We start from the raw sequence: 123,623 nt of genomic DNA, 5'->3' as shown, positions 1-123,623 counted from the left end.
GAATAAAACCCAAACCCAATCATACCCAACAAACCCAAATTGAAAATTTCCAGAGCCAACTGAAATCCTAATAAAACGTAGGCCCTATTGAATAGGGATATAGTACCTGTAGATGAATCAATTCCCGAGCTTGACCTAGTTCTGAAGGCGGTCTTAAGCTTCGGCGCGTAGAGAGAGTAAACCACCGGACCAATAGCGACTTCGATTTGAGCCTTGCCGTTGGAGAAGGCTGAGGAAATCGAGTGAGATTGAGAGTGAGAGTGAGATGGTGAGAGCGAGAGTGTATCGAGTGAGATTGAGAGTGGAGAGTGTATCGAGTGAGACCGAGAGCGAGATTGAGATGGCGAGAGCTAAGTGGAGGGAGAATGACCTAATTTTTTCGGGAGGGAACTCTTTTTTTTTCATACGACTACGGGAGGGAGAGAAGGTTTTGAGTTTTTTTTTTTTTTTTTTTTTAGAATGAGGGTTTTGAGTTTTTGCTAGACAAAATAATTGTAAATAATTTTTTTTTTTTTTCGGATTTCTTAGACAACATATGTTGTTGCAAATGTCGTCCTATGGTTGTCAATTTCACCAAATTCCAATTGATTACAATGTGTTGGCTGAGTTTGAGAACAGACGACAAATATAACTAATATGTCATCTGACTAACTCAGACGACACCAAAATGTCGTATGTCGTCTGTTACGTGTCGTGTGATTCACTTTTTCTTGTAGTGAGAGGTCTATGTAAGGCCAAATGGGAAATAGAAGTATATGTTTAATAAAGAAAGCAATGTGAGAGGGTGGCGACCGTGGCGTGATTTTGTCTTGTTGAGATTTTCACTAGGAAACGGTCATAGAAGGATGCTGGCTGGCTCCCCGGCCGCACTCATATTCTTGCTGTCAAAAAAGTTTCTTTAAAAGAAAGACATATGGGTTGGTTTGAACAGCTCCAAACTAAATCGAATTGCCAAAAGTGTAATCGGAACAAAGTGGCTGATCAACCATTTAAAGCGACCTACTTCCATCCTATCGGAAAATTAAATACATACCCGTTTATTAAACATGTAATGCCTCATTGGTTTAAATAACTCGTGGGACTCTTATTCGATTTAATTTGATGACACATGTAAGCCATATAGTTTTTTTTTTTGGTCAAATAGAACTTTCATTAGATAACCCATACCTAAAACTAAAACCGAAGCCCAAAAGCCCAAAATACCAAAAGAACCAAGACCTAACACCAAACTCTTCACTTCAACGCAGAGGCTGGCCGCCATGGTGATACTGCGACCAACTGAACCCGACAGAATCTTGACATCCAGAGGCCAAGTAAACTCTCCACCATCATTCTCCACACCTAGATTGCAAGCACAGGAAGAACAACAAGAACAAAACAAAGAACTTAGTAAAGGTAGTCGTGGAGGTGGAGACCACCATGCATCACAACACCACTGGTCCCGCGATGTCCACAATCTTCGGTGGTTTGTCGGTACTGCTGCAATCTTCATGTGTGAAGTTAAGTGAACAGGTCTCTATCGAGACATCAAGGGTTGAATGTGAAGATGAGGTTGTGGAAAAAGAGAAAATTTGGATGAAGATGAGAGGGTGAGGTGTTTGAGATGGAGGAGACTGTGAGATTTGACAGTAGATCTGGAAATTTGATGAACAATTGGGCAAGAACAAGGAAAGATAAAAAGAGAAAGAGATATAAACAGATCTAAAGCTGAGACCATGCTCAGGAAACTTACCACAAAAGGGTGGAGACGCCCCACAGAGGGTGGAGAAACCGGAGACTTGCCAACTCTCAAAACGACAGAGGAGAGAAGAGGAGAGAGAGAAAGTCGTGCCTTGTAAGCCATATAGTTTGGTTCACCTTTATAGATAATTCACTGTCATTGGACCTAAATTTCATGATTCAGATTAATAAGGAAGATAAACTCATTATCGGAAATTTGGGGACAGCTGATTTCCTTCTCATTCTAATTGCCTCATTATTTTTCACCATTAAATTTAAATCCAATGACATACTCTTAAACCACAACTCTCACATACTAGACTCATTTCAAACATATATATGCAAACGATGTTTAAATAATTTTGCACAACTTCCTATCGTTCACAAGAAGAAAAAAAGAAGAAGATATAAGTAATTTATCAAACGGTCTGAATGGATTGTCATGGGACATTTTTCAATCATGCAAGTTTAATCCACTTCATTTTGTTTGAATGATTTCAAGTTGTACTATATCTAGTTATCTCGAAACTGACAACCCTAAACTATATGCTAGCTATATATAGTTTTAATTTGTGCCTTTAAATTTGAATATCATCTACTAGCTAGCTATCAAGTTTACAGTTCAAATCTTGGTTATTTTAGTGACTTCTTATTAATTCAGATTGCTCAGCCCCCATACGTACTTGCCTACGTACCGTAGGAAACATATTGTATTTCATACATGATGAACTACTTACATTATTAGGTGGAACATGAGTCAAAGAAGCTTCCCAAATTATTCCCTATTGAATTTTGCCGAGAAGAAAAAGAAAATTAATTACAACAGTGTGGAGTGTCGTAAACCAAATTCTTGAGGGAAAAAAAAAGAAAAGAAAGAAGCAAGAAACGAATGTCTCTCCCAACCAGAAAAGAAACAAATAAAAAATATAACAAAAAAGCAATGCCAACCTAACGAAAACAAAAAATTGGGCAACTCCAAATAATCATGTCTAAGAGTGAATAAGACCAAAAGGCATGTCCCACCATGTCAAATCATTGGTCTAATTAGTCACAAAATGAATAAGACCAAAAGTACTTATGCGAGTATTTATCTACTAAAATGATATGTGGACAGGTGTAGTTCAAACACCATTGACAGGCAAGATCCATGTAATTAAGAATGCATTACATAGTTATGGTGTGTGTTAACTGAGTAACTAAATGTAGATGGCAATTTTTTAGGTACGACTAGAACAACTGATCAAGTAATCGCAACTGTTTTCAGGCAAAGAGTGAGAAATTCACTCCACACCTTAACTTGAGCTCTTTCTAACATCCAATTTCCTAGTCTCTCTAATTATAGTCATTCCCTGCAAGATTGTCCCCCTTATATAAATCTCCCAAAGTCACTAAACACAAACCAGGCTTTCAAAGCAAAGACCACCAAAAAAAGAAATTAAAAAAATAACAACTAATAAACTTCAGTGCAACTTTCAAAGATGGAGACGAATAAAGCTAAAGCCTCTATCTCCTTCTTCCTTCTCATGATGTTGTTAATAAGCTCTTGTTCGGCTTTCAACATCACCAAGCTCCTCGAAAAGGAAGACGATTTCAGCAACTTCAACCAGCAGCTCTCCCAGACCAAAATCGCCGACCAGATCAACAAGCGGAGCACCATCACCGTCCTCGCCGTGGACAACAGCGCAATAGGCGGCCTAGGTGACGACAGCTCCGTAACGAAGGCGATCATGAGCGTCCACGTCATCCTCGACTACTACGACAAGGAGAAGCTGACCAAGCATGCAAAGACCAACAAGAGCGCCATGCTGACGACGCTGTACCAGACCTCCGGGTTGGCTAAGAACCAACAGGGCTTCCTCCGAGTAGCAGCCGACGACGGTGAGATTACTTTCGGGTCGGCAAGCAAGGGTGGACAAATGAACTCCAAGCTGGTCAAGTCTGTGACAGCTCAGCCCTTCAACATTTCCGTGCTTCAGGTTAGTTCCATCATAGAGGTTCCCGACATTAATGCTAATCCTTCCCCCGAAAAGGCTCCTGCACCGAAGAGGGGGAAGCCTCCGAGTTCGTCCGACGACGCCGACAGTCCCTCCGACGACGACGCTGACAGTCCCTCCGACGACACAGCCGACAGTCCCGGGGACGACTCGGACTCTGAGGCTCCCAGTCCGTCGAAGCACCATACACCACCCAAGCCTAAGGATGATACGTCAGATTCGCCATCGTCGAGTCCAGCGCCTGCGCCAGGTAAGAGTGATGCACGCGCCACCGCTGCGGAGATGGGCGTTGGGGTTGTTGCTATGGGGTTAGTTTCGGTGTTAGTTGCCTTCTTTTGACGAGCATGAGATAAACGGATACGGCCAATAAGAATATGTAACTGAAAAATCAGCTACCTCGAGGGTAGAAAGATTTGAATCTGAATTAGTTTGTAAGGCATTGATATATCTGTTCTGTAAAAGCTTGAAAACTCAAAGAAAAAGAGAGCGAGAGAGAGATTTTTTAACCGTCATCTAAATATGCATAGGCTTTTTGCTTGTTATTAAGAACATCGATTAGTTACAACTTACTAGGGATTGATCAATACAATCATGAAGCTACTAAGTAGGCATTTCTAACCAAATACACACCGGCCTTAATTGAATTTGTTAGGAGTATATTAGGGTATTTTGGTAGTAGAAAAGCTGATATATAAGTCCATGTAAAACTGTAATTTGTAACCAGCTCAGTGACAATGTAGTCCTCTTTCATTACACGTAGTACATGTTGCCACATCATAAGTAGCGTTACCATTTTAGTGAATAATTTATATTTAGATTCACTCTTAACTCTTTTTTTTACCATATATTTCCATCATTTATTAAGAGAATTTAATATTACTTCAATTACCATATTTCATGCGTTGAAATTACAATTTCAATATTTTTTTTTCCTTCTATTTTTCTGGATCCAATTTAAATTTTGAATTTTCTAAACTTGTTAGTAACTAGCTAATGCATTCCATTAATTTTAGGCATAATTGCCAAAATACACATTGTCAATTGTTAATTTACAGCCTCAACTCCATCAAATTCAACTTTTTTCATCCAAATAATTAAACTGATTCTAAATAACTTAAAAAAAAAAGAAAAGGAAAAAGGATTTTGAACATACATTAAAATTTATTGAATTAAAATATTAAATAAGGTTTTGGAAATTTTGTAAATCCAAAACCCTTTACGTGAGAAATGGCCCGAAAGGTTTATGCATGTTGATGCAATATAGTGAATGGGCAATGATATAGGGCCTCAATGAGGCCTAAGATTTGTGGCCTCAAATCCTAGGTGTCATGCCATGTAAGCAAATTCAAATTTTATTTTCAATTCCACATAATAAATCTTGTCACATCATACTATTGCAACACCAACTTTATCCTTTTAAATTTCCTTTTAGATGTTAGGGGATGAATCAATTACATTAAAGAATTAAATTAGGTGACGAAAAAAAAAGATAAGCTATTAATTATGTATTCATTTAAGAGATATGTCTATAAATTCTTTGACAATTATTTTTCTTCATTTAATTAAATTCTTTCCTATAATTTTTCTTTCCAAATAGCATCAATATAGTCAAGAAATAGGCATTAACTTTTCTTTTCAAATATTGATTAATTTCCTCCAAAAAAATAGCATTAATAAATTGAATTTGAAAAATACATATGTCCAAATTAAGAGGTAAGAAAAAATTTCATCGATTAATTATCATCTACAAATCTAAATATAAGGAAAAAAAACAAACAAAAATAATAATAAACTCAAAATATAACATGTAAAACAGAGCCGCCTCCTCTCTAGGGTTAGGGTTTTCGGCGGTGCTTCTGTGCAAACATCAACAATGTCTTCTGTTGATGCCATGGCTGCTCGACTGGCTTCATCTCTTGCGATTGCTGAGGGAAGGAAGCAGGTTGACCTGCGACCAAAACAAGGAAAGGGTCTGCGGCAGGCAGACGTGTTTATGGTGGGCAAGCTGCTCACTGCTCGAGAGTACAAAAATCGATCTTTTCTGGGGATGTTCCGGAATGCCTGGCGGGTGCATGGATCACTCCGTGTAGAGGAGGCGGAGGGACTGAGGGTTCTGTTCACCCTCTCTGACGCTACCGATCGGGATCGGATATGGAAGGGAGCGCCATGGGGGTACAATCATGCTCCGGTTGCCCTAGCCTACTATGATGGGGTGGCTGCCATTGATTCGGTCCCTTTCACCACAGCCTCGTACTGGATCACTTTGCAAGGCATCCCGCCTGCATTCTGTTCTGAGAGGGTGATGTCCTTGATCGGATTTACTCTTGGAGATTTCAAGGAGATCGACAAACAGGCCAAGAAAGTTGGAAAATATCGCATCAGGGTGGAGATCCCTCTCAACAGGCCGCTGCCATTCCAACGCTGGTACTGGGTGGAGGATGAGGTCGAGTTCTTATGCAAATTTAGGTTTGACAAACTGTTTGGGCGTTGCTCGACTTGCGGCCTGGTTACTCATGTCGGCCTTCCCTGCTCTGGCCCTCCGTTGGAGGAGACCGACGGTGCAGCACGCACGGTCTTAGGTGCCCCACAGGAGGTTGTTGTTCCTGTGCAGGAGATGCAGCTTGTTGGGAGCAATGTTCCGACCTCGAGTTCGACGTCGGTTAGCACAGTGACTGCAGGAATCCGGTCTAGGGTTTCCATGGGAGGACAGGAGGTGGTATTCCGAACTATGCTTCCCAACCAACTGCCGGAGCGGCTGCTCCACAATCCGGCCATCCTGATGACTCGACCTCGACGTCAAGCTCACATTCGTGAATTGTCTGAGATGTTGACTGTACCTGACAGCATCATGGGGAAGAGACGACAAAGGGAGGATGATAACATCACCATTTCTCCGAAAAAGCTCAAGTTGAGTTTAGCTGTTGGCAAAAGGAACCTGAACTTGGAACCGGAACAGCTCGGTTTGGTACCAGTGCAGCAAACTGATGAGCAACCTCTCCAGGTAAAGAAAAAAAGAGGGAGACCTGCAGGTAGTAGAAACAAACTACCCTATGGGGAAAAGAAGAAAGCAAAGCATGGAGAAGAGAGTAGGGCAACAAAGAAAAGGCTCTTCCCCAAACTTGACAAGGCAGGTGCTGGAGCAGGCTCCAACCCGAAAGGGAAGGAGATAGCTATTTACTAATTGCATTTTATTTCCTTCAAGTCTATTGCAAGGTGATGAGGCTTCTATATGTCTGCTATGACGTTTCTAATCAGTGTTTGTACCACAATTGCGTGCCTGGCAAGCAAGGGTTAGTTGAATATTTCTTCCGTAGGAGGCGAGGCTTGATTACTTTGTATAGGCTTGCATATTTGCGAGCGCATCAGAGACTCTAGTAGTTTGCTTTAGCTTAGATAGGGTAGTCGTTTTGACTTTGGCTTTCTTATGTAAGCTTTGTAGACTATAGCCATTTGGCTGTTTGATCTATTGATATTAAACTTCTATTCAAAAAAAAAAAAAAATATAGAGAAGAAGAAAAAATTTAACATAAGAATACATATAATCATATGAATATGTACTTTTCACATTATACTTTCAAAATTTACAAGAACCCAACAAAGGTTGAATTCATATGCATGTGTTATGCAAATCTATTGATCGAGTGTATGTGCAAATCTATTGACTGAATTACATGAATTTTTTTTCCATTCTTGATTGAAGAAAAAAACTGTTGTTTAAATCTAAGCATGAGAGTAATGAAAAGAAAAAATGAAAAAAAAAAAGGGTGATTCTAGTTGGACCTCCAAATTTGCTATTTGGACCTCTCATACTTAGTACACCTCTAATTTACTTTTTAGAATACTTGAAAAGCTAAGTAGACCTCCTTATTTTTACCAAAACACCCTTGAATATGAGATACAACAATTTATTACTCTACTTTTTATCTCTATCTTCAACCATGAGAAGAAGAATGAATCAAAATCACATGATATTGCTCTCTTATGAGTAGGTATCTCCTCCACCAAAATTAATCAAAGGTTCTCGATCTTGATATATTGCTGAAATCCTTTTGAATTTGCTAAAAGAAGGATTTCAAGAGTTTCGGGTTGGAAGATTGAGTAATAACTATATCATAATATTCAATAAATTTAGTTTAAGGAAATTCCAAATCAGATTATTTTGAATTTATTTTTGTATTAAATGATGGGCCATGTATAGAAATTATTATTTTTACTTAATTATTTTAGGTAAATTATAAAACTATATGACAATACAAGGAAATTCCGGAAGAAATAAAAAAATAATTTAATTGAATGTTATATTTAGGGAGGTAAGAAGAGTTTTTTTTTTCCCATTTTTCTCTCTTTGTCCTTATTTGTCTTTTCATATGACTTGACCAAATCTATTAATAATTGAATAAAGTTGGAGGTCTAAATATTAAATTTGGAGGTCCAACTAGAACCACCCAAAAAAAAAAACCAAAATAATTTTTGTTTAGAAGAAAGCCAAAGTAACTTAGATTCATTAGATTTTAGAAGGATAAGATTGTCTTTTTCTCAAGAATTACATGTCATGATATGACAAATTAGTGATGTGTGTAGGTGACATGGCATGACACCTAAGATTGAGACCACAAATCTTAGGCCTCATTGAGGCCACAAATCATTTTCCTATAGTGAATATACTTATTTCCTTTATTTAGATAATACTATAAGTCGGGGCATCTAATTTTCGATAAGAGAAAATGCTTTCTCAAGATGCTTGGCCTTCAGATCAAGATACTCCTTTGCTGTGACTGAACGATACCGCGGAACTTGTTCCGGACCCAAATCCTTTGACAGAAGTGGTGACACAGCAAAATCCATTGGCGGCCTAAAGAAGTATCCAACTGAGTAGCGTTGGATCGGTTTCACCACCACACGATGAAGAACACTGATGAATCGACCATTGGATAGAATGCGGGTGAAATCACCAAGGTGTACAATGAGGGCATCGGGTAAGGGTTTCACAGCAACCCACCCAACTCCGTCTTTGAAGACTTGGAGGCCGCTGGTTTTAGCTTGGAGTAGGGTTACTATGGAAGTGTCAGTGTGTGGTGCAAGGCCCAAGGTTCGGGTCGGGTCAGGGCATGGAGGGTAAGAGTTCAGCTGTAAAGCCAGATTGCAGCCGCTGCTGTTTGTTGGATCATCGAACCAGTTGACTTCTTTTACAGGAATGCTCATAGCTTTGAAGAGGATGCGCATCAGCTGCTCTGCCAAGGCCTTCATTTGCTTCTGATAATCATCTATTTTATCACTATAAAATCATTCAAATAAAGAATTATTTTATCACCGTAAACACAACTCCCATTTTCAATTCCAAACAAAAGGTAGACCATATTTTCTGATTTTATAAGTATGTACAGATACGACCATCTCATTCTGTAAACTAAATCCACATACATGACAAATAAAACCTTCCAAATAAGCATAATTGTATTTTTAGTCTCATTTTTGGGACACTTTTCAGTTTTCCCTCTATTACTTTTAACTTTAGCAATATCAATCTCATAGGTCACTCACAAATCATAAACCGTGGTGATTTCCATCACTAAAACCCAACTTGTTGAAACTTCATGTATTTAATATGAAGATTGACGAAGTTAAAATGTTAAATGATGTTCATTATGATTACAAATTTTAGCAAAATATGAAAACTAAACTGTTATCTGGCCTTTAAACAATAACACATGTGTCACGCTTTATCTAGGTGCATGAAAACTCATGGAGTACTTACCAAAATCCTTGATAATCATTAGGCCAAAGCAGCCTAGGATGATCAATTGCAGACCCCATGATGGTGAGCCCTTCGTGCCACATGGTGGTGGAAAACAAGGACTGCATTGGGACGATACCGTATCCTGTACTCCCGCCTGGAGATCTTAAGGCCTTCATTTTTTGGTCAGTTGGGAGACTAAACAATCTTTCACACTCAGACTCCATGTCCTCCATAAGCTTAGTTGGAATTCCATGTCCTTTCAATTGGAGAATACCCCATGTCTGACATGCCTCCGTTATGAGTTGCGGGGCATTCGGATCCGTGAGGTCGATAACGGGTATGGTTAACCCGTCGCTAGAGTGGACCTCATCGGATGCTTGGGCCCACACGAAGGAATCTGGAACTGACTTGGCTGAGCCAAAATCAAGGGGGATGATACGCTTGTAGGCTTCCTCAGGAGTAGCCATTAGTAAATCTTAGTCGCTAAAAGAAATCGTGCAGAAGCAAATTAAGATCAAGCTTGCAAGGTTCACTCCTACTTACACTAGAATGAATATATACCTACGGAGTGTAAGATATGTATTACCATCCTATATATGATGGAATGTGACCCCATACATGGCGATATCCAATGTATGAGTCATATTCTTAGAATGTGATCCATACATTGGACAACATTCCATATATGTTTATAAGCATTTCTGTACGTAAAGAGCGAGATATGTACCCCCCCCCCCCCCCCCCCCCCAGGGATTTCATATTTTATATATGGTATGTTATCCAACTGCATTATCTCTATAAGACATGTTATTCAACTTTATTTATTTGGAATAAAGAATACATGAATCGGATGAGGACAAATTGTGAATGAATTGGTACAACATTACATTGTATCACTACGTAACGGCAACAAGGGATTTAAATCATTTGCAACAGATAAAGCTATTTCTTCATCTAAATTATTTAAAACTCAAATTTAGTTAGCAAATTTTTAATTTTTGCTCCAGCAGGAGCATTAGCTGGCTAAATTTATAAATAAATAAAAAATTAAAAAAAATTAGACGTGGAAGTGTTTAACTTTTTGTTATGTTTTTTTTCTTTCCTCTCTAACTAAATTTAGCCAGAGATAACTAAAATTCGACCTAGCGGACTGCTCTGCTAGGGTTTATGGGAGAGCAACGTCTTTCCCTATACCTGCCGTCATCGATGGCATCCTTTCTATTAGCTTGTCTGATAGTCCTTGTTCTTTGTTCACTCTTAGCGCTTCCGTCTTTTGGTGACGGCTTGGTGGTGGATCGAATTGGCGTTGGAAGCAGTGGGGATCCGCTTGTATTCTCGAACCTTAGATTTGGCGGTGTGTTCCCAGATTCGGTGTTGGGATCAGGTAAAAGGCTCTCTCTGGTCGTGGAAAGTGAGGGCTTTGATGGATCTGGTCTTGGGTAGCCGTCTGGATCTAGGCCAGATCAGAAACTGGTTTGGGGATTGCAACGTGCGGAGCTATCTTCTTGTTGTGACGAGTTTAATCGTGGTCGTCTGACTGGTGTTGGGTGTCAATTTGTCTTCTTTGGTGGTTGGTGTGGTTTGGACTCCTCTGACGTCGGTGGGCGCGGTGGCTCTTCATGCTACGGCGGCAGCGTCCTTGTAGGGGCTGAGGTCGTCATGGCAATTGGCCTGGGTTTTGATGTAGATGTTGATGGGGAGGATGACATCGGCTTGGCTGGTGATGACAAAGACACCGCTAGCAACAATAGCAGTGGAGATGGAAGTGGTGGTGGCGGTGGGTGTAGCGGCATGACGGTTTCTCTCCCTGCTGCTCTCAGAACTTTGATGGATTGGACCTCTTGGGCCTTGAACGGGTTTGTGGGCCTCATCTATGGGCTCATTGGACTAGGGTTTACAAGGCTTGGACTACCCCTTTCTTGGGTGGTTGGATAGATTGGGCCTCTATGGCTCAAAGTACTGTTTAAATTTTTGTTAGGTCGCAAAGACCAGTGGCTCTAAGGGTTATTTTACTTTATTTGCTTCGGAGTCATTAGGTTTTTGTTTGAAATAAGGGTGCGTGGATTTCCTAAAAGGTGGGTGTACTGGGGGTTTCATGGGTCTTGTTCTTAGTTCAGAATGGGTTTTAGGGTTCCCTAAGGAACGATTCTTTCTGTCGACCCCATAGGGGTGTTTCGTTTTTGTACTGCTTGCTGAATCTATATAATGGGCTGACCTCTTTTCATCAAAAAATTTAGCCAGAGATTATTCTAAAAAAAATATATAGCTATAGATTCTAGCAGAAGTCAAATTTGACTTCCATATAGCTATTTTGTTTGAGTGATAAATTATCTCAAAATTAGTCAGATTTTTAAGTTTTTGTTAAAATAGTTAGTCTATTGGAAATGTAGCATCTTTAGCAAACTTTATGTCTTGGCTCCTTACATATTTTGAAGAGTATGTTTAGCTTTTTATCAATTTTGCAGCTGCATCAGAGCATCTTTAGCAGACTCTCTATTTTGGCTCCTTAGCTATTTTAGAGAGCATATTTAGCTTTTTATCTATTTTCGCAGCTGCATCAGACTCCTAAGAGCATCTTTAGCAGAGTCTCTATTTTAGCTCCTTAGCTATTTTAGAGAGCATGTTTAACTTTTTATCTATTTTAGCAGCTGCACCAGACTCCTAAGAGCATCTTTAACAATGTTAGCCATTTTTAAGTCAAATTTTAGCTAAAGTAGCTAAAAAGTTATTTTAGCTAGCCACTTTAGAATTACGACTGCATCAATGCTCTCTATTTTAGATAGTTTTGAATTTATATTATTTTTTAAATGAAGATTAAATAGTTTAAATGTATTTATAAATTACATAAAATAACTTAAAAGGAATGTTTTAAATTATAGAGAGTCTCATCCCGCTCTCTATATTTAGGAGCGAGATAGCTAAAAGTTATAATAGAGAGCCACTTAGGAGTCTGGTGCAGCTGCTAAAATAGATAAAAAGCTAAACATGCTCTCCAAAATAGCTAAGGAGCCAAAATAGAGAGTCTGCTAAAGATGCTCTAAGTGGCTCTCCATTATAACTTTTAGCTATCTCACTCCTAAATATAGAGAGCGAGATGAGGCTCTCTATAATTTAAAACATTCTTTTTAAGTTATTTTATGTAATTTATAAATACATTTAAACTCTTTAATCATCATTTAAAAAATAATATAAATTCAAAATTAGCTAAAATAGAGAGCATTGATACAGACGTATTTCTAAAGTGGCTAGCCAAAATGACTTTCTAGCTATTTTAGCTAAAATTTAACTAAAAAATGGCTAGCATTGCTAAAGATGCTCTCTCTATTATAACTTTTAGCTATCTTGCTCCTAAATATAGAGAGCGAGATGATACTCCCTATAATTTAAAACATTCATTTTGAGTTACTTTATGTAATTTATAAGGATTAATTTCAGTTTACCCCCCTGAGGTTTGGGGGTGTCATCATTTCACCCCCCAAACTCTCAATTTCACTTTTTTACCCCCTGAACTTTCCAATTTCAATCAGTCGTGTCCAATTTCTCCTATTCCGTCCAAATTGGACTTTAACTCTGACTTTTGAGGGGTAAAATGGTCATTTCAAGACAAAAAAATAAAAAATAAAAAAATGGTTTTTTTTTTTTCTTCTGTTTTTTCTTCTTCTTTTTTTTGTTTTTTTTTTATGTTTCTTCGTTTTTTTTTTTTTTAAATTTTATTTTGTCTTCAACCTATACACCACAAGTTATAATAGGTTTATAAAAATAAAAAAATACTCTAGGTGGTTAAAAGCCGCTCGCTGGTCTACGATATTTGTTATATATCTCCGATAAAGTGAAGAATTTTAGAATATATCCCCAATAAAGTGAAGAAATATCTGTAAAAAATAATTTTACACTTTATCTGTAAATAAATATCTGTATATCCCCAATAAAGTGAAGAAATATCTGTGTAAAATCATTTTTGGTCTACGATATTTGTGATATATCTCCAATAAAGTGAAGAATTTTAGGATATATCCCCAATAAAGTGAAGAAATATCTGTAAAAAATGATTTTACACTTTATCTGTAAATATCTGTATATCCCCAATAAAGTGAAGAAATATCTGTTTAAAATCATTTTTTACAGATATTTATTTACAGATAAAGTGTAAAATTATTTTTTATAGATATTTCTTCACTTTATTGGGGATATATCCTAAAATTCTTCACTTTATCAGAGATATATCACAAATATCGTAGACCAGCGAGTGTGTAAAATCATTTTTTACAGATATTTATTTACAGATAAAGTGTAAAATTATTTTTTATAGATATTTCTTCACTTTATTGGGGATATATCCTAAAATTCTTCACTTTTATCGGAGATATATCACAAATATCGTAGACCAGCGAGCGGCTTTTAACCACCTAGAGTATTTTTTTTGTTTTTATAAACCTATTATAACTTGTGGTGTATAGGTTGAAGACAGAATAAAATAAAAATAAATAAATAAATAAATAAACAGAAAGAAAAAAAAAATTTATTTATTTATTTTTTTTATTTTTTTATTTTTTTTGTCTTGAAATGACTATTTTACCCCTTAAAAGTCAGAGTTAAAGTCCAATTTAGACAGAATAGGAGAAATTGGACACGACTGATTGAAATTAGAAAGTTCAGGGGGTAAAAAAGTGAAATTGAGAGTTTAGGGGGTGAAATGATGACACCCCCAAACCTCAGGGGGGTAAACTGTAATGAATCCAATTTATAAATACATTTCAACTATTTAATATTTCTTTAAAAAATAATGTAAATTCAAAATTAGCTAAAATAGAGAGCACTGATACAGACGTATTTCTAAAGTGGCTAGCCAAAATGACTTTTTAGCTACTTTAGCTAAAATTTTGACTAAAAAATGGCTAGCATTACTAAAGATGCTCTCAGACTCCTAAATATAGAGAGGGATACGAGACTCTCTATTACTTTTATTAATTTAAAACATTCTTTTTAAGTGATTCCATATAACTTATAAGTGCATTTAAACTGTTTTTTCTTCTATTAATAAATAACATAAATTCAAAGATAGCTAAAATAGAAAAAACTGATGCAGACATATTTTAAAAGTGATTGGTCATAATGACTTTTTAGCTACTTAGGCTAAAATTTGACTAAACAATGGTTAATATTGCTAAAGATATTTGTAGTTGAAATGAAGAATATAATCAATGGAAAATTCTACAATGTGTTAACGTATGACATACATACAATTGCCTTAAAAGTGGTAAAATGAGTCCTCAAAATAGTAATACTAGTCCTCAAAGTGGTAACATGAGTCCTTAAAGTGGTAAATTTTCTTAGTTACCACATGAGTCCTCAAAATAGTAATATTAGTCCTCAAAGTGGTAACATGAGTCCTTAAAGTGGTAAATTTTCTTAGTTTACTAGGCCTGGGCTCGGGTCGGGTCGGGCCCGAAATTTGGTAAAACCGAGACCGAGCCCGAAATAATCGGTTCGGGTCGGTTCGGGCTTTTTCAAAACTGGAACTCGACAGAATTAACCGATCCCAAATGGGTTGGTTCGGTTTTCGGGCCCAAAATCCAGATAGTCTTGAGCTTGTTGTTTTCCCAGTTTTTCAAAAACTCACCTGGACTTCTGGCAAAACTGCCAGACTCATTTTGGCACCTGAAAATCTGGGATGCATATCAACTTCACAAACTCATTAACATAACTGATCATACAACATTACAAACTATTCAAACATTCAAATGTTCAATCAAACTTAAATTTTACAACACAAACTCACAAAGTTCACAAACACAAAGTCACAACTCACAACTCACGGTCACAATTACATTGTCCAACAGATTAAAGTCATTAAACTCATTAAACAACAACCCAAATTGTTCAATCAAACTGAAATTGTGAATGGTTCAACAGAAAGTGAGAAAACAATCAATTAATCAAACATGAACAAAAACTGCAGTTTTGCACAAAGTGTCAAACTGTGAAATAAGTCGAATAACTCAAGCTTCAGGCCCCTAGCTGCTCGGCCTACCCACTGCTGCCTTGCTCCACAAGTCCAGAACTCCAGGCCTACGACAAGTGCACACTGCACAAATCTGCAGAACATTTCAAAATTTCAAATTACAAATAAAAATTTTAAATGCATAACCTGTAAGTGTAAAGGAAGAGTTTCTGATCAACTAAACAACTAAACATCACATGATTCACATCACCAATTCAAATAAGAAATAACTAAGAAAACAAAGATGTGCATCTGATTAAAATATACACATGATTATAGTATACTATCAACTTATCAAGAATAAAATCCAATACCAGATGCCACAATGCCAATAATCAATAATCCAATATCTTGAAAGCAACAAGTCAATAACCAATAAAATGCAGAAATTAATATCATTAAGGCCAAATGCAGAAATGCAGAACATTAACTAAATAAATGCATATTGCTAACTAAATGCATAAACGCACAGTTTTAAACAAAAACTGGGGCAGTGCCTTATTTTGCTGCTTTACTTTTGACTGCATTACCTACCCTTGAATTCTTTGAAGCTTTAGATGATTTAGACGTAGATGGCTTTTCAGGCTGATCAATTGTACTACCACCTTACTCCCTTGCATGTTCTGCAAAGCAACAAAAGTGCAAAGTTTAAACAAAAACTGTCCAGATTTTGGTACACATTACTACATTGTATTATAAACTTGAAATAAATTAACAAGGCAGCCATTCCAAAAATAAAAATCATACCATCCTCCACACTTTCATAAAATTCAATGTCCTCGATACTAGGAACATATTGAAGGTTGTTGATGCTTTCGGATCTGATCCAATTTTGGTAGTATATCAATGCTTCCACCGTTTTGGGAGTTAGAGAACTCCTAAAGGGATCGATGACCCTTCTGCCTATGCTAAAGCAAGACTCACTTGCCACTGTGCTCACTTGTATTGCCAAAACATCCTTGGCAAGGGCAGCAAGATTAGGATACTTGGCACCATTCAACTTCCACCACTCCAATATATCCCACTTATGAGGAATTGCAGGCTTCTCAATCGGGTCCAATAAGTATCTATCCACTTCATGTGCAACAACAGCTTCATCGGAGTCTTCCAATTCTTTCTCCCAATCTTGTTCCATGTCGGCTATTTTTCCAATAGGCTCAATTGTCCTTTTGGAGCTGGATTTGCTGCCTTGGCTAATTGAGCTCTCTCCACTTCTAGCTTTTCCATTTTCAGCCTTTGAAGACATCATTGAGGAGCTGTACAGATCACAAAGGGCCACTAGAAGCTCTTTAACCTCGGCAGACTTCTTCTTAATGTCATCGGACTTCATTTTGAGCCACTTATTGCAGATACTTTCAAAGTTTCTGATCTTGAACCTTGGGTTTAACACCAAGGCAATGAATAAAAGCTGATTGCAGTCTTCCAAGCTTCCAAAATACTTATCAAACTTCCCTCTCATCTTCACAGCCATATCGAACAAGATCATTTCAGTCTCTGAACCACTGAAATCATACGGTTTTTTGAACAATTCATCAATCTCCGATTTGATGGTCACTATATCATGAAAAGCTTTCCATGATGTTGGGTGATTTGAGGCACTAATCCTCATTGTCACATCATAGAAGACCTTTAAAAACCTCACAAAAACTGCTGCCTTTTCCCAGTCCTCTTTAACCGGTGGCCCCACCCTTTTTATCTTATGTTTCTTCCTTGAATCAGACCCTCCAACTTGCAGCTCATCAAGTTCATCATCGATGTCTTCATCCTCATCAAAGTACCGCTTGTACTTGCTGTCCTCCTCATCGGCCATTCTATCGAAGGCTTTTCGCAGCTGTAATGCAGTGTCTAGCATTAGAAAGGTAGAGTTCCACCTTGTTGGCACATCAAGGATGCATACTTTCTTCGACTCAACCTTCTCATTCTCTGCACACTGTTTAAAAACATCGAGCCTTTGTCCACTGCTCCGAACATAGCGTATCGCATTCCTAATTGAAGCAACTTATTTCTCCATCATTTTAGGCCTGATCTGACAATTAGGTTCAGAATATGTGCAAGGCACCTAACATGCAGGTACTTGCCTCCAAGAACAGGCTGTTTCTCCCAGCCTAACATCTTCTTCCTAACGTACTCAATTGCAACCTTATTTGCACTTGCATTGTCAACGGAAATTGTCAACTCTCTCAACTTCCCAATCAAGCAAACATGCCTCCAACAACTTCCCTATGCTATTGCCTTGATGATCAGGAATCACCCGAAAATTCAGTATTCTTTTGTGCAATGTCCAACCAGCATCAATAAAATGGGTAGTCACCACCATGTAGTTGATATTTTGCACTGATGTCCATGTATCGGTGGTCAAGCAAAGGCAGAGATTCCTTAACTCTTTCTTCAGCTCTAATCTAGCTGGTTTATACATGGACAGAAACAGTTTCACAATAACCGTCCTAGAAGGCATATCCCACCTAGGTACAGCCACACTACAAAAGTATCTAAACCCCGGCCTTTCGATGAAACTGAAAGGCAGTTCATCCATTACTATCATCTTGCAGGCTGCTTCCCTGCAAGCTTCCTGACTCCATTTCACCATCACCAACTCCTTAGTGCCACCGGTACTTAATACCTGCTGTCCACTTTCTAAATCAACCCTACCCGGATATTTTTTGCACACTTCTTGTATATGTCTCCTAAGTGAACTAGTTCCATTTCCATAACTATCACATGCAAGATCAGTTCCACAGTAATTGCACTTAACTCTCTGTTTAACACAAGTTTGAACTTTCTTACCATCCTTAATCTCGAACTGAGGCTTCTCAATCTTCTTGAAGTGCAACCACACCCAAGATCTTCCAGCAGGTTTTTCTTCTTTTGCTTCTTCATTTTCATCATCTCCAGCATTGCTCGGTCCAGCAGCTGCAGCTTCACCATGTTTTCTCTTCACACCAGCCCTCCTCTTCGAGCTTTTGAATGTTTTGGGAATCGTCTGAACCCTTGAAGCATCAGTTGGTGTTGGAAGAGAAATGGCTTTTGAATTGGAATTGGAATCAGAACTTTGGGATGAATTGGAATCAGAACTGTGGGATGAATTCTAAGTAGAAGCCATGAAATGCTATGCCTGATTAGCAGAGGAGTTCAACAGCCTCACTCCAACATGAAGAATGTTTGCATGTGCAAACAAAAGAAACAAAGAAGAGGAAAGAATCTGCAGAGAAATCAAATTTTCAGTACCAACATACACATAATTAAAATCTCCTATAGGACTAAAAACACTTGGAAAAGATCTGGGTAGTTTTCTTTATATTTTAGTCACAAAGAAGGTTTAAGAACATGGTCCCACAAAAGTATAACCATGGCAGTGTCATTATAGAGAAATATTTGAAAAAAAAAATAACCAGTAAATTAACCAATATCAAAAACCAAACATGACTGCTAGAAAGTCAATTAAACACAATTAGAAAAATCCAATTCACATACCTTTTGAAATCAAACTGGATACAGATGGGACTATGCCAGCCTCGAATCAAATCCTTTTCATTTGTAAACGTTAATCACAAGAAAACAGAGCCACCGAAAAGCAGAGTAAAACCCTGCAAGCCACAAAACCCAGAAATCAGAACCATTGAAAAATGAATGAAAGAAATTGCTTTTTTCTGATAGAAAGATCCGAGAGCTACTCACCAATGACCAAAACACAAGTGGTCTAAGAAACCCAGAAGCAAAAACAATGACTGGTGAAAAAGAAATCCACTTTCAGAAAAGAGAGAAAAGAAAGAAAAGAAAAAGGTACCAATAAACCAAAAGCAAATGAGCTAAGGGTTTCAAAACTAACAAATTCAATATGAAATAGTGATTCAAAGCAGGTAATAAAGGAAAATGAAAAGGGAGGATTCAAAGAAAAATTGAAAAAGCAATGTAAACATAGGTACTAGGTAGTCAAGTTGAAGTGAATATGAACACAAACATGTATGTAATTCACAATGACAAGTTATAACTTAAAATTGCAAACCATTTGTATTACCGAATAGTTATAGGGTCTAATAGTAGTGACCCCCACCATATGATTGATTGTGCCCATAATAAGATGAATGTGGACCATAATGAGACTGCAAAATGAGATTAAATAATAAATCATCATCATGATAACATACGATGAAAATCAGCAACACATAGGCATTAACTGCTTACTTCAGGACCATAATATTCATGAGGGTAGAGACTGCTACCAGCTCCATCAGAATCATATCCATACCACCATAATGGTTTCCGCGAAATGAAGTTGTTGGATCATTATAATTCAATCGTGGCCGATGTCTACTAGGCTCCAAGTAATCAGGATCATAGTCCTAAAAATAACACAGTTTCATATAACACAGTTTCATATGACATGGAGTATCAATTCTAGGTACTAGGTAGTCAAGTTGAAGTGAATATGAACACAGAATATTAGTGAATATTCACACAAACATAGGTAGTCAAGCTTTAAAATTGATACTAACAGAAACATGAGAAGCCAATCACTCTTTTTTTCCAGCTTGTAGTGAATATGAACACAGAATATCTCAAAACAAAAAACCCATTTCACATGTAAAAACAGTATCTATATCTGAAACTACTGAACTAAAACAGGGGTGAGTAGAAAGAAAGAGCTTCCATATTCAAGAAACTCAGATTAAAAAAAGAAAAAGAAAAAAGAACCCAGCTTTGGTAAGACTGTTCTACCAAATGAACTGCAGAACACAGAAACAAAACACTCCAAATGAATCAGTAAAATGGATAACATAGAAGAAACATACCTGGGTATTGCAGAGAAGAAGAAGAAGCTTTGATCACAGAGAGAGAGAGAGAGACGTTGAGAAAAAGTAACGGTCAAGCCTTGACCTTCAGTTTTGATTCCGTGACGGAGAGAGCGGAGGAGGATTTCGATATTCGGAGATCGAGACCGGAGCAGGAGCTGGTAATGGAAGGAGAGAGAGATAGACAACTCAGAGAAGGGTGAGGGAGGGACTGAGAGAGTGAGAAGGAGATTTCAACAGATCTGAAATTTGGGGCTGAGGTCGATACAAGCAAAGAGAGGGAGGCTGAGGTTGATTTAGTGGACTGGAGGACACCGAGGCCTTTAGGGTTGTGTATTTTTTTAAAAAAAAAATATTTAACTTATTATTATAACACCCAATCATGGACTGACATGTGGCATGTGCTACAGTATTCGGGTCGGTTCGGGCTTTCGGGCCCTGAAAAAATGAAACCCGAGACCGAACCAATTACATGAATTCGGGTCGGGCTTTAGACCGAACTGAAAATTTCTATTCTAAAACCGAACCGATTCGGTCTTTTTTCCTCGGTTCGGGTCGGGTCCTCGGTCTTTCGGGTCCGGACGCCCACCCCTATAGTTTACCATATGAGTTCTCAAAATAGTAATATTAGTCCTCAAAGTGGTAACATGAGTCCTTAAAGTGGTAAAAATAGTTGATGTATGAGAAATGTTAACATACCATATACAGATGAATCGGATCAAGACAAATTTTGAGTGAATTAATTGGTACAAAACTACAATATTTCACTATGTAACGACAACAAGGGATTTAGATCATTCTCCTGGTATGCAATAACATACCAATGTTATCTAATTACATTATATCTATAAGAAATGTTATTCAATCTATAATTTATGATAGGGCTTAAAAAAAAATATCTATATTTTATGACACTTTATTTACTGTGGTGGCGGCAGCTGGCTGGAGTTTTCTGCAAGTTCTGTGAATTCTTTGCTTTATTGGGCTAGGGTTTCAACTGGGTTGTGTTGGAATGGGGGTGGGCTTGGTTGTTTTCGGCGCACCTAAAAATTAGGATTTTTTTTTTTTTGGTCATGATTCCTCTTTTCTATAAGGGGAATATGACTATATTTATATTTTTTTACAGGGGTCGAGCTATAGTATAAGAAAATGAAGGGTCTCTGTCGTGCTTGTGGGTGGTTCATGCATGGGCCGGAGGGGTGCACTCAGTTTCTTGTTCAACAGTTGCGAAGTCAAAGGCGGCGGCGGAGGGGCGGTTGGGGCACCCAGTGTGGGTTTCCAGCGCAAGGAATTGGTAGTGCTGGATTGCAGGCTAGGGTGGATCAGATACCTCAGTCTCAATCTGATGGTGCTAATTAAGGAAGCTAGGGTTTCTAACCCTAGTTTGGTAGTAATGGCAGAAGGTCAAGGAAGGCTAGGGTTTTCGTCCCTGTCTCATACATCCCTAGTGAAAATGATGACCTACAGGCTATTCTGAGTTGAGAACTGGCGGCGATGGCCCTACCCTCGCTAGTGGTGGATAAGGATTCTGCATTGACAATGTTAAACTGAATGAGCAAATCAAAACCCATGACCAATTCACAAGAACATAAACACACTTAATATTAATCAATGCCACATGAACCAAAATACAAGATTTTATAAGCTAACCTTCTTCTGTGTTGGGAGCCATTGGAGCTGCACGGATTGACCTTGACAACAAGCACGATTGATCTTCTCCTCAACTCTGGATTCAAGCTCCTTACTATGGGGCACGACTTAATGATTTGTAACAGAGAGAGCAGGGACCAATACCATCTATATATATTGGTTAATGATCCTAAGAATCCTCCCATAAAAGTGTTTCTTAGAAAATAAGTCACCAATAACAAGAAGCCTAATGCAACACTAATTCGGATTACAATTGCAATTGAACTAATGGATTCCTAACCTATGAGCTGATATAATTGTCTCAATAGGTTTCTAGGTATTGTACTAGACATACATCTCCTATTAATGACCAAAGTTCCAATCCAATTTGTAAACTGAATAATAGATGATGATAGGTCCACTTTTATTCTAACATTCTCCCACTTGGACCATCATTGTCTATACAAACTGAATCAAAACAATTTCCAGAAATAGCTGAAGTGTGCACTGAGATGTAAGTGTACCTTAAATCCATTCAATTATGTCAAAATGCATAACCATTGCAGGATCAAGAAATAGCCATGTTCAAATGAGCATACTTGTTCTAGACCACAAAGCAACAGTTTCTGCACTTCACATGAATTCAAACTTAATGTGATGCAATCAAATAACATTATATATCAAAATGCAGTTGTTATTTGACAATAGTTCAACCTAAGCATTTTGAATATCAAAACCACAATGCAAACACAATTTTACACACAGTGGATCAATGTTTGCTTCTTACTGAATATATGCATATATATAACAATCCACTTGAACTGAACTGATTAAAAGTACAGCCACCATAAATTTACCAAAATAAATAAAGCTGTCAAAACATTAACTGAAAATACCTCATTTTATTAAATCAAAGCATGAAGTACAAGCACTTCTGTTACATAACTCAAAAGAGAAAATCAAGAACTGAGTCTAAATAAAACTAAACTAGAAAACAATTTTCTCAAAACATTTTGCTCCCACTGGACTTAAGCATCTTGAAAACTCGACAGAATTCCCATGTTCCTGGAATGCTCCTTAAAAACTGCTACTGACAATGCCTTTGTAAATTGATCAGCAAGCTGGTCACCTGTCTTGATACCAGAAATCTCAACTTCACCATCTTTAACTCTCTTCTTGATACTATAGAATTTCAAATCTATGTGCTTAGAGTTGTTTGACCTCTTACTATTCTTACTGAAGAACACAGCAACCTCATTATCACAAAACACTTTCAAACTTCTAGTAACAAGATCACTCAACACTTTGGTTTCCAAAATAAAATTTCTAATCCATAAACCTTCACAAACTCCTTCATATATGGCTATCACCTCTGCTTGCATGGTGGAAGTAGCTATTAATGACTGCTTCATTGTTTTCCAAGCTACTGCACCACCTGCTAGCATATAAACATAGCCACAGGTTGACTTCATAGAAGTAGGATAATTCCCAGCAAAATCTGAATCTATAAAGACAACTAATTCAAGCTTTTTCACACGTTTATACACAAGCATATGGTCTTTGGTCCTTTGCAGGTACCTCAGAACCTTCTTACCAGTTGTCCAATGCTCATGTCCAGGATTTGACTGAAACCTGGACAGCATTCCAACTGCAAAAGACAAGTCTGGCCTTGTACAGACTTGTGCACACATCAAACTCCCTACTAGCCTAGCATATGGTATTGACTCCATTTCAGTTTTCTCAATATTAGTTTTAGGACACTGATTTTTGGTTAGTTTATCTCCCTTAGACATTGGAACTTCACCATTAGCACAGGTTTCCATTCCAAATCTTTTCAGAATTTTTGAAATATAACTTTGTTGAGACAACCCCAACAAACCCTGCTTCCTATCTCTCTTAATCTCAATTCCTAGTACATATGATACTTCTCCCAGATCCTTCATGACAAAATTACTTGACAAGAAAGCTTTAGTATCTTTCAGCAATTTTACATTACTGCTAGCAAGAAGAATGTCATCTACATACAGGATAAGAAAGATAAAATTATTTCCAACTACTTTAAGATAAACACACTTATCCACAAGATTTTCAGAAAATCCAAAAGATGAAACCACTGAGTCAAATTTCTTATACCACTATCTACTAGCTTGTGTGAGTCCATAAATGGATTTCTTAAGTTTACAGACCATATTTTCTTTTCTTGCTTCAATAAAACCTTCAGGTTGTACCATGAAGATTTCTTCCTCCAGCTCCCCATTCAGGAAGGATGTTTTTACATCCATTTGATGTAATTCCATGTCATAATGGGCCACTAAAGCCATTATGATTCTGAATGAATCTTTGGTTGAAACAGGTGAGAAAGTTTCTGTAAAGTCTATCCCTTCCTTCTGTGTGAAACCCTTATTAACTAGTCTAGCTTTATGTCTCTCTATGTTTCCAGTGGCATCTCTTTTGGTTTTAAAAACCCACTTACAACCAATAGGCTTGTGATTTTCTTTTGGCTTCACAAGCTCCCATACACCATTTTTGTACATTGATTCAAGCTCTGCAATCATAGCTTGAGTCCGAGCATCAGAATCTTTACTTCCAGTTGCTTGTTTAAAACTAGTGGGATCATTGTCATCAGCCAATGCAGACTCAACTTCTTTTAAATAAACTTCATAAATATCATCCTCCCCTCCAAACCTTGGTTTCCTTACTCTCTGTGATCTTCTAGGTACCACAACTTGATTTTGTTGTGGCTCGGGTTGAGGTTCAGGTTCAGGTTGTGATTGAGGTTCAGTTGAGGTTTCTTGTGGTTGCTTCTGCCTAAGTCTAGTTCAGCCATTTCATAAACATGATCATTAGCCTCTAAATTTTCATATACAACATTTTGACCTTCAACTAGATTTTGACTTTGAGCCAATCCTGAATTTAACAAATTATTTTGAATGCTTGGCATTACTGCTATAGACCACACATACTTTGGGTGTACGACATGAGGCTAAATTAGAGCTGGTTAGATCAAGGAAGCGACCAAAAATAGTTGCGGTTCAAGCTTCAAAACCGTTGGATATGTAAGAAGGTTTTGATCTTCCAAACACAAATGGCCGGGGTGGTGCACATTTCACCGACTAAGAAGAGCAGGGGTGGCCAAAGGGGGGTAAGAATAACCATACAATAGCTGCAAGAGGCCCTAAACCTAAAAGAAAAGATTTCCTTAAGAAACTTTTGATGGATGAGGTGGGTCCGAAGAGGTTGTGATCGAAGGAGGCAACAAAGTTAATGGAAACTTCTATGGAGGCGATTTTGGAGCGTCGAGCTATTCTTCACTTAGAGATGACATCAAGCTCGAATCAAGTTTGAGAGATGTTGCTAAGAGTATTCACCCTGTGCTATTGAGTTATTCATGGGTAGTGTAGAATAGTTTTGAATGAGCTTCATTAGTTTTTAGGAAAGTTGAATTGCTCAGATGATTTTTTTAACAGTCCCGCTAGGGTAGGTCGTTATGTGTAATTTTACTGATCAATAAAAGAGTTGACCTTTTTTTTTTTATCAAAAAAAACTTTTGAATCATTTTTACTATTACTAGAAGAAAGATAAAATGAAATTTTTTTCTTTTTTTCTTTTTTCCTTTTGTAAAACTGTTTCAGTTTAAACTGATGCAAATCAAGTTTTTAAACAAAAGATTGTAGCCATAACTGTTATCTCCTTTTTAAATTCTTGTTTGTTGGTTAAAACAAGGTTTCTAGTCACAACCAATTAAGAGCTTCTAGTTAAAATTTAAGGACCAATCCAATTTTTTTTTGTCTCTCTAAATAAAGTAATCTCCATGCATGCAACGTTGTCCCCTATATAACTCCCCCAAAATCCCCAAAACCAAAACAAACTACTACAAGGAAACACCAAAAAAATTAAAAGAAGAATAAGTAATAAATTTCATACTGCAACTTTACAACTATGGGGGCCAATAAAACTAAAGCCTCGATGTTCTTCTTCGTTCTCTTCAGTCTTCATGTTGTCCATAAGCTCTTGTTTGGCTTTCAACATCACGAAGCTACTTAACAAAGAATCCGATTTCAGCACCCTTAACAAATACCTCTCCGAGACCAAACTCGCCGACCAGATCAACAAGCGAAGCACCATCACCGTCCTCGCTGTGGCCAACGACGCAATGGGTGGCCTCTCTAGCGACGACAGCTTCACCCTCAAGTCGGTCATGAGCGGCCACGTCATCCTCGACTACTACGACAAGGAGAAGTTGGCTAAGCTTGCCAAGAACAATAGAAGCGCCACGCTGACGTCTCTATTCCAGAGTTCGGGCGTGGCTCAAAACCAACAGGGCTTCGTTCGGGTCGAAGTCGTTGACGGTGAGATTATTTTCGGGTCAGCATCCAAGGGTGCACAAATGAACTCCAAGCTAGTTAAGTCGGTGACAGCTCAGCCCTACAACATTTCCGTGCTTGAGGTCAGCTCCATCATTGGGGATTTGGGGTTCCCAACATCAATGCATCTCCGGCGCCCGAGAAGGCTCCGGCACCGAAGAAAGGCAAGTCTACCAGTCCGGAAGACGAGGCAGAGAGTCCTTCCGAAGACACCGCTGAAAGTCCCGCCGATGACACGTCGGACTCGGACTCGGAGGCTCCGAGTCCGTCCAAAGCCAGAGATTCGACTCCGCCCAAGCCAGGTTATGAGGATGATCTGGTGACGGCAGATTCGCCATCTTCGACTCCGGCACCTGCGCCCTCCAAGAATGATGCACGCGCCACGGCTGCTGAGATGGGAGTTGGGGTTGTTGCGATGGGGTTGGTTATTTCAGTATTGGTTGCTTTGTTCTGACGATCATGAGATAAAACTGATAAAATAATAATAGGCACTGAAAATGAACTACCTCCAAGGGTAGAAGTATTCTAATTTGAATTAGTTCTGTAAGACATTAATTAATTTGTTCTTGAAAAGATGAAATTAAAGTTCAAATTAAGAAAGAAAGAAAAGGCTGAGCCTTCCAGCTAGGCTGGGTTCCAAACCCTTTTCATAAAAAAAAAAAAAAATAATAATAAGGCTTCTATGTGTACGTGTTTATTATATATATATATATACACACACACACACACGCATTTACCAATTGTTTCCAACACTTTGTTATTAACTGATGTGACAGATAACATATGCATGATGATATTAATTATAGGGTTCTTATTAGGGTATGCACACTTAAAAATATGGGCCCATTTTTATTGGAAGATTTTTCCTTGTAGGCCTATGTTCTTTCCAACAATCTTTTAACTCTTTAGCTCAAACTGTTAGTCTTATAGGAAAAATGTGAGGCTATGGTATGTTAATATTTCTCATACATCAACTATTTTTATGATTTTGATGACTCATTTTACCACTTTAATGACTCATTTTTTCACTTGAGGACTCATGTGGTAACTAATTTTTTTTACTACTTTAAGGACTCATGTTACCACTTTGAGGACTAATATTACTATTTTGAGGACTCATTTTACCACTTTAAGGCAATTGTATGCATGTCATATGTTAACACACTCTTATATTGTTACACTACTTTGTGATGGTTAACTTGCAGCCTTCAATTCACTAGAGCTATAGTTTACGGTGGAAAAAATTGAAAGGTTACTACCACGGAGCATAACCGGCTGGAGATGAAATAGTAGTAATTTCAAATTGAAATAGTATATGCATGATGATATATATTAACTGATAGTTCTTTCATAGTTCTAAATGAATGAAGTTCAACACAACATATAAGGGTTCTTATTAGGGTATGCACACTTAAAAATATTGGCCCATTTTTATTGGAAGATTTTTCCTTGTAGACCTATGTTCTTTCCAACAATCTCTCAACTCTTTAGCTAAAACTGTTAGTGTTATATTGTTACACTACTTTCTGATGGTTAACTTGCAGCCTTCAATTCACTAGAGCTGTAGTTTACAGTGGAAAAAATTGAAAGGTTACTATCACGGAGCATAACCGGTTGGAGATGAAATAGCTGTCATTTCAAATCGAGGTTGAACAAACGGGAATAGAATGATAATATAGCATTTAGAATAATAAGAAATTTCTATGAACAAAAATCTTAGGGGCTTAAAATGATTTTGTCTGATAAGATACCAAATTACTACGCATTGCTAACTTGAGCTTCTTTAATTAGTGAGAGAAGAAACGTTAGAGATAAGCAAGAAAAATGAGTAAGGAGTTGGTATTTGACAGGAACTTTAACTTTTAGATGAATTAACGTTGAATTTTTTCATTAAGAAAATCGTAAATGATGTCATTCGCTTAATTAACTTATTATTCATACTCAACTATTTAAAACAGTGATGTGAAGTGTGCAAATCAGGTTTTCTTTCATTTAATTTAATTGAGAAAAAGTTGGGATGAATAGCATTTTCTCCATATTAAGGTTCATGATAGTGAAGTATGTAATGACCTTCTTGACATGCGCTATTATTAATGGAATTATCATTATTAAAAAAAAAAATAGTGAAGTATTCATTCATGTCTTTTTAATACGTACGTATAGTACACGACTGATCTAAAGTTATGATCGAAGGTGGTAGTTTATAATAGAATATTTTTAGGGGATGCATGAATTATAGATTTGATTATGATAGTTATTCATAAGAATTTGTGCTTCTAGTTAATTATAACCTGACTGCATCCTATTTGCTCTTTCTAATGAGAATATAGCATCTAATTTCTAGGAATAGAGTCCTAGATTTGTTTGAAGTTTGCAAACTAGATTATCTGTTTCATAACTTGGGCAATATTCCTAACTCCTAAGCTAGCTAGATTATCTCTAGGTATATTAGCACTTAATTCGACTTATGCCTAACTCTTGCTTTATAACATATAAAAACACATAATGATCGAGTATATATACTGCCGCCATCAGTACTATTTCATTAAAAGATTACTTTCTGTTGTTTTTGAATGAAATCATGTGTCATTGTGGGGTTCAAATCCCGCAAAGAAGTGACGAATAAAGAAAGAGTCCCTATATTATGCAACTCGATCCTACGGTCCTACCTACCGATTCCAAGTTTTTAGAACGGATTTTAGAACTGTAATTTTCGTTTAGTCTTTTAAAAATGCATAAAAATGATGTGTGTGCTTCAAAAACGTCATATTCTGTCCGCATGGCATAATTAAGTGCCTAAATTTTAGGTCTTAAATTGGCAAATAGCAAGTACTCTCTATTACTTAAACTACAAGCTTTACATGATTTAAATGGTTGTCACTAGTTGTGGCAACCATTGGCTCTAGATGTTTCGGGAAGATAACGGCTTCTATCTACACATTTTTCAAATGTAGATTCCTCAGTCTTCTATTCATTTGGGTTTAATAGATAGTGACGATCGAGCATATATAAAACATGCTAAGTGGAGGCTACTTTTCCCTTGATTCCCAGTACGTTTCTCGCCAGAATGAGATATATAAAAGCTAAGCATGTCCATAAAGTTTGTGGTGTATAAAGAATCAAAAGGGGTTACCCCCCACGAAAAGCCTTTGAATTTGCATGCAAAGGAGGGAAAAGGAAAGTAAAGTGAAAATACATAAGGAAAATTCAGAGAATAACAAAAAGAAGGGTGAGCTAGGGTTGTCCTCGAAGATCCAAACACCGAAATGATTTGACAAGCTTAAAATGTTTAATGATTGGTATCTGATTAATTTGCTGCTTAGTGCCAAATAAGCACATTAATATACACCTAGGGCAATGATTCTCTTTTCCGGTTTTAAATCACTTATGAATGACATAAGGTGCCCATGTTCCCTTGGGCAGGAGTTAATTTCATATAAATGCCCTCTAATATTCCTTACTAATTTCTTTTGGATTTGCTTACTGCTTCTTATATTCCTTCATTGCCAACTTTTTGTAATGAAGGTTTCCAACAAAGTACAGCCACCTTAAAAAAAATTATATATTTCTAAGCTAAGTTCGCAAATTTCTTGATCATCATCTTAACTCTCTGGGATAATATGTAAGTTCTTAATTTTTTGAGATAATATGTGAATGAAGGATTAACTGCCGATTTGACAAGTCCTCATGAATGTTTTGGGAAAATGAATACACCACATGGTAGTGAATATTGTTGTATGTGATGCGCATATATACTGTTATTTAATATATGACTTAAAGGCAGAAACACCAATTAGCTCCGCCCACATGTATCAAACATACTGATATTGTTCTCAAGCTACCCAGAAGGCAAATTAGTAAAAAACTGAGTAAAAGCTTCCGCATTAGAGTGTGATTTGATTGCTTCGAGACCAACGCATGACTGTTGGCTTTCTGATGTGTGACTAATGTTTACTTACCGATATGTGATTAATATGACTAATCTTTTCAGCATCATGCCAGAAAACCAAAACTTATACAACTTATATCAAGCACCAACTCATTGATCCACCATGGAGTATAGAAAACTTTAAAATACTTTGATTCTGTTTCGGGCCAGTGAAGAACACCCACAGCTAGAAATGCATAATAAATCTTTTCTAAGTTATTGCTAATTAAAGCTAGGTCGATCATGCAGTAGAGAACTATTCCTCACGTAGTTATTCTTATATTATTAACAATATTCCATCAAAATTTTAGAAGGGGCAGGTGCAGTACAGCTAGCTAGCCACAATGCCAGGCATACTATATGTCGCATTGTCCATCAATACCCAGAGAAGAAATATCTGTATAGCCGAAAACAGAAAAAAAAATTCAGAAATGGTACCCAAAACAATTAGGATTAGGATGGAGCTAGGGGTCCTTATCACCAGGACCATTGAGGCATGCATAAAGAGAAACACAAAATCGCAAAGGTAACCTTTTACTCGAGGCATTGGATGGCTAAAGGCATACAAACTAGAGACCAGCTCCATCCATACATATAGAACAGTGGAATCAACTTTCAAACTTATCATATAGTTAATTAAGGACCACTACATTGGAATGTAAAAGTCTGTTCTCCCTTCTAAAATCCTCCCTATATATCCGTCTAATTTTGTTCATATCTTTCGCTTAATATTTATATATTTTTCATAAAGTCGATCTACACTTTAAAGTTAGTAATTATTATTTTGATATCTTAAATATGTTTTTTAACATACTATTTCTTAAATGTTAAATTACTTATGTATATATATGTGGTTGATTGGGGGTTACAAATAGTATATATACGTCAATACATATCAACAACACTTTTTTTTTTTTCGAAGGAGGGATAGAGACATGCATAGACCCGAAGGGTTTAGGGATTAGGATTGAAATTTATATTTTACAGTCTCTCTCCCTTTCCATTTTCAACAATCTAGCTAAGCTAGAACATTACGAGCTAGCATATGTGATATGAAAAGATAATTGTTATATTTAAGCTTGTAAAAAAACAAAATGCATTCCAACATACCTAAGTTATACGACAAAAGAAGAGACTTGATACTATTCCATTTATACTTGTACTGCATGTATACTTGTGCTCCAATGTACGTTCTTCTTCTTTTGGTTAACAATTTTACTAGATTCCCGTAAGATAATTAACCACTAGAGCCAACATCAAAGAAAAGAAAACCACTTGAGTCTCTTTGAGTTCGAGAAATTTCTCCATCATAAATTTGTTGGTTGCATTTTGACACTTAAAAGAAAACAAGAACTGCTACTCTTAAATGTGGTTGAATTAATCATAGTTAATTTAAGGGCTAAAAGCAATGTTCTTTAGGACATATTAATTGAGATACGTACATAACAAATATGATTAATGATAAAAAAATTTGATGGATAACTGATGTTATATAGCCGTTCTAGATTGCTTGTGTCATTTATCAACTTCGATTAATCAATTATCGCACACGTGCATGAAAGCAAATTCGTTAGAGAATAAAACTAAAATTAGGAAACAAGAGGTAAAGACCATACATGCTAGTCTATTCTTTGTCCAAGTTACTTCATTGATAAGAAAATTGGAGATTGACTACTCATGAATCATTGCAAAGGTTTCCTTTTTCTTCTTAACAATCATTATACATAATAGTTACAAATGGTGCTCTTTCCCACCTCATGTCTCCCATATGTGTAAGCAACTAAGCATGTGAACAGGAAGTAGTTTTTTTCCAACTGCAAAATATCCTAAGGCACAACACTAATCATGGATTTGACAAGACAAGGCTCAAAGAACCCTCTTGACCTAAATTGAGGACCATCTAGCCCATGTGTGATCACATGTGAGCAACAGGGTACATTACAACCAATATGATATTGAATAAAGAAATTGTGGAATTGTGTAACTTGGTCACGAGGTGGTCCTTTTGATGACAATTAAAGTACGTAACATTAGGGTTCAATTATGTTTGATTTGATTGTGACACTTTGATCGATTATATTTGAGTGGTGTTGAGAACTTGTGGAAAGACCAATGATCATGAAATGATTATGTGCAATGACTGTCTAATCTGGACCATAAAAGAACTCGGTACTCTACTGTTCATTATAGTGATTTAACTTACAACCTCGTTTGATCCAAATTTAGAACTTTTAGTAGGTTAAGGAAAATGTTTAATTGTGTAGTCAACATGGTACACTTTTTATGGTCAATCTTGTTATCCTTTAAGATCATTTTGTTCCTTTATAAGGAGTAAGTACATACTATATGGCGAGAAGACGATGATGATTTATGTATTGGTAAAAACTGCAGGAATTAAAAGTGAATAAAAGCACATAAGACATGAGATATTCAAGGGTACCTACAGTCTCATAAGAAAATTTATTTCCAGACACACAGGCGCATATATATATATATATAGGATTTCAAAATAGATGTTAAATCTCCCCTATTTCAAAATGGCTTATAAATTCCAATATTGAAAAAAAAAAAAAAAACATTTAAGGTTCTTGAATATATAAGTCATAACTTTACTCACAGTAGGGGGCGGATCCGTGGCATCACAAATTATAGTTAAAATTATACTTTAAATCCTATCCATTAAACTTAATAACAATTAACGGTTGAGATCAATCGTAAGAAAAAATTATTATCTATTATCTATTATTATTATTTTTTTTTCTTTTTAACTAATTAATCAAATCTATTTATTATGACATAATAAAAATCAATAATTGCTATTCTGATTTGGAATACAATTAAGGAATCAAATCTTTCAATTGTTTTCCTATTGAAAGATTTGATTCCTTAATTGTTACATGCTTTAAACTGAAAAAGGACAAAAAAAAAAAAACTATCCATGAATTAATAGATTCATGTGAATGTTATGTTAGCAGAACAATTAAGTATACTTTATAGACTTGAATTGTGTTAGAGACAACATGGTATACTTTGTTGAGGACAAACACGGTTTAATGTTCTTGTAGGGATGGTTAAGATCTTTGGAAGTGACCAAAGTTGCTTGGAGAGTCTAGTGATTGATTTTGGAGCTGCATCACTATTTAACTTTTGATGTTGAAGATCAAGTGTTTTTGAAATTGTTAGCTTGAACTAGGTTTTTTTTTTCCCCCTCTCTATCTCTCTCTCTATGACTTTGTATGACTTGGTGAGCAATTTCAATTGATTTTGACTTTGCATGACCTGAGTATGATGATACGACCAATATGTGCACATAATGCTACAGGGTGAAAAAGTTGGTAATTCAAGTATAATTGGTGTATTTTGTTCAATTGGATTATACCATGGAGAGAGACAACGTTGAAGAAGAGGAAAGAATTCCTCTGAAGATTGTCTTTCCTTATTTTTCTTTAATTAGTGAGTTTTAGTTAGGATTAAATTAATTCAATGAGAGAGAAAAAAAAATGAAAAATGAAAAATTCAAATTTAATATCATCCATTGATAGTCTTTTAATCTAATGGTTGATAATTGAAGTATAATTTTGATTATAATTTGTGATGCCACGGATCCGCCCCCCACAAGGTAATAAGATTAAGTTATTTTCTGTATCCACTTGCACTGTTTTTCTTTCTTTTTGTGTTCACATTTTGCATGTTTTGTATTGCGAAATGCTACTAACGATGGAAATAAGAATTTGCATAATTTAAAAGAAAAAGTGTGTGAAAATTGTTTAATATGATTAATATCCAATTTATTCTAGCTCATTATTTCCAAACTATTGTGAGTGGAGTATTTGAGGGTGCGAAATCACGATCCAAACTATTGTGTTAGGGTAAATCATGTATACACATTATTTGATTCAGATTTGAAAATTTGATGCACATCATTTGGTCTTAGGTCAAAATTATAATGATGTAATCTAGTAAGGTAATATAGGTATAAATATAATCACTGCTTAAATAACCAACGTCATAACTTTTGGTCTAACGTAACACAAAACTTCATCAAAGCATAGAACGTCACACAACTATGCAACATAACAAATGGATCAATGAGACAACACAACGTGAGTAAAGTGAAGTGAAAGCTTTATTAAGGTTTCCAGATTGCACTAGTAGAATAGAAGCATCAAGTAGAATAGACTAGAAGGAGCACACAAAAACTGAAAAAATAACTTTTTCTTGAGGAGGAGGAGGAGAGTGATGGAGTCGACCTCGAAATATCTAAATCGATTTCCATCTCCCACTCCCTTCACGTGGACATCTCGTGATCTCTGTGGTTCATTGACTTGGATCGTTTTCTTGATAAATAACTAATGAACAGTTCCAGCAGTGCGCCAAGTGTACAAAGATGAAAGATTCCCTCCCCATTGATTTCGAAAAGCACACAGCAAAGATTCTCCTCCTCAAACCCTAACCCCACGGAGATAGAAATCGTTTCCTGCGAGGGACCTTAGGGCTATTACCATACACCATCATCCCCACACTGGATCCCACAATATCTTGATTCTCTTCAAAAGCCAAACACACCCACACTCGCCGTCGTTTTCAGAACTTGTCTAACTCCACTCAAACTCCGAGAGTATTTTCCTCTTGTTTTTTTTTGTCCCCAACGCTCCTTTCAGCACCTATAAATACCTCCCTCCCCCTTCTCATTTTTCGCCATCATCAACAAACACAACACACACAGAGCTCTTTGCCTCTTTCTCTTCGAAAGATCGATCAATTGTTCGATTAGGTCAAATTTCTCATTATGTCTGGAGTTTGGGTTTTCAAGCAGAATGGTGTGATGCGCCTGGTGGATGATTCGTCTTCCTCCAGGAGGAAGGCGTTGGTGCACTTGCCCAGCGGCCAGGTGGTGAATTCCTATTCGGCGCTGGAGCGAATCCTCACCGGGCTAGGGTGGGAGAGGTACTACGGCGGCGACCCCGACCTGTACCAATTCCACAAGCACTCTTCCATCGACCTAATTTCTCTGCCCAGAGACTTCAGCAAGTTCAACTCCGTTTACATGTACGACATTGTCATTAAAAACCCCAATCTCTTCCACGTCAGAGACATGTGATCAATCACTACTATTGAGTGAGTGAATCTTATTTGCTCTCTTCAGCTCGATCTCTATCATCTCTCATTTATATATCAATTCCGGTTTCTTTCTGGGATTAATTAGTCTTAATTTGGTATATGGTTTTTCTGGGTTTCATGGGTACACATACGTAGAGTTATAGGTTTCATTTGATCTCCTCTTTGCATTGGCTTCCTGGTTTACTTTAATAAAAAAGCGTGATCTAGATGGTGTGTTGTGTTCGATCCGTTCAACAATTTGTATTGCTTTCTGTAAAATATAGCTTTTCTATCAATGATAAATGAATGTCGATATTGAAGAACCAAATAGCTCAATCGTCTGTAATTCTGTGTTTATATACCTGCTCATTGTGCCATGTCAGCGAAAGTGCAGATATGTTTTTGTGTATGGATCTGCGTGTTGGTAACCAGGTGTTGCTATTGAGTAAGAGACTAAGAGACAGTGGCAGTTTGGTAATTAGATTGACTAATTGACTTCTACTTCTACAGCACATGCTTATAGATCGATACAGGACATGCTCTGATTTGATTGTTACTGTTATGATTCCATCTGTGAAAGAGAACGAAATATACCTGTTTCATAATCTCAGTCATTTGAAAACAAAATTAAATAAAATTTGCTAATTAATTAGGATTTACTGTTAAATAATCTAATGTGGAAATTTGATTCTCTCTGAAGAATCCACACGTACACCATATATAGTTAATTTACTATAAAAGATTTGGATAATAAAAGAAAAGGAAACAGAACATGACAATACTCTCAAAAGCTCAACAGGTCTTGTAAGTCAAGATTTCACTAGTTTTTAGGAAATTTAGTTTGAAGTTTTCTGCAGAGAGTTATGATAAATTAACTGAAGGTGGTTCATGATGATTGAAACTCGTGAAAATGTGTAAGTTTTTATATTAATCTAATATTCCATTGCTTGCAATAAGTCTTTATTTGTGCCATGCAAATGTCTTTAGTGTAAATTTCAAATTTACATAGAGCAAAAGTTGTCATATTTTAGAGTAATATTTGCTTGAATAAATTGTTCCTCAAAAAATGAGATCTTCACTTTCATACTTTATTTCTATTAAGTTACGAGTTTTTTAACTGTGTATCCCACACGATCATTTTCATGATATAAGATTTTCCTCGATGGTCAATTGTGATGGCTTAGCATTGGTTTCTTCCTACTACTCTGCGATGGAGGATGAGTATCTTTTTGGTGGGATCTTCAATGATCGAGGCATTCCCCTTATTTCTCTTGCCGCTCGGTGTTGAAAAATACGTGTTTTTTGGAAAGTTAATGAGTGCAAGTCAAAGTCTACTGAATATGTCATTGTAGATGATGCTTTCGAACACTTTCGTAGACGTTACATATATACTCTCGTAATTAGATTCGCCCTCTACCTTCTCAGCAGTCAACTCGGACCATTTAGGATCAACTCTCCCTAAATTCTAAGAATCTTGGGTTATGTAATCTCCTCTAATAACCATATAATTTAAAAAAAAAAAAAAATTTAAGAATTTCATATTAACCATATATGAAGCAAGGACAGACATTATCCAATAATCATTATCTCACCAAAATATGTTATCTCTCTAAAGGGGATCACTTATATATCCAACATCCAATCATATAAGACGAGCACTTTATTTGATTGGGTTGCGATTGGAAATGATTCTACTAAAACGACATCGCGAGGTCCCCAGGGCGAGGGCGGGAGAGCAAAATCGAAAGGCCTTCACGTGGAAGCATATGGTTAATGCTTATTCACGATGCCCCGTGTCACCTGACCACGTGGCATATCCACGTGGGAACTGTTGTTTACGAGCCACGTGTCTGTTGCCCAGTTGTTGACTTTATTTGGTAAAATGGGGACCCAAGGCCCAATCTGGATATTGATTGCCTGATATTAGTCTGACCATCCAATAAGAAACCGCCACATAAGCAAATGATAATATTATATTCCATAAATACCCCGCGTTTGGCTCGTCGAAATACCAAAAACATCCGCAAACGGTAGAAGCTCATTGGTTAGCCGTGCTGCTCACGTGTCACGTCGGCCGTATCTCAAATTCTTTTGTAATTTTAAATTATTATTATTATTTTTTTTTTGGGATTTGAAGAGCAGTGGGATGTCAAATCCAAAAGGTCTTTTGGAAATGAGAATGTACTCAATGTCCATGAAGTGGCAACAGCAAAACTGTATTTTCCGGATTGTTTGTATATGTATGACACTTTGAACGATGTGATTTTTGAAAAATTCTAGAACGTTTGATAATAGTCCGCATTGTTTAATCACTAAATCAACGAGAAATGTTCTGAAGTATGATAGAATTTGTGGGTGAGTTAAATTACGAGTGACAGTCAATAATAGCATTGCTTGTTGAAGGATGTCGACATAATGTGTGCCTCTTCAAACTAGGGTTTAGTCATTGAGTTGTAATAGGAGAAGATTCTAGATTACCTAGTTATGTTCGTATTCTATTACCTTTTATGTACTCTGTAATTCCCTATTTAAAGGGCTCCTATTATCAATGATAACACACAATTCTCTCTGCAATTCCATTCTCCTACAACACGTTATCAGCACGAGTTCTAACCCTAGCCCAAAAGAAAAGAAAAAAACCTAAAAACTCTCTTACAAAAATCTGCCGCAGCCCTCCTTACCCACAAGACCCTAGCTCGGCCTACCTCCTGCCGCAACCTCCTGCAGCCCCTGCTGCCCCAGCCCCCTGCAGCTCGCCCTGCACACCTACGCAGCCCACGCTGCCACCTGCCTGTGCCACTGCAACCCACTGCCTCCCTTGCGCGCGCTGCTGCCCGGCCCGCCTACCCAGCTCGCCTACTCCTCACAAATCTGCAGCCCACCGCCGCAGCCCGTGCTGCTGCCTGCACACCAGTCAGCCCAGTCCACCAGCCAGCCAGCCTCCTTGCAACGCACCTGCCTGCACACCTTCTGCCGCAAGCCACACCACCCTGCCCGGCCTGCTTGCTGCCCCCGCACTGCAGCCTACCGTCCTGCAGTCTTGCCCAGCGACTGCCTTCTGCCAGCGAAAGAAAAAAAAAAACAGAAAACAGTAGGAAGAAGAAGAAGACGCATAGAAGAAGAAGGGAGGAGTGGGCCCAAAAGAAAGAAAAGAAGAAAAAAAAAAAAAAGGGAGAAGCAGGCCTGGGCCGCGAAAAAAAAAAGAAGAAGAAAAAAACAAGGGGAAGGGAGAAGGGCAGCCCACCAACTGCCAATTTCCGACCAGATTCCGGCAATCCTAATTTAGCTACACGCTTGCATCAACACGCGCGTGTATAAAGAATCGTAAAGCAAAGCTTCAAATTACCAAGTAAGTTTTGTGATTAAAGTTCCTGCATTTTTTGTCTTTTAAATTCCATTATTTGCTGCAGGTTTTTTGAAATATACGAACATAGGTTCGATTAATTGATAAGCGGAATTGTGGGGATTCACGCTTAACGAACTAAGAGCGTTCGTAATCAATGAACTAAGAGTGTTCATAATAAATGAACTAAGAGAGTTCGTATGAACTAAGAATGTTCATAATGCTCGGACTAAGAGCGTCCGTAAGCATCAAATTGCGACCATATTAAAACATCATTGTTTGGTCTAATCCAAAATATTCTTGGAAATCTATTTCTTGGTAGCATTAAGGCTTGGAAATATTATATTAGTTGTCGTGGAAGTTTTTACTCCGAAACTAATCTATTCTCCTTCGTTTTTGAATGTCGAATGCAAAAACTCGACTTCACTAAACCAGATTCGAATGACATTGGTTATCACCGATGGGTGATTAACGTCAAGAATCACCTCACTACTAATGAGATTCTGTGGAGTAGAGCTCACAGAATATGAATTAATTGAGAAATCCTCTCGACCTTCATGTCTCAGCACTATTGGTTGCAAAGCAATATAGGCTTGAGTGCAATCTAGACGGATCACGAGATTTCATTAGCTTGTCACTACTATGGTAGTTACTGGATAAGATGACAACATACTCGTGGGAAACTATAATTCAAAGGCCCGTTGAAACTGAGAGCGTTCACGAGGCGAATTATAATAGCGCACCGAAAGAAGGGCGCAAGGAGCGGAACCCTAAAAGTTAGGGGACAACAAAATGGACGTGTGGGTCCATACAACCACCCTACAAAGGAAGGAAAACCGCGAGATACGCAGACACGTGGCAACTTTGGCCAACGTGGGAGAGGCAAAATCGGCGCCGCCGGTAGTGGTGGTACCGCCACCAACACCCCTAGAAGATGTCCAAATGCACAAGGTGCATCTCAATTAATGGGTGAGGTAATGCTATAGATGTGGATCTTAAGAGTATTGGTTTAAGCGCTAGAATGCGAGTGGAAAAACAAAGCTGCACAATACAAGATATATAAAAGATATGAGAGAGCATGAGGCTCATCTCGCAGCCGAAGGAGATGATGGAGATGACAATGACGTCAATCTCATCATTACGGACTTCAAATCTGGCGAGGAAAACAACAATGTTGATGCCGCAGATTTTGATTAAATAGTCTTTCATTTTCCAAGAATTATGTAATGGCAATTGTGCCTTAATGAATAAATGACATTTGGTTTTAACTCTTTCTCACTAGGCGTACTTAATTAAATATGATGTCTAGGAAAGTAATTGAGATTAGTGGTACTTAAGAGAGCCTCGCTCCACCGACATCTCTCTCTACTTCCCTGGTCATATTTGATTGGAATTACCAAAAGGATTGAGTGACTACAATTTGTCTACATTTCATTTTATTTGGATTAGATTTGATCAAGAAACTTTGATGTAATCGTTGACTATTATTAATAAAGTGTCGATTCTTTTAATTTCGAGCTTTATTCACTTAGGTATGTTTCCCAGAGAGCTAGAATGCCTCGCGGATAGTGCTGCTACTCACATCATACCTTGACATAGGCAATTAATCCTTAGATGATGCCTACTTAATCTTCTGTGACTACGATGGTAGGCCATCATGATTGATTCATGGTCAAGGACCAGCTCATTGCCAAATGGCACATTGATTTATGTCACTGAAGCTCTCTACGCTCCTAGGGCCGGAGGTCCCCCTTTTGAGTTTCCAAGATATTAGAGTCAACGATTTTCATGTGGAAACACATAGCGAGAATGGACATAAGTTCCTTTGCATTATCTCTAATGACTACGAGTATTAGAGAAGCTCATGTGTCGCTCTAGTGAGTTATATGTAACCACTATTCAAGTAATTGAGTCCAATAATGTCATAAAAGATGATTTTTGGGACATCGACACATATAGGCTTTGGCATGATCAATTGGGACATCCAAGTCATGATATGATGATCCGTTTATTAAAGACTTCACACGGACATCCATTCTTTCGAGTGAAAAGAAGTATGAATCAAAAGTTGATTCAAGGAGAAGGGTCATGCCATCACCCCCTACGGCAAGAGCTTGGCATTGACGCCAAGAGTGGCAATGTGCCACCTTTCTCCACTTCTCAAGTCAATTGTGATTTCGTGGCTCAACCAAAATCCTCATTGGTTGCTTCTAAGGCCCATCGCTCGTTTCCCAAAGCCTGCTCTTTAAGGATCGAGACCATCCTATGCAAAGGACACATGTGCTCTCAGAGAATCTAAAGAGATTTTGTGGATCGACACAACCAACTTGCGGACTACTTAGATGTTTTATGTTGTTGGTTGATATGCGAACACGCTGGTCACGTGTCACACTATCGTCCACTCGTAATGCTGCTTAAGATGAACTCCTAGCCCAAATCATATGGCTACGGGCTCACTACCCGGATCATCCCGTTCAGTCAAATCATATGGCTAGAGAGTTTACATCGAAAATTTTCGATGACTATTGCATATCATTGGGTATTGATATCAAGTATCATATTCCCATATACACACCCAATTGGTCTCACGGAAAAGCCACCATTAAAAGACTACGATGGTAGCCCGGACTTTGGTAATGCGCACCAATATTTCCGCTTGGGTTATGCAATATCGCATGCAGCTATGCTAATTCGTCTACGACTCATAGCATCCACTCAACTTTTATTTGCGTTACAGCTAGTGACTGGGTTCGAGTGTAATATCTCGTACTTATGCATATTTGAGTGTGCGGTTTATGTGCCAATTGCGCCGCCACAACGCATCAACATGAGTCATTGCAACGAATGCATATATATATATATGTGTGTGTGTGTGTGTGTGTGTGTGTGTGTTAGGACATAGGCCTCCAACTATAAGTCTGCCACGTAGAACCCTTGACAGGCGATTTCTATTTCGCTGGATTTGCGAATTGTCACTTTGATGAGACAGTCTTCCCGTCGTTAGGGGGAGATTAGAACGTCAATGTTCAACAGGAACGACAGGAATTGTCGTGGTCTGTCCCCACTATGTCTCATCTTGATCCCCTAAAAGTGACGAGATCACATATACCTGCTGCAAACATGCCTGCAAGGATTGATGTCCCCACAAGAGGACATGGTGCCACCCAGAGAAGATGGGTACGGCACCACCACCATGGATGGTGGTATGGTGACGCACAAGGTGGCATAATGGCGTCATAGGCCATGGGTTCCGCTAGAGAGCGTAGGAGACCCATAGGTTCGATGGATTCTCGCCCTAAGAAGAGAGCGAGTTTGGCACAACTTGATCCATTGATCATTGATACTCAAAATCTGTCTCATGAGAATATTTTGGATTGTGGTTATGTCCAAGAGACATCGTTGGGGGACGCCTCAATGTTAGAACCAATTCCTGAGAATATAGAGCTCTCTACGAACTACACTAGTGTACATGAGGACATTGAATTGTTGAGACCAATGACATCGAACCTTACTCCGTTGAAGAATGCCAACGTAGAGAAAATTGGCCTAAATGGAAAGATGTGATCCAGGTTGAATTGGATTCACTAAACGAAGAGGAAGGATTTCGGGCCTGAGATGCCAACACCTCCTAACATAAAACCTGTTGACATTAATAAGTCTTCGTTAGATAGCGTGATGAGAAAAAGAGATGATAATCTCGCCTTATGGCGCAAGGCTTCTCACAAAACGACCTGGAATCTACTACGAGAAGACATATTCTTTCGTAATGGATGTCATTGCACTCCACTACCTTGTCAGTTTGGTAGTTTCCAAATAACTGAACATGCAGCTTACGAATGTGGTCACTACGTATCTCTATGGGGATCTAGATACGGAATATAATGAAGGTTCTTGTGGACTTCATTTACCCAAGTCAAGTGGCTCTAGACCACGGAGCGTGTTTGCAACGAGGTTGAAATGCTCACTAAAATGACTACTTGATTGGGAAGAGATATGATGAACTATGCCCACGCGTTTCCATGACAAGTTCCGGATTTGCAATTGTCGCGGTTTATGTTGATAAACATAATTGGAACCCTTGAGAGTTAAGGGAAACCGCTGAACACCTGAAATCCGAGTTTGAGATTAAGGACCTTGGGAGAACACGGTTTTGTCTAGATTCAGAACTTGTATATCGTGTCTATAGATGCTTAGGCATTTTGATAAAGTCAAAGATGCACTCCCATAGTCGTCCGTAGTCTTGGCCCTAAAAGGGATCCGTTTCGTCCCAGGGATGATGACGAAGACGTGTTAATAGCAAAAGTGCTTACTTATGTACAATAGGCGCATTATTGTACTTATCACAATACAAGACCGGACACCTCAATTGTTATGAACTTGTTGGCTAGATATAGCCCTGCGCCAACGCAACGCCATTGGACTTGTATAAAGGCAATCTTTCGTTACTTAAAATGTACGATAGATATGGGCTTGTTTTATCCCTACAGAGAGAAAAGAAATGACGGAAATGTGGGATCAGACCCCACAAGGCAAAATGCCACCTTCCGTGCTCCTCTTCCCCTCCATCAAAATGACAACGATGTCTTGATGGGTTTTGCTGATGCAGGGTATCTCTCTGACCCTCACAAAGGTCGCTCCCAAACGGGTTATGTCTTTACCATGGGAAGCACTGCGATATCTTGGAGGTCTACAAAACAGACCCTTGTTGCTACTTCCTCAAATCATGCAGAGATTATTGCTCTACATGAAGCCGTGCGAGAATGCATATGGCTAAGGTCTGTGATTAGACATATTCGAGGAACTTGTGGTTTGAAGTCTACCATAGATGAACCTACTTGCATTTATGAAGATAATGCAGCTTGTATTAAGCACATGAAAATAGGTTTCATCAAGGGCAACAACATCAAACATATATCGCCTAAGTTCTTTTACAATCAGCAACAACATTGATCACTTCTAAAGATTGAAGTGAATCAAATCCGATCTGAGGATAATGTAGCGGACTTATTTACTAAGTCGTTACCAAAATCCACCTTCGAGAAACATGTGAAGAGCCTCGGATTGAGAAAGTTATCCGAACTCCCATGATTGTAACAATCAGGGGGAGATGTCGACATTAGGGGGAGGCATGATGTCTACATGTTCGATCTCGAAGAGTGAAGGACGTGTTGTGCTCTTTTTGTCCTTCGACCAGGGTTATTTTTGTCCCACTGGGTTTTTGTTACCTGGCAAGGTTTTTAACGAGGCAACAATCAAAGCGTTATTATCAAGTTTGAGCGGCACAAGGGGAAGTGTTGAAGGATGTCGACATAATGTGTGCCTCTTCAAACTAGGATTTAGTCATTGAGTTGTAATAGGAGAAGGTTCTAGATTACCTAGTTATGTTCGTATTCTATTACCTTTTATGTACTCTGTAATTCCTTATTTAAAGGGCTCTTATTATCAATGATAACACACAATTCTCTCTGCAATTCCATTCTCCTACAACATTGCTAACCTTACTAGTAAATCAATGAGAATGTTTTGAAGTATGATAGAATTTGTGGGTGAATTAATGTGAAATACCCAATATTTTCTGCTCTCTTATTGATAAAAAAAAACCCCTACAAATGGATGGACATACCACATGGAATAAGTGTCATTACTAAATACCTTGTTTATTGAAACGGAAAGCAATGTTGGATAGTTCCTGCAATGCATAATATGCATTATATACGGGGCACATTTATCATATGTTGTTTTCGGATACAGATAAGCTGTCCTTATATCAAATCCAAAAGGTCTCTTAAATATCAAGAAATGACAATGTCCAGGAAGTGGCAACAGCAAAACTTCAAAACTGTATTTTCTGGGTAGTCGTATGACACTTAGGACATTGTCCTTTCTAACAAACCTTGGACATCTGATGAAGTCCGGATTGTTTAATCGTTAAATCAATGTGACATGTTTTGAAATATGATGGAACTTGTGGGTGAGTTGAACTACAAGGGACAGTTAATAACACAGCAGCATATTGAGTTAAGCCATAAAAAAATCATGTAGACCACATCTCTATCTCTACTACTATAAAGCCGGGCCCTCTTTTGGTGTCAAAGGCTTCACCAGTTTTTAGAAGTCTCCATATTACCCATGGTGAAACAACAATTAACTTAGATGAAAATGTCTACAAGGGTTAGTATAGTAAAGTACAAAAAAAAAATAAAGAAAAAAGAATAAGGGGAAAGTTGGAGAAAATCAAACTGCAGTACGGGAGCCACGTTCAGAAGCGGTTCAGCTTCAACTGACGCAATCACATTCATAATCACATTCATTTCATACAAATAGCCAATAATGAAGACAGAAAGAGAAGTTGGCGATCGAACAAGAAAACGAAGAGACCAGGTAAGGTTATGCAGATTAATTAAACTATTTTTGAAATTTTTTTTTCTAGGATTTGAGAAGAGGTTAATTATTAGTATTTTTAATGTTTGTTGGAGCGGGGTTTTAAATGAATTGCATGAAAAATGATTTCGTTTAGACCACGCAGATATATAATTGTTTCCATTGACACGAAAGATGCAGTGACTGTAGAAGTTTATCCAGTCTGCTATCCAAGTACGTTCAAATCTGTAAGTTTGTCATCATAGGTTCTTGCAAAAAAAAAAAAAAAACCACGAAATTAAATCCTTTCTCCCATTCATTCCTCTACTTTTGTAGTTATTGTGTGTTTCCTTTGTCCATTTTAACAGTTTCAGGATTTGGAACAAAGAATGCAAAATTGTTTGATATACTCTACTTCTACGAGTCTTGGAAAGATATTAGAATCGAAATTCAAACTGAAATCATACAATACCTACCTCTGATACGAATCTTGTAATCTGTAATATCATATTCATTTTTTTGGTGGATTTTAATAGATATTGGTTGTTATTCTCAGTCTTTTTATATTTTCAGAAATTATAAGTTCAAGCCTTGATGAGCATTTTTCTTTTTCTATGTCATTCAGGAAGTAGTACCATTCTTCATGGTGGTATGGGGGATAAGATGCATATGTGAATTATTCTATACGAGCACAAGAACGAATATATGCTGCTATATACTTGATTGGTAATGTATGGAGAACCCCTTAGATGAGGATGGCTGAAGCATTAGCAGATTCAAGGGTGAATTACTATATTATATTTGTTTGATTGTTGTTCTTTACTTTATATTTTGGCTGTTTATGGGCATATAAAAGAGAGCAATGAGGTTCAAACGGTTCCTTTTTTATGGGGATGTTTGCCTTTCACAATTTCAGTAAAAAAAGGGGAAGAGATGGATCAGAGAACAAACACAAGACTTGAGCTATGAAGAGGCAATGAATCTCTTAATTTGGTTGAATGGTATTGTACTTACTGTTAGCTGGTGAGTTTTGTTTTTGTCAATAGTTCTGCAAATTTCTGTTTTTTTTTTTTGTACGTGTGTGTCATCTTTATTTATCTCTACTATTGGTTCCGAGGTGCTCAAATGATGAATTACTATCTGCCACAGAATAGGCCTTGAAGATCAAGTCTGTGCATTGAAGGTATCTTAATTTTTTTATGTTTCTGTATATTGTTCACATAAAAGTAGAGTGAGTTAATTTTTTTGTTCTTTTTCTTTTACTGGCTTTGTTCATAACGATAATATGACGACTAATCAGGTTTTTGTAAGAGATCATGTTTTTCTGTAGTTAGCTTCTTAATACATCTTTGGTGCTGCAGAATCATTTGGCTTTCAAAGTCCACAAGCTCTATGGAGTATGGAAAGATATAATTTGGTTTAATTACAAAGGCTGTTTATTACAATTGGAGATTTTGTAATGCATACTGCAACTTCAAAGTTGTGATGTAGTTGACAATGGTTGATGATTAGTTTTCCCGACTTTATGGGAAATCAAGTTTCATGTGCCCATGTGAATTCGGTGCTTATAATAATGCCTTTTCTACTAAAGCATGATAAAAGTTTATAAGTTCCAGGTTTTCTTAAATACTTTACTCTTACTACTATATTTTTTCTTAATTGTCTGATTAGGTTATCTTTGTCACATTAGCTGCTAGCCTTTGCAGCCTTAATCTACTCAGAATCCATGTGTACATTTGCCCGTGTTTGGATTAGTTAAGGTTCTTATGGTTGCTACTTATTTTCTCAGGTTCATGTGCTTCTTTCTATTTGGATCTTTACTTGGGTTTCCAGAGCATGTTTTACAGTTGTATTTGCACTTTGTTTTGTGCTCTGACTGTTTCAATTTTATGTTCATTGTAATTTTTCTTTCATAAGAGGTAAGATTGATGTCCTCCTCTTCTATTATACTTTTTTTTTTTTGATTAAGCCTCTTCTATTATACTTTGTTTCCTTCATATATTAAAAAAGAAAATGGACGAATGGTTGCCGGGTATTATTGGTGTGTGGATGCTTTCTATCCCTCTATACTTTCACCAAGGCGAGAATATCAATTAAGTCAATATTACTCGAGAGAAATATTAGCCATGGAACAATAATACTAAACACACGCGCGAGCGCGGCCCTTCCGCAGGCTAGTATATGGAATCAAAAGTGATTTATAGGCTGAAAACCTATTTAAATCAGTGAGATACCCAATATTTTCTGCTCTCTTATTGATCAAAAATGAAAAACCCCTATGAATGGATAGACATACCACATGGAACAAGTATCATGACCAAATACCCCGTTTATTGAAATTGAAAGCAATCTTGGATGGTTCATGCAAATACATTATACACTTGATGGCATTTGGACACTTTATTTTGTACATGCACAAATAGACATGTTGATTCTGATGTCAAGTACTCTATTTTACATTGCCATTTCCTGACTACCCAAGCCAGATCCTAGTTGCTCCACAATAAGAAAATTGGGATGCCGGATTTAAAAGGTACCACCCTCCCATTTCTAAAATCCTAATATTAACATCCACCAATGATAATTTTACCCTGCCTTTCGAGATCATAAAGCATGAGAAGTGCTGCAGAGTCTAGTGAACTCTTCTTATCTGACCTAGGATCTCCTGTGCATTCGATGTTGCCCAAATTGGGTATGTACAACGTTATTGTTGATATGAAACTATTCAGAGAAAAAAAGTCGAAAGAGATGGTTAGTGGCATAATCATCATATTCAATTTGAGAATCTAAGGGAGGAAAGATACTTTTGATGCCAAAATAAAAGAGACGAAGAAAAAGCAACATTATTGAAGTAGATAGGCTGATGCATATGGTTAACCTGGAATCCTTTTCTGTTGGTTTGAAGGTAGGCATTTGCCATTGTAGTTGTTTGCACAGCTCGTAAAGAGAGACTCGAGGTCCTCCTTTCTTCATGTTGATTGCTTTGATAACTGCGTACAAGAATCCCACAGCATGATTAGAAAACATAAGCTTGATTGTGACTCTGATAAGTGGGGGACCCAAATATAGATGGTGCAAACCTGGGATGTCATTTTTCGAACCACTTATTTTTCTGTCAGTGGCTGGCAAAGAAAGTCCAGTTGCATCCATAGGCAGATGCATCTCAGTTTTCTTTTGCTTTATTGGAGATGAATCATCAACTTGGTCAGCACCCAGTTTTCTCTTCCTGGCAGACCCAGAGTGTGTAATACCTCTTTTCTGTAGCATGGATGTTTCAGCATCAGCAATCTTTTGTTTTGAAACTTACGAGAAAAAAAAAAACTATAAAATCCTACAAAAGAGATCCATATTCTCGATCTTTTTCTAAAAGATATATTGTTTTCCTTTTCTTTGACCGTCTGTAGAATTCCACAAATTCTTTTGCAGTCAACTTGTTTCAGTGTAGGTACACTGTACTGAGGATTCTGGTGGACTGTCCCAAGCTACACTATTGATCTATGAAAACATAAGTTATTCCTAAATTTTCTCTAAAATCAAAGAAATTTTTTTTTTGGTTACATAAAATCAAAGAATTTTGAAAACAAACATAGCTGCTAACCAGATAATGAGATACTATTATAATTGCAGAATGTCCAAACCAATCTGAGATAGTCGTCGAGGTCTCAAAGAAATATTAAAGAGTAGGAAGCAGACATTGGAGAACTAACAAACCTCAAGCTCCTTCAATAAATGATGAGCTGCTTCTCCTTTTGCGATTTTCTTACTCCGATCAATCCCCTCTCCAATCAACAGGACATCTTTCAGCTGTACACTAAGCTCCGCGTGAACAGTTTCACCCTTCTTTACAGTTTGTTCTTTATAAAAGTACCCAAGTGAGCCACATAATTCAATCAGTCCACGCAAGGGAGGCAGCTCAAGTTTATCAGGGGTCACAATTGGAGATAACAGTGGTTTGTATACTCTCCACACTTCGTCAAGGTTGAGCTCCGTATCAATTAGTATTGCCCCTGCAATACTTTCCACCATGTCTCCAAGAGCCTATAGAGACGTCATTCATAAATACAAAAATCATAATAAAAACAATGGATTCCCAGTGGTATTCAGAGAGACATACCTTAGGACCTTTTGGCCCTTGAAGTTTGTCACCACTATCATGTTCAGAAAGCAACTTTACATATTCTGTTATTTGACTTTGAAGTAACCCAGAGCAATGTTGTAGATGCTGTTGAACGTTGTGTCTCACAGCAGCTTGAGCAAAGTTTTCATTGTTAACTGAAGCGGCACGCAAGTCAGTTAACTCACCTGGATCAATATCTTTGTGGTTCTGATAGAGATACCATGTGATAAGCAGGTCCAACACACAATCACCGAGAAACTCTAGTCTCTGTTGAAGTTTCAAAAAATTAAGAAAAGGAAATATAAGGAACTGTTTACTTATATATAAACACAACAATCTTTACAAGTTCACGATAAATTCTCCTCCTTACTGTTCTAGAACCATCATCTTCTTTTTTCAAAGAAATAAATAGTGAGCAAGAAAAAGTGAATCACTACCTCATAAGAATAGCCAAGTTTTGATTCTTGCTCAGATGCATGTGTTATAGCTTCCTGTAAGAGACCCTTGGTAGAAAATACATAACGAAGCTTTGACTCTAGGATTCCAATCTCATCCACTTTTGGGTTGCAGGAATGAAGTGATGCAGTAGTAATTGCTTCAGAAACCAAGGATGGCTCAAGTTCTACATCAATTTGGAGCCACTTCATAAAATGGACTGCAGCAGATAATCCACCAGCTACATAGTAAGCTCCTATAAGGGCTTCAACGCAATCAGAGATTGTTTTGGAACCCATCCATCTATGGCCCTTGTCACAGCACTTTCCAACCACAACTTCACGGTCTCTAGTTTGAAACTTGCTATCTACTGGAACTTCTAAGGTATCCACTCCACACTCACAAGGAACAGGTCGTATAGAGACCTGTCCTGGACCAACCCAACGGCGTGGATCAAAAGCACCATCACGTATATATCCCTATCAAATAATAAACCAAACTCATTATCACACAACGTCGAAATCAGTGACCAATTAAATTGATGCAAGTCATAGTATCATATATATGGACAAATACCTGTAAGTTTCGATCTATTCCCAATTTATGCAGGTTAGCGTTACAAATTACAGACTGGCGCAGAGAAGATAATTGTCCATCATGTTTTTCGGGATATTTTAGGAAGAGGTGGCAGCCTACAGTATACTTTAGCACTGAATCACCAAGCAATTCCAAACGCTCCATGGAAAAATCTTCACTGCATCTGAGTGATGTAAGTGCTTCTAGAATCTAAACATAAGAGATTAGTTGGATCAGTCATATTGCTAAAAGATGAAAGCGACAAATCACAAGTACTGTAACCGAGATGCATGGCACATACCAATGAGCTTGATATCTGTAAGCTGGAATGACTGTCAATCTCTTCTCTGAGTTGGCTGGCTAACATCAAGGATTCCAATCGATGAATCAATGATGGTAGTAGATAAAATGACTTCAAAACGTCTCTTCGCAATCCAGTACAGACTAGAAGCTCAGGAGGCATATGGGCATACATACGTTCCTTTCCATTAACAAGGCCAGATTCTGATGTCTTACCACTACCACCTGCCCAGTTGAGAGAATATCAGAAACCAAAATTACAAAGTGAGCTTGTAGTGCTAAATCACTCAATTTCACTGACCAAAATTCAAAGAGAGATGCATTTATAACTCCAATTAATTTAAGAGACATGATGATAGCATTCTTGATTTTTTTCACAGGAAACTTTTAACTCAATCATATTGCCGGTATCATAATTGAATTGAGGATTATAATTGATGTCTTTCTATGGTACAATCAATGTTATGCGAATCCTTTGTGTCTACCAACCATAGAGAAAGGGGCATACAACAACAGGGTCATGCATAAAAGATCATGAAGATGGGAATGACAATCTACAGATTGTGTGTAAAAGCTGTTGCATGTAAATCAACAAACCTTCGCCATTGAAGTTCACAAGAAGGTTGTGTGGATTATGATTTTGCTTCAGCCGCAACAGAGGCTGACCCGGATACATGAGCAGAACCCCATATCTGAACAGAACTAGCACAATTGTGAAAACTGTAAGATGACATCTACAGAACATCAAAAATATATGAAATCACATACTTTTTGTGGAAGTACTCAGCATAGGTATTGTACTGTGATGTGTCAAAAGGACTCTCAGCGGATGTGTCACTCAAAACCTCAAAAACAGAATATATTTTTCCGGTGTGGATGGCCACTACCACCATATCTTTGAGATTTTTTTCATTAACAGAAGAATCAGCAAAGTGGAATATCTGTGAACTATTGCATCCAGTCCCAGATGCGCCACTTCTGCTTTGCAATGAATTCCTTGCATCACCCTTACAATGCTGAGCACCCAACAATGCATTTTGCTTCAAGAACTCTACCACAGAAACACAAGAACTGATCCCTCCCCAATTTATTGTCCAAGATTCATTATTTGAATCATCCAATGTTTCAAGCGGAAGAACCAAATACATGTATGATTGCCTCCACAGCTTTCTAGTTTCTTTCATAAGTAAAAACTCTCTCTGCTTTTCAGCTGGGTTGGCTCGATGAAACAATTTCCCAAACAATCCATTGAAGAAAAATTCCTGAAAGAGCTTTGCTTTTGCCATCTGATAAGAAAAATATAGTTACATTAAGTACTTCCCCAAAATAAATAAGCTGTACTTGACTTGCAAAAGCTTATGATTTACCTGTTTTCCATCCAAACGAACTTGCCCACAGGAAGAAACAGAAGCTTTAACTTTCTTTGAAACCAAGTAAAGCGTCAATTCAATATTCCCCACATCCTTAGCAAGCTCTGACTCAATCAGAAGAATAAATCCAGAATATAGCTCGGTAACAATATCACAGGAGAAGTCAAATTTATAGGCGTAAAAAACGGCACCATCAAGTTTTTCTGCCCAAGTTCCTGACAGAGCGCGAATGCCAGTTGTCCCATGTAGTTCCTTCCTTTTAGTTGTTCCTTAAAGGGAAAATACAATTTTCTAATTAACAGGACGGGAAAAAACAGTGGTAGAAGAAAATGCCAGAGCACATACAAGATGGGTACCTAAACAAAAATCAACATGAAGTAAAACAAAGAGATTGGTCTAAAATGTGCATATAGACGTGATAACCGGAGAGAGTTAGCCACTGTCTTTATGTTATTCAGCACTTGAATATAAAAGACAAACTAAGACATTAAGCAAGCAACAAATTGTGCCAACTAAACTACTACATCATCCTTTAAAATCTCTTGCAAAGGATATTGCACCACTGCTCCATCACCTTAAAATGTGTACCAAGATCAATAAACAGAAAAAAAGAAAAAAGAAAAAAAAAAAGAGCTCCTGTGTCCAGAAGAAACAATTAATTAACATTGATTTCACTAATATGATGTCAAAAAATACATACCTGCACCAGAAGTTGGCCCTTTGCTTTCTACATTTATATCTTTCTCCAAAGGCTTATCAGTGGACGGGAGAAGATGATCATTCAAGGCACCCAATTGATGCAGCTTCTTACAAGCTTCTAAGCATACAACCTGCTTTGATAAAGCGGAGTTTTTGCATGCAGGACCGACCAAGGTTTGGAAAGCCGCATTTGGAGGCAATGTAATCTTACATTCATAAGAATCTCCGAGATATGAAAATTGAAATGCTGGTCTTGGAACAAAGTACCTGTACCCAGTGATCAAATAGCGGTACAATAAGTAACGAAATAAAAAATTGAGCTGTGAATTGGTGAATAATTACTGATGAGGAACACACATACTTGTCTCTGGGAAGCGTGTCACAATACTTATGTATAGTATGGACACTGGAATCTGCTGTAACTGATGCTCCAGTGGCATTCACAACATATTCACTTATTTCATCAAGTGTACATGGTTTCAAAACGCTTTCTTCAGGATCTCTATTTAGAGCTGTATTTGTCATCAAACCTTCGCTCTTGATGATCTCATATAGTTGATCCCTCTGTTGCTTGTTTCCCCTGTATGAAGGGATAATTAAGATCACTTGAGGACACAAAATAAGGATGCCAACAGAGGAAAGCTTCAACTTATTGGAGATTTACTATGTGCACCTATTGATATTTTGATGAAGTGAAACGATAAAGCAATGATCTTACCTTTCTAGCATTATAATGAATTGAGAGTTATCTTGACGAGCCCGTCCTCTGGACTGGACATAACTACGCACTGTCTTTGGCAAGTCAAAACGTATCACACAGGAGCAGTTTGGAACATGAATTCCCTCCTCAACTACATCGGTAGAAAATAATAAATTGACCTATATAGCAAGAGTACCAGTTCAGTATTAGGTTCTGATATGTCTAAACTTCTCATAATAAATTGAACTACTCATAAGTCAATCTTTTTTCCTACAACATCATTTACCTCCCCAGAGCTGAATAACTTCAATGTCTCCTTTTGTACTTTTGGTGTCAGAGCACCAACTGATGTAGTACTCCCAGTCAAATAGGAAATTTTGAAATGAGGCAAGGAGGTAACTTTTCTCATAAATCTTTCAATCACTTTAGCAGTGACAATTCTATCCACAAAGATGAGGCACAGTAGTTCCCTAGATACTCTGCAACCAGAAATCATGGTCAAAAATCAATTTTGCAATCAGACGAATAAGATTTTGAAGTCATTTCCTTACCCAAACGAATGGAAAAGCTGAACAAGTTCATTTAACTTTGGAGATATGTAGCCCAAATCTACTGCCTTCAAATAGTCAAACCCAACATCCAAAAAATTTTCACAACCTGAAAAGTGAAAAGAAGAAGGGAATACTGAGACATATATAAAGTCTTTAAAGGAGAACATGAAGTTGTTAGCACCATAAAGGCATAATGGTTCATGAAAGAACGTCAGGAACATAGTGTTATTTTTCATCTATCTTAAGAATCTGAACCTGAAACACTATCAGAAAGAGCATCATGTTTTGGTCCTCGTTAATTAAACTGACAAGAAAAACAATGCAACAATTATGATTATGTCATATGAAATTAAGCAAAAGCCTGGGGGTGATTAAGAGAAATTTCAAGTTTTAGTAAATTATAGCATATCACTGACTTGCATATAAGATCGTATTAGCACTGTTAGAGAGAAAGCCAAAGAATGGCATACCATTCGAAAGAGATTGCTTGATTATACCAAAAACTTCCTCAAGAAAATATCTGCACTGCAAAGAACTTTCTCTATAAAATTCACACTCTTCGCTAGTAGGAGCATTCTCTAGACAGACCTTCACAGCCTGCAAAAGAACTCAGGTTATAACCACAACCAGAATGAAGGACCATAGAAGTTCAAAAATTAAATTGGAAGCAACATGAAATGGAAATTACAATCGTTGGAATAAAGTGGCAGAAACAAGTTCAATGGCAACACATATCATTTCTTTGACTTTCCTCAAGAGACTATCTTTCATTAAATTAATACTTAAGATCATACCTCATAAGCACATATGAGACCAAGGTAGTCCAGGCAATACAGGATCTTTTCATAGTCATTAGACAATCGTTTCCGCAGGGCCTTAACTTTGTCATCCAAATCTTTGAAATTGCTTTGAATTGATTCTTGCAGCTTTAAAAACGAAGCATCATTCTGTCCATGCATTTAAACATCTGTTAGTATCCACACTCTACATGAAAAGCTTGTAATAAGTATCAACCAGGAGTACCTTCGACCAAGAGGCCTTGATCTTTTCTTTCAAATCCAAACTCGAAAACCATGTTGGGTTATAAAATCTACGAGTTTCTTTCGCAGTAGGGGCATATACTTCCATCTCTGTTTTATCCTCTATAGTATAAATCTGAGCAAATTATAAGACAGTAAATCATCACATATGATCCATCAATAGTAACCCAAATTGACAACTCAAGAAAAAAAAAAAAAGGCGGATACCTGGGAATCCAAAATGCTTTCAAGTTCAGATATTTGATCTTCACAGTCCATTGTGGATGAGACACCTGATCCATAAATTTTAGCAGTATGTTTGGTATCAATAACGGACATGTAAAGAGCAATCCTCTATATAAACGAAAAACATAGTTATACATTGAAACAAGAGTGAAGAGAAACAATAGATAATAGCAATTTATTACCCTTTCGAATTACAGGAGAAGCCGTCATTCCAAAAATTTTTGGCTTGATACTAGACCTGTGATAAAACTCCTGTACCCAAAGTGAAAATATTGTCAAGTTGGTTGACTACAAATGATATATACTATGCATATCTCTTAACAAATCACAACAAAGAAAATGGAGGAATACAGCAACGAAATCAACCTTCATTATCTTTGTATAAGGGTGGTTGCCGGTAGCCCGATGGCACTCATCCATAATCATCAAGCATACTGCTTCTATGGTCAAGAATGCCTTTCTTAAGGCATCCAAAAGAATCTGGGGTGTCATAACCAGTACCTACAGGATAAAATAACAGGTTCATCAACCGAAAAAACTTGCTACTTCTGTTTTCTTATAAGGAATCTAACAGAAATATGTTATGTGCCTTAAGAATAGTACTTGTTAATACTTTAATAGCTCTTTTCAAATGTGGTTCTCACTATGCTAGAAACAGAAAGGGAAATTCAGATAAAAACTCAATAATCATGCAGAAAAACTAGAAACAAAAGGATTAACAAAATGAACTGTGATAAATTATACTACATGACTTCTGAACAAATTAAGTAATTTCTCATAACTAACTAACACAAGGAACTAAGCAAAGTGAGCACGGATCAGCTTCTTACTTCGTCAGCAATAAAAAAGATGTCTTTCAAATTTCAACGGATTAAGAACATTGCAGAAAGTGCAAAGATAAGGAGCACTGACATATAAGCATGAACATCAACCTCATTAATCTAAATTACTGGTCAAGATTTTCAAAAGAAGTAAACTTACATCATGGGTTTTAAATTCCTTTTCCCAATGCTCCTTATCCCACGCATCAACCCCCTTGGCTCCATAATACTCCTCTACTTTAAAAGTAGTGTGTTCTTTAATAACCTCAAATTGCTGGAAATACCAAGAGCCATTCAGTTCAACAATCTTTGAGACAACCAATGATCCACATTACCAAAAGGGGAACAGAAAAGAGTACCTGATGAACAAGATGAACAGTTGGGGCCAAGAATATGATCAATTTGTTGTCACCAGATGACTTGATAGCTTGACCAATTTCATCAATGAGCATCACAGCTATCATTGTCTTGCCAGTACCTGTCTCCATCACAGCTATTGTGTTCCTCCTCCTAGCAACCTCATACACTTGTATCTGATACCTATTAACCAAAACCACACACCCAAAAAAATTCCCACTATCAAAATCTTAACTTTACAGGCACCCACAATGCCTTAGACAGAGATAGTAACTCAAAAAAAAAAAAAAAAAAAAAAAAAAAGACCTTCTGGGATTGAGGCGCTTTGAAACTCCTTGATCGGCGGCGGCACCATGATCATCAGTGGTTTCAGTGAAGCTGCGTTTCAGGGGAATCTGGCCTTCTTCCTCTGGCAAATGCATGTTGCAGAGATTATGAAAACAAAGAAGGGCAAAGATTCCACAGAAAAAACAAAAAAAAACCTGAAGAAGCCCTAAGAAATCATAAAGGCTTTTTTTTTTTGGTTGTGGGTTCTTCTTAACACCAAAGTGGGAACTGTGACTGCAGACTTTGGGACTGTGAACTGTTCCTTTCTTTTTTTTTTCTTAATGGGGTTTTGTGGCACGTGAAGGTGACGAACCGGGTTAGGCAAGTGGACAAACGACTGGGTTCGGAATTTAAAGAATCGGCAGCTCCTTCTATTTCTTGTTTTTTACGGCCACAAGAAGAAGAAGAAGAAGAAAAGGTACAGTACCTCTCTGAAAGTGAATAACCCTTTTACTAGAAGAAGAAAAACAAGGTCAGTGAACTTGCACGACCACACTGGTAAACTCTAAATCCGAGATTTACTTTTGACCAAGCTAAACTCGAATTACTTAAACATGTTGAGGGGTACATTGAAAATTGTGACATGATAATAGAAGAACATGTTTCAACCAAAAAACTAAGACATTAAACATCATTCGAGAATATAAAAATTGAATTAATAAACACTAATTGAAATTATCCAATCTAAAGAGATATCCAATAAAAATAAAATTGATTGATCTTTTTTTTCTTTTTTTTTTATCAAGAGAGGTCAGCCTTATTATATAGATTCAGCAAGCAGTACAAAAACGAAACACCCTTATAGGGTCGACAGAAAAAACGATTTCTCAGAGAGTCAAAGTACCCCGAGACTCTTATTCTAAAACAAGAACAAGAACCCAATATACTCCCAGTACACCCACCTTTTAGGAAGTCCACGCACCATTATTTCAAATAAAAACCAAGAAACTCCGAAGCAGTAAATTAAAATGATCCCTCAGAGCATCTGGTTTTTGTGACGAGAAAAAAGAAACTAAATACTAGGAATGGAAGATGACAAGTCACTTTCCATCCCCTCCAAAGTTAGGCAAGCCCAGCAGACCCACCAGTAAACACCAGCCCACCAAGCTCTAGCCCATATGGCAATTACAAAGGACACCCCCATGATTACTAGGGGCACCCCACTGCACCCAGAAGCTTGCAGATCTCTAAAGGCAGCAAATCCCGCCGCCATCGAAGAAGTCCAGCCCCATATGGAGATGGGTTGCCCTCGATCCTCATCCATCACCAGCTTCCGACCACCGCTGCAATACGCGTCACCACCACCACGAGCAACGTCATAACCATCTTTAACACCCTTAACTCGAGCCCAGTAAAAGAAGCTAAACCCGTTCTCAACACCACCAACAGCAGCAAGAGAAAAATCCAGCTAGAAATCCTCTGATCGCCGACGTGACTCGTCCACGGCACTGCTGAGTACTCTAGTCGCACCACCAGTCCTCCAATCAACTTGGCTGATCGTGCAGACAAGCCTCTGACCCGTCAGAATCGGATCCAGAAGCCACCACCCTAAGCCACTTATCTCGTACGGAGCCCCAAAAGCACTCCCTTCACCCACAACCACCAGATCGACCATGCCTTCATTCGAGACCGAATAGCGCAGACCGTCGCCAACACTGATCGCACCATACACACACAAGATGAACAGGCCTAAACCTGCTATGGCCACCATTGAGAAATCAACGGGGAAGATACAAGAGAAAGTACCCAAAGGAGAGACTTTCTCAAAACCCTAGCAGAGCGCTAGGTCAAAGATTTTCTTCTATAAAATCGATTGATCTAACTTAATACATTCCAATAAAAATAAAATTCAATCAACAAACACTCAATTTGAAAATCGACTAATAGGAATTATTAAAACAAGTAAAACTAACTTGAGAATAAAAGGTCCAGTACCATTTGGTCTAGTGGCATAGTCTCCCTTTCGTAAGTGAGAGATTGTGAGTTGAACTCATGAAAGACTAGTTGTAGCATGAGTTATTTACCTGATCAAAAAAAAAAAAAAAACTTGAGAATAGAAGGACTCTACCTTCGGTTATTTGCATTCGCATTAACAAATCATCTTCTAATTTTTCGCTCATTTGTGTCGACAAATCAAAGATTTGACTCATGCTTTGATACCTATAAAGCAATCAATCTGACTTTGAAATTAATAAGAAATAGAATTTGAGCAGTTGAGGTGCCACTCGTTCTCGACTTGATCATAGTATATTGGGATTTTTGCATTGGAATGCGTTTGTAAATGTTATAGGATGACCGAGGATTAGGTAATAAACTAGATAATAAATCCGCGCGATGCTGCGGAAATGAGTTTTTTTATATTTAGTAAATATTAACTAAAAGATGTTATTATTTTACATATTATTTTTTGTAGAATTGTGAAAAGAATTTTATTCATAAAAACTCAAACCATCATATTTCATTCGTCCATAAGCAATCTCCACTTTAAAAGTTTTGAGCAGGTGCGAGCGTTTTGACCAAGTTTGTCTATTTCTTTTTTTTTTTCCAGTTTTTTTTAAAAAATGCCGGTGAGCTGTGAATTGTTGGTAAGTTATAATCCAACATTATAAAAATCATGACCTCGACTCTTACTGACATATGTAAGGATAGGCAGGCTAAGGGTTTATTAAAAAAAAAAAAAAGTTTTCAAAAATTTGCAATCAGGGATAAAATGTTCAAAGCAAAGAAAATCTGGGGGCAAATCGGGTATTTCACTACGCATTGAACAGTGATCCTCCTCATTTTCCTTTAGTATAGTTACCCTTTATTTACTTTTAGATAGATACATACAACATAATATAATGAGCAACATATGAAACTTAGCAGTGAAGCTTTTAAAAATCTGCATAACAATTTACTGATGTGTGATAAACATAAAAAGTCCTAAATTTCAAATTTAAGAATTGCTCAAGACACCCATTTATATAATACCATGTTTACTGACTTTTTGTATTTGTATTTGAAAAAATCAACTTAAATCATGGCTCAGATTATTTCACATTTAACAAACCTAAGCCATATATAAAGACAGATAAAAAGTCTATATAATCTACTAAGCTAAAACCATGGATTCAAGAACAAATAAATTTTAAGATCATAATCATCTTTTATTTCTATTTGCAATAATCCAATTGAGCTAATATTTGCATTTTTTCGTTTTTTTTTTTTTTTATTAAAAAAAAAAAAATTGGGGACAAAAGCGTCAAAGACTAAAGAAAATGGGGGCAAATCTGGAAAATCACAGTTACTATTCATTGAACAGTACCACGCACTCAGAGTGGCAGGCGGTAAACAAATTACGCACGCTTATGAACAGTGGTATGAACAGTTATTGACGTTTAGTATATTTAAAATTTAGAAACGTTGTGTGTGAATAAAAAACTTGACCTCGATACATGTGTAAAATTTAAGGAAATCCTAGATTTCAACGTGAAAAGTTTGTGAAATCTACAAGTCATAAATATCGAATTTAATTTCCACCCTATAAACATTGAGAAGAAGAAAAATAATGAAACTCTAAAATAAGGCACACCCATGTAAAATTTTTATTGTGTTACGTGACGCCCATGGTATTTTAAAAGTTTAGATGGTTTAGATTTTGAAAATTTAAAATAGAAATAAGTTACTAACAAGAGAGAAGAAACGAGCTCAGGATGAATCTAAGAATTATCTATTACGCATCAAGATTTTGTATCGTACATTTACAGATCACATTTACAGTCCGTACACTATTGCTAGCCTCCCACTATGGTAATATAGAGCTCGCTCTTTTTCCTCTTCTTAAACATCAGCAAGCACAAACTCTGTATCAGGGACATACCCTTCTTCGCCGATCCATTTCATCAAGTCCTCCAGCTTGTCGTATATCAAATCGGCATCAGGATGGGATTTATCATCTACCAGAAACAAATGGACCTTGTTCTTCACATCTATCCAACTGAAACCTGGTTCTTTCTTTACATTCTTCTGTTTCATCATTTGACGAGCATCGTTCACAGCATCCCACTGGTTGGCAGCAGCATTCATATTGGATATGAGAACATACGCGGATGAGTCAGTTGGCTCAATAGCCAAGAGCTGTTCTGCTACTCGTTTTCCTGTTTCTGTGTCCCCTTGAACCCTGCAAGCACCAAGCAGGGCTCTGTACATTGAAGCAGAAGCTTCAAATGGCATTGATGCTATCAGCTTTTCTGCCTCTTGAACACGCCCTGCGCGGCCAAGGGCATCGACTAGACAAGAGTAGTGCTCGATCTCAGGTTCAATGCCGTAATCTCTTTGCATTGAAGAAAAATGCTCGTAAGCTTCAGAAACTAAACCAGAGTGGCTGCAAGCAGAAAGAACTCCAATGAAAGTAACTCTATCAGGCAAAATGTTATTAGATTTCATGACTCTGAAAAGATTTAGTGCTTCTTCAGCGTCTCCATGTTGAGCAAAGCCCACCAACATGGCATTCCACAGGACAATGCTCCCGACATCCATCCTTCTAAATAAACGATATGCATCTTCTATATTACCGCACTTGGCATACATGTCAACAAGTGATGTCGCAACATAAGGGTCTGAGGAATATTCCAACTTTATTGCATCTGCATGTATCTGTTTCCCTTGTTCCAATGCTGTCAGACAAGAGGCGGCTTTGACGAGGGTAGCTAAGGTGTATTCATCGGGATGAACTCCTGACTGCCTCATCTGATGGTATATAGACACAGAGCGCCCTTCATCTCCATTTTCTAGACATCCTGAGATTAGAGTTGTCCACGCAACATCATCAGGTGCAGGAATGTCATTGAAAACTGTGTGTGCACTTCCCATGTCTCCACATTTTATGTACATATCTAGAATACTGCTGTTAACATATAAGTCCTTTGAATACCCTGTTTTTATGACATGAGCATGAATTTGCTTCCCCGGTACCAACGCTACCAGGCAACTAGTGGCCTTAGCAACAGTTGCCAAAGTAATCTCATCTACTCTCTTTCCACCTTCATGAATCATCCTCATAAGTTGTAGTGCTTTGTGACCGTCATTACTCTTTATGTACCCAAACATCAATGCATTCCAAGATGCCAGATCGAAATTAACTTTGTTTTCTAAAAGGGGCTCCACTTCCTCCATGTTTCCACTTCTGGAATAAACATCAATAAGAGCTGTTGAAACAAATCTGTCAGCAGCAATACCAGTTTTTATTGCATGAACATGAACCTGTTTACTGAGATGCAACCCTTCTTGAAGAGAGGAGCAAGCCCTTAAAATACTTGCAATTGTAAATTCATCAGGTCTTAGACCATCCCGTAATAAACCAATAAATAGGTTTACTGATTCCTCTCCTGAACCGCTTTGCACATAACATGATATCATCGAGTTCCATGAAACTAGGTCCACTTCTTTCATGTGATTGAATACTTCTCTCGCAAAGTGAACACAGCGAGCCTTTGAATACATGTTGATTAGGCTATTTGCTACCAAAAGAACAGAATCAAAATCTGATTTCAAAGCAGCACCATGAATCTGTTTCCCCACCTCCAAATTATTTGTGCCTACAATCGCAGATGGAATGATAACTAATGTCACACTGTCATATCCAACTTTCGATATAATCATATTTCTAAAGCAATCTATTGCAGCCCAATTTTCACCAGCTCGGATATACTTAGACAACTTCTTGTTCCACAGAAATATGTCGGAATTAGTAGTAGGATCACATAAACTCGTTGGATGGGCATCATCATCCACATTAGTTATAAAATCCCCCAGCTTTGCTGCATATGCTTGAACCTCCTTCATGTACCTCTTGCCTTCAACATAATCAACTTTGTGAATCCCACTAAGAACACAACGCACACTAACATGGTCAGGACCTAATCCACTTCGATGAAACTTGGAGAAAAGAGCAAGTGCTTCTTCCTGAAGACCCATTTCCACATATGCCTTCAGCATTGTGTTCCACAACACAACATCCCGTTCCAGCATCCCATCAAACAAAGCCCGAGCCTCCTTAACTCTTCTGAGTTTACAATACACATTCACCAGGGTGCCCGAAACAAACACATCCCACTCCAACCCAATTTTCACAGTGTAACCCTGAACAGCCTCCGAAATCCAAACACGCCCTGCTGTCAAACACAGCTTCAAAACGGAAGCCAAAGTGTGCCGACTGGTGAACACAACAGACTCACGAAGCCACTGCAAAAGGCCGAGTCCCACTTGAACATTCTCAACCACAGAGCCCCCAGCTTGCGCATAGGCTGCTAGAATGGCATTCCAGGTGACCAGGTCTCGGTCAGGACTTTTATCGAACAGATGGCGTGCATATGTGAGCGACCTGCATTTTGAATACATGGTGATGACATTGTTGATTAGAAAATGATCTTGGCATTCCCCTGAGGTTAACATAAGGGCGTGGGTGCGCTTGCCGAGGGGCAAGTCTGTATTGGCAATGGCGGTGCGGAGGATAGAGAACCATGGAGAAGATGAAGAAGAGGGTTGGGAGGGAAGGGTAGAGTGAGAGATGGGGTTGGAGAGAGAGGAGAAATTGAAGAGAGGGAGAAGGGTTTTCTGGTTTTTGGGGGCGAAGAAAATTGATTTGGGTCGGAAATTGGTCTGCAGCTGCATTATTTCTTGGGTGCATTGTCTGGTTTCCCTCCAAAATTCAAGACATAATGGAGTGATTTTGAAATTGGGGAGAACTGGGACCGTAGAAGTCAAAAGATTAAATTGAAAGCAACATGAAATGCAAATTACAATCGTTGGAATAAAGTGGCAGAAATAAGTTCAATGGCAACACAGGTCATTTCTTTGACAATCCGGCAACAGACTATCTTACATTAAATTAATACTTTATCCTCAACAGTATAAATCTGTTTAAGCAAATTATAAGACAGTAAATCATCACATATGATCCATCAATAGTAACTCACATTGACAACTGAAGGAAACAAAAAAGGTGGTTACCTGGGAATCCAAAATGCTTTCGAGTTCTGATATTTGATCTTCAAAGTCCATTGTGGATGAGACACCTGATCCATAAATTCTAGCAGTATGTTTGGTATCAATAATGGACATGTAAAGAGCAAGCCTTTATATAAACAAAAAACATAGTACTACATTGAAACAAGAGGGAAGAGAAATAATAAATAATAGCAATTTATTACCTTTTCGAATTACAGGTGAAGCTGTCATTCCAAAAACTTTTGGCTTGATACTAGACCTGTGATAAAATTCCTGCACCCAAAGAGAAAATATTGTCAAGTTGGTCGACTACAAATGATATAACTATGCATATTTTGTAACAAATCACAACAAAGAAATGGGAGGAATACAGCAACGAAATCAACCTTCATTATCTTTGTATAAGGGTGGTTTCTGGTAGCCCGATGGCACTCATCCATAATCATCAAGCATACTGCTTCTATGGTCAAGAATGCCTTTCTTAAGGCATCCAAAAGAATCTGGGACATCATAACCAGCACCTACAGGATAAAATAACAGGTCCATCAACTGCAAAAACTTGATAATAATGTTTTCTTATAAGGATTCTAACAGAAGTATGTCATGTGCCTTATGAATAGTAAAAATTTTTGAGAAGCTAGTTCAAACAAATTTCATTTGTTAATACTTTGATAGCTCTCTTCAAATGTGGTTCTCACTATGCTAAAACAGAAAGGGAAATACAGATAAAAACTCAATAATCATGCAGAAAAACTAGAAACAAAAGGACTAACAAAATGAACTGTGATAAATTATACTACATGATTTATGAACAAATTAAGTAATTTCTCATTACTAGTTAACACAAGTAACTAAGCAAAGTGAGCACCGGATCAGCTTCTTACTTCATCAGCAATAAAAAAAGATGCGATCTTTCAAATTTCAACGGATTAAGAACATTGCAGAAAGTGCAAAGATAAGAAGCACTGGCATATAAGCATGAACATCAACATTATTAATCTAAATTACCGGTCAAGATTTTCAAAGAAAACTTACATCATGGGTTTTAAATTCCTTTTCCTAATGCTCCTTATCCCATGCATCAACCCCCTTGGCTCCATAATACTCCTCCACTTAAAAACTGGTGTGATCAATTTGTTGTCACCAGATGACTTGATAGCTTGACCAATTTCATCAATGAGCATCACAGCTATCATTGGCTTCCCAGTACCTGTCTCCATCACAGCTATTGTGTTCCTCCTCCTAGCAACCTCATACACTAGTGTGTCTGATACCTATTAACCAAAACCACACACCCAAAAAAATTCCCACTATCAAAATCTTAACTTTACAGGCACCCACAATGCCTTAGCCAGAGATAGTAACAAAAAAAAAAGCTTGTGGGATTGAAGCGCTATGAAACTCCTACCATGATCATCAGTGATTTCAGTGAAGCTGCGTTTCAGGGGATTCTGGCCTTCTTCCTCTGGCAAATGCATGTTGCAGAGATTGTGAAAAGAAAAAATAAAAAGGGAAACAAGTCCCACTGAAGCAGCCCTAAGAAATCATAAAGGCTTCTTTTTTTTTTTTTTCTGGTTGCGGGTTCTTCTTAACACCGAAGTGACTGCAGAGTGCAGACTTTGGGACTGTGAACTGTTCCTTTCTGTGTTTTTTTTTTTCTTAAATGGGGTTTTGGGCGGCACGTGAAGGTGACGACTGGGTTCCGAATTTAAAGAATCGGGTTTTTGTTTTTTACGGCCACAAGAAGAAGAAGAAGAGGTACAGCGGTGAAAAGTGTAAAAAGGTGAATAACCCTATTTTATAAAATGGTGGCTGAGCGACCACAAAATCAGAACAGGTGAACAACACTTTTAGAGTAACTCCAACCCGCTTCTCCATATTTTGATTTTTCTCTATTTTAAGGAAAGGTAAAGCCACTTTTGTTCCAACTGATTCCCTATAACTATTTTCATTTAAGGGATAGTAAGAAAAAGGAAAACCAAATTCTCTAAATTTAAAGTAATCTCTCAAATTTTAAGATAGAATTATGGAGATTCTAGAGATTGCTGTAAAATAGAGAATCTGTTAGAGTTGGAGAACAAAAATAGGCTAAAGTTTTGACTTTTACTTTCCTATAAAATACAGAAATTATACAAAAACCGTTGGAGTTATAGAAGAAGAAGAAGAAAAACAAGGTCAATAAACTCACACCGACGTGATCAATTCTCAACCTCAGATTTACTTTTGACCAAACTAAACTCGAATTACTTGGTCTTAAACATGTTGAGGGTTACCTTGAAAATTGAAATCATGGAACAATGACATGATAATAGAAGATCTCATGAGTTACCAAATTATCCGAAAAAGAACACCATAACCTACTTAAAAATGGTAATATTATTCATCTTTTTTTTTCTCTTTGCTTTAGTAAAAAAAAATTTGTCCGCCGATAACAATTATATGAAAAAAAGCAAAACACATTGTTGGACAAGTGACTGTTACATGTATTTTTAAGAATTTTGTTTCAATAAATTGTAATTACAAATCAACTGCAATCACGACACTTACGAAAAAGAGCTCATATTTAAAAATCTAAAATAAAATTGCATTACAAGTAAGAGTGAATGAATGAGTTCGGGATGAACCTAAGAATAATACATTTCGCATCAAGTTTTTGAATCGTTCATTTACACATTACATATTTACGTTGCTTGAAACTTGAAAATGATGTTATCATCAACGAGCTTATTTAATCCACTAAAAGTAACTAATATTGTATGAATTGAAAATGTTCACAACAAAAGGAACTAAACAGATGCTTAATTAGGTTGACTCTATCCTGTATGGCTGGGTTTACCAGTAATCACCACAGGAGCAGCTCCCATTTCTGAAACGATGGAAGCGATTTGCATCTCTTACCACAATTTCTCTTTGAGAAACCTTTGATATGTATTTGATTGCATTATGGCAGTCTCCACAAACTCTAAGGTTCTTAATGACCCGAATAATGGCAGATGAGGGAGTGCTTATCAGTCCATAAGCTATTGCTAGCCTCTCACTATGGTAATATAGGGCTCGCTCTTTTTCCTCTTCTTCAACATCAGCAAGCACAAACTCTGTGTCAGGGACATACCCTTCTTCACCGATCCTTTTCATCAAGTCCTCCAACTTGTCGTATATCAAATCGGCTTCAGGATGGGATTTGTCATCTACTACAAACAAATGGACCTTGTTCTTCACATCTATCCAACTGAAACCTGGTTCTTTCTTTACATTCTTCTGTTTCATCATTTGACGAGCATCGTTCACAGCATCCCACTGGTTGGCAGCAGCATTCATATTGGATATGAGAACATATGCGGATGAGTCAGTTGGCTCAATAGCCAAGAGCTGTTCTGCTACTCGTTTTCCTGTTTCTGTGTCCCCTTGAACCCTGCAAGCACCAAGCAGGGCTCTGTACATTGAAGCAGAAGCTTCAAATGGCATTGATGCTATCAGCTTTTCTGCCTCTTGAACACGCCCTGCGCGGCCAAGGGCATCGACTAGACAAGAGTAGTGCTCGATCTCAGGTTCAATGCCGTAATCTCTTTGCATTGAAGAAAAATGCTCGTAAGCTTCAGAAACTAAACCAGAGTGGCTGCAAGCAGAAAGAACTCCAATGAAAGTAACTCTATCAGGCAAAATGTTATTAGATTTCATGACTCTGAAAAGATTTAGTGCTTCTTCAGCGTCTCCATGTTGGGCTAAACCCACCAACATGGCATTCCACAGGACAATGCTCCCGACATCCATCCTTCTGAATAAACGATATGCACCTTCTATGTTACCGCACTTGGCATACATGTCAACAAGTGATGTCGCAACATAAGGGTCTGAGGAATATTCCAACTTTATTGCATCTGCATGTATCTGTTTCCCTTGTTCCAATGCTGTCAGACAAGAGGCAGCTTTGACAAGGGTAGCTAAGGTGTATTCATCAGGCTGAACTCCTGACTGCCTCATCTGATGGTATATAGACACAGAGCGCCCTTCATCTCCATTTTCTAGACATCCTGAGATTAGAGTTGTCCACGCAACATCATCAGGTGCAGGAATGTCATTGAAAACTGTGTGTGCACTTTTCATGTCTCCACATTTTATGTACATATCTAGAATACTGCTGTTAACATATAAGTCCTTTGAATACCCTGTTTTTATAACATGAGCATGAATTTGCTTCCCCGGTACCAACGCTACCAGGCAACTAGTGGCCTTAGCAACAGTTGCCAAAGTAATCTCATCTACTCTCTTTCCACCTTCATGAATCATCCTCATAAGTTGTAGTGCTTTGTGACTGTCATTACTCTTTATGTAACCAAACATCAACGCATTCCAAGATGCCAGATCGAATTTAACTTTGTTATCTAAAAGGGCCTCCGCCTCGTCCATCTTTCCACTTCTAGAATAAACATCAATAAGAGCTGTTGAAACAAATCTGTCAGCAGCAATACCGTTCTTTATTGCATGAACATGAACCTGTTCACTGAGATGCAACCCTTCTTGAAGAGAGGAGCAAGCCCTTAAAATACTTGCAATTGTAAATTGATCAGGTTTTAGACCATCCCGTAATAAACCTATAAATAGATTTATTGATTCCTCTCCTGAACCGCTTTGAGCATAACATGATATCATCGAGTTCCATGAAACTAGGTCCACTTCTTTCATGTGATTGAATACTTCTCTCGCAAAGTGAACACAGCGAGCCTTTGAATACATGTTGATAAGGCTATTTGCTACCAAAAGAACAGAACCAAAATCTGATTTCAAAGCAGCACCATGAATCTGTTTCCCCACCTCCAAATTATTTGTGCCCACAATCGCAGATAGAATAATTACTAATGTCACACTGTCATATCCAACTTTTGATCTAATCATATTTCTAAAGCACTCTATCGCAGCCCAATTTTCACCAGCTCGGATATACTTGGACAATGTCTTGTTCCACAAAAATATGTCGGAATTAGTAGTGGGAACACAAGAGCTTGGTGGATGGGCTTCATCATCCACATTAGTTATAAACTCCCCCAGCTTTGCTGCATATGCTCGAACCTCCTCCATGTGCCTCTTGCCTTCATCATAATCAACTTTGTGAATCCCACTAAGAACACAACGCACACTGACATCATCAGGACCCAATCCACTCCGATGAAACTTAGAGAAAAGAGCAAGTGCTTCTTCCTGAAGACCCATTTCCACATATGCCTTGAGCATTGTGTTCCACAACACAACATCCCTTTCCAGCATCCCATCAAACAAAGCCCGAGCCTCCTTAACTCTTCTGAGTTTGCAATACACATTCACCAGGGTACCCGAAACAAACACATCCCACTCCAACCCAACTTTCACAGCGTACCCCTGAACAGCCTCCGAAATCCAAACACGCCCCGACAGCAAACACAGCTTCAAAACGGAAGCCAAAGTGTGCCGACTGGTGAGCACAACAGACTCACGAAGCCGCCGGAAAAGGCCGAGTCCCTCTTGAACATTCTCAACCACAGAGCCCCCAGCTTGGGCATAGGCTGCTAGAATGGCATTCCAGGTGACCAGGTCTCGGTCAGGACTTTTATCGAACAGGTGGCGTGCATACGTGAGCGACCTGCATTTCGAATACATGGTGATGAGATTGTTGATTAGAAAATGGTCTTGGCATTCCCCTGAGGTTAACATAAGGGCGTGGGCGCGCTTGCCGAGGGGCAAGTCTGAATTGGCAATGGCGGAGCGGAGGATAGAGAACCATGGAGAAGAGGGTTGCGAGTGAGAGATGGGGTTGGAGAGAGAGGAGAAATTGAAGAGAGGAAGGAGAAGGGTTTTGGGGTTTTTGGTGGAGAAGAAAATTGATTTGGGTCGGAGATTGGTGTGCAACTGCATTATTTCTTGGGTGCATTGTCTGGTTTCCCTCCAAAATTCAAGACATAATAAATTTCAAACTGGCTAAAGAGTTTGAAGTACAAGTAATTGTTTCACTTTAGGGGTCTGCTTCTAGTTACTACTCCAGTTGAGTCTTTGCTTACTGTTCGGGTCCCCATTTTTGGGCCCAAATGCGTGCGCCTGGAATTACAATATCCGAATGATATTTTTGTTCTCTAGACACGCATGGAATTACAAGACCCGAAATTCATGAGTCCAACCGACCTATGAAGGCTTTTTCCTCTCTTCATTATAGGTCGGTTGTTATTTTCGTCCTTTTGGGATAATGCTCAATTTCGGGTCTTGTAGGCCTAGTTATTGATCAAAAGAAGAATTACGATGTCAGTAATAATGAGCAATTTACTGGCCTTAGATTTTTCGCTTCTTTGAGAGCTCCACAGAGATGAGATCGCTTGAATGGACAGTAAAATGAGGTATTGAGATGAAGATTGTGGAACCATTGGCAGAGTGACGGATAAATGGGGTTAATATCCCTCAAATAATTGGCTCAGGGTGTAATTGGCATTTGGCAACGTGAATTCTATTATGTAATTCAATTCTATCAGTTACATCTGAGAATCAAAAAGGAATTAACAAAGAAATGAAAATTTTAAGATACAAAAAAGAACGTTGCAAGACGTCTGCTAAGGTAGGATCACTTCTGCCTACTGGTCGAACTTAATGATACACTTCTCCACTTCTTCTTTTTTTTCCATCTTTTTTTTTCCTCTAACTTCTTCATCTTTCTCTTCCATTTTTTTTCCTTTCCTTTTTTCAGACTGGACTAATCTTGATTGCTTCCCATATACACAGATACAAGAATGGCTACGATCACTATGACTTCGTGGATTTCCCTCTGTCAAAATACTATCTTCCTGGCTCAGTACATCAGAACTCGAAGCAGCCCTGGCTGCGGCTCATTGTAGTTGAGCCCCTCTTCTTCCAGTAGGTAACGCTGTACAGCAACTGGAAGCCTCGCCGGAGTGCGTGAACCCCGGGTGTGGTGGCCTGTTCCAACACATATATAAACCTGAAGACCCGTCTCTGCTGCTCTGGCAGTGTTCCTCAATATGCTCAGCTCATGCTTGAGCCTATGAAGAGCTTCACTTACATGAAGTCCATGCAGGTCTATCATCCTCTCCTGTCTTCCATTGCCTTGCATTTCTGGGTTCCTGAAAACAATGGAGAAAAGCAAGAAAGGCAACAATTAACTTAACAAATAAAGATTACAATTAAGCTTATTAGGGTGAACCCCAATAGGATCTGACACTGTTGTCAATTATCAAACTCATGCTCTGTATGAAAATAAGTAGCTTCATCAAGCTAGACGCTTGTTCCAGGCTGTCTCAGACAAGGCCCAGAACAGGAGGCAGCTGGAATGCATATACAGATCTCATTCTCGGAGAGTTCAAAACTATAAGCAGTGACATAGAAGCTCATCTATGAGGTTTAATATGAAACAGATTTCTTGAAGGCAGAGAAGACAAAAAGAAAACCCAATCAACTTGTAGTGAGTCCATGAGAGAGAACAGGACAGAGATTCAGGAACAGAACAAAAGAGTTTCAATCCCTCACAGTTGAACGAATATAATTCAAAACAGGTGACAGAAAAATGCAAAGATGCCAGGAACAGCATTTAGCCATCTCCTTTGGAGATGATTATGAGTAACACAGAGACAAAAACAAAGTAAATACTCAGGACATCCTCTATGGCACAGACCAACCACAAATAGTGGAGGACAACAAACCTCTGGCGATATATAGATTCTTGAGCTTTTCCATGAGCTGCCTTCATTTGCATGTTGTGCAGCTGCCCTTTAACACTCAGTTCCTTTGCTAGAGCCTTGTTTCCAACAAGGTATGCTTGTCGTGCCTGTTTTTAAATACAAACAATCAGGAAAGTTTTATTTCACAAGTATTATTTGGCTCAGCCCACAGCATGCATAGTAGACAGAAATTGATGAAACTGCAGTGGCACAGTGGTATGGGAGTTTACCCCCATATTGGCTAAAAGGTTTATGCCTTAAAACCAATATCAGGTGTTCACCAGCCATGTACCACTGCAATTTGTTCCTTGTCTGTGCATTTTCCTTTTTCATATTCACATCAAGCTTGGCCAAAAAGATTTAAAATCAAATCAGTCCAGATTTATACATGCTGCATGAATTTTTTTTTTTTTTTTTTTTCAAGCCAAGTTGTGTTAATGTAAAGCTAGAAACAAATGGAAAGGGTGACTGCAGTTTTACAGGAAAATACCACTTGAAAGGACAAACCTGCTCAAAGTATGCATTCCGTAGGCGTGCATGATCACGAGCTTCCTCCCGCAGATCGGTATACATATTTGCTGTCATCTCAAATGTTAAAGCAAGTATAAATCGACAAGGGATTTGTTCCACAACTGAATGGACATAAACAGAAGTAATTTGGTTGACCAAGGAACATTACCAACAGCATCTCCAGTTTCAAGCCAAACAGGAGCAGTCCGAGCTGAACCACGAGTCTGCGACCTATCACTGTAGATGGCTCTTCCATGCCCAGTATTGTAAGTGCTATTTACAAGATGGGAAGCTCTACTTGAGCCAATAGCGGCATCAGCAGACCCATTCCTCTCATACTTCCATCCACCAGAATCCTGAGTCGCCAATTTCCTGACAGCTGAAGCAAAATCTATTGAACCTCTAGACGGAATGGATGAGCTAGACTTAAACATCAGCATGCTGTCCTTGTCAGAAGTTCGATAAGGATTGCCACTTTGCTGGAAATCATCGTCTCCAGCATATTTTGGATGACCATGCTGACCATCTGTTGGAGTTAGTGCAGGAAAGTCCATCGAACTAAGATCAGGAGCTGACAAGGTCTTTGGATTCATATTTTCATTAAAACCACCATCAACTTGAAGCTACAATTCAAAACAAACATGCAGTATCACATCAATTTGCAGTAATGAAAACAACAAATAGCAAAAGAAAAATTTTAAATGACATCTTGTAGTTTAGACAAACAAATATTTTCTGACCACGTTTGAATTAACAGCAAAACTAGAAAATTGCAAGTATATAACATCAACAAACCAGTATTTCCCCTCCCAACATCTTCAATCTAGAAAAAGGCATGAAAGTTCCCTAAAGATGAATGCATTAACAAAATAAAAGTATACCTCCAACTGAGTCAACATCTCAATAGTCAGGTTTAAGTCACCACCATTGGCAAAGTAAACTTCTGCAAGGCTCTGAGTGGAAAACCCGGGGAACTGTGAAGCCAAAAATTCGGCTGGGTTAATTTCGCTATCATCAACAACTGGTTGCTCACCCAATATATCATTCATGAATCCATGTCTAGAAATGCCATCATAAAGAGACCCCTCATGACCATTGCTAGCAAGCTGATTGCTATTCAGAATCTGTTTATCCCAAGGCTTGGTTGACATGTGCATGAAACTGGGCGAGGAAAGATCTTCCCCATAGGGGGATGTAGCAACTCTTAACTTTTCAGAAAAGCTATTACCATTAATGTCATTATATAAGTATCCACTGCCTGTAGAAGCAGGAAACTGTGTTGCTTCACTGTCATCATGCAAGGACAATCCGGCCAAAGAGATGTTTCCAAGACCTGGCAACTCATCTTCTCCCATGACCTTAAAGTCAGGGGTGATATCATCAGGGAGCTGGTGGCGCCAATATTGGTGGGCCTCATCATCAGAATTATTCGAGGTGGAAGACTCTGTTCGATCTAATACTGCTTTTCCAAAGCTTCCAGATGAAGAAAATGCTGTTGCCGCGTGAGCTGTGCTGGTGCTTCCAGATGAAGGAGATCTGAGGGAAAAGGGAACAAACTCTGCTGCATTTGGATTTAAAGTAGTTGCCTTGCTTGCAGCAGCGCCTAGCTTTGTGTCATTCGTGAAGGATCCTTTCTTGGACAAGCTCATTATTTACTGAACTGAATTAGATACAACTCGATAAGCTCTGAATTAAAGAGGAGCACAGCTTTCATTAAGCATCAACCAAACCCTGCAAAACAGTTCCAGTGAAGCACTATCATTAGTCCATTGACCAAGAACTTCAATTTCAAAGCAAACCGACTCGCAATTCAGTGAGTCCACCAAATCAAAAGTCTTTCCCCATAATGAAACCAAATTTCAAAACCAATTTCGAAATTCCTTTTATTCTTTCACCAGTACAATTATCCGAAAACCAATCCATTTTTCAAGATTCTGTGCAAAAGAGATAAAGCCAAACTCCACAGAAACAAAGTTTCAAATCCGATTAAACCCCCCGAAGTTGAAACAAAAAATACATAATAATTTTCAAACAAACAAAGCTAGATACGGTAACAGAAAAATTTAATTCCCAACTTCATTAAAACAAGTCCAATTTTCCACAGAAAATCAAGCTCAAAAAAAACAAGAGCAGCACAGAAACCAAATCCGCAGCCATAAAACCAATCAAATTCAATAGATCTCATCAAATTCAACGCCAAAAATCACAAAATCCAAAACGAAGATAAACCAAAACCAATCCCAAAGCCAAGTGAAAGATCCGAAGCGGAGCAATACCTTTTCGCACCAAATCGAAGGGATCCATGAGCTGGTATAAGCCAAGCTTAGAAATATAGTGAAAGGAAAGCGAAAGAGAATCAGAGATTTGATGCTTTTACGTTTGAGCTTGAAGGAGCTGCTTGTGTGTGTTGCAGTATTATCTAGAGCTTTCAGGGCTCTCTATCTTCTTCTTCTTCTTCTTCCTTCTCTGTGAGCTTTTTTGTTTGAAACCCTGTAAGGGGTAATACCAACACCACCACCACACAAAAATAGAAAAGACGATTCAATCCCTTGGCCACTCGATTTGACCCCAAAACCTTCTCTCTCTCTCTCCTGTCCAAATTGGCATTATAATATGATTTATTTGGGGTAATTGGGATTTGAGAAGGGGATGGCTGAATATTTTAGTGGTTTATTTTTCATTTTTATGTTCTAGTCTTTTTCTTTTTGCTGGGGAATATTCTAGCCGTTGGTGATTCACTTATTCCTTTAGCATCACAATTTTTTGTTTTTTTGGCAAAATATCTACTTTTTAAAAATATAATTCATAAAAGAACGTAATTGCAAGCAAAGAAGTCCAGAGAAACACCGTATTGGCATATATTCAATGGTCGTTGGCTCATTGCTCCTTTGGCTGAAATTTCAAGCAAAGAAGTTCAGAGAAACACCGTAACTGGTGGTGTTATTTGGATATAACATCTCCTGCGTTTTTATGCTTTTGCTCAATGCATTTGATTTTCTTGATGCCTCAAGTTGACCCCATTCTAAGTCAAATGCTGTGAAATTAGCCCAGCTTGTGTTGCTATTTGATACAAATAATCAACCGCTACAAGCAAAGTTTAAGTTGTTGAATCTAGAATTCTAGATTGTGGTCTAAATTTAGAAAACGTAGTTTTTATTTATTTATTATTTTAAACTATGTCACGGAAAGTGTTAGATCTTGAGTTCACTTGTATATTTCAATCTCATAATCTCTAATATTTCCTAGTTGTATTATCACCATTGTTGCATATGAAATTACTCAGTAAATTTTTTTTGTAGACTATCGTTTGGGGTGAGATGTCGTATGTAATTTGCCTTCTTATAAATGATGAAATTAACGTTTCTTTTATTATATGATGAAAAGGAATTATTAAAATATTGAAGAAGACATATAATTCATAGCTTTTTGACTACACGAAGAGACGATGTGAAAAAATCAAGTGACATGATGGCACCATTCCATAATTTCTTATGAGTGTACTGTAATAATGGAACTTTGTCATGTTGAATTGCTTAAGTTTAAAAGCATTCCGCATGCAAATTTAAGGACCAAGGAGTACATGTCAAATTAATCAAAATGTCTAGTGGGATATGATACATCATTATCATAGAGTACAAGCCCAAATTGAATGTTGGGGGGGGGGGGGGGGGGGGGGGGTTTAGTGTAGTAAAGTTGATACCGACACATTTGGTGAAGGTTACATATGGAACTTAACTGCTTTACCAAAATGTCTCTCGCAAACTGCTTTTTAAAGCTATATATGTTTGATTTTTGGCTCGGTATTGGTCCATAACTAGAAGCTAATTCTCTATGGTGTAAATACTAAATAGGGACACTTGCAACTGTGCAGGCATTGAAGCTGATAGTTCACCTACACTGTGGCAATTGCAATATTTAGGTGTTTTAATTTACTAAAAAAAAAAAATAGAATCTGTTAGAATTTATTTGAGTAAGAGTATTTCTTCTTATGCAAAGTCATTTCCTTTATCTCTTCACATCATCAAAATGAGGGAATTTATTTTTCCATCAAAAAAAAATATGAGGGAATTTATTAACTTTTTTTATGGACCCACTTGCAATCGGATTCTATTTGTGTTAATAAATGAAGGGAAAATCAGGCATTGAAATCTTTTGCCTTTGATTCATACAAATTTTAGGTAATTAAATGTGTTACTAGCACATCCACAAGTATGATTATTATTCACTTATAGATAGAAAGATAAATTGACCTAGCAGAACGCTCTGCTAGGGTTTGTGGTGCGGCGGCTCTTCTTTGTCGTCGTGACCTATACCTACTCCTTCATGGAGAAAATCTCTGGCTTCGGCCTCTTCCTTTGTGTCTTCGTTGTCTTCGGAGGCAGTGTGCCTGTTGTGAGGACTTTGGTTGCTGCTGGGGCTGGGGCTGGGGCGGTGAGCCAATATACTATTGGCGCGGTATCGGAGGATGGCGGCGCCTTCTGGGAGGAGTGGGATCCGGGTAGAAGCCACGGTGCTCTCTGTGGGTTGCCTTGTCCCGGCGGTGCTGCTGTCGCGGTGGTGAATCGGTGGGTGCAAAAGAGGGATTTCCTCTGGCTAGATTGCTTGTTATTGTCGGTGTCGTGCCCCTCTTGCAGATCTATGCTTGGTGGTGTTGGCGACCGTTTTTGGGTGCTCGACGTTCTTCGATGCCATGGCGGAGAGGCAGGCGTTGGCCCATCGATTGGTTGCTTGTCGGGGAATGGGTGCGTCATCGGCGGCAGGGTCGTCTGCCCAGATGCAGTGGGTTCTGGGAGACGGTCCAGTGGATTCTGGGCTCATGTTGTTTTGGACTTGGGCCAGAGATGTAATGGGTGGGCTGGAGCAGCATGTTTTGGGCCTCCACAGTTTTGGATCCGAATTTGGGATCCAGGAGAGTTTTGCAATTGGTTTCGGATCTGGGATCCGGGTGGACTATGGGCTTGGACTGCAATCCATTACCTGTTGTGGGCTGTTTGCTTATTACGATGGCATGGGGCTCCTGTGCTTTACTGGTATTGGCTCCAAGACCCTATTCTATGGTATTTGTTCGTGAAAGATCGTCTGCCAACATGGCCATGTTCTGACAACCTTGGCCGGCATCGATTTTTAGGTGGGAGAGTGCCTTCATTCCGACGTCATGTTGATTTTTGTCAATGTGTGCGTTGGGGTTCGATGGGTAGTCAAACCACCGACTACTCAATTCACTACACGGCTGCAATCCGTAGTGTAAAATCAGCGCTGCGTTTCGACGTTGCTGCTCTTGCATTTTTAAGTTGTTATATTTCTTATGTATTTTTCTTTTCGTACTATTTTAATTCCTTCTTGATGTTTTTTTTGACATTGTTTAGTTGTAATCTTTATTTTCAATAAATGGCTGACCTCCTTTGATTCAAAAAAAAAATGTGTTACTAGCACATGAGTTTATCTCATTCATTTATTATATATAGCAAACTTGCCATAATATTGTAAATTGCCCAGGACTTGAGCCACGCGAATAAGTTTTATTGATTTATATTGAATCTCATTACAAACAATGAATAGCTAGAAGTAAATACTATTCAAAAAAAAAAAAAAAAAAAAGGAGTAAATGATAAGTTAATAAGTTTTAAATCAATCTCATTACAAATAATGAATAGCTACAAGTAAATGATGACGCTTGAGACAAAACTCAAGCTAAACAGTAAACACACCCCTTCACACACACACCAAAAAAAAGAAGAAAAAAGTAAACACACAAATTGCTCCATTTTTTTTTTTTTTTTTTTTGAATAGAAGTTTAATATCAATAGATCAAACAGCCAAATGGCTATAGTCTACAAAGCTTACATAAGAAAGCCAAAGTCAAACGACTACCCTATCTAAGCTAAAGCAAACTACTAGAGTCTCTGATGCGCTCGCAAATATGCAAGCCTATACAAAATAATCAAGCCTCGCCTCCTACGGAAGAAATATTCAACTAACCCTTGCTTGCCAGGCACGCAATTGTGGTACAAACACTGATTAGAAACGTCATAGCAGACATATAGAAGCCTCATCACCTTGCAATAGACTTGAAGGAAATAAAATGCAATTAGTAGATAGCTATCTCCTTCCCTTTCGGGTTGGAGCCTGCTCCAGCACCTGCCTTGTCAAGTTTGGGGAAGAGCCTTTTCTTTGTTGTCCTACTCTCTTCTCCCTGCTTTGCTTTCTTCTTTTCCCCATAGGGTAGTTTGTTTCTACTACCTGCAGGTCTCCCTCTTTTTTTCTTTACCTGGAGAGGTTGCTCATCAGTTTGCTGCACTGGTACCAAACCGAGCTGTTCCGGTTCCAAGTTCAGGTTCCTTTTGCCAACAGCTAAACTCAACTTGAGCTTTTTCGGAGAAATGGTGATGTTATCATCCTCCCTTTGTCGTCTCTTCCCCATGATGCTGTCCGGTACAGTCAACATCTCAGACAATTCACGAATGTGAGCTTGACGTCAAGGTCGAGTCATCAGGATGGCCGGATTGTGGAGCAGCCGCTCCGGCAGTTGGTTGGGAAGCATAGTTCGGAATACCACCTCCTGTCCTCCCATGGAAACCCTAGACCGGATTCCTGCATTCACTGTGCTAACCGACGTCGAACTCGAGGTCGGAACATTGCTCCCAACAAGCTGCATCTCCGGCACAGGAACAGCAACCTCCTGTGGGGCACCTAAGACCGTGCGTGCTGCACCGTCGGTCTCCTCCAACGGAGGGCCAGAGCAGGGAAGGCCGACATGAGTAACCAGGCCGCAAGTCGAGCAACGCCCAAACAGTTTGTCAAACCTAAATTTGCATAAGAACTCGACCTCATCCTCCACCCAGTACCAGCGTTGGAATGGCAGCGGCCTGTTGAGAGGGATCTCCACCCTGATGCGATATTTTCCAACTTTCTTGGCCTGTTTGTCGATCTCCTTGAAATCTCCAAGAGTAAATCCGATCAAGGACATCACCCTCTCAGAACGGAACGCAGGCGGGATGCCTTGCAAAGTGATCCAGTACGAGGCTGTGGTGAAAGGGACCGAATCAATGGCAGCCACCCCATCATAGTAGGCTAGGGCAACCGGAGCATGATTGTACCCCCACGGCGCTCCCTTCCATATCCGATCCCGATCGGTAGCGTCAGAGAGGGTGAACAGAACCCTCAGTCCCTCCGCCTCCTCTACACGGAGTGATCCATGCACCCGCCAGGCATTCCGGAACATCCCCAGAAAGGATCGATTATTGTACTCTCGAGCAGTGAGCAGCTTGCCCACCATAAACACGTCTGCCTGCCGCAGACCCTTTCCTTGTTTTGGTCGCAGATCAACCTGCTTCCTTCCCTCAGCAATCGCAAGAGATGAAGCCAGTCGAGCAGCCATGGCATCAACAGAAGACATTGTTGATGTTTGCACAGAAGCACCGCAGAAAACCCTAACCCTAGAGAGGAGGCGGCTCTGTTGTTTTTTTTTAGTGAAGTTCACACAAATTGCTCCATTAATTAGGCTTAATCAAAACAATGCGGTTTGATATGCATGAAAATATAATGCGTTTTGGTAAAAATTGCGTGAAAAATATAACATGATCTCCTATGGATTATCAATTACGACTGCATATCCAATTAATTGAATTATTAGACATTTAATATAAAAAAACTTTTTGGTCATATGAACCTTGATGCGGAGCTTACTTGCATTCCACATTCTTTTTGTGTTAATAAATCATATACTCAAATAAAAATTTAACAATACTTAAGCGAAATATTCAAACAACAAGTGACACTTAAGTTGCTCCTTTAATTAGTTTTAACCAACATACAATTTAAGTGTTTAGCTTTTGCCGCGACGGTTTTAACTTTTAACCAAACCGGCAAAAGCTAAACAGTTGAATTGTTTCCCTATTTAGGCTTAATCAACTATATCGCGGTTGGCAAAACTTGCCTAAAAACACAGAAGCTAGGATGCAAATGGCATACGACCCGGGGCCAATTAGCTTGACTCCTACAATTGCATGGAAAATTAGAAGACACCTCCCCACTATAGCCAATTTCAACGCTACACGTATCCTACTAGATAGTAAGGGAAATATTATAAATCCCAAGCGCATACGGGTAACGATAGTATATATCCAAACAAAATCGGGTAAATAATTTAGGGTCCCCCATTCCAAGTAGGATGATTAACCAGAAGATCGAATCTTAACAGGAGAAGTTGGATTTTGGATTGGCTATAAATAAATCAGGGTGCTTCATAGAAAGCTAGAAATCAGAGAGGTAATCTCGCCGTAACCTGAAATTTAACTCCCCGAGTTTTCTCAAATTTCAACACTCCAATCGTTCTTAAGTACTCCCGAAACTTATTCAAAAAAAAAAAGTACTCCCGAAACTGTAAAAAAAAAAAAAATCTCAGCATAATCTTATGGCATTAGTCTCTCCGATGGAGGAGTCTGCTGCCGGTGCCGATGAGGTGGAGATGGTGACGTGTCACTGCTGCGGGTTGGAGGAGGAGTGCACGCCGGGATATATAGCGCGGGAAAGGGAGAAGCACCATGGCCGTTGGATCTGCGGGCTTTGCTCGACGGCGATCGAGGACGACAGGATGAAGTTGCAGAGGAAGATCACCGCCGACGAGGCCATCAGGCGCCACGTCAAGTTTTACGAGAACTTTCGGTCGACGTCTCCGAGGAGGAGTGTGGATTCTTCCGCGGCGGAGGAGGAGGAGAAGGACTTGTTGATCTCGAAGGTGATGCAGCTCCTGCGGCGGACTTTGGACTCGCCGAGGAGGACCGGGACGGGTTCCGGTCGCGGGGCGTTTGATCACCGTCTTTTGAGGTCGAAGAGCTGCTTTGCGACTATAGGAGAGAAGGGTCTAGACTGATTGAATTACAGGGTCTAGCTAGCTTAATATGGTAGTCGTGGTAGCTAGCTAGGGTAATTTTACAGGGTGGACTAGTTAAAAGTGAAAAGTTAGTATTTGGTCTGGTGATTATGGGTTAGTGACATGTGTATTGTGATTGAGGGGGTGGTAGATGAAGTTCTAACGGATTCCCTCCATTAAACAAATCTAAAGATTTTTTGGATCGAGATCATATAGGTTCCTCAAATGCTTCTTAAGCCCAGATACTAATCTGTGCTAGGGGATCGGATCATGATATACAAAGATTTTAATTTTAATAATGGTGGATTCTCGAATTTCAATCTTTTTTTTTTTTTTTTTAATGAAATTCAACATTTATATTCCGCACAAGTCAGAATAGGCCGTTACATACCATTCCGCTGATAGACAGACAAGAAGCTAGTGGTAGTACCCACAGGTGGTACATACATATAGTCCTACTCATTATACATTCTAAGACGTAGAAATAGCGGATAACCTCCTTCGGTACTACTCCAGAGACGCTAGAGAGACATAGAGCATAAAAATGCCTAGTTTCCTAATACAAGGAATTATTGTAAATAGATAAACTAAAAACATATAGATGTGCCTAGGGCAAACACCCCAGCCCCAATTTGTAGGCCCAAGAGCATCCAAAATGGTAATCCAACTCCAGAGCCCATTAAGCAGCCTTGGCCCCAGCCCATCATCCCGGACGACATGTTGTATGTCACCCGCCCGGCGACACCGCCCGACCTGCACTGCCATGGCCCTTGCCGCCTCGATTTAGGCCACCACGACCACCCGCCGCGACCATCTGCCGTTGTGACCCAAACCGCTGCGCACCACGCCATCCCAGAGCACGCCGTCGTGAAGGCCCAACTCCGAATCGTGTCGGTCTAGCATCCCCCTGTCTGCACCACCACCGATTCAGAACCAGACACCGATCGTGATTAGCACAGTCACGCCGCCGGTCACAGAGCACAAGCTGCAAGCCACCTGGACCTACCTCGAGCTCAACCACCGATGGAGCCCTCATGAAACAAATCGGGTCGAAGACCCGTCCGGCAGCAGATCCCAACGCCGGCGAGGCCGGAGGCCCACACTGGTCGGGTCGCCGCCTGACGAGCTCGAGTTATCAATCGGAAAGGAACCGGTCTTGGGTGTTAGGGTTTCTCGAGGAAGAGGAGAGAAAAACTTTTAGTTTCATAGTTCGAATTTCAATCTTATAAAGAGATATAATTGAATAATTGATCAATTCATAGCTGTAATATAGTTAAAGACAAACGGTATATTTTTCTTTCCTCGAAATTTTAACATCTTTCGTCCCTTAAATTTTGTCAATAAAATTCGATAATTACTATTTTTAAAACATTTAAAATCCATCACCCCCTCTTTTAATTTTTCTTTTGATTTTGGGTCTTCGTAGTTAAGTTTATAAGAGTGCATTGGACCGCAAGTATTGGTAGGTTGCCTATGCAAATCGCCAAACTGCAAAGTTTAATCGGTTTATATGGAGTTTTTATTGTATGAGTTATTGACAGACTAAAGAAATAAAAATTAATAGTCTCATTCAGTCGAAGACTTCCTGTTGCTGAACAATCCCATTTTTGTTCTGCTCCTGACTATATCCCAATGTTTGCCTATCAAGTAGCTTCAAAACTTTGATTGAGCACCTATAGATGGTGGAGACCAGAAGAGCTCCAATTCTCTGTCTAAAAAGGATATTGAGTCTTCATATTGTTCATAATATCATTCATATATAGTTTTAGGAATATTTAGATATCAATATTAAAGTTATTGTGATCAAATATACAGACGATGGATCACTCTTAACTGTTAACGTCGCCAATTTAGATACGGGCAAACGAGAAAGGGCGGAAAACATGCAAAGAGAAAAACTTGTGGTCTATAGAGCAAGCTTTGTTAAAAAAAAAATTAAAAATGAATTTCCTCTATTCTCAACTTTTAAGCTCGTCAATCTAAATTTGAGTAAAAGAAAAAGACGGAGAACATATAGAGTGAACGGTTTGTAATTTTTGTTAAAAAAAATTTCTTTAAAATAGACTGACCCGACTCTTAGCCCGTCAATTTAGATCGGGCAAGATCTAAATCAGAGCAAAGGAGAGGGTGCCGAAAATAAAAAAGTGAACGGTTGATGGTTTATGGAGAAAGCTCAAAAAAAAAAAGAACCTGTGCCTTAATCATTGAGATTGACAGGCACGTGTCCGTTGCATGGGCTTTGTACTGTATAGTTGTGCCCTCCTGCAGCAGTACCTTAATCCCTCGTACTGCATTTTGCGACTCCTCCTTTATTTCCTTCCGGTCCGACCCCAACTTCCCATATCTACAAAACTGCCATTACCAAATTTAACCTCTTTCTTTTCTGGGCCCAGCCCATTAATCCTTCTCCAACAAGAAACAACAACCAGTCAAAATCACCTTTCAATCAAACCGAGCTGTCCCGAATCTTTCAAATACCGAACCCACCCCTCCAAACACAATCAACTAAAGTCCAAGAAATTCCAGCTTTTCCCGCGGGGACAAAACGGTAATTAACTGAATCCCGGAGGGCATTTACCCTTTGTGTACATCGCCGTCCGTCGTACTCAACTTAAAAAAGTTAGTACAGCGTGTACTACACGGTCCAGACCAACCAACTATTAGAAGAAATATCATTATTTCTGTCTTCACAAGTCTCCTTCAAACTTCATCACCATTTTCTCACCGGAATTTTGACCCCTGCTTCTTTCTCTCTCTACAAACTCCGGCGGAGCCAAGATGATGCACATGACGTTCTACTGGAGCAAGCAGGTGACGCTCCTGTTCGACTCGTGGAGCACCACCACGTGGCTCGGCTACGCCCTCACGCTCCTCGCCTGCCTCATCGTCCCGGCGTTCTACCAGTACCTCGAGGGCCTGCGCGTGCGCCTCAGGCTTGCGTCTTCGGCGGGGAAGGCGGCGGCGGCGGGGTCCGATCCGATCGAGACTCCGCTCCTGCGAGCCAAGCTCGCCGGAGGAGGGAAGTTCTCTGTGGTTAAGTTGGCCGGAGCCGTGATCTTCGCCGTGAATTCTGCGATCGGGTACATGCTGATGTTGGCGGTGATGTCGTACAACGGCGGCGTTTTCGTGGCGATCGTTTTGGGGTTGGCGATTGGGTATTTGTTTTTCAGGAGTGGAGATGAGGAAGTTTCGGCTGCGGTTGAAAATCCCTGTGCTTGTGCTTAGATTATATTTACATATTTTTAGATCGAAATCGAAGATTTGCAATTGCAATTTCTCTTGTTTTATGAATCTGAATTACTACTGTGCTTCCCCTTTTGGGTTTCTGTAAAAATTGTGGAATTATATGCGTGATTGGTAAGCAGAGGGAGCACTGTGTCATTCTAAGAGAGAGTTGAAAAACACCAAATTGTGATGGTGACTATTTACATCTTCTCCAGAAGAATGGGCCTGGTTATTTTTGGAACTGTAAATGAGAGGTTGGGACAAAATCACAAATAGAATAATCGATTTCTAACTAAAGAGTGCTTCTGTCTCTCTCTCTCTCTACAACTGAAGTGTACAGTTTCCTATTGTTACTGGGATCATCCATCTAATAATCACAACTTCTACAAACGACACAACTGATCTATGGCTGTTTCAAATCAAACTCATGACGGAACAAATAGAGTACGGATATGTTAATCACGGGAGCACTTGGCGGACAAGTCAGTGGGTTTGTTCCTCTTTGTTTCTCGATTCCATCAACGGTCATACACAGTGAGAAAAGGATGAAAGAATTGACAAGAGCAGCGAAAAGGAAGCTAGTGCTGATCTTGAATCTTTAGTGATGCTAGTTCACTCTCTTCATGTTGGTTTCTAAGCCTTGAACTGGGGAACCATCTTCGAAGCCTGTCTGGCCAGAACCTAATTACAAGATTTCCAAGAAAACCATTCAATTAGGAAGAATGCAAAACAAATCAGATATTGCATACAGGTCCTTGAGATACTGAACATGGAAAAACAAAAAGCAATTGCAACTTACAGATCCAATCTTTCTTGTATTGCCCGTCGAACTGAGGAATTCAAGCCATAGGCTATTGAATTGAACAGACCCTTGACAAGTAGATAAATATAACCAAATTTAGTACCATAATATGTTGACAGTACATTACTAAAAAAAATTACAATTATTGCCATTGAAAATTAGTGAATTACCATAAGTGCAGCTGTCCCAACATCAAGAACTGAGAGCCAAAATATTTTATGATCCGGTTCAATAAAGTCATGAATGCGGTTGATGGTGCCAAAAGCCCATGATCCTATCAGGATGAGCGGGTAGTACCCCCACCTGTTCAAAGCCTGTTGAAGGAAGTACAACATTATCATTACTGAAAAGAGCAGTTCCAACTAGAAATCTTTTCATTTAGACACAGATGATTATCAAACCACTAAGATTTTGCTCTATTATCTTCAATGTAATACTGAATGTGCCATAGGAGTTCGCATAAATGACATAAGATGCATGAAACATAGGCTTCTAGCAAAAAAGCTACACGATCAGTAAATCTCTATTTTGCATATACAATTTTCATATTTTCCTATGCCATGGGAACTTCTGAACTGACCCTAGGAAGCCATTTGGAACACATCATACCTTTGTTTCTGCTCTGGCATCTGATTGGTAAGGGCGGTCGGATATGCTACCTGCCATCTGTAATTTTCACAGCAGAAGGATGATCTCAATAAGTGTAAAAGTGAGTGGGAATTATGTGTGTGAAAAAAAAATAAAAGTTGACAACTGGAATACATACACGCCTTGCATTGTTCAGCATGCGTATAACTTGAAAGTACGTAAAACCATTGTAAAGAATTGCACCCCAGAGTGGCATATAAAAGGTTACAAAGTGAAGTGCCTGGAAGAAAGGGTTGAAAAAGTAGAAGATAATTAGAAAGATACAGGTAATCAGACAGCCATAGTCAGAAATATAACTGGGCCAATTGCTCGATACTGACCTTATTTAGATTTGATAAACACGACTGAAATTTGGAAGGTATATACAATTGAAGTGTTAATATGTAAGGTTTGAAAAAGCTAAAGCATCATTTCCAACGTGTATATGTGTGTGTGTATCAAGATTTAATGAAACTCAGCTATGAGGAGCAGAGCTTGGACATTGACTAATAAATTTCAGGATCAACTTAGTCCAAAGTGTAGATATCATTTGTGCAGGTAATAGCTAATGTACTCATAAGTAGGGTACATATGTACTTCATTATCATTCACTTAGATGTGTAGTCTACAATTATGATTCTGGCGACAGCAGCTTTGACAATAAACATATTCTCCAAAACATAATCCACAATTTCTCAATATCCTCCACTTCATTTATAGAATACATAATACTGATAATAGACAGATATAGGCCTATTGCAATAGAGTAATAAAGCATGTAACCCACACATGAGTTGGAGGAGTTCTAATAAAACCAACTAATTGCAGAAGAACTACAGAAAGTCCCATAGACCGGAAACCTAAAGAAACATTCAGCCATCGCGCAATACTGTCCTAGCCAATAAGTACTATGTAATTACCTTTCCTGTACGCCCAGACTGCGACCAACACCATGTACCTAGGTGACTATGGTTATTACCAATAGATCGCACAACTGTCACAACTAGTGAAGTCCCTGTAAAAATGCAAGTGCGCTGCTTATCAGCTTCATACATGAAAAATAGCCAATAGCATCAATGCATACCAGGAGAAAGAAAACCGAGCATAAAAATAGAAAGTGTCAATTGAAACCACGCTACCCTCTGTCACAATGGAATTAAAATCAGATATCCTTCTGGGAACACATAAAAAGGTCATACCCCAAACATACAAATGAAACATTGCCTCCAAATCTTCCACATCAGTTTTGTGTTTAACAACAGTACGGTGAAGAGTAAAAGCAATCGTCGTAGTCCACAGGAACGACGCAACACAGAAGAAATGAGTGCTGTAGCCATGCGAGTAACAGAAAAATCCTCTGGATGGATCCCTGCAATATAAGAGAGACTCACTCTCCGTCACTTAACAGCAAGAATCAGATAAACAATCTATCACCTCACACTAGTGTGTCTGGGAATTGAAGCATACCCAACCATGCTGAAGAAGCTACAAAGCATGTCCTGCATTCCAAAACATGCAACACATGAGCACATGCTTAATACAAAAACAGAACAGTTTCCTTCATCTGCCAATTGATTCAAATTTCAAGTGCAAAATCAAATCCTTCAAGCACAAGTCACCAAATTATATCTTTTCTAAACAAATTTTAAGTAATCAAATGCTCAATTTCCGAGAGCTCAAAGTTTCTAAAACTAGAACGCAGCAGAGAACCAGAGAGGGAGCCATGAGATCTAAGAAGACACGCGATTTCAATTATTGGAAGTAAAAGTGAGAGAAGAGAGAGGCTTACGGAGAGAGCGAGGTAGAAGACGAGCTTGAAGGAGAACTTGCGGAGCTCTTTGAAGAGGACGTAGCAGAGGACGATGAAGCCGGAGCCGACGAAGGAGAGGCTGGCCGCTCCGGCATTGACCGCAGTCAAAACTTGGCGATCGTACGACGTCAGGCCTCCGGCGACTTGCCCCGTCGCCGCCATTTTCTCTTGTCGCTGCAATTATGATCGAATCGCGCCAATGGTCTCTTCACAGTCAGTAATCGGCCGTCGGTTGGTTTTGGTATTCCCTGGAAACGCGACGGCGTGTCGTTTCGGTCGAGTGGTTAAAAACTCGGGGCAACAAGCTTTGTTTTACTTCCCTTTTCCCGGGTTCGAGTCTCAATAGCAAAGAACAAAATTTGCAACAATTTTAGAGCATTTGATTAGAATGTAAAGTGCGTAAAATTATTCTATGCACCGGAAGGAAGTGTAAGTCGTATTAGCTGATCTTAATTATTGATATTTGTAGTCAACTTTTTTTTTTTTAATAATAAAAAAATACGATGTTATCCAGCCGTCCGTTTTCATTGGTGCTGCAAGTGCACATCAGTGCTTTAAATCTCTTGTGATAAAAGTGTTGGTCCAAAACTCGTTATCGCCTTATTAGTTTCCAATCGTCTCCCATCTTATGGTCATGACGACATGACAAAGATAGTTGTTTTATTTTTTCTTTTGGTAGAGGAAGTTAGTTTTTTATTTAAAGCACATTTAAAATAAATTACTATAATTATCTATATGTCGTGATACAAACTTTGCTATCTCCTTAATGTGAATATCTTCATTAATCTTCATTTTCAATCCTTCACTCAAAGAAGAAACATCTTGCGTACGCCAGAAGGTTGGTACATCCACATATGAGCCAAACAACAAGATCGACATGTTTTTTCTTTTTAATATTCGAGTGAACACTAAAAACCTAACGAAGTTAGGGCCTACCTGGGAAGAAATTTCAAGCCCTGTGGGTTGGTGGTGATTGATACTTGAAATTCCAGTCATTACTAACATCATCAGGAGCTGCCTCATTGATTGAGACATCCGGTAGGTTTTTGGTCTATTCTCAGTCAAGTACTCAAGTGTATCTTAATCTTAATCTTAATCATTACCATACGATATCATCTATGCTTCATTCTTTTCCATCATTTTATAGTTCAGAAAATACAATGGCATACCACTATTATGAATACTTACAAATTCCCCACATATACCAAGATAATGTGTCAAATCAATTCCGTCGTGAGAGCTTCTTTTAGGGTGTATCCGCAATGGTACTTTCCCTTGTCTTCATTGCAGTCCTTTTCTTCATTTGGTGCGACATAAACAAATGGTTGATAGGTTAACGCTTCGTTGAAGCCCTGAAGAGACTCCAAGATCATAACCACATCCGTCATCATAGGCCTCGACTTCGGGTTGTTGCTCAAGCAAGTGTAAGCCATTGTAGCTGCCTTTCTAGCCCCTTTGCTGGAATACTGTCCCTCCAATCTCGGGTCTATGATCCGGTTAAGCTTTCTTGGGTCCTTCAACAGAGGCCTTGCCCATTCTACAAGGGATTGTTCACGGCTCCGGCGGGTTCTGTCTAGTGACCTTTTACCTGTCAACAGCTCTAATAGAACTACTCCAAAGCTATACACATCGCTCTTGGTTGTTAAGTGACCTGAATTCAAACATGTCAAATTTGATTCATTTAAATTCATGAGTTTTCATGTTGTGCCTAAGAAGCTAGCTTGAATTGAATTGGAATTACCTGTCCTTACGTATTCAGGGGCTGCATACCCTTGAGTCCCTAGTATACGTGTTACCACATGAGTTTCTTCTCCCTCTGGGCCATCCTTTGCTAACCCAAAATCCGAAAGTTTTGCTGTATAATCCTAAAATATGAAGTGTAAATGTTATTTGGTTTCCTTGTGTTACATGCCATGTATAGAGTCAGAGAAGGAGAGCTCAGAACAAAACTTACAGAGTCTAGCAGAACATTTGAAGTTTTAAAATCCCTGAATATGACAGGCCTATGATCTTCATGCAGGAAGGCTAGGCCCTTAGCCGCCCCAACTGCGATTTTCATTCTCGTTGACCATGGAAGAGCAGCAGAATATCCTAAAAGCCTCTGATCGATTAATACTAGAAGAGTTGGCAGCTGATTAATATAAATGTCAAGAAAAATGGAAATAAGAAACTCACTTCTGAAGAGTTGATCTTCCAAGCTTCCTCTGGCTATGTATTCGTATACCAAAAGCCTATGCTCCTCTTGGCAACAATATCCGATCAGCTTAACAATATTGGGATGCCTCAGCTGTCCAAGAAAAACAAGTTCTGCCTAGACGATAAGAGAAGCACATACAATCACTCAAAAGTACTATTTTAATCCCACACTAGCTACTTAGAAATTAGAACATGAACATTACTCGTCATTTGAAACACAAAGAGTGTAAGAGCTAAAAGAACATACCAGCCACTCCCTATGGCCTTGAAAGCCATCCAAGTCTAATAGTTTGACGGCTACAGGCTGAGCCTTCAATTTTCCAGGCCTAAGATTGTCATCAACAAACCCCTTGTAAACCGGTCCAAAGCCGCCTTCACCAAGCAAATTACTCCATGAAAAGTTGTTTGTTGCAACTTTAAGCTCCGCTAGTGAAAACACGTGAAGGTTTAGGCCGGAAAAAGAATTGGAGAGATCATCTGCATAGCTGGGATCGCTAATTACATCCGACATGGACAGCCTTTGCTGCAGAAAAGGGGTTCGCTTATCTTGAACTTGTCTTGTGGAATCCGCATCACTACTTTTGGAACAACAGACTGGGAGGATACATTTCCATGAGATCTTCTCTGCAGTCATATTGAGAATGAGACAGTCCAGAAAATTAACCAACGTCTTCTAGACGAGATGGAAATTATGTAGGATTTCCAAGAAGGCTGAGGATGAGAGACCTAGCCTCATCATTCATTTTCTCACCAACCATACATATATATGTGTATTCTCTGGGGTCCTGCGCAACACCCTCCATTTTTCAAATACAATTTGTACAGCGAATGACTTGCCTAACTCTTGACTTTTCTTTGCTATACAAACTACATGAGGCACCAAACGAGTTATAGATGAATTTATAAAATGCTCCTATTTCAATAGTTAGCCCCACACACACACACACACACACACACAAAAACCCATAACTATTGAGGCAATCCACTAAGCAAAATAAAGGGATATATATTGATATACAGAATCTATGATTCTACGGCTACAGGCTACTTGTTTATTGGCCTAATGCATGTCTCATTTCTGGGGTAGGTAAGGCTATGCTAAATTATATTTTGAATAGTAGACTAGAGGTGTTAAGAGGTCAATATCAGATTTTGGCATGTTGCCAACTGGAAGAACACACACCGAACACCACTGGCTTTGGATAGAATTCTCAAGACTCTCTTTCGTCAATGGCAACAAGGAAAGCTCCTAGAATGTGTAAACCTGAGCTTGTCTTTTGGCTAAACTGGAAAGCTCAAAGATGACCATATATAATACATAAAACAACAGATTTCCTTGGTGATTATAAGCATGACAGGAATTGAAATATGATTTGAGTATGTAGGGTTTACCTTTGATTTGCCGGCCTCGAATCAATGACACAAGCACAGCGCACACCAGTGAGATCAGCTAGCTTGAGCACTCTGCCAATGTTCTCTGAGGAATTTCGTCCAACGCCTTGCCGGCATTTTGCAAAGTTTGGAGAACTTGGCACATAGCATATGCATTATATAGCAATACATGTCACACTAAAAATAACAAGGGTTTAAGTTAAAGCATAATTATAGAGGATAATAATTTGGTAACCCCTAGCTTTCAAAGTAAATTAACCTAGCAAGTGATCATCAGGCAAGCTTTTAGTCTCTGCTTCTGCAATAATCGGAAGAATATGAATGGTTGGATCGTGAAGGATCAATTCTTTTTCCATCGATCCAAATCAGTTGGTGGGATCAGAGAAAAGTACTGTTAGCTAGCAACGTGGGCTCTTATGTATAGCTTAGTACAATAGTACGTGACCTCATTTGCCCAATCAATGTCATTGAACATGAAGTTCAACCCTTAATTTCTTACTAACTATTATTTGTAGAAGATACTGTAGGCTATTGACTTCAACTTGGAACGAAGCAGCCCTAAACTTCTGTCTTCTGGTTGTCTTATAGCGGCTGCTTGTTATTTTTTATTCTTTTGTCTATAATGAGATTTGGAGCCGATTAAGATGAACAAAAAAAAAACAATTCTGCTTCAGCCTTACACTCATAATATTATTACAGCAGCTAGTTGTTGATGTACATTCAACACCAATGACATGCAATTAATGTATGCTGAACAATTGGCATAGCAGTTCTTCTTCTTCTTCTTAAAAAAAAAAAAAAAAAAGGTCGGCATTAACAATTTCTATCATTAGATCATCGCTGTTGTAAAACGATCATATTGTGGATTGCATCTGTCCGCTCATATTGTTTGGAATTACTATTCACATGCGGTTAGCTTGACAAAGTTTGGTGTGGATGTATGTACGAAAATATACTATCAATGATAATGTCGTTCATGGCATCGGAAGATGTACTGTACTGTTTACACAGTTTATAAACCCTAACCACTAGCTAGCTTGGCAGCCCAATTATAGAAAAGGGTTTTTGTCCATTTACCCCATTTTTAGAGATTTTTTTCTCACTTATCCCATTAAGTTTTTTTAAGGGGTTTTGTCCATTTACCCCATTTCTAGGGATTTTTTTCTCCCTTACCCCATTAAGTTTTTTTAATTCCCTCTTACCCAATACACTCTAAGGGAGTCTTCCCTAATAGCCCATTAAGATTTTTTTTAATACCATTTTACCCCTCACCCCTTTGTTACTTAGAGAGAGAGAGAGAGAAAATGGAAGAGAGAGAAACTATAGGAGACTTCGCCGGAGCCCGTCACCGGCCGCTGGTCGCCGGATTCCGGTCACTGGCTGCCGCCCACCGAAAATTGTTGAAAATCTCACCGGAAAGTTTTTTTGCCCCCAATAGACGACTATCAGCCATGTATTGCCCCCCAGTAGACGTCTATTGCCCCCCAATAGACGTTTAGATTACCAAAATGGTAATTAATCTTCCTAAAACTACACAAATAAAACTTTGATTAAAGAAAAAAAACGAGGAGATTACATCAATTCAAAACGTCTATTGCCCCCCAATAGAAGGGCAATAGTCGTCTATTGCCCCCCAATAGACGTTTATTGCCCCCCAATAGACGTTTCGATTACCGAAATGAGAACTAATCTCCCTAAATTTAGACAAATAAATTTTGATTAAAGAAAAAAAATGAGAAGATTACGTCAATTTAAAACGTCTATTGCCCCCCAATAGACGTCCATTGCCCCCCAATAGACGTTTCGATCACCGAAATGAGAACTAATCTCCCTAAATTTAGACAATTAAACTTTGATTAAAGAAAAAAATGAGAAAATTACGTCAATTTAAAACGTCTATTACCCCATAATAGACGTCTATTGCCCCCCCCCCAATAGACCTTTATTCTCTCCCCTATAAAACTTTTTGCTTGCATAATTTATCAAGTACCAATAGTAACATATTACCAAGTCTAAGGATGATGATCAAGTTAATATTTCCAGATTTTTTTTTTTAATGCATACTTCCAAAAAAATTTGCAGACCATCAATAATAGTATAATTAAAATATTGAAGACATTCATTTACAAACCATATCAAGAATTCGGTCGATCTGAAAGCAAAGGACACATTTGGGCCCACCACTAGTTTATTGGAAAACTGGTATGTTACCCCGTTCAAACTTACAGTCAGATGCTTCCAAAGTCGGAAACTCCATACCCCACTCCTCTGGACCTCTTCCACCCAACCAAACCCATCATACACATCTCCATTTTTCCATAAAACAACTAGGAAATCACAAGGCCACCTTCATTTATAATTCATTAATTTCAAAGCCATTGACCCATCACATTCATCTGTGCAAAAAGAAAACTCAGAACAATAACAATAACACATGAATTATATACCTTAGCCGCGAATGCCAAAAACAACTCATTTTCTTTGTACCTGAGAAAAGGGAGCTCAAATAGCTCTTCGGCATGTTTCTGCATGCTACAGGCAAAGTGAGCTAATCAACCAAGCTCCTCGCCATCCCATCCATGCTTAAAACCCTCATACATGAACTGAACTCTGAGGTCTTTAGTTGAGTCGAGCCGGCTGGACTCCTCCCCAAGCTTTCCAAACCCTCTTCCTCACTCCATTTCACATCCATCACCACCGAAACCGTCGAGTCATCCTCAGGCAGTCACTCGGTTCTCCGATTTGACTCCGGCCGAGTTCAGGAGAAGCCATGTGGGGCTCCGTTGAGTAGCTCAATCTGGTACGAGCTGGCATACGTAGCTCGATCTGGTAGGAGCCATGGCAGAGAGAGAGTAGCTCGATCTGGTACGAGCTGGCATACTGGGAGGTGAAGGGCCGGGTCAGGCGAGACGAGGCGAGGCGATCAGATTCGTCTTCCGGTTCCGGAGCTTCCATGGCGGGGAGAGAGAGAGAGAGAGAGATTGCAAATCGGAGAATCGGAGAATGAAAGAGAGAGAGCAGCTTGGAGGGATGAGTGAGAGAGAGAATGGCAGGATAGTAGTTATTTAATTAGGTTGAGGGCAGAATAGTCATTTTACTGTAAATTGGGTTAGTGGGAATAAAAATCTGTTGCTGGGGTAAGTGAGATAATTTTTTGTTATTTTGGTGCTTGGGGTCAAAGACCCTTTTTTTAATAAGGAAATGATGGAAAAAGTCATATTAGAGTGTGAAATGATAAAAATGTCACCTAATTTCCCACTTGATAAAAAGGTCCATAATAATTTGTTAATAATATTAATTTAGTCCTTATGAATAATGAGGGGATGTTAAAAAAGGTCAGTTTTTGTTTTTATTGATTCCCATTCTGCCCTTAAAGGCAGCTCTCTCTATCTCTTCTCCTCCTCCACAGAGATACAGACCTCCAGAAGCGGTTCCCTACCGGAGGACCTCGCCCGCACCGGAGCTTACTCCGATCTCTTCGTTTTCATCACTGACGGCAAAGCCGATATCTGCTTCTACAGTAGCGCCTCTGATTTGTTATCCACAATCAGAAGCAAGAGACAGCGATATGAGCCAAGACGCCAAGAGAAGCGTTCCCGGGACTGTGCCGATGAAGCCGAATTTCGACGAGCGGAAACCCTCGCCGGCTGTCACCACCTCCACCGGCAAGCGCGTTTGTTGTGTTAATCACTGGATTTGATTCGGAAATAGGTTCAGAGACTCTTTTCTTCTTCGATTCATTATGCGATTGATTCGTTTGATTTTTAGATATCAAAATCGAATTTGCTCTTTGCTGCTGTGCTAATAGGGTTTGGCTTAATCTGGAGATCGCTGCCGATGTTATAGAGCTGCAGTTTATTGGTTTCGGCAGTTAACTCGTTCCTTGGCTAATTTGTTTTTTCTCTTACGACGGCGGAGGCTCTTAATTACAATCAGGTACAGGTAATGGTTCCTTTTCTTCTTGATTTTTAGCAAACGATACTTGTTTTTCTTGCCTTATTTTGGTCTCTAATATGGCAATCCCTGTGATAATGGTTCCTACATGTTTCTATATGTTTTCTTAGTTTCCATGCTGAATGTTTATGTATGGTTCCATTGACGAGATGTATGCTTTATTGATAGAACTAAATTTGAGCAAGTAATCCTATTAGATCTATGCTGGCAAATGTCATTAATTCTCCAACTTGTTTTACATTGTGAAGTGCTTGTACATCAAGAACTATTTGGGGGTTAGAATCAGTTATTTAGTAGTTCTCTGTATGTGTGAAAAGATCAATGTATTAAATTTGATTCATTAATTGTATCCATGATACCTTAGTCATGATATTTCATGCCTCATTTGTTCACTCGCAGCCTTGAGTTTGAATTTCCTCATTTGTGCACTGTTTCTTGCATCCTTTATCATGTTTTATTGCTGAACTTGTTAGGCATTACTAATGGATCAGAGCAACTACACGTGAAACGTTTACGAAGTGAGAAACTTAGCTGTTTTACTGGTTTGGCTTGCAGGTGTTTCTGAGAGATTTTGTTCCTACTGGTTTGGCCTGCCTTTCAGATGGCTTTGACACATTTCCAACACTTCTTTGTGCAGATGGCTGCAGTCTGCAGTATGATTGACAGGAGGAACAATAAGATTACATTGGATGGCATAAGTTTGTATTGTTATATTTTTCTTGTTTCTCTGAGCCTTGATTTATATGGAAATATTTGAATGCTTTTTTGCTTCTTATACATGATTATCTATGCAATTTGTTTTGCTGCAATTCAGGTTTTTGGTAACTTATTGGTATGGCACCCCTTTCACTTTTGTTATAACAGTATTGTCAGTAATTTCTGAAATTATCAAAGTTGGACTAGTAGATAGAGATCTGTAACGAAAACTAGGTTAGTGTTGTGTGGTTTGTGAAAACTTGTATATTGAAGATATATGCTTTAATACTGATGGAATTTAAGGTAATTCTGGTTTCTTCTTTCTATGTCATTAAATGATAGGTTATCATGTGAAGCATATTCTTGCATAAAGAAGCGTTTGATATATGTCACTAGGCAAAATTTTCATTTTCTGCTTCTTCCTAAAGGCTCTGATTTAATGAATGCATCTGGTTGCAGATATAAGATATGAGCACCTGTAGGGTGGGTTAGCTTGATAGCTTGTTTACATAAATAATTGAATATTGATAGGTCGTTTACACGATGATTCAAGTTTGACTTTCTGCTTGTTGGGTGGGAACCGTGGGATAGAGCATTGTATTTTTGCGTATTTCTATGGGAGAATATTAGGCTCTTGCTGTGTTTCTTTTATCATACTAGCGCCCTCGTCCATGTGAAAATTGAAATAGTTATGACTTATGAGTGGATGCTAGTCAGTAAAATTTTTGGTTGGAAAGGATTCTAAAATATTGTGGATACTCACTACCCCTTTAAACTCTGGGGTTTGTGTTAAATTATTTGAATGTTTACAAGATATACTATGTTATAAGTGTTGGATTTTTCTGTTTCAATAAATCAAATTGTTTAACTGAAATTTTTGTTGTCCTACTGGAATTCCTGCTTTTCATCAGAGAATACAATGCGTGAGAAACAACTTCAAAACTCCGGGAATCTGTTAGAGACAAAAGAACTGAGTTACAATTGCTGAGGCAAAATTTGAAGCTAACTTTCATTCTCCAGGGGCAAGTAAGATCTCTGATCAGTGACTGCATTCTTGTTCCATTTGTTTGAATCTTTTGCTTGATTTTGTTTGAATTTTTCTATTTGTTGTCATGTGAGCGGTTTGTTGAAATTCTGTCATATACTTCTTAAAATTTTCAATAATTAGATTTGTATCTAGTATTAAATATCATTTGGTCCCAGTTTTGTCATGTGACCTTAAGGGACTGAGCCTGCAATCTGAAGTTGATTACTAGATTATTAAATAGAGGAATACTATAGTTCTGTGTTTTTCTTTTTCTTTTTTATTCTTCAATACCTCATTGGCTTGAAATTTCGTCTGCGATTGCTTTCCTGTGCTCTTTTAGAATGATAATCACTGCTCCCTTGTGAGATTCTATGTTCTTACTTTTTGTACCTGAAGTCATGCATTGCTGCATGTTGAATAAAGTGGTTTGTTTGCACTGTACTTCATTGACTCTTTAAGTTTTAATTTTATTTTGCTTCATGGGTGCAGATGATATATTTGGAAGAGTGTTGGCTTATGGACTGGGATTACTCTAATTCCTTGTCCGATGCCATCGAAGCTTTGAGGGCTAGCACGCTCCGCCTTCTAGTGGTTGATGGAGCAAGGGTATGTGCCTTTGTCATACCTCTCTCTTTACCTGGTTCTCCTTATAGCTATTGAAAGTTTATTTTCCAATTCTTTATTGCTACAGGCAGATGTCCACAATGTGAAGGATGCTATTTCTTCCACAGTTGATGTGATGCAGGCAACTTGATATCTGATGAGTAGATGAGCTTTCATTTTAACATCTGTAAAATTTAGTTACTGATCATTTTATGGAATTCATGCTTTTGCAGTGGCTAATTATATGATGAGTCACAAGTTAATAGCCAAGTCACTGTTAATCACATGTCACTAACTAAGTAACTGACTATGTCACTAACGAAGTAACTGTCAGTAGCGAAGTCACAAGTTGATAGCCAAGTCACTGTTAATCACATGTCACTAACTAAGTAACTGACCATGTCACTGACCAAGTAACTGTCAGTAGCCAAGTCACAAGTTAATAGCCAAGTCACTGTTAATCATATGTCACTAACTAAGTAACTGACCATGTCACTGTTAATCACATGTCACTAACTAAGTAATTGACCATGTCACTGACCAAGTAACTGTTAGTAGCCAAGTCACAAGTTAATAGCTAAGTCACTGTTAATCACATGTCACTAACTAAGTAACTGACCATGTCACTGACCAAGTAACTGTCAGTAGCCAAGTCACAAGTTGATAACCAAGTCACTGTTAATCACATATCATTAACTAAGTAACTGACCATGTCACATTACATGTCACTGACAATGTCACTAGCTAAGTCACAAGTTGATAGCCAAGTCACTGTTAATCACATGTCACTAACTAAGTAACTGACCATGTCACATTACATGTCACTGACAGTCACAAGTTAATAGTCAAGTCACTGTTAATCACATGTCACTAACTAAGTAACTGACCATGTCACTGACCAAGTAACTGTCAGTAGCCAAGTCATAAGTTGATAGTCAAGTCACTGTTAATCACATGTCACTAACTAAGTAACTGACCATGTTACTGACCAAGTAACTGTCAGTAGCCAAGTCACAAGTTGATAGCCAAGTCACTGTTAATCACATGTCACTAACTAAGTAACTGACCATGTCACTGACCAAGTAACTGTCAGTAGCCAAGTCATTGACAGTGACTTGAGGTTAACAATGATTTGGCAAGAAATCCTCTGTATGGGGACCAAGAATAAGAAATCATTGCCTTCAAAAGAATGGTTCATAAACCTTAATGAGAATGACTATAGTGCATAGAGCACATGTAGCATAGACCATTATAAAACTTACATAATTGTACAAATCTTTCAACAAAGCTTCAAGCATAAAAAAAGTGAGATTGCACGGGACGAATATAATCTAGATGCCCGAGAAGAGTAAAAAGACATCTATGCATCTTGTAGTTCCAAACTTTAATCTTGTAATCGTCCCCTGCAAAAAACCAACACAGATCAATTAAAGGTGAAACATCTGTAAAACTCGAGCTCAAATCCGTAATGATTTTTGTAAGTACAAGTGCAGTACACACATTGTAAAGGTGAAACATATTCCTTAGTCCTTACTGACAAATGACACTAGCATAAAACTCGAGCTCAAATCCACTGACTGATGTTCTTCAATTCCTACTTTACTTGCGAAGAACTTGTCATGTTTTTCATTATTCTACATACCCAAAGTGACCCAACCAAAGATCGATCTTTTCTAGAAAAAGTACATCAATCCCATTCTAACTTGCAAGCATGAATTTCGACGCATAAATGAAAGGCCCAATTGGAACAATCATAAAAGAGAAGATCTGAGAACAACTTCAAAGAGCGTTTGCTACTTTACTCAAATTTGGAATATCAAATTCAAACTTCTGAACATAATATAAGCAAACTTAAAGCAACACTCACAGATTCACAGGCAAATTGAATTGAGAAACATATAACGAATCCAAACTCACCTATGTTGGTCTTGATTTTGGCATCAAGGCTACAATTGTGAAAGCTTATGAGCGCCACTAGGACATCCTTTTGGCACACATCGCTGCAAATTTATGATAATGAATTGATTAATCTAACAAATCTGGATACTCTACTCATATATAGTAAGACCCAGATCTATATGGTATGGAATAGAGTTCCACCCACCATTAAAGATCCAAATTGATCAATTACTTTCTCATATAGCAGACGTTATATCTAATGCTAAGCACGTTCCTCGTCTAACACTCACATCAAACACTATAATATTCAGACTCCAAATTCACCAAACTATTGACAATCTCCTCATCTCAGTCATACAAAACTAGACGCCTAGCAATTAATCATGATAATCTAGGGTTTCTTCAACCAAAATTCAATTGAATTAGCAATCGTTCAACTATGAACAACAACTAAGATATCCATGACCACGATATGAGCGAGAGATCGTTACTTACCAGAAGAAGCGAGTCCTCTAATCGGCAGGGGTCTGCTTCTGAACTGGCATGATCTTCATGATCCTCAGGCCGCGACCATGGTCGCCTCCACGTCAACGGTCTCCGAATCCGCTGTAGAAGCCTCCACGCTCAACAACGACACCTCCTCCTCTTTCAGCCATGAAGTCGAGCAAGACGCCGGCTTGGAACCAACAGACGACGTCGTTTACCGAGCGAGATGGAGTTGTTGCCTCTCGGAACTTCCAGCTTCACCATTGTTCACCGCTGCCGTTGTCGTCGACGAATGTCTCAAGGACGAGGAAGCTATCGATTTCTGAGCTTCACGAACGAACAGATAATCCAGATGCAAAGAATTTGAGAGAGAGAGAGAGAGAGATTTTGGCAAAGGTCGAGAGATTCGAATAAGGGTTAGACGAGCCTGGGTAACGGGAGGGGGAGAGAGAGAAAGAGAGATGCCAGTGACAATTTTTGTAATTAAATTGAACTATAGTGGTAGGTTGTTAAGGAGTGACCTTAATTATCATGGAGACATTTGTGGTGTTTGAATTATAATAAAGCACTTTAAAATGACCTCTTTTATCATTGGCCCTTTTTTAATTCACTCTTACCCAAAACACTTTAAGGAGGTCTTCTCTAATACCCATTAAGTTTTTTTTTTGTTTTTTATTTTTTTTTAATACCATTTTACCCTCACCCCTTTGTTACTTAGAGAGAGAGAGAGAGAGAAAAAATGGAAGAGAGAGAAACCATAGGAGACTTCGCCTGAGCCCGTCACCGGCCGCCGGAGTCCCGTCACCGGTCGCCGCCCGCCGGAATTTTCCGAATAGACGCAATAGTCTATTGCCCCTTAATAGAGGGGCAATAAAGAACGAAATTGATCTGGGCACCTAATCATCGTTCTCCTCCGCCACCAGCGCCAGAGAACTTTGGTCCAGCGCCGGAGAACTTTGGTCCAGTGCCGGAGAGCGTTGGTCGAGCACTGGAGGGGCTGGATCGAGCGTCGGAGGGCCTGGGCCGAGCATCGAACGCCGGAGGGGCTGGGTCTAGTGCGCCTGGGTCGAACACCGAACGTCGAACGGCAGACCCCGGAAGGGCTGGGTCTAGCAGGGGCTAGGCGAACGTGGCAGGGCCTGGGTGGATTGCCGGAGGGACTGGAATGTCGCCGGAGTCAGAGGTCAGTCGGGTGGAGAGAGAGAGAGATCGAGATGAGAGAAGATTAGTCAGTGGCACTGTGTAATTCATTAATTAAGCTGAGGGTAGAATAGTCATTTCTCTTTAAATTGGGTTAGGGGGAATAAAAATCTATTACTGGAGTAAGTGGGATAACTTTTGCTCATTTTTGTGCGTTTAGAGCAACTCCAACAGCTTCCTTATAATTTCTGTATTATAGGGAAGCAAAAGTCAAAGCTTTAGCCTCTTTTTCTTCTCCAACTCCAACAGATTCTCTATTTTACAACGATCTCTAAAATCTCCATATTCTTCCTTAAAATTTTAGAGTTTGCTGTAAATATAGGGAATTTGGTTTTCTCTTTCCTCACTTTCCCTAAAATAGGGATAGTTATAGAGAATCTGTTGGAGCAAAAGAGGCTTATTTTTCCCTAAAGTAGAGAAAAATCAAAATATAGGGAATCTGTTGGAGTTGCTCTTAGTCAAGGACCCTATAGAAGAAGCAAAGAGGTTGGTGAAAGTTGGGCACAGTTTATCTACCGAAACCAACCCCCATCCGCAAATTAAGTATATCAATTTCTCACGCCCACACGCATTTCACTCTTTGTTTCCAAAATTAGGGTAAAAGAGAAAGAAAAACCAAACGCAAAAACAGGAGACCATTGATCGATCAGTGTGATCCCATTCCATCACTTTCCCATATAGTCTTCTCCCTCCACTGATCATAAAATGACGATTCTGCCCTCGTTCCTCAGCCCCGTAACCCTGTGGGGCATCTACGTCCGCCGCTGCTTCGCCGCCTCCGGCCTCTCGCAGCAGTCTATGAAGATCGACGACGACACCACCCTCCACTTCTGGGGCCCCAACCCGAATTACCAAACTAGCCCCAACCAAAACCAAAAGCCCTCCTTGGTCCTCATCCACGGCTTCGGACCTGCCGCCATGTGGCAGTGGCGGAAGCAGGTCCAGTTCTTCTGTCCCATATTCAACGTCTACGTCCCCGATCTGGTCTTCTTCGGCGGCTCGACCACCACGTCACCGAACCGGGCCGAAACGTTTCAGGCGGCCTCGGTGGCAAAGCTGCTGGAGAAGCTGGGCGTGGAGAGGTTCAGCGTGGTGGGGACCAGCTACGGCGGGTTCGTGGCGCACCACTTGGCGAGGACGTGGCCGGAGAGAGTCGAGAAGGTGGTGATCGCCAGCTCAGGGGTCAACATGAGACGGAGAGATAGCGAGGCACTGCTCAACAGAGCTGACGTCGACAAAATTGAGGACCTCATGCTTCCGGCCACCGCCGCGCAGCTCCACAAGTTGATGGCTCTCGCCATGTTCAAGAAACTTGACATGATCCCCCAATTTTTCATGAATGACTTCGTACAGGTATATATATATGTATTTTCATAGAGGTTGAATCAACATTACATTGTCTCTTTTCATGTGATAATTAAGATCATCTTTTTACAGCAGTAAAACTTCTCCGATGAAAAATGTCTACTTGATATGTCGGTATATTGTTTCGAGATTCATCCGAATTGTATTGGATTTGTTTACGAATGTAGAAATTGTACTCGGATAAAAGGAAGGAGAAGATGGAACTTTTGAAGGGAGTGACAATTGGAAGAGATGACAAAGCAAACATATCTCCTCTTCATGATAAGGTATTATTAGCAACCCGGTAATTCTATGGTTTAAGTAACTATAATAGTGATTTTGATTTGCAATGCTAAGTTGCTACTTGGGCTGGGCTGTATAATGTAGGAGGTTTTGATAGTGTGGGGAGAAAACGACCAGATATTTCCTCTGGAGATGGCTACTGAGCTGAAGCAGTATGTACTATTTTTCGATCAATTTAATTGCTTGGAGATGTATGTTATCATGTTACTTGTTATTGATCAATCATACCCCGAAACCTGTTTCGCTTCTTGTGATTGCAGACTTCTGGGGACAAAAGCGAGACTGGAGGTGATCAAGAACACATCACACATTCCCCAGATTGAAGATGCTGTACAGTTCAACAACATTGTACAAAACTTCTTGTGCGAGGACTGATCGAGTCTGGAACTGTAACTTGCTGTTAGGCTGGGACATTGGGGGGGAGAGGGAGGTTTTGGGCTGGGCTGTGGATTTGAATGGGTGTGCTGCGCTGGTATTATATCCATTTTCCGAGCTGGACTGGTATTAGATTCCTTTTCTAAGCTCGGTTGGACTGTCTTATTGGCTCGTATTATAAGTTGGGCTGATATCTATTTATAGTTTCTAATTTCTCTTTCGAAAGGAATTTATAGTTTCTAATTATTTCATTCTTTGTCTTTGGTAACTTGATTGAGATTTTTTTTTTGTGAGATAAAAAAAATTAACTTGATTGAGATTTTAATTACATTTTACATATTTCATAAGTATTTATTAAAAATATGAAATCTGAACTTACGTAAGAGGATGGAGGATGTGATATCGAGAATGCAAGAGCAGAAAATGTCATCGAGTGTGCAGAATTCTTCAATAAATCCTCCAAACTTTAAATCCGTTGTCAAACTGATTATCTTATTACATGAAAAAAAGAAAAGAAAAAAAGTTGTTAAATTCGTCCCTAACCCGATATAAGGTGACTCGAGAAAAGGAATCACATTGAAGAACATGGAAGGTCCCGGAAGCTAAACTGTCATCACCGCCAGTGTTTGGGAGGACAAAGACAAGGACAAAGATGGGAGTAGGGGAAGGAGGAGCAGATGACCCACCATATGGTGGCACAACCTGGCAATGTTTTGGGCAGATGCACCCCAAGAACTAGAAGACTCATCAGTACTACGTACAATACACAAGGGCAGTCAAAAGCGTATATAGTCTCAGACACAGACCGTGGATTGTCCCAAGAAGATAATATTATTATTATTTTTTTTTTTTTCTAATAAGTATATAAATAAATATAGTTTCATTTTTTTATTTTGGGGTCCTGTCTTTTCTTTCTCCATCTTTGACTGAAAGTGAGCAGCCAAGAAGAAACAATAGGCTGGCTCTTGCAGCTTTCGGCGCTCTTTGTTTACTTTCTTTCTTTTCTTTCTTCTTATTTCCAGATTTAGCCAACACTTGAATTCCCCCGTTTCGATTTCTTCCCAACTATCCACACACTATTATATATACACACGGACTCTCAAACACCCTCTACATTGGTTTTTGTATATAACCTACCCCAGTATCCGACGTTTCAACACACAAAGGCCAAAGCCAACTCCTCCTCGGGCGATTCAACCAAGGCCCATTTTCTTTTCTCTGCAGGTAAACTTTCTTACTTTAGCTCATTTCAGGTTCTGAGCAGATCTCTGGTGTTGTTGCTAGATCAGGAGGTTTTGGATTCTCTCTTGTTTCTTGATTGAGTTACTGGGTTGCTTGGATGGCATTCTGGGCTTGTTTTTTTTTTTAGTGATTTTGTTTCATGGGCTAGTCCTAATATTTCTGGAACTGTGAGTGTTTTTTTTTTTTTTTTGTTGTTGATGGGAAAATTAAATTGTCAAGAATTAGGAACTGGGTTGATGGAATAGCGTTTTGGGTTTGTCTATTTAGGGCAAATTCTACATATTAATTAATATGTATTTCTAAATTTATAGGAAGTGTGAAAAGCCAAATACAAATCTGAGCCTCACTGATTAACTAGTATTTTGTGGTTTGCATCATGTTTTTGTAGTTTGCCCGACTTAGAATCAATAGAAACTCTTATCACTTTAGCTCATAACGAATTCTTGCCCAGGCACTGTGCTTTTTACTTGTAATGTTTTGTTCTGGGGCCAATGGTTTTTCTATTCAGGGAAGTGTGAGATTATCTTTATTGCTCCTTGACATATTTAGCTTTGTGATTAGGTGCATTTGAAACACATTATGTATGAACATTACAGAAGGGAATTGGAGATACATATAAGACGGTATTGAGCTTGACTTGTGCATCTTCTATGCTGTCTATTGTATTAGAAAATATGGGCTCACTCTGCAGCAAAAACCAGCATTACAATGAAGCGGACAATGAAGAGAATGCACAGGTGGATTCTGCATGATAATTCAAATTTTGTTATCTCATTGATCAAGTGTTGCCAGAGCAGCTTTGCTTTTTTTTTTTTTTTTTTTTTAAATATTTCATTTGTTTCGAACAAGATTCTTTCAGGTCGATGATGTTTTAATTATCGTTCTTTGAATCTTTTATCAGCATCTAATTTATTGTTGATGCCTTGCATCCAGACTGCAGAAATTGAAAGGAGAATTGAACAAGAAACGAAGGCTGAAAAACATATCCAGAAACTTCTCTTACTAGGTATATATAATGTTCTGCCTACCTTTTTAAGATTTGCATGCAGAACATCATGCTCTCAACAGTTTGAGTTTGTTATGGTTGAAAACTAGAATCTTTATGACCAAGAGGTGTCGAGTACTGTTTTATCTTCTAATGCTATTGCTAGTAATAAACATAAATTTATATGTAATGTTTTCCACATATAAAAACTACGTTCGTTCCTTTTCCTTTCTCACGTTCCAGTTTAGATATATTTAATTTTTTAAAATCCGTAGTAAAGGCTAAACTTTGTTCTATAAGTAATGTGATCATTCTATTGTTTTAAGGTGCTGGGGAGTCAGGGAAGTCCACAATCTTCAAGCAGGTAAGATATTGTACATGTTTCTCTGTTTAAGATTTTATAAATTTTGTTTACTAAAACAAAAATATTAAATATGGTTTATTTGCAGATAAAGCTTTTGTTTCAAACCGGCTTCGATGATGCAGAACTCAAGAGCTACATATCAGTCATACATGCCAATGTGTATCAGACCATAAAAGTACGCAATACTTGAAAGGGTGTGTTGGTTATTTCCCTTTCTGCATAATACAAAGAATATTAGTGTGAGCTCTTTATAGCAGAAAGCATAGTTTTCCTGCAAGCACTCTTCTTTGGTGCAAAAGAAGATGAATGTTAGTCCTGTATTTAATGTATGCATGATGTGGTTGAACAGATATTGTATGATGGGTCAAAGGAGCTTGCTCAGAATGACAGTGAAACATATGAAATATCTAGTGAAAATCAGGTTTGATCTCATCATTTCATAGTTTACTAAACTGCCTTATCAGGTTTTATCTTTTTATTTACTGTACAAATGGTGAAAGTTTCACTGTTTTTAACATATGATTTATCCTTACAGCCAATTTATGAATTTTGTCCTTTTAAGATTCCTGCTTGCCATACTGTGTTTGAAGAGAAGTGCTTGTTTGCTAAGTAAAAAGTTTGGTTCCTTTTATCAGGAAATTGGAGAGAAACTATCAAAAATAGGGGGCAGATTGGATTATCCATGTCTAACTAAAGAGCTTGCACAGGAGATAGAGACTCTTTGGAAAGCTGCTGCAATTCAGGTAGCTGTAACTCCTTGTACCTGATATATTCCAATTGTTTGACATCATTCCTAGAGCTTAAACAATTGTGTTTAGCACAGCTTCGGTCTTCTGTCCAATGCTTTAAGTGAAGTACCCCATTCATGCAATTGTAGGAAACATATACTCGTGGTAATGGACTCCAAGTTCCTGATTGTGCCAACTATTTCATGGAAAATCTACAAAGATTAGCCGACACAAATTACATTCCAACCAAGGTATGTACAGTTCGCTCTAGTAACTGATTGTTTCTTGAACTGAAGAAGGTACAGGAGTTGATATATCTGTTGGTTACTGTTTACACTGTGGAAAAGGTACAACTGTTCTCTCAGAAAGTTGGCATGTTTGATATTGCAGGAAGATGTTCTTTATGCAAGAGTTCGTACAACTGGTGTTGTAGAGATCCAGTTCAGGTAATTATTTCTTATTTCTAAGTTTTTCATCATGCCATCCATTCGTCCTTAATCAGCCATTATTCAAAAATACAAAGCATGAAAGCAACTTGAGGATGCTCTTAGGATATAGTTTAGTTCATGATGAATTTCTTTCAGAGAAATTCTTATGATACTGCAACTCATTTATACGGTTCAAAGTACAATCAAACAACTCAGTGATAATTTTGATTGGCAGCCCTGTTGGCGAAAACAAGAAAAGTGGTGAAGTATATAGACTCTTTGATGTTGGAGGCCAGAGAAACGAGAGGAGGAAATGGATCCATCTTTTTGAAGGTGTTACAGCTGTTATATTTTGTGCTGCTGTTAGCGAGTAAGATCCTCATTGCTTTCACATTACTATTACATCCTCATACGCATGCATGATCGTAGCAATTGATCCCGGTTCTTGACCGATCATCAGCAGCCATTCTTTCAGAGCAATCTGCCCATGTCTTGCTTGTGGTTGCCATTTTGTTTTCTTTGTTAATAGTTTTAGGGTGTAAGCAAAGGGTCAAAGCAGGAAAGTACCTCTTAAGAAAGTCTCCAAGATCCTTGTTAACATGAAAATAACTCAATAAGGAAATTAATTCATGTTAACTGCCATAGCTGTCACTGAAAGTTGTTTTATGTACACTATTCCATTAATTGCGGTAGGGAAAGTAAAAGGGACATATGAAATAGTTTTCGGTCTTGAGTATGCAATTGCCACCCCTATTTTCTTGCATGTAGTATGTCAGCATAAGCATGTCAAATACCACTGTCAAGCTAAATTAGTCCTGTTTTGAAAATTGTGTTACAGTTATGATCAAACACTCTTTGAAGATGAAAGCAAGAATCGAATGATGGAAACAAAGGAACTTTTTGACTGGGTCCTGAAGCAACCTTGTTTTGAGGTTTCTTTTCTTCCAAGTTGTCCTCTGTGTGTGTGTGTGTGTGTCGCATGTGCGACTGGAAATTCCTTTCTCTAAAAGTTTGGCTTTTTTACATTGTATGCTTTCTTTTCATTTTTGCTTTTCGATGCAGAAAACGTCCTTCATGCTATTTCTAAACAAGTTCGATATATTCGAGAAGAAGGTTCTAAAGGTAAGGGTCAGTAGATCAGTATGCTGTTATTCGTTAGCAGCAAGCTCACATTTGTATGGGTTGTTGATACTTGATGATTCATTGTGTAGGTGCCACTTAATGTGTGTGAGTGGTTCAAAGATTACCAGCCAGTTTCTACAGGAAAACAAGAAATTGAACATGCATACGAGTAAGTGCCTGCATCTTTGTGGTCCTTTGCTTAAAATGGAAGGAACAGAACTACCATAGCTCTGCAAACTGTTTCTTGTCCAATCTGTGGTCAAAATTGGATCTATAGCTGGCTGAAAGCTTCACCAAAGCTCAACCGTTTTCATTATAGAGAAGAAACTAAAATGGAGACACTCAACATGTGGCCGAACCTGCTCAATTATTAGTGTTCTAAGCCTGCCTGGACCTACTTTGCTATAGGTCTAATAACCATTGTACATGTCTGCTTTCAGGTTTGTGAAGAAAAAATTTGAGGAATTGTATTTTCAGAGCACCACCCCGGATCGTGTGGACCGCGTGTTTAAGATCTATAGAACAACTGCCCTTGATCAAAAGTTGGTGAAGAAGACTTTCAAGCTTGTGGATGAGACCTTAAGACGGAGAAATCTGTTCGAGGCAGGTTTGTTGTGACCAGAGAGGGAGGAGGGGCCATAAAAGATTGTATTTTCACATTTTGAGCGCTCATATTCCTTGATTATTAGCATTTAATTTTCCATTAAATCGTGTTCCGATTATGAGTGTCGAGACAGATATATATATATAAATGAATGATTGTTAATCTTTTCACGGGTATTTTTCTCTTCAATAAAGAGCGTTGCTAGTTCCGTCCGACCTACATTTCGGAAACAGAATATATAAAAAAGAGTCGGTCATTAAACTCATGACTGACTTGAACTTTAGAGAATAGACCGGTCTTAAAACCAGTGGCCGTCGGCACATATAGCGTGGTCGGTGATTCTTTGCCGTGCCGGAATTTTATGTTTTAACTAAATCGGTCCATATGTGGTAGGTACTTGTCATTGTCAAACATGATTTACTCGCTCCCCTACCTAATCAGTCAAAGTCCAACCATCAAACCTGACAAGTATTTTTTTGCATGCTTTTCTTTTGGCCCAATACTTTTCTCATGCTTATTATGTACCACTACCACATTTGTTGAAACCCAACCCCAAGTGTGTTTTCTGTTGCTCGCTCGGAGTCGGAGTGGCACATATATTTTTAGAGAAGCACTAATATATTAAAGAGTAACGTTATATATAATAGAGGTCCGACGTCCTACTACAAATGCATCTGAGTTGGACGTACTAATAATAATATATTAAAGAGTAACGTTATATATTTTCTTTCAGTCATCAAGTACCTCATAGTCTTTTAAAAACTATGAGATAGTTGAGTAGAACTTCATAATAGTGGACAAGTTTCTTTTATTTGGTCATAAGGAGTTTTTTTTTTCATCGACTATTTGAAGCATCTTAATTGTTCAATTTTTAAGTTTTTATGAGTATATCATTTCCACAACAAGTTAATTATTATAGTATCAATAAACCAACTTCACAATTACTGCAATTCTTATTAGCTGTCATCCAATCAAACCAATAAATGAATCAAATAAAATCTTGCAACCTAAACCGTTGATAAGAATTAAATTAAACACTTTGTCCAAAACTATCAATGAATAAATTTGTTATTTAACTATTGTCCAAAAAAAGAATTAAAACATTTCCGTAGTCTATGCTGTATGGTATAGTAGTACATAAAAAATTTACAAAAGATCCAACTTTCGATGACATCAGCCCTAGTAACAAGACACATTTGATGGCATCGACTCAGGGCTAGTATCTGTCCCTCTCCTTCTTAATTCTTATTATGCCTTCAACCCTGTTGCCGACTGGGATTCGACCACACGTGTCCCAGAAAAAAGAGGACAACTCACCCAACTAAGATCCAAGGTCAAAACCGTCATTTCAGCCCCATATTTTATTCGCCGCCCACCTGAAAAAAAATTGGGCAAGAATTCACAGAGTTTGGGAGAAAAATTGGTTTCTTTTTATTTTCTGTGTGTTTCCAAATTTGACCCCAGAAGGAAAGAAAGCTCTTGAATCAACTGTGACTTGTTCGCGTTTGGCACCCCAAACCAAAGCATATTCCTGTCTCTCTCTCTCTCTCTCTCTCTCTCTCTCTGAAACGTACATGCACGCAGACAAAGAGAACCCAGCTTCTTCTTCTAATGCAGAAGCAGAAGAAGAATCCTTGATCTCGCCGTGAAAACCCAATTTGGCTGTGATCCCAGGTTTGTTTTTTCTCGTTTTCTTTTCCGGGTTTGCCTTTGTTTTCTGTGTTGTAGTTGAGAATGAGGAGGAAAAGGAATCAGAGCAAGAAAGTGAAATGCCAGAAGAAAGTGGCTTTTACATTTCATGCATTTGCTTCCCTTTTCTGGTTTTTTCCTTTTCAATTTTGTTTGATTCTTTTGGAGGACGTAATTTGATCCCTGATTTATAAAACAGAGAGCTGTGAGGTTTTGTTGCATGATCATATTGGGTTTGAGGTGGGTTGGAAAGAAGGGGTCTTTGGTGGTTGGGAAGATTGGTCTTGTGTGTTGTGGAATTTGTCATTTTGGGTTTGAATTATGAACCCATTTAGTGTCCAAGTAAATTGGATTTATAGACCAATCAATATACAACTTATTCCTTTATAAGCTGGTGCTTATTTTTGTTTTTATTTGTTCTCTTCTGTTTTATATAGCCTTGTTAGTTATGTTTTTCGATCTTAAATGACAAAAACTTTTGTCATTGTGGCTTTGTGCAGGTGTATTCTATCTGTCTTGATTGATATCATAAACCCAATTTCTCACTTGAGGAAGCTTCAAGTGCCAATCTGGGTAGAATTATAGGAGGACATACCAAAAGCATGAAGAATAATTGGTTTTGGTTTGGGGATTTTGATGACGGGTCTTCGTACAACTTTCCGCTGGAGCCGCTGATTTTGCATAGTTTTGGGGGTCATGTGTTTTCTCATATTACTTCATTTATGGACAATTCATTGCACCATTGTAGATACTTCCATGTGCCTGGAAGCTTAGCTCTTGAAGGTGCGTTTAATCATATTTCAAAGTTTGCTGGTGCTTTACTAGTGATGTTCTCTTCTGGGACCAGTACAAATGCTACTAGGGTAATAGCAGGTAACTTGGATGGTTGTGAACCTGGAACCTCCAGTTCTTCTGCACAAGTAAAACACATTACTTCAGGTAGACAAAAATTCAAAGGATTTCACTTCAGTTTTGGGCCAAAAGGAGAATGTAATAACCCCATGGATTTTGGTAAGATATCGGCTTTTGTAATGCAATTCCTACAAAGAGAAGCTGAAAGGCGATATTCATATTCCTTGCTCTCGTTAGCTACTGCTCTTGTACCACCTTTTGGCAACTTGTAAGTCACTATATCTTTCACAAAAGGGGTGGATTGAAGTGCCAAAATTCTCCTGGCTCTGTTTTTGATGTTGATTAGAAAATTCTCTTCTTTGGTAATTTCTACCAGATCTTCAAACATGTTAGCTGTTTCATCGGCAAACACTGACGTTATGGATCAAAGGCCTTGTGAGGTTGGACGCCAAGGATGTGCTGGTCTACCTTTTCCCAATTTGGACTGGAGAATACATGCAGTGGAGCCTAGAACTGGCATTGAGTTCCCTATGGTTTTGGACAATATTTTAAGAGCAGGGAACAATTCCAGTTTAAGTTCAGAGGTTAGCACTTCGGAGTTTTTCTGTTGCTTTAGGTGGTGGGGTTTGTTAATTTTTTTTACTTGTTTAGTATTCTCGTAGTTCATTTCTCTTGTTTATAGATGGTGTAGTTTATTAATTTGCAATGCCTTTACTTATTAATTTCATGTGTTGGGCATGTTTTACTTTCATGGAAGCATGATCAGTAAATGGAGGCATAAGGTTGAGAGCTAGCATTCTACTTTTCTGCAATAGGCAAAGGCAGCTTGTATATAAAGTTCACATTTTTGAAATATATTTAATGTCGATATTTTGTTAATCCATTTCAGGTCCTTGTGGGGACTGGATCCAGAACAATGACAATAATTAGAATAAAATCTCTGAAGCTCTATGCGTTTGGCTTTTGTAAGTTATTAGTAGTTCCACTCATTTTTTGAGTTTCTTCCAATCTGGACTATTTTTCACATCCATTATCTTATGTGGTCTTTCATTTGTTTTTATTTTTATTTTTTTTTATATAGATATTCATCCTTACTCTGTTTGCAAGAAATTGGGTCCAAAATATGCTTCTGTTTCGGCTGATGAACTAAACAAACGCCATGATTTTTATCAGGACCTTCTCAGGTATTGACAACTGTCTTGCTCAAAAAAATTTCTTCTGTTTTTCATTTACATTTATATTGTTGAAAGTGTTTCTCTACCTTCTTTTTTTCCCCCTATTTTATTTCGAAGCCGGGTTGGCATATAAGTGGTTTTGGCCAAGTTGTTCAATTACTTATTATGGCTGAGCTGTGTTTCCTGGGTTTGATGAACTTTCTGCTGCATTTTCCATTTTTTTTTTTGGGCCTGCAGGGAAGATATTGATATGACAGTTAGGCTTGTGGTTAGTTGCAATGGCATGAAAATCAATACTGTGAGAGAGTAAGTTATATTCCTCTTCTCGACATAATCTTGGATATTTAAATGTGTATGATATCTTGTTCGAGACTTGGAACAATTGTGTGATTTTTCTTTTATAATTTCTAACAGCTGATTAATATTCTTGGATACAAGGTTTTTTTTTTTTTTTTTCTCATGGAAGATTTACTATTCCTAGTATCAATAGCTTGGTTAGCTGAGTGTGCATAGCTTAGCTTCTCTTGTTTTTTATTATTAATGCTATGATACCGTTTAGATTAATATTGTGTTAGCTTAATATTGCGTTGATGGGGTTACCTTGAAATGGGGGATTCGTTTGGGAAATTTTAGGCCATAGATATATGAGCTACAATGTTTTATAAATTCTAAATTCTTTCACGATCTAAAGCCAAAAACTGATTCTCCAAGTTTCTGTGTATACCAAGCTGAGTTATCTTTATTCCTTCCTTGCTGTGTTTAATATGCTTAATGTTTACTGTTCTTTTTTTTTTTTAATTTTATTTTATTTTTTAATTTTATTTTATTTTATATAGAATATACTGTTCGTCATTCTTGCTTATGTGCTTTTGGTTTTACCTGAATGCAGTGCCTTTGAGAAATCCCTTCGAGCCCGATTAGTGAAGGTAAATCATATTCTTCGCTGATTCTGTATTTTGTACTTTCTGATATCGTATTTACTAATTCTTGTCATTTTTGTTCACTTTTGTTAGACAAACCCAGAGACTGACTATCGTTGCATAACAACATTTGGTTCAAACTTCACACAAGATATTCCATTGCCAGCGGTAATATTATATTATTCTTATTCTTTTCCATATTATCTAGTGATTTTGGAGTAAATTATTCTTACGTCAATTTTTTTCAATATATCAGGGAACAACAATTGATTTTCAACGAACAGCTGATGGAAAATTGATTACTAAAAGTAAGCGGTGATTGATTAGATTGTTTATACCAATACATCTACCATGCTTCGATTTAAGCATAAAGGATACAGTTTCAAAGCCTTAAAACCCCTCTTTCCAGTTCATTTCTCTTTTCTAGTTGCTCTTCTGCTGTACATTGCTTGCTGCTTCATATTTTCAGCTGGATGATGTCTATAACAGATTTGTGTCATGTTTTACTCTTGATTGATTTATTCATACAAAATTGATGGAAAATTGATTTTGCAGTTGGAGATAATCAGATTGGAGCAGTCCAAAGCAAGGAACTGTGCAGTAAGCGAATCTCTTTCTGTTTTCCCCCTCCATTTCTCTAGTATCTCAACACGCCTCTCTTGAAATTGTTTTTGGGATAATTATTTGATGCACAATTTTTCTCTCAGGGGCTTTCTTTGACATGTACCTGGGAGATGGTCCTGTGTCGGAGCAAACAAAAGAAGAGATTGGCAGAAATGTTGCTAGTATCATTAGGCGTTGCTGAATTGGTTCATTTATTGCCATTGCCTCACTTTTTTAAGGGGCAAGCGGTTTGTTGAGGAGATGAACTGCTCACGAGGACAAAGATGTCATAGCCGAAAAGCATTACAAGGCATTAGTGAGCGTGCATTCTTTGGGCCTCTCGGAGTGTGATCATTCGCTTACCAGTCTGCAATTCTTTGCAGCCATTATATGGGGATTTACATAAGTTAGATAGGCAATCCGTATCAGATTCCTATTGTAATTTTAACGAAGTAGGATAATGTGGTTCTTCCCTCATTCCAAGTGTAGCAATTTGAAATTTATGTACACATATTGGTTTCAAAATCTTGAAGACAGCGGCTAAATAAAGCCCAAACAAATTAACAGTCCAATGTAGCTTAAACCTATTCATCGGTACCTATTGGATAGGGGAGTGAAATTTACTTTTTATTTTACAAATCACACTCTATCTTTTCTTTTTTAGTATTTCAACATCACTTTTATAATAAACACAACAAAAAAGACAAAACTTAAGATACTAAAAAAGGAAATATGGAGTGTAATTGTGTAAATTATAAAATAGGGAGTTCACTCCCCTTTGGATATTTCATTTTAGAGAATAATCTTTATCGACCACTATACGGAAAAACCTTTAGTAAAACAACCTTCTTCGACATCTTGGTGAAAAACCTAAATCTTTGTTGACAAATTTTTGTTAGAGAACAACTTATTCCCGATGAGTTCTTACTTGGCATAAACCTTTTAAAGATATTTTATTTAATGAATGACTTTTATTGACGAAATATTCATAGGCAGAAATCAAGTTATGTTAACAAATTTTCGTCAGAGATATATCTCATTTAAACAACAACCTTCGACGAATGATCGCCGACAGTATCTTTGCCGAACTGGTGAGGGGGAGTTGGGGATTGTATTAGGATTAGGCTAGGTTAGAGGTTGGAATAGTTGGATTCCCCTCTAATGTAACCAAAAAGAATCTTTACCAACGATTTTTCATTGAGAGATACCTAAACATTTGCCGGAGAGTTATGTCATTTATAGGAAAACCTATCGATGACGAAACCCAACTGCTATCTAGCTAGGTAACTATCATGGAGGAGAATCGAGAGAAGAAGCTCATTCGTTATCTGAACATTTTGGGCGTGGGCAATAGCTTTTGCATCTAGTCAATAATTTGTGATTTGGGCTCAATAGCTCTTGAGTTTAGTCAGTATGGTTTCAGCTTTTACCAATGTTAGGGTTGGGAATTGATCGTCAATAGTTCTATGAATATGTGTTGCATGATTTCTTATCTAAAACTATCATTGCAGAGAATCGAAGACAAATCAAAGAAGAAGCTTTGTCATTAATTTGAACGTTTTGGTCCAAAAGTCGTCTCCATAGCTTTTGGGTGTGGTCGATAGCTTTTGAGTCATGGTTTTGTTAATACTGAGGTTGAGATTGGAGAGATCAACCTAACAAAAGCTATTCTGGTTTCCTCTACTTAAACCAAACCCAACTGAAATCACCACTAATGAGAATCAAAGACAAATCAAAGTGGTGTTTGTAGCTTCTCTTGGGTGTGGTCAATGGCTTTTACATTTACCGAGTAGTTTTTGATTTGGCGCTTCACTATATTAGAATTGCTTCCGTTGCTGTTCTACGTACATGAAAAAAAAAAATTACTACATCACTTTTTGGTTTTCTAAGAATGGTTACTTTTTTGCTCGATCATTTTACTATTCTGGGTGTCTCAATATTAGTCCGGTAAATATCTACCGTAAAATTCAAGTACAGAAAAGAGGTGGATATAGGCATGAAACGGTTATTAGTAAACCTGTAGTCCAAATGCTTTCTTCAATTCCCACCCCACGTTTAAGCTCCTTCCTCCTCCCAAAAATGGCTTCCGTTGATTAAACTCCGATCCCTCCGCCACCATCATTCTGTTAATTAGTATCCCAAGAAATAAAATTAACGGCCGTCCAAATTGAAATCCAACCTTTTTTTTCCTCTCCCTCTCCCTAGTTGCTCGACTATTAAAGAAGCGGGGTTTTCTGCATTTCCATGATCGCCAAGTTTAATCTATATCTATAGATTATTCTGAAAAAAAAAAAGGTTTAATCTATAGGAACATCATGCATGTAGGTAAACCCTCGGCGATCATTGTTGTGTGGCTCGCACTCTTTCAAGGACTCCTCCTCTGTGTAAATGCTGATTTGAATTACAAGGATGCGCTAACCAAGTCCATCATCTTCCTTGAGGCACAAAGGTCAGGGAAGCTCCCTCCTAATCACAGACCAAAATGGAGAGGAGACTCCGCCCTCGACGATGGAAAACTAGAAAATGTACGAACATCTCTCTATCTATGCCGATCACATGTGACGTTCTTTTCATGACAAAAAAGACTTCATATGTGCATTTCCCACCAAAATTTTTGTAGACTCATGCATGCATGTATGCATGACCCAGTTGAATCACATGAATTTTTATTGAGTTTTAGTTTTGGTGGCTGCTGTGTTTTTAATTTGTCAATTTTGGTCACAGGTGGACCTTTCTGGGGGATATTATGATGCCGGCGACAATGTCAAGTACGGACTTCCGATGGCTTTTACAATCACAACCCTGTCGTGGGCCGCCATCCAATACAATTCGGAGCTAAAGGCTACGGGAGAATTGCAAAATGTCATGGACGGCATTAAATGGGGAACCGATTACTTTTTCAAAGCTATTTCCGAACACAAGTTGTACGTTCAAGTAGGAGACCCCAATCTAGACCATCAATGTTGGGTTCGACCAGAAGAGATGAGGACACCAAGAACTGTGTATAGGATCGATGAGAACACTCCCGGATCAGAAATTGCAGGTGAAACCTCAGCTGCAATGGCTGCTGCTTCCATCGCGTTCAGATCCATTGATCAGGATTATGCTGGTCGTCTCCTCAACAAAGCCGAGCTGGTATATATGCATCTATACGTTCCAGTTTAATCAATTAATTTATTTCAAGCTAGGTTTTCGACCTACTTCTAATTTTCCCCCTTTCTTGTAGCTCTTCCAAATGGCCAAAACTCATAAAGGAACTTACGATGGAGAGTGCCCTTTCTACTGCTCCTTCTCCGGCTACAATGTAAAGATCGAAAATCTACCTACAAAATCAAAATCTTATATGACAAAATCGATCCTAATCTAATTTTCTGTACCTGATTTGGAATATGTGGTTGTAGGACGAGCTATTGTGGGCAGCGACATGGTTGTATATGGCCACCAAAAGACCAGAGTACTTAACTTACATACACGAAGAGGCCATTCCCGCTACCGTGGCTGAGTTTAGCTGGGATCTTAAGTATGCTGGAGCTCAAGTCCTTGTCTCCAAGGTAATTAATTAATTTTCTCCACTTTTTACTGAGGCATTAATATCGTATAATCTTCAAGTCTATTTTTAAAAATTAAAAAATTGTGAAAATTTCCAAATATTGCTGCAGCTGTTCTTTGAGGGCGAAAAGGAACTAGAAAACTACAAGAACCAAGCAGACAGCTACATTTGCTCGAACCTCCCCGAGAGTCCATACAAGCAAGTCCACGCCACTCCGGCCGGTATGGTCCACCTCAGAGACGGGGCCAACTCTCAATATGTCACCGGGACCGCCATGGTGTTCAGCGTCTACAGCGACATTCTAGCCGAACACAACCAAAAGGTCATATGTTCCGATAAACAGTTCGATAGCACCCACCTTATGGCCTTCGCTAAGAAACAAATCGACCTATTGCTAGGCAACAACCCTAACGGCAGATCCTACATGGTTGGCTTCGGCAGCAACCCCCCGACACAGGCGCACCACCGGGGCGCGTCGATTCCCGTGGGAGTTGATACCAGCCAGGTCAGCTGCCCCATGAGCTTCGTGTACTGGTACAACAAGGATACACCAAACCCTAACGAGCTGACCGGTGCCATCTTGGGAGGGCCTGACAAGGACGATAAGTTCAACGACAAGCGGTGTGAGTCTGCGATGACTGAGCCATGCACCTACGTCAATTCACTAGCGGTTGGGGTCTTGGCAAAGCTCGCAACCAAGTCCATTGCGTGATGAACGAATTAAATGTATATATAGTAGAGACTATGGCTAGCATTTTTTTGCTTCTTATTTCTGAGACAGTGAATGTTGTCAGCACATTCGAATAAGAATTCACCACAATCGCTGTAAATTGACGCAAATTTATGTATACCTATCTAAAATTTGCAATTGCTTACACGCTTTATAGTATTCTTATTATATGTAGAGTAGTGTTCACCTAGTTATTTGGCGACCAAGTGAACATTTATGTAATCAATGTCTATGAAATTCGTCTAACTTTTGATTTTTTTTTTTTTGAATAAAGGGCGGAGCGGCTGCCCTCAAGCCTTGATTAATGAAACTGTCAAATACAGGGGGGGGGCATTGAGCCAAAACCCCTGATTACAATAAACAACTAGAGAACATCCTGAAATACTATCATAAGTCTCTACTAAACAATTGTATTCAACTAGGCACCAACTAGCAAAGAGCGCTCTACTGGCGACTCTATTTGCTTTGACACAGCGGAAAGATAACTCGATCTGCAACTCGATTACAGTATAGCATAACTTCCATACGCACAGCTTTCCCATCATGTTGCCACTGGAAAATACATCCAGTGACACTTAGTTTCACCCTGCCACTAAGAGGCAGCGACCATTTGACCAAGCAAGGAACTCACCGCCTACCTAGAGCAGACAAGGCACATAAGGTGCATAGACCGGCACAAAGCCCACGCCGTCCTACTTGTTGAAATTCATGGTAAGGTGGATAAAAGCTAAAGAAATCTAGAAAGAAAAGCTATAGGAGCTACTGAGAATGAAGAAGAAGAAGAACGAGAGAGAGAGAAAGGGAAAACTGATATTGATTGACTTGTGGTGGTAATTTGTTTACAAAGATGACTTACTAACAGTGAAGGATAAGTCCCTATTTATACTAACTTGATGTTGACCTTGACTTTGACCTATACTCTTAACATCCCCCCTCAAACTAGTGCTTGGGGACCCAAGAACTAGTTTGCAGTAAAGTCATTTGGGAATAGTGTATCAACCAGGAGGAATGAGCAAAAGTGATCGCCATAGCTTCATAGGCCGAGAGGCTTGCCTACAATTCAACATGGTAGTATCTGGAGGAGAGGAAGGGAACCTCCAAGTGCTTTGCGTCCTCAAGGCCTCAATTTTCTCAAGTATTGCTTCATCTGGTAAGTTATGTGGCAAGGAAGACAGACAACCAAAATCATATCTAGAAACATCCACCTCAAGTTGCCTATGTGACTCAGGTTTGACTCCTGATTGATCTATATCCTTGGAAAATCTTTTCCATATTATATTGGAAGCTGCAGTTTCTGTAACCCTTTTCTTATTGTTGTGAGAATCTGTGAATGCTTCCAAGGTTTGAACCAAACTTTCATTTATACCATGTTCAACATCTTTATGACCACCATGCACCGTTTTATCATTCAATGAAACCAGACCAACTGAATTCCCCATAGAATTTTTTTGCATTATATGCAACTTATCACTTGTTGATTTATTTTCACTAACACTCTTCTTCATAACTTCAGAAACAGCCGCATCAACCAAATTCTTTGGAGAAAAAACTACATCTGCTGAGGAGTGAATTGTATTTTTAGCCTCACTAGGTTCAGTGCTATCCAAAGATTTAGGCCCCTCGACTTCATTAGAAGCAGTAGCATCAACCACATCAGATAAAGAGTTCTCCCTGACTGTGTCAAATCTTAAATCTGTTGAAATATTCTGCTTGCAGCTCTGAGAGTTCCTATCATATTCGGACTGGAGATCTGACAGTTCCCTTTGCAATTCCTCAGTTTTATCAAGCACTAGCTGAGATGAAAGCCCAGACATGTATGCATCCAGTGTGTCTCCAACAATAGTGTCTTCTATAGTTTTTGATGCCAATCTGTCTTTCTCAATTGAAAGCAACTCTTTCTTGTTTTCCATTTCTTTCGTGCTAGAAGCAGACATATATTTCCTATCACTCACCACAGCACCAGTAGCACATGCATTATGATATCCAATCCCAACAGCATTATATACAACTCCATTTGGCATAAAGCAATCATTTGGCTGAAAATTAAATTGCTGCATAGTTCCACTGTTTGCCTGAGAAGTAGTGAAATTCGGCTGTGAGAATCTGTTAGGTTGATGTAGTGAAATACCAGCTAGTTGAAGACCATTGTTTTGCTGAGAGCCACAATTTTGCTGAATGAAGCCATTATTGGGTTGAGAAAAACTTCCATTGCCATTTTGTAGAACACAACCATTGCTCAAGGAGGCATTAGAGTATGCACTGTGATATCCAACATTAGACACGGTAAGTGAGCAAGTATAGCCTTGTGGTAATTTCATATTATTTTGGGCAACCGTAGCAGTTAAAGAGGATAAAGACAATGCCTTGTTCTGCAATTCAATCTCAAATTCAGCAGAGAGTAATAGAGACCTGACTTCATTCATGGCTATATCATGTTTTCCTCTGATAATTTGTCTAGTAGGACCATATTCAATAGGGAGACCAGCAAGAATCAAACTTTTAACATCTTGATATGATATTCTAATACCAACAACAGCTAAATGATCTCTAACAGTTTTGAAGCGCAACAAATACTTGTCTATCGAATCTGTACCTTTTCTGATATTTTGCAAAGTAGACTTTAATTGCATAATGTGAAATTCAGAATTTGCCGCATAATGTTGTTTGAGAGTGATCCATACCTCCATTGAAGTTTCACATCCAATTACCAATGTAAGAGCCTTAGCTGAGAGAGTGTTGGTAATCATAGAGATAACAAAACTATCTTGTTGCAGCCATTTTTCATAAGCTTCGGTATTTGCTATGAGAGAACCATCAATACCAACAATGAATTTTGAAGGACATGGATGAGATCCATCCACCAATTTCAGTAGACCATGCCCCCTGAGATAATGTTGCATTTGAAATACCCAAGTTGGGTAATTTGTCTCATCTAGCCGCACAGAGGCTGAATTGCAATGTTGACATGAGGTTGCCATATCAAATCTCGAAGATGCACAATTATCTGGATCTTGAAGATGAACACATTTCTAAAACTTTGAAGATGAACAGCTACGATGTATGAGCTAAAAGACTGAATCTTGAGAAGCAATTGCTACAAACCGAATCAAATGCTGACATGAACTTGTTATGATCTTCCAAGGATGAACGAAGAGCGACGATTTGAAGAACACAGATCAAACCTTGATATTTCTCCGACTGGTAATTGTACAGGTATGATTTTTCTTGATGATTTTGCTTCGTAATTGTACAGAAAACTAAGAACAAGCTATGAAATTCGATGTTTTGGTTGGTAATTTTACAGATTCTAGGGTTGGGTTTTGATTTATTTATTTATTTATTTATTTATTTTTTGCAGAGAGCTAACATAACACAAAGGATTACAGCGGAAGAATTGAAGGATGAGCAATGGTCAGGCCGCTATGGCTTTGATACCATGTTGAAATTCATGGTAAGGTGGATAAAAGCTAAAGAAATCTAGAAAGAAAAGCTATAGGAGCTACTGAGAATGAAGAAGAAGAAGAAGAACGAGAGAGAGAGAGAGAAAGGGAAAACTGATATTGATTGACTTGTGGTGGTAATTTGTTTACAAAGATGACTTACTAACAGTAAAGGATAAGTCCCTATTTATACTAACTTGATGTTGACCTTGACTTTGACCTATACTCTTAACACTACTTATTATCAACAAAATAACAACGATAAACAAACAACTAAAACCAAAACAACTTGAAACAAAAAAACACCAGCAGGGCCCAGGAATCTGTCCAAACACCGCTCTCCACAGCAAAGAACACGCGCTGCAGGCAACCACTCCTGCCGCCGGCTAACTCACTCGTCACCACTCCGCCGCCTCGCAGCACCACGCCACCACACCGCATCCCTACGCCGTCGCACCGGCGTGCCACACCGCAGACAGCCCCAACACCCGGGTAAAGACCAGGACCAGATCCGAACCCGTAGATGAAACAGCCCTGGATTGCCATTGCCGTGTTTCGGTCTGATCAACCATAACCCAGATCTCATATGTGATGACTCTAGATCCCACCGCCGGAAAGTCGCACCCCGTTATGCGGCTCAACTGCGTTCGGCTCCGATCCTAGAGGGACAGATCGAGTGTCTAACTTTTGATTAAGGGTTAGGAGTTACTTATTTGTGTCCTTATGCGTTTCCATTATAAATTGTTTGTTTGTGTGGTTTACGAAGTTAGTCAATCTTGGTCCGAACCACAATCATGATTATGAAAACAATCATGTAATTGGAAATGATACACAATGAAACATTCATGCTATTTTAATCAATCGATGACGTATCTCTTTGATATAGGTGTGATCGATATGCTTTCTTACTTGTTTAAATCGGCTGAGGTGTTTAATAATGCCACATTTCAGTCCTTTTTTCTGTGTCAGGTTCTTGAGGCCGAGTCATATCAAATTCAAGTAGGTTTTTTTAATTTTATTTTATTTTATTTATAAAGAGGATCAAAGGATTTCACTCATACCCCTATGGTGACTCGAACCCATGACTTCGTACATAGGTAGTGGGTGCTCTAACTACTGAGCTAACACCACATCGTCAAATTCAAGTAGGTGAGTAGCAAGGAAATTGAACTGGCCGATTGAGTCGAGTCGGGTTCTTCCTTTTTCTTTCAAATGGCAATAAAAGAAAGAACGTTAAGTTTTGTCTTTTAATAAAAAAGACAAAACTTAATCGAAAGAAAGCAAAACACAGAAAACTAGAAACGGGAAAACCTAGTTCTCTCTGAAAACTAGGGTAGAGGTTGGCGGCTAGGGTTTCGCTGATCTGAGGATATCAACGTTGAGAACGACGGTTCTCATAGATCGGAGGCGTGATGGCAGAGGCTATGGCGACTCGACTGGCGGCGGCACTTGCACTGACGGATGACGCGGTGGTGGAGTTTGGGGAAGCTGGAGCAGCGGTTGTTGCTGCGTCTGGCTTTTATCTTGTGGGTCGTATGTTGGCACCTAGGGCAGAGGATGCTGCTGGATTGCCCAAGGCGATGGCGGCGGTATGGGGCCTGCGTGATCGTCTCTCGATCACGAAGGTTGAAGGGGACCGCTTTCAGTTCCGCTTTGCGGTGAAGGAGGAAGGTCAGAGAGTTCTGCACGGGGCCCGTGGCATTTCAAGAATCGGATGCTATTGCTGGAGGAGTATGATGGCTTTGGGGCGTCGGAGTTGGTTCCATTGAACTCGTTGGAGGCATGGGTCACGGTGCGACGTCTACCTCCACGTCTGCAGACGGAAGAGTTGTTGATGCTGATTGGATCGTCAATGGGCCGGTTTCTGCTGGCAGAGAAGTTTGCACTGCAGCGGGGTTCTCCTGAGCAACGCTTCCGGGTCCTCTTGGACGTTCGCCGGCGTCTCTGGGGGCAGCGGACTTTTGGCTTTACAGAGACGGTAAGGGCGGAGGTGGATCTGTTCTATGAGAAGGTCAAAGGGTGGTGCATAGAGTGTGGCCTTTTCGACCATGGTGATCGGGTGTGTGATCAGTTTTTGATTAAGAAAAGTGGAGGTGGGCTGATCGGACCTACAGGGTTAGTAGCGGGAGGTCAGGTGACTCCGGCGGCGGCTAGGAAAGAGTCGTCTAAGGTGATCCTGTCAGAGACTCCAAGGTGCAGCGCTGGTGTTCCTGCGACACCTACACCAATCCTGTTAGGGCTGATGGCAACAACTGGAGTGCCAAATCTCATGGATATTGTTGGCCGGTCCATGGAGATGCTAAAGGGGATACCAAGCTGGAATGCTCCATGTCCCATTCAATCTGGAGTCCCACTGAATATACCGGTGGCTCCCATAGCTATAGAAGCAGCACAAGTAAGTGGTGTGAAGCGCTCAGCTTTTTCTGTGCAAGCTCGTCCAGGTAAGAAGGCTAAACTGCGTTCTGATTCTTCTGCGTTAATGTGCTTGGATGTGGAGGAGGGTTTTGGCTTACCTAATGATAATGGGAAAGTGAAAATCTCACATTTGAAGAATAAGAGGGGTAGGCCTAAAGGGTCCAAGAATCAGTTAGGACCAAGGGTGCGTAGTAAGAGAGTGGTTCGGAAGATTACTATTGCCGAGACTGCTGACGGACAGGTGGGCAATGCCTTGTCTGTGATGGGAGAAGATACTCCATCGGGGGAGAAAGT

The 123,623-nt window shown here is 38.8% G+C and overlaps 15 protein-coding genes and 3 long non-coding RNA genes across 22 annotated transcripts; 11 read left to right on the top strand and 7 right to left on the bottom strand.

Moving 5' to 3' along the window:
* The first annotated feature begins 3,120 nt into the window (after positions 1-3,120).
* Positions 3,121-4,338, top strand: LOC133740008 (fasciclin-like arabinogalactan protein 14). The gene has a single exon (XM_062167836.1). The coding sequence runs from the start codon at positions 3,198-3,200 to the stop codon at positions 4,050-4,052; it is 855 nt and encodes a 284-aa protein (XP_062023820.1). The 5' UTR covers positions 3,121-3,197; the 3' UTR covers positions 4,053-4,338.
* A 4,079-nt stretch (positions 4,339-8,417) lies between these two features.
* Positions 8,418-9,917, bottom strand: LOC133738022 (gibberellin 3-beta-dioxygenase 1-like). The gene is made up of 2 exons (XM_062165463.1): positions 9,469-9,917; positions 8,418-8,988 (listed from the first exon to the last, which is right to left on the bottom strand). The coding sequence occupies exons 1-2, from the start codon at positions 9,915-9,917 to the stop codon at positions 8,418-8,420; spliced, it is 1,020 nt and encodes a 339-aa protein (XP_062021447.1).
* Positions 9,918-26,023: 16,106 nt separating this feature from the next.
* LOC133738021 (fasciclin-like arabinogalactan protein 14) lies at positions 26,024-26,688 on the top strand. Its single transcript, XM_062165462.1, has 2 exons — positions 26,024-26,281; positions 26,323-26,688. Exons 1-2 carry the CDS (start codon positions 26,024-26,026, stop codon positions 26,686-26,688), a joined length of 624 nt encoding a protein of 207 aa, XP_062021446.1.
* An 8,161-nt stretch (positions 26,689-34,849) lies between these two features.
* On the top strand, positions 34,850-35,671 carry LOC133739567 (flowering-promoting factor 1-like). The gene has a single exon (XM_062167348.1). The coding sequence runs from the start codon at positions 34,952-34,954 to the stop codon at positions 35,261-35,263; it is 312 nt and encodes a 103-aa protein (XP_062023332.1). The 5' UTR covers positions 34,850-34,951; the 3' UTR covers positions 35,264-35,671.
* Positions 35,672-44,859: 9,188 nt separating this feature from the next.
* Positions 44,860-45,985, top strand: LOC133736797 (uncharacterized). Its single transcript, XR_009859729.1, has 3 exons — positions 44,860-44,986; positions 45,591-45,747; positions 45,882-45,985. It is a non-coding gene; the product is annotated as an uncharacterized LOC133736797 (long non-coding RNA).
* A 1,294-nt stretch (positions 45,986-47,279) lies between these two features.
* On the bottom strand, positions 47,280-56,861 carry LOC133735736 (endoribonuclease Dicer homolog 3a-like). Its single transcript, XM_062163167.1, has 25 exons — positions 56,463-56,861; positions 56,159-56,339; positions 55,960-56,073; positions 55,345-55,479; positions 55,161-55,230; positions 54,961-55,025; positions 54,737-54,868; positions 54,508-54,660; positions 54,184-54,310; positions 53,714-53,819; positions 53,449-53,641; positions 53,181-53,341; positions 52,824-53,042; positions 52,464-52,729; positions 51,761-52,032; positions 51,162-51,679; positions 50,991-51,085; positions 50,395-50,618; positions 50,094-50,303; positions 49,520-49,996; positions 49,080-49,349; positions 48,677-49,003; positions 48,046-48,223; positions 47,844-47,955; positions 47,280-47,686 (listed from the first exon to the last, which is right to left on the bottom strand). Exons 1-25 carry the CDS (start codon positions 56,576-56,578, stop codon positions 47,530-47,532), a joined length of 4,878 nt encoding a protein of 1,625 aa, XP_062019151.1. The 5' UTR covers positions 56,579-56,861; the 3' UTR covers positions 47,280-47,529.
* Positions 56,862-60,180: 3,319 nt separating this feature from the next.
* On the bottom strand, positions 60,181-65,161 carry LOC133735737 (pentatricopeptide repeat-containing protein At4g33170-like). The gene is made up of 6 exons (XM_062163169.1): positions 64,879-65,161; positions 64,506-64,744; positions 63,857-63,991; positions 63,674-63,743; positions 63,474-63,552; positions 60,181-62,844 (listed from the first exon to the last, which is right to left on the bottom strand). The coding sequence occupies exons 3-6, from the start codon at positions 63,980-63,982 to the stop codon at positions 60,303-60,305; spliced, it is 2,817 nt and encodes a 938-aa protein (XP_062019153.1). The 5' UTR covers positions 63,983-63,991; positions 64,506-64,744; positions 64,879-65,161; the 3' UTR covers positions 60,181-60,302.
* A 968-nt stretch (positions 65,162-66,129) lies between these two features.
* LOC133740035 (pentatricopeptide repeat-containing protein At4g33170) lies at positions 66,130-74,259 on the bottom strand. The gene is given in 7 exon segments (XM_062167865.1): positions 66,130-69,361; positions 70,074-70,567; positions 71,144-71,268; positions 71,669-71,739; positions 71,841-72,294; positions 72,553-73,402; positions 73,948-74,259. Coding segments are annotated over 6 exon segments (4,971 nt in total). The 5' UTR covers positions 73,321-73,402; positions 73,948-74,259; the 3' UTR covers positions 66,130-66,302.
* A 5,843-nt stretch (positions 74,260-80,102) lies between these two features.
* On the top strand, positions 80,103-80,543 carry LOC133738020 (uncharacterized). Its single transcript, XM_062165461.1, has one exon. It carries the CDS (start codon positions 80,103-80,105, stop codon positions 80,541-80,543), a length of 441 nt encoding a protein of 146 aa, XP_062021445.1.
* Positions 80,544-83,191: 2,648 nt separating this feature from the next.
* On the top strand, positions 83,192-83,907 carry LOC133738652 (copper transporter 5.1). Its single transcript, XM_062166229.1, has one exon. It carries the CDS (start codon positions 83,322-83,324, stop codon positions 83,766-83,768), a length of 447 nt encoding a protein of 148 aa, XP_062022213.1. The 5' UTR covers positions 83,192-83,321; the 3' UTR covers positions 83,769-83,907.
* Positions 83,908-84,023: 116 nt separating this feature from the next.
* Positions 84,024-87,405, bottom strand: LOC133738650 (G-protein coupled receptor 1). The gene is made up of 9 exons (XM_062166228.1): positions 86,987-87,405; positions 86,665-86,696; positions 86,397-86,566; positions 86,118-86,212; positions 85,337-85,438; positions 85,180-85,236; positions 84,741-84,884; positions 84,568-84,638; positions 84,024-84,449 (listed from the first exon to the last, which is right to left on the bottom strand). The coding sequence occupies exons 1-9, from the start codon at positions 87,167-87,169 to the stop codon at positions 84,347-84,349; spliced, it is 957 nt and encodes a 318-aa protein (XP_062022212.1). The 5' UTR covers positions 87,170-87,405; the 3' UTR covers positions 84,024-84,346.
* Positions 87,406-88,083: 678 nt separating this feature from the next.
* LOC133738285 (serine/threonine-protein kinase RIPK) lies at positions 88,084-90,778 on the bottom strand. Of its 2 annotated transcripts, none has more exons than XM_062165793.1 (6): positions 90,596-90,778; positions 89,451-90,070; positions 89,183-89,318; positions 88,962-89,098; positions 88,749-88,872; positions 88,084-88,658 (listed from the first exon to the last, which is right to left on the bottom strand). In XM_062165793.1, exons 2-6 carry the CDS (start codon positions 89,835-89,837, stop codon positions 88,225-88,227), a joined length of 1,218 nt encoding a protein of 405 aa, XP_062021777.1. In that variant the 5' UTR covers positions 89,838-90,070; positions 90,596-90,778; the 3' UTR covers positions 88,084-88,224. The 2 variants fall into 2 exon arrangements, with proteins under 2 accessions (XP_062021777.1, XP_062021778.1); XM_062165794.1 differs by having other exon boundaries at positions 89,451-89,988.
* Positions 90,779-93,929: 3,151 nt separating this feature from the next.
* Positions 93,930-97,132, top strand: LOC133741184 (uncharacterized). Of its 3 annotated transcripts, XR_009861679.1 has the most exons (6): positions 93,930-94,306; positions 94,404-94,537; positions 95,105-95,247; positions 96,157-96,271; positions 96,762-96,878; positions 96,964-97,132. It is a non-coding gene; the product is annotated as an uncharacterized LOC133741184 (long non-coding RNA). The 3 variants fall into 3 exon arrangements; XR_009861678.1 differs by having other exon boundaries at positions 94,404-94,531; positions 95,105-96,271; XR_009861677.1 differs by having other exon boundaries at positions 95,105-96,271.
* A 992-nt stretch (positions 97,133-98,124) lies between these two features.
* Positions 98,125-99,656, bottom strand: LOC133736287 (uncharacterized). Its single transcript, XR_009859490.1, has 3 exons — positions 99,270-99,656; positions 98,793-98,875; positions 98,125-98,278 (listed from the first exon to the last, which is right to left on the bottom strand). It is a non-coding gene; the product is annotated as an uncharacterized LOC133736287 (long non-coding RNA).
* Positions 99,657-100,998: 1,342 nt separating this feature from the next.
* On the top strand, positions 100,999-102,733 carry LOC133736773 (uncharacterized). The gene is made up of 4 exons (XM_062164372.1): positions 100,999-101,813; positions 101,993-102,091; positions 102,192-102,259; positions 102,368-102,733. The coding sequence occupies exons 1-4, from the start codon at positions 101,166-101,168 to the stop codon at positions 102,480-102,482; spliced, it is 930 nt and encodes a 309-aa protein (XP_062020356.1). The 5' UTR covers positions 100,999-101,165; the 3' UTR covers positions 102,483-102,733.
* A 138-nt stretch (positions 102,734-102,871) lies between these two features.
* LOC133736772 (guanine nucleotide-binding protein alpha-1 subunit) lies at positions 102,872-108,131 on the top strand. Of its 2 annotated transcripts, none has more exons than XM_062164371.1 (14): positions 102,872-103,706; positions 104,394-104,461; positions 104,658-104,730; positions 105,036-105,073; positions 105,159-105,248; positions 105,423-105,494; positions 105,709-105,816; positions 105,951-106,052; positions 106,192-106,247; positions 106,465-106,599; positions 107,068-107,161; positions 107,292-107,351; positions 107,441-107,520; positions 107,792-108,131. In XM_062164371.1, the coding sequence occupies exons 2-14, from the start codon at positions 104,399-104,401 to the stop codon at positions 107,967-107,969; spliced, it is 1,149 nt and encodes a 382-aa protein (XP_062020355.1). In that variant the 5' UTR covers positions 102,872-103,706; positions 104,394-104,398; the 3' UTR covers positions 107,970-108,131. The 2 variants fall into 2 exon arrangements, with proteins under 2 accessions (XP_062020355.1, XP_062020354.1); XM_062164370.1 differs by having other exon boundaries at positions 104,286-104,461.
* Positions 108,132-109,443: 1,312 nt separating this feature from the next.
* LOC133739713 (fatty-acid-binding protein 2) lies at positions 109,444-113,836 on the top strand. Its single transcript, XM_062167501.1, has 11 exons — positions 109,444-109,629; positions 110,145-110,764; positions 110,873-111,080; positions 111,386-111,461; positions 111,578-111,680; positions 111,909-111,977; positions 112,561-112,597; positions 112,685-112,759; positions 112,848-112,899; positions 113,147-113,191; positions 113,299-113,836. The coding sequence occupies exons 2-11, from the start codon at positions 110,247-110,249 to the stop codon at positions 113,394-113,396; spliced, it is 1,281 nt and encodes a 426-aa protein (XP_062023485.1). The 5' UTR covers positions 109,444-109,629; positions 110,145-110,246; the 3' UTR covers positions 113,397-113,836.
* A 1,276-nt stretch (positions 113,837-115,112) lies between these two features.
* On the top strand, positions 115,113-117,619 carry LOC133741481 (endoglucanase 16-like). The gene is made up of 5 exons (XM_062169378.1): positions 115,113-115,719; positions 115,919-116,329; positions 116,421-116,498; positions 116,596-116,745; positions 116,854-117,619. The coding sequence occupies exons 1-5, from the start codon at positions 115,510-115,512 to the stop codon at positions 117,454-117,456; spliced, it is 1,452 nt and encodes a 483-aa protein (XP_062025362.1). The 5' UTR covers positions 115,113-115,509; the 3' UTR covers positions 117,457-117,619.
* Positions 117,620-123,623: the final 6,004 nt, after the last annotated feature.

This window comes from Rosa rugosa, chromosome 3, assembly GCF_958449725.1.
Source record: "Rosa rugosa chromosome 3, drRosRugo1.1, whole genome shotgun sequence".
Lineage (NCBI taxonomy): Eukaryota > Viridiplantae > Streptophyta > Magnoliopsida > Rosales > Rosaceae > Rosa > Rosa rugosa.
The sequence above is the reverse complement of the archived record's forward strand: the minus strand, read 5'-3'. Positions and strand labels throughout refer to the sequence as shown.

What these genes read in the sequence shown, in the direction of transcription:
- LOC133740008 (XM_062167836.1), top strand. Translation starts at nt 3,198, where the DNA reads ATGGAGACGAATAAAGCTAAAGCCTCTATCTCCTTCTTCCTTCTCATG.
- LOC133738022 (XM_062165463.1), bottom strand. Translation starts at nt 9,917, where the DNA reads ATGGCTACTCCTGAGGAAGCCTACAAGCGTATCATCCCCCTTGATTTT. An exon ending in AATGATTATCAAGGATTTTG is followed by an intron (nt 8,989 to 9,468) that starts GTAAGTACTCCA and finishes ATGATTTTATAG; the next exon opens with TGATAAAATAGATGATTATC.
- LOC133738021 (XM_062165462.1), top strand. Translation starts at nt 26,024, where the DNA reads ATGGGTGGCCTCTCTAGCGACGACAGCTTCACCCTCAAGTCGGTCATG. An exon ending in ACTCCAAGCTAGTTAAGTCG is followed by an intron (nt 26,282 to 26,322) that starts GTGACAGCTCAG and finishes GCTTGAGGTCAG; the next exon opens with CTCCATCATTGGGGATTTGG.
- LOC133739567 (XM_062167348.1), top strand. Translation starts at nt 34,952, where the DNA reads ATGTCTGGAGTTTGGGTTTTCAAGCAGAATGGTGTGATGCGCCTGGTG.
- LOC133735736 (XM_062163167.1), bottom strand. Translation starts at nt 56,578, where the DNA reads ATGCATTTGCCAGAGGAAGAAGGCCAGATTCCCCTGAAACGCAGCTTC. An exon ending in CAAGCAATCTCTTTCGAATG is followed by an intron (nt 53,820 to 54,183) that starts GTATGCCATTCT and finishes TTCACTTTTCAG; the next exon opens with GTTGTGAAAATTTTTTGGAT. An exon ending in TGTGAACTTCAATGGCGAAG is followed by an intron (nt 50,619 to 50,990) that starts GTTTGTTGATTT and finishes TCAACTGGGCAG; the next exon opens with GTGGTAGTGGTAAGACATCA.
- LOC133735737 (XM_062163169.1), bottom strand. Translation starts at nt 63,982, where the DNA reads ATGATGTCCCAGATTCTTTTGGATGCCTTAAGAAAGGCATTCTTGACC. An exon ending in CTTATACAAAGATAATGAAG is followed by an intron (nt 63,744 to 63,856) that starts GTTGATTTCGTT and finishes CTTTGGGTGCAG; the next exon opens with GAATTTTATCACAGGTCTAG. An exon ending in TTCACCTGTAATTCGAAAAG is followed by an intron (nt 63,553 to 63,673) that starts GTAATAAATTGC and finishes ACATACTGCTAG; the next exon opens with AATTTATGGATCAGGTGTCT.
- LOC133738020 (XM_062165461.1), top strand. Translation starts at nt 80,103, where the DNA reads ATGGAGGAGTCTGCTGCCGGTGCCGATGAGGTGGAGATGGTGACGTGT.
- LOC133738652 (XM_062166229.1), top strand. Translation starts at nt 83,322, where the DNA reads ATGATGCACATGACGTTCTACTGGAGCAAGCAGGTGACGCTCCTGTTC.
- LOC133738650 (XM_062166228.1), bottom strand. Translation starts at nt 87,169, where the DNA reads ATGGCGGCGACGGGGCAAGTCGCCGGAGGCCTGACGTCGTACGATCGC. An exon ending in GTTTCATTTGTATGTTTGGG is followed by an intron (nt 86,213 to 86,396) that starts GTATGACCTTTT and finishes GCATTTTTACAG; the next exon opens with GGACTTCACTAGTTGTGACA. An exon ending in TTGGGACAGCTGCACTTATG is followed by an intron (nt 84,639 to 84,740) that starts GTAATTCACTAA and finishes CTACTTGTCAAG; the next exon opens with GGTCTGTTCAATTCAATAGC.
- LOC133738285 (XM_062165793.1), bottom strand. Translation starts at nt 89,837, where the DNA reads ATGACTGCAGAGAAGATCTCATGGAAATGTATCCTCCCAGTCTGTTGT. An exon ending in CAAATGTTCTGCTAGACTCT is followed by an intron (nt 88,873 to 88,961) that starts GTAAGTTTTGTT and finishes TTCATATTTTAG; the next exon opens with GATTATACAGCAAAACTTTC. An exon ending in CCCTGAATACGTAAGGACAG is followed by an intron (nt 88,659 to 88,748) that starts GTAATTCCAATT and finishes GTTTGAATTCAG; the next exon opens with GTCACTTAACAACCAAGAGC.
- LOC133736773 (XM_062164372.1), top strand. Translation starts at nt 101,166, where the DNA reads ATGACGATTCTGCCCTCGTTCCTCAGCCCCGTAACCCTGTGGGGCATC. An exon ending in TATCTCCTCTTCATGATAAG is followed by an intron (nt 102,092 to 102,191) that starts GTATTATTAGCA and finishes TGTATAATGTAG; the next exon opens with GAGGTTTTGATAGTGTGGGG. An exon ending in ATGGCTACTGAGCTGAAGCA is followed by an intron (nt 102,260 to 102,367) that starts GTATGTACTATT and finishes TTGTGATTGCAG; the next exon opens with ACTTCTGGGGACAAAAGCGA.
- LOC133736772 (XM_062164370.1), top strand. Translation starts at nt 104,375, where the DNA reads ATGCTGTCTATTGTATTAGAAAATATGGGCTCACTCTGCAGCAAAAAC. An exon ending in GTTGTAGAGATCCAGTTCAG is followed by an intron (nt 106,248 to 106,464) that starts GTAATTATTTCT and finishes TTTGATTGGCAG; the next exon opens with CCCTGTTGGCGAAAACAAGA. An exon ending in TGAAGCAACCTTGTTTTGAG is followed by an intron (nt 107,162 to 107,291) that starts GTTTCTTTTCTT and finishes TTTTCGATGCAG; the next exon opens with AAAACGTCCTTCATGCTATT.
- LOC133739713 (XM_062167501.1), top strand. Translation starts at nt 110,247, where the DNA reads ATGAAGAATAATTGGTTTTGGTTTGGGGATTTTGATGACGGGTCTTCG. An exon ending in ATTCCAGTTTAAGTTCAGAG is followed by an intron (nt 111,081 to 111,385) that starts GTTAGCACTTCG and finishes AATCCATTTCAG; the next exon opens with GTCCTTGTGGGGACTGGATC. An exon ending in TTCGAGCCCGATTAGTGAAG is followed by an intron (nt 112,598 to 112,684) that starts GTAAATCATATT and finishes CACTTTTGTTAG; the next exon opens with ACAAACCCAGAGACTGACTA.
- LOC133741481 (XM_062169378.1), top strand. Translation starts at nt 115,510, where the DNA reads ATGCATGTAGGTAAACCCTCGGCGATCATTGTTGTGTGGCTCGCACTC. An exon ending in ACGATGGAAAACTAGAAAAT is followed by an intron (nt 115,720 to 115,918) that starts GTACGAACATCT and finishes TTTTGGTCACAG; the next exon opens with GTGGACCTTTCTGGGGGATA. An exon ending in TCCTCAACAAAGCCGAGCTG is followed by an intron (nt 116,330 to 116,420) that starts GTATATATGCAT and finishes CCTTTCTTGTAG; the next exon opens with CTCTTCCAAATGGCCAAAAC.